Here is a 141717-nt window from a genome sequence, read left to right on the forward strand (position 1 = left end):
CTACCGACTGAAATCCACCGCAGGACTGCCAGAAAAGGCGGAGGAGGGCGAGAGTACGTCTTATATTCTTATATAATATATGAGCAATACAAAAAAGGGAGCGTCAGAGGGTAAATAAACACTTTCCACTCTCACTTTCAGGTAATTTTAGTCCTATCTTGGATAGATCACAAGCGAGGAGGGGTTTTATTCAATAGTCTTTCTTTCTATATCCTTTTTTTAAAAGAATACTACTTTAACAAATTCATAGTGCACTTGTAAAAATGGAGTTTGTGTGTGTGGGTGAATCAGATGATCTTGTTTTCTTTCCCTTATTGTTTCTGTTGCGACTTGAAGTGCAATGATTGAATCCTTTTGTTAATTTATTACTTAAATAACCGAAGATTAATGATCATGAAAATTGTACAAAAGCAAAGAACTTTATTTACATCTTGTTTTCACTTAATCTTTTTTAATTGTGCGGTACGTGGGTGTCGAGGTTGTTTTGTTTTTGGTAAAACTGGCAATATTTTTAAACTATTTATCAACGGAAATGGAAAATTCAGCAGGCGATCGAAGGTTGGATTTGCAAAGGATCTTTTTTTTTCTTTTGCCAAATGTTTTCCTGTACAGATTTGAATTTTTGCTGATGTTGCCTTTGGTACAAAGATGCATCAACGGTAGCTAAACTAGCAGTACTTTTTTTCTTTCTCTCTTTTTTTTTTTGTGGGATTTCCTATTGCCAAAAATTGAGCGAAGCTAAGAGGAACAGAGTACGAACACCTGAAGAACACTATATAAGGGCTTGTAGTTGGTTCGGGTACATTTGAGAGACTTGAATGATTTTAGCAGTGACTTTATCACGGTGATAAATTGAGAATATTACAGCTTGAAAGGGAAAAAAAAACCATTTGAATAAGACTTTTAAATGTTGATTATACCACATGCTTAAAGACACAAATTGTAATTTTGAGTTTATAGTAAAACAAAAACAAACGGAAATCGAGCAGCTGTGTGGTTCTTTCACCGTCTGAGGGATGTTTCATAAAGCCAGGTTTAACCAAAATACATAACACACGAATCATTAAATGTTTACGTGCTGATTATGAAAACTAAATAAGGGTGGTTGAACTGATTTGGAAGAAAAAATAACATTCACAGATGTGTTGGTGCTTATTTTTTATTTTGAAAGGACAAAAATATATATAATAACTAGGATATAGAAAGCAGAGAGGAATGTCATGATAGGAAACAAAAAGTGACAAAAAGAAAACCTTATAAAGAACATTTACATTTGTATGGTTTAAAAATTCTTTAAAATATGAAGTTTCAATAAATACTTCAATACATTTAGGCATGCGGATATATTTTTCATGATTTACATTTCATTACAGTATAGTTCATAAAATGACTTTTTCATCTTCATTATTGCACTTACGCTGTGATGGGTTCGTCCTCAAAACCAGGTCAGACTGGTGTCATGTTGAGGGTGGAAGAAAAATCTACAGGTCACAATTTGGATTCTACAAATGTTAAACAAGGAGGAAAAAATAAAAAAATAAAATAAAAAGTAAGGGACAGGGGACTGAGAGCAGTGTGAGGGAGTTACAGAGCAAAGCCAAATCTCTGCTGCCGAGTTTTACAGTTACACATGGTTTTAAAAAAAATGTAAAGTGTCAGTAAACATCTGTGTGGATAGAAGAGAAGTTCCACTCACACAGTCTGAGCCAGCATGTTGTCGTACTGCATGCAAAATGTTCAGCGTGGTGATGATTTCACTCTGGCAGCAGTTGGTTTGGATGGCGGCTGTTCACTCCGCACGTTTTCAGCATGAAGAGACATACAGTCGTTCACTTTCACGTGGAGTTGGACGAGGAGATCGACTCCACTCTCACCTCTGCACAGTCAGTGTGAAGCTACATGAGGCTGTTAGCTTAGCTTAGCATTAAGACTGGAAACTGAGGGAAAGTGTTAGCCTGGCTCTGTCCTACAGTGACACAATGCACTGACCAGCATCATAAAGATCAGCGATGAACATGTTTCATCTGTAAATGTATAATCTGATGATGTATATTCACGCTAAATCGAAAATTATGATTTAAAAAATGAAAAATATGAGATGAAACATCAAATTTGAGTCAGAATTGTGACTTTTTAATTAGTTATTTTGAGATAAAAGCTAAAAACTGATTTAATTATTTAAAATCTTCAAGACCATAAACGTAAATACACTGCAGGGACACCAGTAAGTCTATCCTTAATTTGGTATAACAGTCCAACAGTGTTTCCAGTCTTTATGCTAAACTTCTCGTCCAACTCTCAGCAAGAAAGAGAATAAATGTTCGCTTATTCCTTTAAACTGAGCCGTGATGCTCAGTGCATGGCTGGTTAAATACAGGAAGATGTGAGTTTAGTTTGACACAGTTCATACATAATAAGATGCTGGTATAAAAATCACACACACAACAAACTCAAACAACAACATCATTAGGTAAATAAGAAAGGTTGGAAAACAAAAACAAGGCAGTGGAAACAGAGAGAGACTCTCAGGTAAATAAAACAACAGTAAAAACAACAAAAACATCACACATGACCCAAATGTTGCCGGGTGTGTGGCAGCAGGAGGCTGCGCCTGTCACCAGCAGGGGGCAGTAAAGTTTAAGACTTCAGCTGAACTAATCTCTGGCTTCGATCTGCTGCGTTCTCACGTGTCCAAACTGCTCCACATCTGGAGTCTGTTACATACGAGTGTTTAAAGCTTTTTTTTTTTTTTTTAAAAGAGAGAGGAACTTTCTTAAACATTTCCCCAAAAGTCCAAAACAACAAATAAATTCAGTTTAAAATAATATAAAACAGAAAAAAAGCAGCAAATCGTCACGTTTGAGAAGCTGCAACCAGAAAATAATCGATTATTGAAATAACTGTAGATCACTCCTCTGTCGATCGATCGATTCAACCAGTATTTAAACATCAGAGCTCCACTAAAATCGATTTTTATGATCAGTTTCAGCCAGTGTTCACCATCACTGCCAGATTTCTTAGTCTCCTTGGTGTCATGTGAAGAGTAAGTTAACAGAGGATGACACCGTGGAGCTCGTTACTCGTCAGAGGGACTCCCATCCACGTTATAAAACATTACTGTAAATCCATCCGGCCATTTTCCCCAATTCAGACAGTAAAAACAGTCGATCAGCGAAAACGACCAAAGTTAGATTCAAGTAATCATTTATATTTCAACAGGCTCTGAAATATAAATGTTTTTTATATATATTTATTTTGTCAAAATACTGACCTGGTGTTAAGAGGAAAAAAGTAGAAGACGCACAGGTAATGTTTGTTATGAATAACAATCTGAAAAACTACAGCTTCTGTGAGCTGTGGCTTTAGGCTGCGTCTCACACATTTAAACCAGAGCTTCCAGCCTCTTTCACATCCTGCTGACAGTGAAGCCACCTCAGAAATCAAACAGCTGAAGGAGCTAATTCACTGACTGAGGCCGGACTGAGCCTCTTCAGTCTGATCCTGTGCAGGTAAGCACTTCATGTTGCCACAGGTTCAGTTAGTTATCTGTGAGCTACAACTTGAGCCCAGTTGTTTTTTGTTTTGATTTTTTTTTTGGCCTATGTTTGTTTACATTTTGTTAAAAGTAGCACCTTTTAAAGTATGCTGAATTAGCTTTTATCGGTTCCACTTCGCAGTGCACCTGTGGACGTACAGATGACTGTCACTGAAAAACTCTGACACTGAAGTAAACTTAAAAACGTGACAATTCTCAGGCAGGTTCTGTTATAAGGCGTCTTTTTTTCCTCTGATCTCTAAGCAGATTTATGGACGTTTGTTTGCAGTGGATATTGGAGATAATGATATAGTTGTGAACTGAAGGTCACACAGAATCTTTGAACACGTGTCTCATGTCTGTGTTATTTCATGTTAGAGTTTTGTCTCTAAGAAGGATTTAAAGTACCTTAATTTTCTCCAGAAGCTGTGTCTGCGGAGGCCTCACAGTCTGAAAACTTATGAACCAGATGATGGAGATTCAAATTAGGTTTGATATCCTTCCTCCAAAACCACTTCCTCTTCTTTGATCATATTTTACTTTATAAATATCTGTTTCTATATGAATCTATTTATCATTTGAAAAGTGAAAATGCTAAAACAGTCATGGCTGATTCTCCAAATACACAATCAATGCTGGTTTTGGCTTTTTTTTCCCCACTGATCAAAATGGCCCAAAGACCAAGCTGTGCAACTTTCAGCTCCACCCTCAGTTTGTAGCCAATTAAAGGAACAGTTCAACATTTTGGGAAATGCTCTCACTTCTATATGCGAAACATGAAGCCACAGTCAGTAGCTGTATTTCCTACAATGTCAAATTATTCCTTTTAAGTAAGAGGGAACTGTCCTTTCCTGCACTCGTGTTTATGTTCTGACATTTACAGTATGAAATGTAAAACCGTACGGTAAACACATTCAGTGGAGAGTCTGAATGTTAACTGTGTCACAGAAAGTGAGAGAAACGTAAAAACAAAGCACTCACTTCTAAAAACAAACCCACCACAGAAAGCTACGGTACAGTACGACTCCGACATGTAGACCGATTCGATGAGAGGTTAGAGGTTGTATCCTCGCCCAGAATGCCACAGCAGCGACATAAAAAAAAAAAGATTAGTGGTCCGTCTTTACAAACAACATGCAGAAGTATGAAAAAAATCGGAACCATTTTCTGAAATGAAAAAAATAAAATAAAATAATCAAGGTTTTTGTTCAAATTGCACCCAGGTGTCTCCAGGTGATTCAGCCCTGGCTTGTCACCTTGACTGGAGCCATCGTTTCTCTTCATTGTGGCTCCTCATATCCATAAAAGATGATGTTAAAAAAAAAAAAAAAAAAAAAAACACCTTCAGATAGGCTAAACTAGTTTTCCCAGTCAGTGCATGGGAGGCCTTCGTCCTCAGACTCAGACTCCGGCGAGGCCTCTTTGATTCTCCTCAGAGCCTCGTGGATGCTGCGCGTCAGAGCGTCGGCCGAGTGGGGGAAGCTCTTGGCGTGACGCTGCTGCTCCGGCCGGGTCCGTACTTTCCTCAGCCTGACGCCCTGCCTGATCTGAGCCAGGATGTTGTTGCTGTCGTCGTCCGGGTCGGGGGCCAGGACTCGCAGCTCGGCCTTCCTCAGGTGGAAACTGCCCCGTTTGAGAGAAGCCAGCACCTCGTCCATGGGGGAGCTCGCTGCAGACACACACGCCCACACAGCCGTTAGCCTCACACACACACACACAGCTTCTGCAGGGTTTAATGAGGATTTTACATAAAATAAAATAAATAATAATTTCATACTTGTTAAATTGTCTGACAAAATATGTAAATGAGAAGAACTTTAAGGTGAATTCCACAGTAATACTCTGACGCCTTAATGTCGACGTAGCCATAAACAATGTGAAGTTGTTTGGCTGCACTGTAAACATACAGCAGCTGATCATCTGCAGCTTAACGAATGAGAATGGTGAGTCTCCTCCTCACCTCTCCTCCACTGAGACGAGTCCAGCGAGGCCGTCTTCCTCAGCTTCTTCCTCGCCGTCAGCAGCTGGCTGCTGTCAAAGAACCGAGGGGAAAACGGAGCCAGGGGAAGCGAGGCGGATTCGGACTCACAGTTATGTTGCCGCGCCGGGCTGTCTGTGGGATTCTTCCTCGTGTCTTCACCCTGCTGCCGGTCCTCTGAGAGAGGAGGCGGCGGCGGTGGTGGAGGAGGAGGAGGAGGTGGGGGAGGCGGGGGAGGAGGCGGAGGACCCAGTGAGAGAACAGATGGGGAAGCAGGGAGGGGAGGCAGGGAGAGGAAGGGAGGCGAAGAGTCGAGGTTTTCAAGTTCAACTGTTGGTAAGGAAACGCTGTCACAGCTGCAGGCGTCAGGCGGGGGCGGAGCAGAGAGCTGTGGGAGGTCTGAGATGCAGTCGGTCTGAACGCTGGCCGCCTGGGTGTTCGGCTGCTGTCCTGCTCTCCTCCGACCGTGAGCCTGACTCAGACGCAGCCGGCTGGACTTCAGAGTCACCTGACCTGGATAACGCTGTGTGGGGAGGAAAAGAAGGTGAACGCCGATAAAGAGACGCTGATTCAGAGTCGGGCTGAGTTAGACGTTAGTTCTCACCTGTTTGAGGCTGCGAAGTCTGTCCAGAGTCGTCTGTCTCTCCTGACTCACTCTGGCACTTTGTTTGGCTTCGTCGTCGTCTTCAGCTTCTCCTCCCTTTACAGGAAACAACAAAGTACATGTGATGTAGCAGTGTGATTGTTTTTAGTGGTATAATACAGTAAATATGCAGATACTCGTACACTGCGTGTGCATTCTCCCAGATGCAGCATCTTTTGAGTCTCACCTGCTGCAGCGACTGAGGAGAGTTGATGTCACCAAGGCTGCCCTGGCGCTGCTGCATCTTCTGGTTGTGATTGACAACACAGATTTCCTATGAAAGAAAAAAACATGACACGTGAATCATAAAACCAAAACCACCGTCACGTAACTGGAGGTGTCTTCAACCATCTAACAAAGTCCGACGTCGTCGTTCGGGGCCAGTGCTGACCTTCTTGTTTTTGAGGTAGACTTTCTTGGCAGTGATGCGACCGCGGCGAGCCTCGAGCTGCCGCGTCCTCTGCTGCAGGACGCTGAGTTCTTCATCTCTGAGGGGGGACGGCGGCGTGGCAGGGTCCTCTACGCCCTTCATGGCATCAGGGCTCTCAAAGGCATCGTAGTAAACCACCTCATCCTGTCGATCTGTGGCAACGCGAGAACAGATTCATCAAATCGCTGCCGGCTCAACAGACTCAACAAATTGTGGAGAGAGAAGAAACCCAGCAGCTCACCTGTCATCTGCCTGCGCAGGCTCTGCAGCTGAGCAGTGAGCAGCAGCTCCTCGCAGCGAAGCACCTCGGCCTGGATGTCATACAGCTGCAGCTGCAGCTCGTAGTACAGCGCCTCCAGCTGGTCCAGGCGCAGCATGGCATCCTCCCCGCCTTGCAGACTCTGCATCTAGATCCACAGCCACACAGTTACTTTGCTCGTCCACACAGACCGGGTGATTTTTCCCACAGTGCTCGCAGCGCTGCCTGACTGAGCGTTTGTTTTTAACGGAAGCGGTCCAGTGGAAACTGAACCTGAGGCGGTTTTCCTGTTCTCTCTGAGCACTAAACTACACCACTCCAGTTCAGAGCAGGTAAATTACAGCGTGTGAGTGTTTTCACACGTAAAGCAAACATCTGACCCCGACAGTCATTCACAGTGAGTCACTTCTGCTCACTGTTGTAGACCAGGATGTTGTTGACTCCATTACAGGATGTCTGAGCCATGAGCTCATTTTTCTAACACGACCATTATCTGACTTTTCTTCCTCCTCTCTCTCTCACATTTGTTCCACTGTAGCTTCTGATAAACTCACTGAGCATCACAGGCTCTTTTAAAAACGTAGCCATACTGATACTGACACACACACACACACATCTTAGTCTACATCAGCGGCACACTTCCTTAGGAGCAGCATCCCCGTGTCATGCTTTACCTCCTCCTTCAGGCCATGTTTCTTCTGTTCCAGGCAGATTTCTTTGGCCCTCATCAGCTGCAGAGTTTCTCTGGAGACAGCGTACTGCAGCCGCTCCATGCGTTCGACCGCTGCCGCCCACGCCGACTTGCCAAACTTCCTCTGGTCAGCGCGCATACGCTCATACAGAGCTGCAACACATTTACAGTATATGACTGTGAGAAATGGACCAGAGCAGAAACATGACGAGACATACGAAGACAGCGGTGGACGGACGTTCTTCAACATTTTCTAACCAGATGATTAATCAAGACAATAATCAATAATTGTGAGTTGCAGCCCTCAGTGTTAGAAGAGTGCACTGATACTGGTAAGTGAAACATATTCCACGTCTAAACAGAAATCAGCTGACATGTTTCACTGCATAGCTGAGATGGTTTGGGGATTAAAATACTTTTGGTGAAAGGGGGGGGACTCAAAGCAAACACTCTGGTATGTGAGAGGTCAGGGACGAGGATGTGTGATGGGGGGTGTTAGTTTTCAATAATCTCCATGTGCCGTTGTTAACTGCACTTTGTTATTGAATAAACACTAAATACAAAGGTTCAAAGGTCGCAGCAGAGACAAAGCCCCAGACAAAGCTTCATAAAGAGAGGAAACGCCTCCTTTCTGTGTTTACCTTTCTGGGCTCGAGTCGTGGTTTCAAAGAACTTGACGGTCAGGTCCTGTATGGAGAGCACGGCGGAGTGAGCCTTCTTCTGCCACTCCTCATCCTCCTTCCTCAGGCTCTCCACACGACGAGGACCCAGGCGCTCCGTCTCCAGGGAGATCTGACGGGGTTACAGCAGGTCAAATGTAAGGTATTTGCATCAGTGAAGGTAACAAAGTTCAGTCAGTATTAGACCAGGGGGTTTTCCCAGTCTGACACTGAGGGACACCCTCAGACAAAATGCAGACTACTGTGCCCCAATAATAGGATATACACACATATATAACTGTATGTGTCGTACAACATGACAATGGTTGTTCTCCAAATTTAGGAGATTCAAACCAGAACAATGTTTCCATAGATTCAGTGAGTCGCTGTGAGCTCCAACATAAGCCCATTTCTTTTTTTTAGATTATATTTGTTTACATTTTAGAGAACTAGGACCATTAAAACCGTGGAGGTGCAGACAACTGTCTCTGGATTATCCTGAAACTGAAGAAAACTTAAAAACGTGATGATTCACAGTAAAGTTCTACAGTAACAAAGGGCGTTGTTTTTTTTTTTTTTTTTTAATGACTTCTAAGCAGATTTATGGACGTTCATTTGCAAAGGCCAGTGGAGATAATGATACCCTCAGCGTCACACTGAATCTAAGAATACAGTTGTATTGCAGAAGTCTGGGCTACCTGCCGGGCAAATTACACAGTGAGGAGTGAAGAAAATAAACACAACCCTGCAGCAAACAAAAAGATAAAAAAATCTTCAAATGTTAATGTTGCTTTTTATTTCATGAACTTAAAAATTAGAAAAAATAAAGAAATAATAACTGGCACAGTGCAAACGTCTCTGGCAACTGTTAAGTATGGTGGTGGAAATTAGGGCTGAAGGATTTTAGGAAAAGACTTTTCCGTCAGGCAAACACCTGTGGTGATTTTTCAGGTGTCGGTATGAATTGGTTGTGTTTCCGCTGGGTGTTATAACTTTAGTGCGACAGGTTTTGCACAGTACCTGTTCCTGGTCCTCAAACCCGAAACGCTCCCAAATGACCGAGGTGCTGTTTTTCTTGGGGATTAAATGCTGTGACTCCGCTCCTGCTCCAGCTGAAGCCAGTTCACAAATTAAGCAGCAGGTGGAGCAGGTTGCACTGATTGGTGAGCTCGGCAGGTAGGGAGACGGCGTGTGTGTGTGTGTGTGTGTGTGTGTGTGTGTGTGTAAGGACCACCGCAAAAAAACCCGCAGCTTTGGCGATCACATGATCGCGTTGTCTGAAATCGAACTTTCGATCAGAAAACGATAAATCGTTCAGCCCCAGTGGAAATATTCTGCTTTGGGGTTTTGTGGCACAGAAAAAAAACCTGTACAGATACAGGGGAGACTGGGTTCTGGTAAATATCATTACATTCTGGACGCAAATGTCCTGCAGCCGGTCAGGAAAGTGAAAAAGAAAGGAGGCTGGAACGGCCCCCACAGGCCCACTGACCTGAACATCGCTGAAACTCAGATCTCAGACAGATCTCAGACCTGTTGTGTGCGCAGGAACTAAAATATCTCACAACCTGAAGTGATCTGCAGGAAGAGCCACAGAAGATGTTTGCAAGCTGCGATATCTGTCAAAGGTGGAGGGAGGGGGTGTTTACCAAGTATGGCCAAACTGCTGCACATGCCACAGTTAGTTTTTTTATTTTTTATTTTTTTGCATTAACATTTGAGGAAAAGCTATTTTTTATTCTCTGTCTATTCACTTAAAAAAAAATCAATTTGCCCAAAAACTTTTGAACACAACTTTATGTGTATCATGTCTGTGTTCAGATTTAACAACTATACAATTACTCAGTAAACAGGCACTAAACATTTAAAGGACCTGAACTGTCTCCATGAACTTTGTGTCACAGTAACTAACTTCCTGTCCCGTCTCATGCAGCTCTTCCTCCACAGCTCACCTCAAACTGTGAAAAACCCCAGGTGTAGCTCGTTCACTGCAGAGCTGTGTAATACCAGGAAGTGACAGCAGATGGTGGTAATGCTGAGCAGTGACCAGAGGCATGCCTGTGCATGTTTGTGTTTAGAGTGACACTAACCCAGTGTCCTACTGGGCTGGTATAAAAGATTGAAAAAAAAAAATCTCTGATACCAAAGCAGAAAAACCTGAATGCTCTCAGGAGGGAGTTTATTTGATGTGGTACAACATCACATGTCGACCCGAGTTCACGTCTCATGGCTCACCAGCTCGTGTCAGACCATGTGAAAAGAGTGAGAAACGGGGAGAAGGCAGTGCCACGTGGAGTCCTGTCCCGGGGGCTGACTGAGAAACACAACCCCCAGGAACAAAATGTACACAGGCTTTAAGCTAAACTCCCCGTGAGGGGCCTCGCGTACGCACAGTCATATGTTAATATCTCGATGTAAAACAGATGTGTGTAGGTGCTCAAAAATAAACAAGAGCATGGTAGTCACCAACAACAAACCTCAAAGGCCTTGATTTATGTCGGCCAGCGTGCTCGGTGCGTCTGTACTGTGAGAGTGTGTGTCTGCACGTGAGGCTCGAGAACAGGGAGTGGTTTTTGGGGTGAAACCGGGAGCGAGTGGGGGAGGAGAGATTACGTCAGAGACCAGAACAGGAAAAAAAAAACTTCAGGAATGAGAGAAGCAACAAGAGAAAGAAAATGCCAAAGTAAAAATTTAACTCGGGTCCCTTTCCACCATGATCTCACTGTTTAGGTACTGTTCAGCTGAAGGCGATACAGCACAGTATCTAAGCAATGACAGAGCAGCACCTACATGTGGACACGTCCAACAGGAGTCCCACATGTAACACCTACAGGGAGCCAGACGAATGAGGAACCTAACCTCAGCGGGTCAGTCAGACCTGCTGACATGTCACACTGTGTGTGACACCAGTGGCATTTAAAAACCATTTGTTGTTTAACTCCTTTGCACGTTGTTGTTGTTGAGGTTCAGTGTGTCCCTGCTGACCTCAGAGACAAATCAAACCAAAGCAAAACATCTCTGCGTCAAGTTGTCCTTCGACTGTCAGTCTCTTAGACCATCAACATGCATCCCCTGTTTCTATACTGTTCAATACACTACACACTACCTGGAAGTATAGGGAAATACATATAAAACTAAGCCGACAACTAATTTGATTTTCATCAGTTAACTGACTGATTAAATGCTGCAGCTCTAAAAGTGCATCTGTGTTAAACGAGTGACTTTGTGCGACAGTTGTACCGGGGAACTGAAAATGTGTAGCACAGTTTGTACGTTTAAAAGATTGTTTTTGGTTGATGCAACTTTCTGACGTCTCACAGGTGTGCAGTGTTGTTTTCTCCTTGCCAGTGCAACTATCTGCAGACCAAAAAATATTTCAGTTTCACCAAAAACGCAGGAAAAGAAGAAAACCACACCTCAGCAGAAACTAAAGTGAACAGGTTTAACATAAACCTGTGATGCTGATTTGCATACAGGCAAAGTGAGAAACATACAAACAGTAAGAGTACGTTTGCCTGGGTGACTTAAAACATCCCGTTCAAACAGCAGGTTAACACGATGGAATATCACAGAGAATCGTCTCTGTAGCACTTTCCCTCCGTTGCCTCCTGGTTAACCCGACCTACCGGTAATCCCTGCCCCATGAATAACACACCGCTGCTACCACATACAATGTAAACACCATTCATTCATCACGACTCATAATCACACACTGTGAGACAGACCGAGGACAGATGAGGTCACTGAGACTTCTGTACATCTACATTTTGAGCCACATCTATCGCAATAATTTTATTTTAGCCGCACGGCAGCTTTGAGACACGGTCCAGTGTGTTAGTGTGTCTGTAAATACCAGTAAACAAACTACATAATTAAGTAGAGTGTCTGTTTTCAAGTCATCCACGACTTTACCACTCTTTTTACGTCAGGGGTTGAATGACTTCCTTTAACACCTCTGGTTAACAGCTGCTGGTGACAAAACACAGACATGACAGACTCTCTGAAAATAGAAGTGACGCGAGTTCCCATGGTAAAGTGCCGGGATTAAAGCATGAATACTGTCATGGTGGCCCTTATCTCATTTGGTTAAAATAGCATGTAACGGCCTTTTTGTGAGTGACAGTGTGAGATACTGGGAGGTCTTTATCAGGCAGCTGCAGCTACTTCAATTCCACAAGTCCACTGATTTAAAGGTTGAGACGACGGCAAAGTTTAAAATATTTTCTATTTTTCTTACTGTCAACAAACCCATTAAAAGTCCAACACAAACAAATAAATATATCCTATTAAAAAGTGCCCAACAGGCACAGGTACTGTATTTTATTCTGATCCTGAAAACACAACATCCTGCTGCTGAAAATAGTCCCAAACACATGCACTGTGTCCTCCTTTGAGCTGACAGTGCCCTGCTGTTTGAGGAAATTATTTTTCCTTTTTCAGAAATAAAACTAGACATTTGATTAGCAAAGCGGTTTTGGTCACGTCTCGACCTGAAACAGTCGATTTACTGGTTCGTCATTTCAGCCATTTTTCAAGAATACATGTCCCTAATTTTCTGGTTCCGGCTTCTAAAATCGGAGGAATTTAATCTGAACACTGATATTTACATGATGTAAGTGAATCAAACGGAGTTGATTCTGAGATGAGTGACAGGTGGGATGATATCTACGTCGTCACATCATTTGCTTATTGTGAAATGTGATATTTCAGATTTGTGTAAAATTTGCTTGACCACAGAACGTAAACACAGCAGGTGCCTCGGGATCACCATGACAACCGTTGCCGTGTAATAATACAGCCGATGTGAAACGGTAACTGGAGCTCGCCGAGTTACAAAACTATCTCAGACAGAGAAACCCCATTTTTAATTCATGGCTGGACTCTGACCTTCCAGGCAACAGGACACCCACGCTGCACCGCTCCGACATGTAATAGGGCTGTCCCACAATGCACCATTCTCCATTCACCAAAATACCTGACACCTGATTCACTCAGGTGAGCATTCATTCATCTGTCCATCTGCTGTGCCATTCACTGACTCAGCTAATCTGAGACGTCTACAGCGGAGTTAAAAAGATCTGAACATTCACCGCAGAGCTGCAACGATTAGCCGATCGATCGATTGATTAGTCGATCAACAGAAAAATTAGCAGCAATTTTAAACCGAATATCTTTTGTTTTTGAACGACTGGTCTGACAGAACATGTAATCTGAAGATGCCACACTGGGCTTCAGGAAACTGACATTTTATAGAGCAAACAATTCATTAATTAATTGAACCATTTTATCAAAAAAATAATCAGGATAATAACCAATAACGAAGATGAACATTTGCTGCAGCCGTAATGAACTAAGACTCATCCTCTGTAGCCTCTACCAATACAAAAACCTTGAAACTCCACGGCTGTAAAACACAAAATAAACCCCTGAAATAAACAGATTTTTCTGAACAAAGTTCCCTCGGCTGTTTTACGCCTCAGGTCGTCTTGATTAAACCTTAACTCCATTTCATTATAAGGATTTAACTTGCAGCTTGAGGCACCGCGGCGGCGGCTTCGCAGGTGTCACGTGTTTTCACACTTGCAGATAAAGTCAGATCAGGCTGTAATTCTAGCAAGCAACTGATACTCAGCTGCAGCTCTCATCTTTTTCCCATCTTTACCTTTGCGACATCAAGAAGGATGCAAACTGCATGTAAATTACAATATCCTGTGTCCTAATGCCTGATGTCCTCTCCTTCCCTTTCTTCACAACGGAGAGAATCTCTCTCATGATGCCCTGATTCATCAGTTTGGGAGGAACCAACCGCCTCTGCTGGCATCAAGGATTCATTTGCATACAGCTTTGTTTTCAGCCGTTGGGTCGCCCTGAGGGGAGCAGGTGGTAAAGCTGGAAACTTCGTACAGAGTTCAGATTCTCAGGAAGAGTCATAAAGCATGTCAGAAACAAGCAGAATCAAAAGCTGTCGGGTAAAAGTGCCCAAAATAAACTACAGCGTCCATGTTCATGGAAGGAAGGAGCAAACATACATAATATGACCCGACTTATCTTTTCAGAAAAAGTGCCGCGTACATTTTTGGCCGATGCAGTGAAATTACTAAACTTAGATCAGCATCCGCCCAAAAAACCCAAATACCATCATAATACAAACTCATAAACACACCCACACAGTCACTTGTGTTGGATTGTGACACGATGCTGGATGAGCGTGCTGTGTAAGGAATGTGGGTTAGACGAGGGCAAGTACTCACAACACAACAGAGGGAGAAGGACTGGAAGTGTGTATGAGAGGGAAGGAAAAACACAGAGACGGACACAGGGACATGCTGCTCATTCTCAGTATTATGAAGTGCATTTGCTCAGAAATCACGTCACTGCACGTGAAAAAAAAAAAGACTCTCTCAGACTTTTGGACCCCAGTGTGAGTCTTCCTGCTGGGCTGTTGAATAAGTGTCCAAGAAGGAAGTAGAGCTGTGACCCATTGACCCGACCAGGAGTGTGTTAACGCTAAAACCCAGCTCGGTGAAGGCTGGGAGACAGCAGAGATTAGCCTGCGGATTTACTTCCCTTTTCAAGCCTCTAATGAAGTAAAACAACAAAGACGGAGTGGAGAAAGAGTGTGGAAAACAGAGGAGTGTGCTGAGGCTGCAGAATTACTGAGTGGTTTAGTGGCTGCTGTAATAATACTTATGCTGGTTGTTAAGCCGCTCTGGGCGGAGGGAAAAAGCCTCTCTGGCTGATCCTCTGCCCTCCACAGCCCCCCACCCCCCCAGATGCAAAGCTACAGGGCAGCACGGATCGGCCACTACACCATCACCACCACATGTAGCCTCAGCAACTAATGCTAATGTCATTACAGTGGGCTTAGAAGGGCCGGCTCCATGGAGGACTGTACCACGCAGCGGTTCGGGGCTCATTTCCCAGCACTAACCTTGGCTTTTAAAACCACAAAGACAGCACAGTAACTGGAGGAACACGCTGCTGCAGAGAGGCGGCCTCACACAAGTCAAAGTGTGTTCCAGGACAGACCAGTTAGCCTCTACACTCAGGTCTAAACCTACTTAAATCAAGCCCCAAAACAGATGGTATTTGTGTGTGTGTGTGTGTGTGTGTGTGTGTGTGTGTGTGTTACCTTAATCTGCTGTCTGCGCAACATTGCCAGTTCCCTCATGTCCCTGAAAGGCTGAAGCAGGTAGTGGTATAGCTGAGTCGTAGCCTCCAGCAGCTCTCCATACGCCTCGTCCTCCTCAGGGTACACCTGCAGCAGCTCCACCATGCTGTCCATGGCTTTGTGCTTGTCCAACACCTGGGACAAAAACACACACACACACAGAGGGAAAAGGTGTGACTGGGAAGCTGGTGCAGAAAAAGATGGTGCGACGTCTTCCACTTTAAGGAGGACACTTAGCGCTGTAGCTCACGATTATTTTCACACATGAGAAGCTGGAATCTGTAAATATTTGGCATTGTTTCACTAGTGTGTAGTGGGTCTAATTCAGTCACATCTACAGTGAGTCCTAAACAAAAGCTCTTTGAAAGCTCAAAGAAAAAAAAAAATCAACCAAGCCAATTTAGTAAGAACAAGAGCAAAGACGAGTGCGAGTCTCCCAGTGAGCGCAGGCACGCTGGTGCGTGTGGTCGGGAATGATACCATAAAATGCATTGTTTGAGTGTAGTACAATGAGAATAAACTGGCCCTGATTCATGCTGATTCATACCATATGTCCAGCTATGCACAGACTGCTCATTGTTCCTGAGATAAACGCTATCAAAACAGCTATTGTACACACAAATACAATTCATCTCCCAGCTCTCAGAAACCAGTAGCTCCGATTTATACACCACAATACTCCTCCTTCACTCCTGCCTCGGATAATATTGAAATGTACCACCACCCAATCCTGAATAAAGTGCTCTTCTCTTTATAGATATGAATAGAGACTCTTATATTAACTCAAGGCTGCTTTTCCGAAGCCCTCCACGTTGGGGGACCGGGGTAGACACTGCACGATTCAGCTCGAACACTGCTCCTACTGTTTACCTTGGGCCTGTGTCTCCCTGGTAACCACTGACTGACCAACCGTACACCGACTCCCTGCCCCGGCAGTCGCAGCCAGCCAGGAAAGCCCCTGGGCTAAATGAGCCGACTCCTGCCTGGGCACCAGCTAGGAAGAGCTTTGCTTGTTTATGTCCCATTTTAACTTATAAACTTAGATTCAAACAAACTTTTTTAAGATTTTAATTTTAGACATAGAAGTGCTGGAGGACTTCGGGATAAATCACTGGCACTTGATGGGCATTTTCTTTTAGTACGATAGAGCGTTTGTTTGGGGTTTTTTTTATAATAAAGCAGCGTTCTCATTTCCTGCTGTAATTGTATTTACATAGTCAAATCTATTTGTTGATGAGAGCCAGAGGGCCTGTGACTGCTTAGTGTGTGAGCTGCTGAGCCTGCACTTCAAAGGCAGCAGGATTACATGTCTTACAGTGTGATCTGAAACTATTAGTCAATTAATCAAAAGCAAAAATGCCAAACGTTCCTTCGTCCCGGCTTCTAGACTGAGAGGATTTCTGCTTTTCTCTGGTTAATATCAGGAAACAGGAAAAATGGCTGAATTACAGGGGTGGGTATAAGATTAAATGTACTTATTTTTCTTTTTTCCAACTTATTTGACAGGTGTCATCAAAAAAATGAATGTCCACGTGCAAATTTTAGCTGTTAAGTCTCCAGAAAGCGCTCCAATGTGCAATGAGTACATAATTACAGGATGTTCTGAGTGATATGAGCCCGAGTAGAGCCTCTCCAGCCCTATCATCAGGACTAACTCTTCCAGTTTGTCGGAGCTAAATCTGCTCCGTCCTGCTGCAGTGCTTTCCTCTCTGCCTTTTAATTGAAATATCTCGCAGGAGGAACACGCCTCGACTGCGACTCTGAGCTGACGCTGTTTAAAAGCTCTTTAAAAGCGAAGTACGTCTAAGAGGGAATACCGGTTATCTTTCCCACAAACAGCGCTCAGTGGCAGGGTCCTTTGTGGAGCTGAAACCACCTGTAAATCAGCTGAACTCAGACCTACTGCCGCACATCCTTTGAGCCATGTGGTTTAATTCTGTAACGGTGTTTACACTGATGAGCGCCCGATGAGCTCTGACGTATCAGAGGTGCTCTGATCCAGTCGTCCAGCCTCGTCAGGTTTTTACAACCTGCACAGTTCTCCTGCATCCAACACCGATAATATACCCGCAGGCCCTGACACGTGCCGTTCATATAAGATAATTATTCACTTCATCTGTGAGTTTTTTTGTGAACAGGTCGTGTAGGAATGTACAAGAGGAGCAGCTGCACCTGCAGACAGCACAGACCGTCTCAACAGGTCACATGCACAACAGCAACAACAAAGAGCCCAGCAAAGCCATTAACATGTAACTATTAGCTTGAACAGTGTCAGGTTTACTGTGAGTGAGCGGTTTTTGTTTACCATTAGACCACAGATAAGGAAAGTCCTTATCAGTCCTTCTGCATATTTGGCCCAGTTATCATCACACATCACAGGGTCAGGAGATCAAGGCTGCATCTCGTGAAACATTGTGGTGATTCTCCACCTGCTCCATACACACCAATAACCCAGGCCGGGCCGTTAAAAATCTACAACATGTCAGAAAATCTGCAAAATTACGCTCTATAAATGTCCAACAGCACAAGACGTGCTTTACACAGTTTGTGTTATTCGATTAACAATCACAAACCCGAAGATATTCAAGTAAACTCTCATATATGACAAAGAAAAGTATCATGTCCTCAAACTAAAGAAGCTGAAACCAGGAAAATTTGGCCAGTTTTGCATGAAAAATGATTAAAACCATTGTTCAGTCATCAAAATACTTGCAACAGCTGTTTAAGTTTGTGTAAATTGACTAATCATTGCAGAGTAACCCATCATTCCAACTGTAACTCAAGAGGTCAAACATGGTAAAACATTTATGTGTCCTGCTTTTCTTCTGCTATTAAATCTAGACTATGGCCTCTTAACTACTGGGACCAGGTCAGCACTCTGATTATTATCTTACCTACAGTCAAAGTTTATCATAAGTGGACTTAGTGACCAGGAAAATGGAAGCACGTGCACTGTAGTACAACTGTCCTGTAATAGATACGACCTCCGCACAAGAGGACGACTTCAAACAGCGGAAAATATATTTAGAATTATTTATATTTACAATGATTAATTTTCAAAGGTACAGTCTGAGGCTGATTCGCCGGGTTGGGTTGCATCAGATTTTACCGGCATACCTAATAAAGTGGCCTCTGAGTGTATAAGTGAGACATTATGTCATCAAAATAGTTTCTTCCTGGTTGGGCCCAAGCCCTTACCCAGCTGTTTGTGCTTTGTGTGTCAATCTGTTGAACAAAGCAACAGAGGAGGTGAAAGACTTTGCCTGAGGCTTTGTCTCCTCTCAAACACAATGAGTGATCATGACCCTGATTTTACTTTGGATTGGATTCATCTCTTCCATCTGCTCTAACAGCCTGGTAACACTGGACATGAATGAATATATACGGCGGCTTCTCACATGCTTGTGGAGCTAAATGTGTGTCTTCAGCTATCTGCTCTAACAGTGAAACAATCCCAGCAGCTGTGGTGACGCGTCATTTCTGTAACTCCACCTCTAATTGTTCCCCTGTGTTTCTGGGTAACTCCCTTCAAACTGCTCAGCCAACTGCAGTGTGATGTCTGGCCAGACCTGATCATATTACAGGCCCCGAGAACGTGCAGCAACAGATGGTTTATCACCAGGGGCACAAAGGAAGAGGAGGAGAATGAGCCGACCATGAGGCACAATTGTTGCTGTGTGGGACCAGTCTCAGGGTTTATACAGGTTCACCACGTTCAATTTAAGACTCAGAACATAATGTTTTGGTCTATAAAACCTTTTCACTCTCTCACATCCCAAGGCGATGCCTTCAGGTGTCTTATTTTATCTGACCAATCAATGAGCAGCAAAAAAAAAAAGTGGATGAACCAAAGTCCAAACGTGAATTTCGGACTGGGTCAGAGGTCCTGCTAAAACCACATTAAAAACACGTTATAACTCGTGTTTTTTTTTTTTAAATATTTTTCAGGGTTTTTTCGAGTAAACTGAAATCAATGCTTGTAAAGACTTTTCAAGACCCACAGAAACCCTGAGACTGAGTCTGCCCTGACATTTCTTTAGAGTTTAAACTGTGTATATGTACATAAGCATCTTCTCTTCAAACTACATGAAATAAGGATGATTTATTTCACCTCTTGCATGCGTTTCTTGGCCCTCTCCAGCGCATCCTCGTAGCCTTTCTGCCTCAGCTCACTCAGGCTCTCGTAGTACTCCTCCGTGTCGTCGCTCTCGGAGAAAAGCACCTGCGAGAGGATCTTCCAGCCGCAGGTGTCCAGGGCATGACCCAGGTACACCTGCAGCTGGTAGCACAGGGCCTCCGTCTCACGCTGCGACACCCCGGGGACACCGAAAAGCACCGTCCACACTCCGGACTGCTCCTCCGGGAAAGACGGTAAACACGGCTCCAGGTCCGAGTTGACGGCGCACAGCTGGAGGTGGGCTGCCCTCAGGTCCTGGAAGGAGAACAGCCCGGCCCAGCTGAAGTCCTCACGCCCGCTGGTCTCACGGTCACCTGTGTCTGGATCATCCGGAGACAGCGGGACATCTACGGGGTCCAGGATCTCGATGTCTATCACCTTGGGTGTCACAATATCCCAGGACCCTAAAGCGTGGCTGACGCACTCTAACGTCTGTGAACCCCCGGCTTTTAAACCCTTCTTGTCCCCGACAACAGTCTTTGTTGTGGGCTTTCCCTTGGGGACGGAGTGTGGTCTAACTTTACCCGCTTGGGAGACTCCATCTCTCCTCGTCGTGCCGGGACTCCTGGTGTGTTTCTCTGCCACGGAGGCACCGGGAGCAGGAGGCGCAGCGGCGGAGGGGCTACAGTCGAGGAGCGGGTCCAGAAAAGTGGCCCGTCTCTGCACGGTTCTGTTGTGGCAGGTTATGGCGAACTTCCCCTCGATGTCGTTCCAGGCCACGATGAAAGCAAATTTGTGCCTCTCTTTTTCGTCGAAGACCCTGGGTCGGACGGACACCCAGCCGGACTCCAAGTTGTCCTCCATGGTGAATGACATCTCATCCAGCCAGTAAAAACAGACAAGCAGATTAACGTTAGCTAAGGGGGGAAAAAAGCCTCTTCTGATGTCGAGGCTAACGGCGTCGGCTAGCGGAGCTAACGTCAGGCGCCAGATAGAAAAGTAAAATCCGTCGGAGAAGAAAAGAACAAACGGGCAAAAATCAGGCGGCGAAACAAAGGATTTCCAGCTTTGTTTACCCGCTGCCAGCTGCGTGCGAGCGGGCGTCAGCGCAGCTAACGTCGTTATCCCTGCGGAGGGTCGGATTTGGGATCCAGAACATGAAGAAGTTCACCGGACGCATCGGCGCAAACGCTGCGGGAACGACGGCCTCATTTCGGGGCATATAACGTCGGTTGTCATGGCACCTGGCCGCTCACCTGCGCGTCGCCGGCGCTCGGTTAGCGACAGTAACGCACGGTCCGTGCGGTTCTTTGTCCGCTCGCAGACAATGCGGCCGCGCGGTGTCACGTGTGAGCTTCTGTTTACAAGCAGTCAAGGTGCGTGCGCGTTTGTCAAATCCGGGGAGGGATTTCGCTGCTGCACCCTGCCCGCCCCCCCGTCCCAGATGCTGCCTTCACGTCCAGGGAAAAAATAGTAAATACAAAACTTCTTGGAAATTAGGTTGGAATCGCTCTTTAAAGAAGCGTCAGTCAGCGTCAAAACATCTGTTATGAAGTGACCTAATATTTCTTGCTAAAAAGTTCCTTAAACAACAGCTAGAAAACCAACATCGAGGGACACAATACAAGCAAAAAGAGACACAAAGCTGAAGTGATAGAAACCGATTACAGAGTGACACAAAATGACCACACAGACACACAAAACGACGACAAAGAGACTCAAAGCACCCACAACTGTTTGTAGTCGTTTTGTGTGTCTTTCAGTCATGGTGTCTTGTTCCCGCGAAGGCTGTCTGATAATCTGACCATGGATCTGGGCTATTTGAAGAAGCAAACAGCAGCTGTCTATTGATAGTAGTTCATATAATAATATTCAAGGTTGTCTGTTTGACCTTCATTTATTACACTGAACGAACAATAATGACAATATTAATAATGTGCTTTTTTTTTTTTTGCCAAGAACCACCACCACTTGTGTATATAGTTTTTTTCCCAGGTGACTTGAAGGCACCATTACAGTCCCGTTACTTTTAAGAGTTTATTAAACCAAACGACAGAGACCGAAAAATAAATCCACTCTAATTAGTTTTGTGTTTTCAGACGAATTAACGCTGTTAATCAAATTATTTGTCTGTTTGCCTCCAGTGTCGCTCAGTGTTTTCTATAAATAGATGTCTGGCTCTTGCAGACGGACGTGCACGAGGAGCATAAACATCTGCACGTGGGCAAATCCATGACGCAAGCACGCTGGGAACGTGCTGAGGGCCGGATGCTGTACGGCAAACCGACTGAGACAAAAGGCGTGTAATCACAAACAAAGGAAGTGGTGCCTGTTTAAAATACCCAAAAAATAAGAAATCGATCGCTATTCATATTAATATTTATGTTGCTTTTTTTCTGCAGACGCGATGGTGAAACGACCCTAGACTTGTTTTGGTGCTGTTGTACTGTTTAATACAGTAAGTATACAACAAAACTGAGTAGTTGTAGTGATCAATTTCACTAATCACTGTGCTGTCCGTTTAGTATAGTTTCTTTTGTTTTGAGTTAAAGTCCAAGAAGAATGAAGCTGAAAAGTTTGACTAATTAAAATAGAATGAATGTCCACATTTAAGAACCAGCTGCAACGAAAGTCAGTCCATCCTTCTTTAGTGAGATTTCATTATTCATGATGTTCATGGGTGACAGCAGTCTAATACAAATCTGTGGAGAGATGTTACACTGTTCTTCACAGATAAAGACAAAAACAATTATAATAGCAAAACTGATTAAATTTGACATGAAGGTGTGGGGATGGAGTAGCTCAGTAAGGCAGGAGGGGGCCCGGTCATGGAGAGCTTTGTGAGTAGTTAGCAGACTCATCACTCAGTCTAAATGATGTTAGCCCAAAAATGTGAAATGAGGTTTGTGGCCTATGTGGGATGATCGTATAAATTTAAATATTTTAAAGAATGTTTCTGCCCTTGCTGGTTGCTGGCTGATGTAGATATTGTGGTTGTTACTGGAGTCATGAGCTCGGATCGCTGGGCCTTTAAAAAAAAAAAAAAAAAGGATAAAAAGTCCTGAAATAGAGATGCATTCAATTTGCTTTGATGAAATATGAACAGAAATGTGTTTCCTGCCTTTTGGTTTGGGGCCTTTGGTGGCAGGTCTCGTGAAAGCATGTTGAAAGGAGACTTGGAAATGTTTAAATATGAAGGTCATCCATTATATTTATGAACAAAGTCTGCCCGGGGTGTAATACCACATCCTAATATTTCCACATCACTGTGTAGACAGAATACGTCAACTGACCAAAAACAGGATATCAAATTTCCCTTTGGACTTCCAGTATAAAAGCACACACGTTTAAGTAAATCATAGCTTTAATAATTTTTATCTGGAAGAAGAAATAAATAAGAGCAGGAACAATTTCTGAGCAAAAATGTTTTTTTTATTGTTATTATTATTATTATTACCACTAGATGGCAGCAGCAGTACTTGTTAAGTTTCCAGAATGTCTTGTTCTTGTTCTTATATTCTTGTGTTTTTGAACTTGTGTTCAGATATAAATGTCTTGCTTTCTTAGATTTATAATAAAAGTATTGATTACATTTTTTTAATCTGTTGGGTCAATTATCATAATGAAGAGTTGCCTCTTCTTATACATGGTAAAATAATAAATATTAATTAAATTAAATTATTAAATTAAGTTAAATTAAATTAAACATTAGAATAAAAGTTTGCACATTAAAAAGGAAACAATCTAAATACAGTTTGAGATTTAAAAAAAAAGACAAACTCAACTAAAAGATTCAGACTGTTAAAAAACAATGGAGCCACAGCATTTTGTATTTAATTTGACATAAAAATGGACATTTGTCATTTGAATGCTAAAACTTTTTAAATGATCGACCGCAGAACTCACTTTTCTGTAAACTGCTCAGACAGTTACAGCTGCTTTTTGGTTTCATTTTCACCCAACATCACTCACTCACTGCTTGACCACATCCATCCAAGATTAACACATCAAATCTGAAACTGCATCCAATGAACCAGATTCGCTGGATGAGAATACACAGGACTATTTTAACTTGATAACAGTATATATTAACCTGAATTAAAAAGAGGTAGCCTGTATCCTTTAGAGGTGATAAGTAACATCTAATTTTCAGAAGATTTAGTTATTATTTTTCTCTAATAACTTCCCAACCCTTTCTTAAATAAATAATAAGGACAAATCCCACTCACACATGCTGGTGTTGTTCAATTAGAAGTTTATTGCTACACATAATTCAGTTTTTTTTTGTATGACAAGCACTTATGGAGTGTTAAAGGTGTCACTTAGACGCATTCACAGCTGCTTTGTCGTCACATTTCTTACACAACGCTCACAGACGTGATCATCGTACTGAAACAGGCACTCATTGTTGGTTAAGGCAGAAAAGCTAATTTGAGGTGTGAGTAAAAAAAATGGTCCTAAAAAGACAGAAATAACTTCAGCATTTCGATCTTTATTTTGGTACGTAAACTTAAGGGAATGTGTGAGTATGCCTTCTCACACGCCACCCCCTTCGGCTTCTCCTTCCAAACTGATGCCTCGGAGGAGCTCAGTGGCTTTTGTTGGCCTTGTCAAACAGGGCCTTCAGCTGCTCCTGGGAGGTGGCCTCCTTCTGCTGCATCAGGTCACTGTGGCCTTTGGTGACACCCCAGCCGTCGGGTGTGGACATGGAGGGACAGAAGGGACGGCCCGATGCAGGCTTCAGCTTCTCCCAGTAGTCACGACGGGCCCTAAGGGGAGGGGTGAGTTATTTATTTATTTATTTTAAACCAAACCGGGACGTATTTTGAGAAAGAAAGTGTGGGAAAAGAAAAATCTCTACCTGGCTCTGACCCAAGGCTTCGTGTGCATCTCCAGGCCACTACCCCAGGTGCCATGTTTCTCTGAGCCAGCAGGCACGAAACCCCTCTCGGGTGCCAGCTCCTCAGCCAGGGCCCGGATGTGATAGGGTTCAAATCCACAGCATCCTCCGATGTAACGAATGCCAGCATTGTACGCTTCCCGGGCGTACTTCTGCATGTCCCATCTGGTCAGGATCCTCGGCTCCAGACCTGTTGGAAAACACACGTTGTAGTGAAGTTCATGGATCATGCTGATCTCCCTGGTCTTCCTTGTCAAAACTACCTAAATGTTGAGAAGCATCAGTTTTCAGCGTGTGTACGTACTGAAAGGGAACTCTGGCAGGTCGATGAAACCCTGGCGGTTGCAGTCAGGAGTGTGGTAGGCCAGCGGCTGGCTCATGTAGTGAGCCTTCAGTCCTGCCTTCTCCACTCCCTCCTTCATCATCTTCACAGTCTTCACACAGGTCTCCGGGTCAAAGTGGCAGTTAATGCCCACAATCTGAGCCCCTAGCAAGAGGAAACATGAAAACCTGATCAGGGATCAGAACGGCAGCTTTTAAATCTCTCCAGCTGTCCTGATAACATCTGTTTGCTGCAGCTTTGATCTTTGAATTCTTTCTTTAGGTACACCTAGCTAAAGTTAATGCTGTTCGATGAGCTACAACAGTTCTGTTCCTCCACACATCCCACATCCATGATGATAGTTGGGTGGAGGTTAGAGGCCATGCACCCACTGTGGGTCAGGACTCACACATACAGTAGATGTAAGATCCGTCATACCAGCTTTGACGAGTCTGACAGCACAGTCTCCAGGGCTGACTCCGTTCAGGTCTCCTTCCGGTCCAATACACAGAGTTGCAGCCACTGGCTTGCCGGTGGTCTTCAACACCTGGACTGCCCACTCGGCCTCTTCCACATGCTCGAAATACTACGAGGACAGAAATAAACGGGCCATGTAAATATAAAAACTGCTGAATGATTAATCTTATATGTATGTCTTTGTTCTCACACTAAGTTAAATAAATAAAAATCATCATTGTTGCTGCTGGATGTGTAAATAAGCCTCAGTTTGTTAACACATTTCACCACATCAGCTTTGTAAAGAGGAACAGTAGGTCAGTGTGAAGTGGCCACAGATTTGTCACTGCCAGTTTAAATATATTCCAGCAGAAGCTACAGGCACCAGGGCTGGTTCAGACTCCAAACCAACACGTAAAGAAAAGAGTCATTAAGATGCCATGAATGCATGACGCTCATTTCAAAAACACCACATGATTTCCTCCCACGATTAAAACAAACATTTAACTACGTCAGTTTGTGTGTTCCTTCAGATTTGTATGTGTGTGTAGAGAGTTCTCCGCAGGTTTGGTTCAGTTTTATCGGGCCACTTATGTTTCCTGGGAGAAGGCACTCCTTCAAGGCTGAAGTCATGGACCAAGCCTCTGAAGTGCTTTAACGCCACAGACATGACTGCCTGCAGCCTAACCCTGGAAGATGTGGACTGATATGGATCAACAACTATTTTTAGGTGGGTATAAGATAACTCCCCCAGCCCAGAGGTGGGTATATGCACTGCTATACCTCTGCTGACGACTTAAAGTCCAGATCTCTGTCTGTGCTGCTTCAGTTTCGACCTGTCATCCTTATGGATGTGCAATACCAAACAGCCGGACGCCACTTTAATTTGCAGATATTTAATCTCATGTCTGAATAAACAGCAACTTTAATATAGGAGAAAAAAAAAGGATCAGTGTTCATCACATACCTCTGCAATCAAGAAGTCGACATTCTTCTGGACGAAGACGTCAATCTGCTTCTTGAAGATGGCCTTCACATCATCCTCACTCTTGCAGCTGAGGTAAGAGGGGGTCTGAGAGACTCCCCCTGCCACCAGAGCATCACCCTCGTTGGCCACCTCCCTGGCCAGGTCACAGGCTGCTTCGTTTATCTGCTGTCCCTGAAGTTCAGAGAAAGACAGACACTCTAAATGGAAGCTGGTTCATCTTTCAAGCTGAAGCAGCTTCCAGCGGCCTGCTTTGCTGCAGGTCGTGGGTCTCATGCCAGCTCTGCTGCCAAGCTGCCATCCGCTCCGCAGGTCTCAAGATGAGACCTCTGAGCAGCTGCAGTCACTCAGATCAAAACCACAGCAGCTCTACTCACAGTGAAGCGCTGAGTGTGGCCTCTGTTCTCCAGTTTATCGTCGCTTGCGTAGAAAGTGAATGTCTGCATGACATTGGAGCCGGCTCTCAGGAACTCTCTGTGCAGCTGCCGCACTGAGGTGGAGAAAAAAAAACAAGATGGTTCATTAGATCACTCACCAAACTGGATTTACAGGCTGGGAACCAACCAAAGCTCTGGGCAGGAAGGGAGGCAGGAAGGAGAATTACCCGCTTCAGGGTGCTCGGCAGCAGCTTCAGGTGTCCACGGCCCCGCTTTCACATAACCTCTCTTCTCGAGGGCGAAGACGAAGCCCCCGTCCCCGATAACGATCTCTCCTGCATCCAGACGCTCCAAAATGCCCTGCGTGAAAGTTTAAATGGAGGCGTGAAAACAAGCAATTCACAACACGGAAACGCACACAAAGTCTGCTGAACCTAACGACACCGCAGCCGGGTGCAAAGCATTTTTGAGTTGCAGGAAAAAACAATTAAAGTGCGCACAAGAAACGCAAATTAAAGCGCTGCGGCTTTAAACGCTAGACAGTGAGTTTCAGCAGCTCAGTGAGCGCACTCACCCTCTTTGCTCCAGCTGGTGCCATGATTATTGCAGCAGTGACCGGCCCCACGCGTCTCAGTTACAGCGTCCTTCCGAGTTTGGAAAGGGCTTTGTGCAGGCATCCATGCTGAATTTATAATCCAAGGAGGGGTGCGGTGGTCCTGATGTCACTCGAAGAACCGCCTGCTTCTTACACAGCTCATCTATTTTTTTAACCCCTCCTCTTCTATCACTGCAAGTCTGCACAAGGCAGCCTATTGTTCTTGAGCCAGCAGAAATGCAAGACTCATGCTCTACTGATATTTTGGATTTGGGGACATTTCTCTTGGTGTTGGATGAAATGAATCAATATGGTGATTAAAAGTTGCAGCGGATGAGAACAAGATGATCATCAGTGCAAAAGTTCATGATCAGGTTGAACTACTTTTTAAATAAATGTAAAACACAGAACATGACAAACAAACTGAAGTTATGAGAACATTTAAATTGTTTGGTTAACGCCTTAAAGCCTGCCACTGACCGGGTGCAGAAAATGCAGGGCGGAGAAACTGACTGTGAAAAAGCTGCAGGTAAAAATCAAGATATTTTTTTCCGGAATGATCCCAAACCGAGAAACCAGAAACATGTGGAGCACGAGAGAACACAGATTTACAATCCCTGATAGGCAGGTACACACTGCAGGAGTGATGTGATAAAGCTGTGGTCTATTGTGTCCCCTATTGAGTGATTGACACTGATGACAGCAAGGCCAGTGAGCCATTCCTGACACATGGCTGACCTCAGGTACGACTTGATCAACATTAGCTTTTAAAAGCTCCTCTCTGCCTCTCTGCCACAGTGACTGGCAGAGTAAGTACAAACCAGAGAGCAGGATTATCAGAAAAACAAAACCGTGCAGGAATTATAGGCCCGTATTTATAATATGAATGAAATGTGCGTTATTTGGAAGAAAGTGGAGGTGACTTTAGCCCATTAGAGTACTGGGCAGTGCTTGCTAACCTGCTGTGGCCATGCTGATCAGTTCTGTGGCTTCACTGGCCTGGCTGGCTGACTGAAGCTGCACTGGCTTTAGTCCCTCCGCCACAGAAAAGCTCTGTCAATTTAGCACATTTGGCTGCATCCTGCACGAGCTGTGTTTTCTTTTTAGCCCTGATTTTTTTCAGCTCCATAGTTTTGGCTTCTTTCTTAATTTACCCCGCTCGTCTTTCTTGTTTTCTTTTGACAGTTTGATGACTGACTGAGCGGCTGAGCCCATCACATCTCAGTAGAAACAGGGATCAACTCAAATTAGGAGGGGCCGCTTATCCCCCCTTAATATGCAAAATATTACTTTGACCCAGTCCAGTGGTGCGGAATCATCCCAGTCTAATGTTATGATGATAATGTGGTTTCAAGTGGATTATTATTATTAATAATGATAATAATAGAAGACCATGTTTGTTATTTTGCTTGGCTCATTGTAACCCTACATAATCTTCACTTATATATTGTGTTATGAAACATTGAAATGGTGCTGGTACATTCATGAGATGTGCTCTACAAATACAGACTGACGTCATTTTCACATTGTACTGGTGCAAATACAGATTATAACATGGTATGTTTTGGGCTTCATTGGTAAAGAAGTTTGCTTGTGTAACTGTTTATTTGTAACTGAGTTTTTATTAAGAAATAACAGTTTTTCTACAGTTTTTGGACTCAATCGGTTTTTTCTCTTACAAACTATTTCCCCAGCCTTGGAAAAAACCCATTCAGACGGCACAGATGAGGCTGGTGTGTGTGTGTGTGTGTGTATATATATATATGTAATGAATCTATATGTCTTATCTATATCTAATGTTTTTTTTAGGATTATATATCTATATACCTATCTATATAACTCTTTATCTATATCTATATTTACTTTCTTGAACTGTGCACCTAACCCCCTCTTGTATTTTTTTATTCATTTATTTTTTTATAACTCTCTTTTCATATTGTTATATAGTTTTCTTTTTATATATTTTCGACTTGCACTAAACTTATTTTATCTTATTTTATTTTATCTTATTCTTTCCTATGTTGTATATTTATACACGTTGCACTGAAGGAGATGCTTTTCATCTCGTACATGTGAAAGATGTATAATGACAATAAAAGGCATTCTATTCTAATTTATATATTATATATCTATTGCTCTATATACACTGATTCTCCAAAAATACACTATCAACACTATTAACTCTCAAAACACCTAACAAACGCAACAAACCGACCTACTCTGCAAAGAAAAATTCAAATGACCGCCACTATACAGAGCTATTCTATCTCTGAACACACTCGATCCCACCACGTGATTCACATGACAAACCGAACCAATCAGGTGATTCGTATGACGTCCGAAGCACTCACCTGCTTCAAACGTCAGTGACCAAACCACACCTCGGTACAGTGGTTCAATACAACTGCCTCATGAGCTACCGCGCATGTGTCGGAGGCTCGAGTGTTAGAGGACCATCACTAGGGACGACTCCCACACTCTTCCAACCTAACCACAAAACAACGTCTGACATGGATAAAAAATAAACACGAGCCAAAACTCACGTGCCAATTAATACAACATGTTTTTATATATATGAATTAATGCATTAGTGCAGATTAACAATGACAGGAAGGAGCTCCTGTGTTCTCTGTTGTCCTTTCCTGCTCTTTCAACAGTGCACCCCAGAAATGTTTGTATCCGAATCATGTTGGTTGTGTAAAACTGGCCTGGAAGCCTCTGTTAGATCCAGTCTAAACAATCCATACAAAAACATTTATCTCTGATTGGCCCTTGAGCCTTTTATTGCGCCACAGCCTCTGACCCACCTGGATCAGCTGCAGCAGGTTTGAACTGGACCAGCTGGTTTACATAAAACACTGAAATGAAGAGCTTTTATCTGGTGGGACTACAACATGGCGGTCCGTTTGCGTCTTCATCGTGTCTACAGTCGTTTGTACTCGGTAAATAACTGTGTGGTTTCATTTTCGGGTCATGGGTCATGGGTCATGGTCAGATCCAATCAGATCTATTTGTGTTAATGCAACATTCATGTCATGTCATTCTAACCACAACTACGATTATCTGGTGTGATCACAAGGCACGGACATCTTATGAGACAAGGAGCCACTGGACACAGACGTGTGTGAGGATGTTTTGTGTGTCTGTGACCTGCTGTAAATGATTCATGCTTGTGTAGCAGAAAATGTGCTGTGACCGTGCGAAGCTCCATCAGATGGCGAGAGACACTTCAGAGCCAAAGGTTAAAGGTGTTGTGTCGTTACAGGCAGTTTTGTTGCCTGGACTGTGCCTGCCCCCGCCCCCGCCCCCGTCCCCGCCCTCCCCCTCCCCAAACAGCATGATGATCTTTTTTTCTGCACATGCAGTTGCAGAAGTGTTGTATTAGACCGGATTAGTTTTAGCCAGGTGAACCTGATAAAGTGGAAACTGAGTGTCCACCCACCTTCAAACTGAGCAGGTCTAATCAGCCAGAATAAAAAACACCTGTGTGGTTGTGCCTGGTCTTTAACCAAACAGGCTCCCCTTTTTGCTGGAGACATAATGTCTGGGTGTCATCTTACCAAGAACATATTTAAACATTTGTTTAAATTCCTGACAAGGTCTGGGGTATTGGACTGTTGGTCAGAAAAAATAGGAAATTGTCTCAGACATTTTCATTTATTTTGTGGAAGTTTTCTAGACCAAGAATAAATCAGTTAATCGATAAAATAATCAGTAGATTGATCAGTAATGACAATAGTTGCTTTCTGCTTTCAGCAGATTAACTTGAAAACACATACATCAGTCTGCTCAGTGACCTCAAACATCCCATGAAATATACATTCATGGTTCCCAGATGATGAATCTTACTGTCTACTTTGCTGAGTTTATCTCTAGCGCCACCATGAGCTTGACATTTGGAAATTTGGTGCATTTCTTAATGTTCCGTCAAAGATAAAGTGCAGTAACTTTGATGATGCTGTAACTTTTCAACCAGCACCATCGTCGGGTCAAAATTTCAATTTTAACCAGGATTTTAATTTATTAATAAACACCGGAAAAGCTGATGACATCCACATCATCCTGAGCGAATCCACATTTCAGGGGTCTGAAAGTCTCTGGCACTCAAAGCGTTAACTTGGCTGAGGGCTGATCTGGGTACAGTTTCGTCCTAACTCGGTTGTCGACCTGTGGGCGTGCCAACACGGCTGTCAGTGCAAAACTGGGATATTTGTGACTACACAGGACAGTACAGGGGTCCAGTGAGAGGGGGGCCGGTTATGATTTGAGCTGCTTGTAGATTTTTAAAAAAAATATTTTCTCAGTTATGTCTCGGATATTAAACCTCGTCAAAGTTCAGTTGCGGAGAGATTTAGCCGCGTACCGAGGGACTGCTCGGCTTCCTTTAAGGACCATCTGCTGCACCGCAAGAAAACACGCTGAGGAAAGGTTAGATAGATCAGTTTTCCGCAGAGGCGATTCGACTTTTCATTAAACACGTCCCTGTTAATCACAGATAAGGCTGTGGCACAGCCGTAAAAGCCTTCGCTGCTGTGTTTGCGTGCGTAAAGCTGCAAAACTGATTTGATTCGTGCAGGAAAACTTCATGTGAGACGCAGGTTTGATTCAGAGCAGTTAAACAGTCAGTGTAAACCACGTTACGGTGACTTCGGTCACTTCTCTGGTTGCAGGTATAACACATGAAGTCACGGTGTAAACAGGCTGCAGAAGTGCACCTGTGCAAGGTTCATGTTCGAGTTCACCTTTAACTCCTCCACAGCTGCAGCCTTTACTGCATTAACTGATTAGTCACTTGACAGAAAATTAATTGGCAGCTATTTTTATAGTCAAATAAACACTTTCGTCATTTGCTGGTTCCAGCCTCTTAAATGTTTTTAGTAAACTGAGTGTCTTTGGGTTTTGGACTTGTTGGTCCAAACAAGACATTTGGGATTTTGGGTCTATAACAGCCATTTTCCCCATAATTCAGAAACGTTAATTGACACGTGAAAAGTATAATCAATACTGAAAACCTAAACTCCTTCTCTTTCTTTCTTTCCCTTTTCCAGTGATGCATCCTCGGTTTTGGGAAAGCGGTGGAAGGACACGGCGGAAACTGTCATCATTGGTGGTGGATGCGTCGGGGTCAGCTTGGCGTATCACCTGGCCAAAGCTGGCATGAAGGATGTGGTGCTGCTGGAGAAGTCTGAGCTGACGGCTGGATCCACCTGGCACGCTGTACGTCTCCCAAACTCTGCATAAGGACCCTGCTGGTCTGAAGTGTCCCCAGGTCCCTGGGTCTTATACAAAGTTTGTGTAAGACCCAGGTGGTCTGTGTCGCATAGTACCTTCACAGCAGTATCTGAAATTGCTTTCGTTATTGATTAATCTCCTGATAACTTTCTTTATGAGTTGTTTGGTCTATGAATGTCCTAAAACAGTGAATAAGCCTCATTATAGTTTATTAAGGCCCATGTTTATGTTTCAAACAGCTCATTTTGGATTAATCAGTTGGTTATTTCCTTGAATAATGTTTTGGCTGTAAAATCACTGAAGCTCCACAGTGCTGAAGACAAAGTAAAAACAGATCCTCACAATTTAGAGGTTTCTTACTGGGGCATATGTGCCAATCGTACTGGGATTAATATTCCAGTTGACCGCTGAGCCTGAAAAGCGTTTCTTCCTCAACAGCCTCGTTTAGTGAAGGCGTTTACAACCATTTCTGTTTGTGTCGTTCAGTAGCAGCATCACATCCATCGAGTGCAGCTGTCATGCTATAGGTTTTCAAGGCGTTCGAGGTCTTGACCCACTTCTGCACTGTCCCTCAGTCACTTGTAAGCACTTCACTGTAAGGCTATTAATACATGGCTGATGTGTCAGAGGAGGGAACTTACGCTTATTCAGTTACTCTGTTCGTCTAGAGTCTGTCCCAGCATGCACTGGGGGAACACACTGGACAGGTCGCCAGGTTGAAAGTCTGCATTGGATATTTTCTTATCGTCCGTCATGGTCAGTTGTGCATTTTGTGTTTCAGGCTGGTTTGACAACATATTACCACCCGGGCATCAACCTGAAGAGAGTCCACTATGACAGCATTAAATTATACGAGAGGCTGGAGGCTGAAACCGGACAGGTGAGGGGCTGCGCTCATCTTCCACAACTCTGATGTGAGGACGTGTGTTTGTTTCCGCCGCCGTGAGTCCCTCACGCTGTCTTTCTCCATAGGCGGTGGGCTTTCACCAGCCTGGCAGTGTCCGTATTGCTTCGACGGCGGCTCGGGTGGATGAGATGAAGTACCAGATGACCCGCACGCACTGGAATGTGACACCACAGTACTTCATCGGACCCGAGAAGGTCCAAGAGCTTTTCCCTCTGCTCAACATGGACAAGGTCAGTATGAATCACAGTAACGTCACTAATACATCTTCATCAATTAGTAAGAGTCAGTAATGATCATCCACCACAGTGGCAACAACTCGTCGTTCACTTTTGTTCATTTTCCTTTTTCAGGTGTTGGCAGGTCTGTACACCCCTGGAGACGGCCACATTGACCCGTACTCTCTGACTATGGCTCTGGCGGCCGGGGCTCGTATGTACGGTGCCCAGATCTACAACCCGGCCCCGGTCACTGCCCTCAACCCAACCGCTGATGGCAAGTGGGACGTCCAGACTCCTCACGGAACGATCCGCGCCAATCGCATTGTCAATGCAACAGGTTTGTGCTTGAACGCTTGTTTTGCAGAAACATGGAGATTAATGATGTTTATGTTTTCGTCTCTGGTGCAGTTTCAGCTGAAAACAGGGTTTAAATGTTCGGTTTGTATCATGTAAGACTGCCTGTTCTGCTCCAACAGAGATATTAGATGGACAATACAGGACAAAGACCTGACTCTGAGTCAGCTGAGAGCAGAGGGAGATAGTTTGGTAGAACATCTACTGAAATATTAATAAGCCGCTGTATCAGTAAAATCATTCAATATAAAAGAAACTCATTAAATTGAAGCCATGATGATGATTGAATGGTACATAGAATACTAATTTTGCATTAACTTTGTTATAGTTGGCAGAGTATCTGTACATAACCTGTTTGAAAATTCAAAGTATGAGGAAATCGGCACAGAATATCTAAAATCGATCCTGTGCGCCAAAAAAAAAAACAGATTTTATAAACACCACTACAATGCACACACATCCCACAGTCACTGATCTATATAACATGTTATCTGTCGCCACTCCACAGCAGGAGACCTTTGCCCACACGGATAACTACTTGCATAGTTCAGAGAAAAGAGCTTTTGGCTTGAACTGGGTCGTACCAGTTCTGGGGGGATTTTGTTGGCAGCGACTCCCCTCATCCCTGCTGCTGCTGCTGCTTGTTTATCTGCCGAGGTTCAGGAATTTGCTTTAGTCTCTTTGCCTCGTCTGTCCTCCTCTGTAGAGGATGTTATGTAACATATAGCAACATATAGGTCATGCATGTTTTTCATTAGTCACCTTTTTTTCGACGGTGCATTCATTTAGAAATGAACCAGCAAACAATAGAGATAAATGTGAACATATATGATGTGAAATACAAAAAAGAAAGATTGGATTATAAATTTAATTTATATGTACTGAAAATACAGTGATTAATTTACTGTGTCCCTGAATTTTAATCAGAATTGACTGTATGTGGAATAAATGTATAACATATAAAGAATTTAAACCATCTATACACAGATGGTCTTAAGGGTCTGACGTGCAAAGTAGAAACAGGATTTGAAAGATTAGCAGCAGATGAAACAGTAATTTGAGAGATGTGATGCAAAAATCTGTTGGTCCTGAAAAATCTTAAAAATATTGATTTGTTTCCCAGGAAGAAAAGTTTTTAAAAGTCTTAAATTTTGCTCACAAATAAATGTTTTTCTAGCCTACTGCTGGTGGCAGTAGTGTTAATTATAAACATGTTTTTGTACGTGATTTTATCTCAAATAAGCAGGAAAATCTCTCATATCATGCAAAATTTATATACGGATCTTAAATAAATAGCTAAGTTTCGAACTCTGCAGAAACCCTGATGCATAATTAAAACAGTGTGTTGATAGTTGCTGCAATTCCAAACTGCAGTTAAACTGTCAATAGCATGTTAAAGACCTTGCAAACATCTCTTCTACAGCTCGTTCACATCTCGTTGCTCCATACTTTCTCTCTGGATTTGCACATTCTGTAGTCTGGTTGAAGCCAGTTAAGTTGTGTGGCTCAGCTGGCCCTTTGCCTTCGCTGTGTCCAACAGCCAATCGTAGTTAGCCAGCAGTTCAGCTTCCATCCAATCTTGAAGCAGCAGCACATGCACACCTCCTGACAGACAGTTTTTAACTTTTTGTTGCTGGGCTGATTCTCCTTTTTTGTGTGCAGGGTCTTAAACTTCAGACTCATGCTCATGCTTGATTTGTAATTTCATTGTAAGTCACACCTGTGTGTTTGTTTGCATGCACTCTTGGTTCACAGTGAGCTAAGTTAAAATTTTATTGGTCAGAAATACCAATTTTCAGCCTGATTATTGTGTGTTTAAATGCAGGCTTTGGAAAACTACAGCCACAAAACTTGTCCAAGACTCGGGGTCACTGCGTTTCCCTTTTCTATGTGGAGTTTGTGTCTGTGATTTAAAGGTTCCTATGCAACAACAGATGCTTTCTAGGCTGCAGGCATAACCTCAGTGGCAAAGCAGCTAGTTTAAAATTTCATCCTTACAACATACCACACAGCAAAGCAGGCAACTCCCCAGAAATAACAGCAACCTCAGTCTTTTTTAAAAGCATTGTACTCGTGTATTGTTGCAAACCCAGAACCCACAAGCAGCTGTTTTGTTGAGTTCACATAACACCAACCATCTTTAGTTTTGCATATCTTTAGTTACAGATTTTATGGCTCTTATTCTGTCCTGCTGTCTCCGCGGAGCCTCATCTAGAACCTTGACCACTTATTTTTCTCCAGCCAGAAATTTCTCCCTCCCCCACATTTTATTTCCACAACTTCTGCTCACTGTTTGAACCCGAAGTATGGGGTCGTCTGGAACACAGGCTGTACCCCTCCGTCCCAGCAAAGTTATCTCCCCTCGCCGGGAAGCCTAAATAAAGGTCAAAGGTCATACTTCTTGGAATGTGACCCCATTGGATCAGTTTCAACATATCAGCATTGTGACACAAAGGAGGATTAGCAATGTTTTGACAAATTTACAAACCTTTTAACGCTATTAATTAGGTAAAAGTGAATATTGTTACAGACTAATTTCACACAATAAAGGTTTGGTCAAGTTTGCATTTGTGAAACCACTTTAAATCGCAGAGGCTCAAAGTTTCGACCATTTATCCTTTTGTGCATTATGTTTAGCTAATGCTTACAGCTGCTCTGCTCGCTTTCTCACTAATTTTTGAACACCTGGTGTTCAGAAGTTACAGCTATCTCAACGTGTATTTTGTAAAGTGAGCTTCTCCACCGTCTCTCATGTACACAAGTAACCTGCAGAAGTAGGCCATACCATCCTGGGGTATAAATATTTTTAGCCTGATTATTATAAGTTTAGATCCGCAAATAGGGTTTAACAGCATGGAAGGTGGATGTGGACGTAGCAGGACCTCAGAGTTTGTTTTGTTGAACTTGTTTACTGCATTCATCAATGCACTATTCCTGTGTAACCCAGTGAATGGGGCCCAGTGTGCAGGCGTCTGGTAAACATGCTTCTCTGCAGCCCAGCTCTTGCCTAAAGTGCCTGGGACCTTAACAACGTGGTGTATTTATGCTCCCCCCACCCCCCCCAGACTTCACCTCGAGATAACGTTCACATGTAATTGCATTTTGCATGCAATTACAAAGATTAACACAATTTGGAATATATTTAAACTTTAAAATTAAGTTAAACTTGTAGAGAACTGTTAAGAGGAATCACTCTTGCAGCACATAGCTGAAGATAGCAGCAGAGATTATCAGGTCTTTCTTCTCCAGCTGGCTCTGGTCACAGCAGCTGAGTTGGCACAAGGTCCACATTGATTTTTGTTAAGTTCACATGTCCCACTTCCAGACTTAAAACACAGCATGTTTGTTTTGTGGCTGTTACTGTGTAAACCAGGTTATGTTGTATGTCAGGGGTTTGCTAACTTTTTTTAAATGGCAGAGACTCTAAAATACTTTACACTCTAAAATATATTGAATCTAAATGAAACTGACTCTAACATTTAGAAAAAGACTGAAAAGGTGAATTGTGTTAGACCGTGAACAGAACTTTTAGTCTGACATTTCTTTGGTTTTATGGCTAAAACTTTACTGTCATTAGCTTTGTTTTGCAGATGCATGGAGCTGTTTTCAGTGAAAAAGATCTGAAAAAGTTAGAACATAATGGAATGTGGTGGGGACCAAACCAGAGCCACTAGGAATGTAAATGATATGATCCAATTAAACAAATTGTCATGTTTTTGTCCATATTTCCGTCAGGTGACTTTTATTTCAGCCCGATATTGTTAGGTCTTTGATGTATTTATAGAGGAAATTTCACCATGTGAAAAACTGCTCTTGTTACGTAACGTACATAACCGTAAACCCTGAGGCTACCAGCTGGCTCATGCTATGAAACTAAATAATATCCCGTGTGCTCACAGACAGTCCAGTGTCTTTTGGAAACACATGAAATGTTGGCAGTTTGCCTTGTCACTGTGGCTTGGTGCAGCGGAGCAGATTGTGTTGTAACCGTACGAGCTCCTGTGACTGTAAAATCCAGTTACGCTCATTTAACTTCAAAACATTTTCAGCTCCTTTTTCAGCTCCTGTGCACCTATTTGATGTTTTGTCCTCTGAGTTTGAGTTTGAACACAGGAGATTCTTGTGGTGTTTACAAGAAGTTCTTCCCTTAAAATATTTTAAATTTCCCTGTGGTCGACACTAAATCATTGTTATTTTCTTGTTCACACGTTTGTCCACATTTCTCTGTGCGTGTTTGCCCATTTGTCTGTGTGTTAGGTATCTATTTTTGTTGTTGTTTGAACATCATGGTGCATATTTCCTGATAAAAACCTGCACATTACAGTGTTTTGCTCTCTGTATCAAGCCACGTGGAAGTCATCTAGCTAGCTCTTATTTACAAGAGCGTCAGATCAAAAACACCTGACGGCGAGAAAAAAATCTGTGCACACGATATCTCCGAAAATAATGAAAGTAGTTAAAGGCCTGTTAGAAAAGTCTGATCGCAACCTGTTAGGGAGCAGCTGTGGCTCAAGGAGTACAGCAGGCTGTCCACTAATCATCCACATGTCAACGTCTCTGTGAGGAAGACACCGAAGTGAAAGTGAGGCACAATGTAAAGCACAGACCAGGGGATTCACTTTTCCTACCAAACGGTAAAAGAGAGGTGTGTTCTCACTTACAAACACATTCGTTCATCAAACTTTGCGTGCCCACCAGCAGATATAAACTTTGTATTTTGGCCCAGTAAAGTGGAGAACGTACTGTAACAGCCCTGCACGTTTTCCAAAAGAACAGTACAGTGGAAGCAGGACAGCCTTAAAGGAATAGTTCCACATTTTGGGAAATTAGCTCACATGCTTTCTTGCTGAGAGTTAGATGATCAATACCACTATCATCCAAAGTGAGTTTAATCTCATCTCTGTTGGTTTCCAGGTTTCTGGGCCAGGGAAGTGGGCAAGATGATTGGGTTCGAACACCCAACCATCCCAGTGCATCACCAGTACGTAGTGACGGCAACAGTACCTGAGGTGAAGGCTCTGAAGAAGGAGCTGGCTGTCATCAGAGACCTGGAGGGCTCGTACTACCTGCGTCAGGAAAGAGATGGCCTGCTGTTCGGCCCGTATGAAAAGATGGAGAAGATGGTGCTGCAGGACTCCTGGGTCAGAGACGGTGTGCCTCCAGGTCCGTCTGCCACAGATAAAGCTATATCGATATATATATTCCTTTTCTAAATGTCTGCATGGTTTTATGTTTCCTGTAGATCACACGTTAGGTTTCTTTATACCTTGCGTCTTGTTTGGCTGCTGCAGGTTTCGGTAAGGAGCTGTTCGAGTCGGACCTTGACAGGATAATGGAGCACGTTGAGATGGCCATGGAGATGGTCCCTGTGCTGAAGAAGGCTGACATTGTCAACATCGTGTCTGGACCAATCACATACACCCCTGACCTGCTGCCCATGGTGGGACCACACCAGGGAGTTCGCAACTACTGGACTGCCATTGGCTTTGGGTACGTGTGGAAGGACAGTGGTTGGTTAAAACCAGCGTTCATGTTGATTTAGTTCAGTTCAGTTAGATTTGTGTGTTCAGGTACGGAGTCATCCATGCTGGAGGTATCGGTAAGTTCCTGAGTGACTGGATTAGGAACGGGGAACCTCCCTACGACCTGATCGAATGCGACCCTAACCGCTACGGCAAATGGGCAGACGTGCCTTTCATGTGCGCCAAAGCTCGAGAATCCTATGGCTTCAACAATGTGGGTAAGAAAAACACGAGATGATCGCACATTCACTGGGCTAACACGTCTCTTTTTTTTTTACTGCAGCTGAACTCTTTCCCTGTTTCTCCAGTTGGTTACCCCAAGGAGGAGCGTTTTGCCGGGCGGCCAACCTACCGAACGAGCGGAGTTTATGAGCTGCTGAAGGACAAAGCATCCATGGGCTTTCACGCTGGCTGGGAACAACCGCACTGGTTCTACAAAGCTGGAGACGACACTGGATACAAGTAAGGCCTCATAAATCTCTGAGACTGTCTCTGTTGTTTGAACAAACATGGTCTCCTACTGTTGTTTTGGCGTTTGTTTCATAACTGCTTTTAATTTATTGTTAACTGTTGTTGCTGCCCTCTGATTATCCGGATCGCAGATTCATGCACCAGATGCCCACCACATCCGCTTTCCCATTTTAAAACACCCTGTCATCACTGTGGTGAGAATATAATGATGGCGCCCACATACCAGTGCATAAAGGAAGAAGCTGTGATAGTGTCATGAGTGAACATCTAACTTCCTCCTCTAAGTCTGCACTGCAGGTCAAGAGAACCGTTTAAATATGTGAATACCGCTCTGAAAGAAGAGGACAGCTGCTAACGTTCAGCGACACATGTAGATAACTGTCAGTAACTGGACATAACACAACTTCACCAGATCTGAGTCTCTGAATCTGCACCGTGACATTTGTTAAAAACCACAGATTGATGGGAGATGGTCCGCCGAGTGTTTGGACTCGACCCAAACCTCGAGTGTTGGCCCTCACAGTAGCTGCATACTTGGCACACATCTGTGACACAAACATTTGTCTTTGTACTTATATAAATGCTGCAGTCATAATCTTGCTATGCAACATTTTTTTTCTAGAATGTGTTTTAGGCACATTTGTGGTGCTGCTCCGGGGATGGCAGTGTTGGTCAAGGCTGACATGTCTGCAGCACTGATGACACTGATCAGCCTAATCTAAGATGGTGATCGTGGTGAACATTATACCTGCAAATCAGCAGCATTTTACAGGATATCTGCAGGTTTTGAGTTTAATTCCCTCAAAAATAAAGAAAGGCCTTGGAAGGTTTTAAATATTTTCTTCTCCCTGCATTAATGAAATCAATTAGATCTTTAACAGTTGTTGATTAAATACCCCTGAGGGGTGCTGATGAAAATGCGATTTAATAGTATATAATAGTCCCTACTGGTTTGCCATCATACTCTTAAACTACTGTCTGTGACGCATTAAAAGGGTCTTTAAGTCTTAAAGTTAACTTGGTGAACTCTACTTTAGAATTAGCATTTGTGAGCACATTAGCCTGCTGACGTCAGCAGAGCTCAGCCTCACAGAGCCACTAGCATGGCAGCAGAGCCTTAGTCTTGTTAACATGTTACTTTGGTCTTTGGAGTCTTACAAACAATAGTTTTATAAATCTGTGCTTCTGTTAGAACAATGTTCATTCATTGTACTCGTACATCAGTTTTACATTATTCAATCTAATAAAAAACAGCCAATAAAAAAAAAAAAGTTGCCACTCGTTTACATAATGGATCCAGATATAAAGCAATCATTCATATTGTGCTTGTACTCAGGCCCAGTTTCCGTCGCACCAACTGGTTCGGACCAGTTGGCAGAGAGTGCAAGCTGGTGATGGAGAAGGTGGGAGTGATCGACCTGACGCCTTTTGGCAAGTTCATAGTGAAGGGGAAGGACTCGCACAAGCTGCTGGACCGACTCTTTGCTAACACCATGCCCAAGGTACAGCACGTTTATGCTAAAGTGTGAGCTGTTTGCTTGCTGTAGCTGTGAATGCTGGGTAGTAGATTTGGGACGCATGATGATGATGGTTCCAAATCCATCACTGAAATCCAGTGTAGGCTCATGCATTTCAGCTCTGTTGCACAAGCGGTCCTGCTCTCGCCGCTCTCCAACTCGGTGCCCTTTGACCTCTGTGTTTTCAGGTGGGCCTCACTAATATCAGCCACATGCTGACGCCCGCTGGGAGAGTCTACGCTGAGGTCACCATCACCCAGCTGGCACCAGGAGAGTTTTTGCTCATCACTGGCTCAGGGTCAGAGCTGCATGACCTCAGGTGAAGAGCATCGAACCGTTCACACCATCGCACTCATGATAATCAGGCTCTCAGCACTTCTTTCCAAAAAGACAATACCAAGGGACAATCTACAGAACATGGAAAAAATGTGCCAAGTCATGGTTTCTTAAAAACAGAGAAGCAAACGCTCCTCGGTTCTCATTCACACACACCCAAGCTCAGAGTTGAGTCTCAAGCTGTGCTGAATAAAACTCTCACCGTCTGTTTTATACCACAGAAACCTAAAACCCCTCCGCAGCTGTTAACACAACGCCTCTCCATTCGCTCCAATCGCGAGGCAGCATATTAAATCACACTCCTCTCCATTCCTTCCCCGTAACCAGTGTTCCACCACGGCCACAGGGACAGATTCATGCTGTGTCACGACCTCTAGTGGTGACAGGACTAAACTGCAGATGAGGAGTTCAAGGGGGTCACAGATTAGCCTGTGAAATCCAAAACATGTGGCTGAGATGATGCAGCAGGAGAGATATGTGACACACTTAGTGAGATAAAGAAATTAACTGATCTATGTAGCTATAAAAGAACATATGAATTTACTGCTCAAGTAAATAAGCAGGAACATGTAAGAAGTTAAGTGCGCAGAGGTGCTGTAATGATGTAAACTCTCATGTGGCTTTGAACTTGCCTCAGGTGGATCGAGACAGAAGTCGCGGACGGTGGATACGACGTCGACATCAGCAACGTAACAGAGGAAATAGGCGTGCTGGGCATCGCAGGACCAAACTCACGCAAAGTTCTTCAGAAACTGACAGATGAGGACATGAGTGACGCCGGGTTCAAATTCCTTCACTGCAAGTCCATCAAGTTGGCCGGCGTCCCTGTCCGGGCCATCAGGATCTCCTACACCGGTACTGAGAGCTTTTGTGGAGACGCCTTGTGTTTGTTCTGTCTAACAGAGGAAGTCCTCTCTCGCTCTTGTTAGAAGAAATGAGAATATTCTTCCATTTAGACCAGCTCTTCAGGCCAGTTCAGCAGCGTCAGAAAAAATAGTAACACGAGAGATTGTAGCAGCAGCATGTGATAACTTAAATAACATTTTTAGGTGAGCTCGGCTGGGAGCTGTACATTGACCAGAAGAACATGGCAGCCGTGTACCAGGCCATGATGGAAGCAGGGAAAGACGAAGGCATCGACAATTTTGGCACCTACGCCATGTCCTCCCTCAGACTGGAGAAAGGCTTCAGAGGCTGGGGAGCTGAGGTACACACACACACACACACATACACACACACACACACACACACACACACACACACACACACACACACACACACACACACACGGGTTGTAACTTTCTGCTGAGGACATTATCTTCTTGACCTTTACAGATGAACTGTGATACCAATCCTCTGGAAGCTGGGCTGGATTATTTCATCAAACTGAACAAGGTAACAACACATACATTTAAAATGAGACAACAAAACATCAGATTTTAATGATCATTCATTGTTAATGGTTTATTTATCCACTTGTGTGCCTGAGTACAGCCTCACACAGCTGCGAGCTCGGCTCCAAGTTTCCATGATGCATCCACAACTACAAATAACCTGAATGTTCACTGTTTGTGTCTGTGCGTGTCCAGCCTGCTGACTTCATCGGCAAAGCAGCCCTTCAGAAGATCAAAGCCAAAGGCCTGAAGAGGAAGCTGTCCTACATCACGCTGGATACGGATGATATCGACCCCGAGGGCAACGAGACCGTCTGGCACAACGGCAAGGTTAGAAGCCGTGACAAACCTCACTGACGTCGGCTGGTGAACACATCCTGTTGTGTTTGGGTATTTTGTGGTCACTCACTCCCTCGCGTCCCTCGTGTTTCTCATCAGGTGGTCGGCAACACGACGTCTGGAGCCTACAGCTACAGCAGCCAGCAGAGCCTGGCGTTCGCCTACCTGCCTGTGGAGCTGTGCTCTGTGGGCCAGAAGGTGGAGGTGGAGCTGCTGGGGAGGAAATACCCCGCCATGGTCATCCAGGAGCCCTTAGTCCTCACCGAGCCCACACGGACCCGGCTGCAGAAGAAAGCAAAGAGCAAAGCATAAGTGCGGACTTTCCCCGACGGGTTTGTCACCACGATCCTACTGTGAATTATGACTGAGAGTGTGTGTGATGGCGGTTGTTCGTGTCCGGAGGTCAGCGGCTACTTCAGGGAAAAAGAAGCACATTCACATCAGTCACAACTTCCTCTTTCCGTCCTGTCCCCTGTCCAGGTTCAGCCTGTGACAGTGCTTAGTGCAGTCTTATGAATGTGTTTGTGAGGAATAACAGCTGTTATGTCATGTATTTTCACCACAGTGTCTTAAAGTGTTGGAAGAGTGATTACCTTTTTGTAATTCTGTGAATGGATGTTAACGGTTTACAAGTCAAACAGTTGAAGCATTTTGTGAAGAGGTTTGATTTTTGAAAACAGAAAAAAAAAACAAAGGACAAGTGACGAAGGACAAGTGAACAGTGAAGAAAAGCTGTTAGAAACACCAGTAACCAAAAGAAACAGAAGGTTTGCAAACTTGTACAAAGATTGTTTTATAAATCTGTTTTTTTTTTTTACTAATTTGTAATTAAATTGGTGAACTTTGATACCTGGATAATTAAAGCAATGCACTCACTGTCTTGTTGTCTTGTTTTTTACTCCCTTCCTCAAGAACCTCAATCAGAAAAACAAATGCAACAAAAACCCAAACAAACAAGAACAACCCAAACAATAAAAAACATAACCACCCAACTAAAAAAGGAAAAAATATAAAATAGAATAGACGTTTTTAAAAAAAAAAACCGCGGAAAAAAATTGACCAAACTGGGCTTCCGTACATTCACGTGATTCGCTACTTCCCCCGTCATCTGATTGGCTGCTGCAGCTGAGGCAGTGTTTTCAACCATCGGAACAGGGAAGTGAGGAACAGACGCAGTAAAAACTTGTGTAACTAATGGAAATAAGTTTGAAAACCTTCGAATGAGACGCCCGGTCACCCGCTGAGCTGCTCGGCCTCCCATCAGCCATGATCCTCTGCCTCTGAGCAAAGACCGATCGACCAGACTAACGATGGATCACAGACGGTCGCTGTATTCGCTTGTGACCGTCGCGTTTATTCTCGGGTCTCCTCCTGCGGCTTCAGCCGCTCGGCAGCCTCACGTCGTCTTCATCCTGGCCGATGACTACGGCTGGTACGATGTCGGATACCACAACTCGGAGATCAGGACCCCGAACCTGGACAAAGTGTCCGCCAGGGGAGTCCGCCTGGAGAACTACTACGTCCAGCCTCTGTGCACCCCCTCCAGGAACCAGCTCATGACCGGGAGGTACCAGGTGAGACCCGCAACCTGCTGCCCTTTAGGGCTGTTCAGGGTCCCGCAGGTGGTGGATAATGAGGCACTGATAAATAGATAAATAAAAGGTTGACTTCCTCCACTGCATCCTAACAACCTCCTGCTGACTCCGGGGCCTAACCTGAGGAACCTTCCTGGGTGGAAAAAGTCTAATCTGGACGCAGACGGAAACTAGACCAAGTCGCCTCATTTCAGTGTATTTTATTTTGAAACTTCCGCTTGCACCACTGCCGCCACAGAGCCTCTTAGTTCCCTCTTTGCTTTGTGCCAGTTTCAGCACAGTGTGTATTTACTCCCTGTTATAATCGTGTCCTCCACAGATTCACACAGGCATGCAGCACCAGATCATCTGGCCCTGTCAGCCCTACTGCGTGCCGCTGGATGAGAAGATGCTGCCCCAGCTGATGAAGGAGGCGGGGTACGCTACGCACATGGTGGGCAAGTGGCACCTGGGCATGTACAAGAAGGACTGCCTGCCCACACGTCGGGGCTTTGACACGTATTTCGGTTTGTATATTGTTGAATAAACCACAGAATCAGTTAATGCTGCGTTGTCTCTTGCTCAGCCCCAACAGCCTTCACCAGAAAGGCAGGGCAGCTTTTTTTGTTGCCTGAGAGGCAAAATCCAGGGCACAAAAAAATGTCTAAAAGTCAGTTGTTGCTGCTGCTTGTGAATCTTTGTTCTCTCATCTGGACTTTGATGGCTGTAAGAGGACAGAGGACGTGACCCTACCCATAAAAATAACTGTTTATATTTGTGTTTATTTTTCCCTCCAGGCTACCTGACAGGCAGCGAGGATTACTACAGCCATGTGCGCTGCAGTCCCATCTCTGCTCTGAACCTGACTCGCTGTGCGTTGGACCTGAGGGAAGGAGAAGAGGTCGCCACCGGGTACGAAGGACTTTATTCAACAGAGCTGCTGAGCCAGAGGGCCATCAGCATCATTGAAAAACACAACCCTGACAAGGTGACACACACACACACACACCATCAGAAGGTCGTTTAAAAGCATGTACCGTTGTTCTGAGGAAATGTCCAGATCACAGAGACGAGTCCACATGTTGTCCTCTTTATCTTTCAGCCGCTCTTCCTCTATGTGGCGCTGCAGGCTGTCCATTCCCCTCTGCAGGTTCCAGAGCGCTACACGGCCCCTTACACTTTCATCAAAGACCCCCACCGCAGGCTCTACGCTGGCATGGTGTCGGCCATGGACGAGGCGGTGGGCAACATCACCCAGGCTCTGCAGCAGCGGGGACTCTGGGACAACGCGGTGCTCATGTTCTCGACGGGTATGTTTCTACCTTTTCACTGGAAAGGTTCAAAGAAAAGATCAGATTTTACACGCAGATGGGACAATCAGGTGAACGACTCTGGGAATGCTGGTGGATTCTTTCATCGTTTGCCATAATGGAAACCAAATCAGCGGATGCTTAGTAAAGAGGAATTACATTTTATGTTCATAGACAGAAAACAGCATTTTCTCTGAGCATCAAAGGCAGTTTTTTTTCCAGGGTTAAGAGGAGTTCAGGAGCTTAGTGACTAGTTTATTGACTTAATGCATTAGGGGGTTGGATAACACAGCTTGTTACACCACATGGTCAAGAATGAGGCAGATATATCAGATATTGTTCCATCAGGTTAATCTGGAATCTGATTGACGACTCGTGGTGCCCTGTCCACAGGCAGCAGGTGATAGGTAGTTGTCTTTGTTAGTGTCATGGATGGAGAACTGAGAACTGGGCCAACCAGGTACAGACCCCGGGCCTCCAGAACCAAGACCTCGGTGTGAAGTGACTGATGAACATGACATAACGTGACATCTGTTGGAAAGTCAGTGACATTCTCCACTAAATCAGGGCAGGCTAACAAAAAACCCAGTGCTGTAATACTCTGCGTGTCCACCAGGGAGCAGTGTTTTGTTGTATTTCTTCCAGCAGGGGTTTTTGTTCTGTGTCGGGATCAGTGTCGAGCAGGATGTGGAGATTTACAGAGAGAAGGAGGACTTCACTTGGCTCATGTCTTCAAATAGACCACTGGAGTCTCAGTTCTGTTGAATTTTGAAAAATATCCATCTTATGAGCCTTTGAAGAGCGTAATAAGGCCAAGACGAGGCTAAAACCATCATCTAAACATGTGCCTGCTCACTGGTTTCCACATGTGGAACTTCTAATGAATTGCATCTGAAGTAGGTAACTCCTTTTGAGGGTTATTTTTAGGGGCTTTGGGAGTTTTAAAGGGTAATTAGAGGACAGGAACAATGCTGTGAAAGTAAAGTGCGAGGGTTTTTATGCCTGTGGTGGGCTGCGGTAGGTGGCCTGTTTCATTGTTCTTCCACACATTTGGGTTGGCTCTGACTCGGAGGATTCAGCCAGCCATGTGCTGTGCAGACACTGACTCTGCTGATTTGAAGCTGACGAACAAGACTCAGAAAAAAAAAAACACAAAAAAAACTCCCTGCTTCTGTGCAAATGTGATGCACTGGTTATGTAATCTCTGATGAAACCAGAATGTAGTTCCTAAATAATCATCCTTTATCTGAATAAGGTCGATTAGCGGCTTCATTAGTCATTTTCCAGCTTATAATTTGAGTCTTTCTCATGGTCAAGCTGTTGTCAGCGACCCACGTGTGTCAGGCGCAACAGGAAAGTAATGAGCCCTGAACTTTTTCCTTTATGATGAAATTTTCTGCGAAGCGACTGCCTCACTGGGACCTTACTGTAAGCAAACGAGCGAGAGATCGACAGTGGAACCCGGGGGTGGGGGTGGGCTGGCCTGCAGAGAGCCAGAGCAGCTTGAAAAGGCATTAAGGAGCAGACGGTCTTTTCCAGAACAGTTCGGGAATCGGCACAGACTACTTCCTGGACTTGCCTGACACTCTGCCACTGAATTGGTCAAGTGTGTTTATACTGGACCGACTTACTGGGATGATGACAGTCAGCTCTGACTGCCTGTGTGTGTGTGTGTGTGTGTGCACTTGTGTAATGGCTGGATGTTATTCAGGACTATTTGTCTAACAGGGGAGACAAACTGACAACCATTGCTGTATTTGTGTAATATCTTAGATTACTTGTTTTTATCCACGCTAACTGTGGCTCTGTGGTTGCCAGTGTGGGTCTCTACTGGATGGATTAGCATGGTATTTTGTACAGACATTCATTGTTCCCAGAGGAGACACTGAAACGTCCTCATTCCTCTCAGTCATCTTTGTTATTATCTATGTTTGTCTTTTTTTTCTTCCTCTGGTTGTTTGACAGATAACGGAGGTCAGACACTGTCCGGCGGAAGCAACTGGCCACTGCGAGGGAGGAAGTGGTCCCTGTGGGAAGGTGGGGTCCGGGGAGTCGGATTTGTCGCCAGCCCGCTGCTGAAACGCCCCGGAACCGTCAGCCGCGAGCTGATCCACATCTCTGATTGGCTGCCTACACTCGTTGGCCTGGCAGGAGGGAGCACCAACACCACAAAGCCCCTGGACGGATTCAACGTGTGGAACGCAATCAGGTGCGCCGCGGCTGAAGGTTTTTCACAGGTCTGTGATTTGAATTCCCGGCTGGGGATGTTTCTTGGGTGGCAGGTCGGCCTGTGGAGCGATACCAGCGCTCGAGTTTGACAGCCTGCCCTCTCTTTGTGCCTCCGTCCAATCCTTCCCCCCCGATGTGCTCTCACTCCGGCTCCCTCTGCCTGTCTCCCTGACCCAGCGTCTTTTTCTTGTAGGAGCTGCTGCTCCTTCAATAAGCCCTTTGTTACTGTGGCAATGGGAGCTCAAAGAGAAGGAAATTCCATCAGTCATTCTCACACAAATCTGAAGTCCCTCCATCCCTCTGATTTTTTTTCCCTCATCCCCTCCTCTGCCTCTCTTAAAGGCCGCTTTTGGATCAGCTAATTAGTTTTGCTGCAAATCCCTTTATGTTGCACCATAGCTGATATGTTGTAATTAGTTTATAATCAACATCTTAAATCACGTGTAGTTGAATTTCTGTGTTTTAAAGAACTTTTTGAGGAAACTGTTGTGATTCGAGGAGTCATATGAAGCCGTTGGCAGACCACAGATGTATTTTCCGTGTTAGTTTGTGCACAGGTCATCACACAAGCTGTCACCGAGTCCTGTTTGACTGACACATTATATTTGTAAACTAAATGTGGACACAGTGAAGGAGGTGAAATTGAGGGCTGCAGCAGAGCCCCAGCAGCAGAAAATCAAGGCTTAGCCAGGACCACAAACTACTACTCGCAGCCTCCACTTGACTCGATTGGCTGACGCACGTCAGCTGACCGCTGGCTGCTGGCGTTGGCATGTGAGCTACGCAACAACACGGGGCACAAACTGCTGTTTGTTTTCACTGCTTCACGGTTTCGTTTTGTGTTTAATTGGCTTGCCTGTCAGGGAGAACAGCAGCGCGGCGACTGGGCCGGTGGAATAAAAAGCGAATGAAAGCAGAACAGGAGGCGGGCGGGCAGGCAGCAGAGAGTGAGAGTTATTTTAGTTGTGTTATCAGACCTGTGGCCAGTGAGAGCGGTGCTTTTTCTCTGCGGTGGAGTGCGGTCAGAGCGTATGACTGCCTGGTGAACGTCGGCCAGCTGGTTCAGATTTACAGATCCCAGTGGATTTTACAGTGCATGAGTCAGACACCGTGCTGTGTGTGTGTGTGTGTGTGTGTATCTGTTGGTTGTGTATCCATGTGTTTTAAGAGTAACGCTGCTTTTATGTTACAGCAAAGGGTTCGCCTCACCCAGGCTGGAGCTGCTGCACAACATCGACCCTGTGTACAACGATATCGCTCCATGTAAGTTGTTCATGTTGTCATCAGAACACACAGGTAGGCTGCAACTAAGGATGACCCAGTTCAGAGTTCAATTCAGAACTGAAACCTCTTCTTTGGACAAAGTTGACGCCAAAATAACAAATAGACCTGGTGCAGAGAGAATTTTGAAATACAAGCTTGTTAAATACAAATATTACTGCAGAGATCCTGTTTCCTGTTTGTGACGCACGTCTGTTGTGTTTCTGAGTTTCAAGAAGCTTCTTGAAGCAAGTGAAACTGCTCTGGAGCAAAATCATCCCCAGATTCCACCTAATTAGTTTCCTTGTTCAGTGAAACCTTTAGTGGACTGGCATGAAATTCGTACAGAGATTCGTGGTCCCCAGAGGATGAAGCCCTGAGTATATCTCTTTAATGCTCTGGTGACCTCTCACCAGGTTGGGAACCACCAGTTTAAATCCCATCCATCTACCCATTATCTATGTGCAGATGGATGCAGGGAGCTCCCGGCTCACACTGGGCGAGAGGCGGGTTACACACTGGGCAGGTCACCAGTCCATCACAGGCCTGACAAATATGGACAGACGAACATTCACCCCTGCGAGCCACAGACACGTGGAGAACATTCAAACCTCCCGGCTGGTTTAAACCCTGTGAGCCACAGTTCGTCTGCCAGTGAAGGCAACAATTCGATTACCTCTCCTCCCTTTGTGGGATGTGTGCTCCCTTTTTTTTTTTTTTTCCACTAATGGTGTAATTCTGTCACTCTTTTCTCCAACGTGGCCGCAAGTATCAAGGCTCCATTGTCTGAGCCGGCGTTCACAGACTCCAGACGCAGTGAATTCAATTGACCCAAGTTAAAACAGATTGAGGCCTGAGAATAGACTGTTACATAACATTTGACGAAACTAACTTTAGCCTATTAGAACTCCACTTTATGTGTATTATGCTCTCTCACATGGTGCCTGTGTGTTTTATCGTTTACATTTTTTTTCTCACGTTTTTTAATTTTGTTTTTGTGATTACTGTTCGTCATGACGTGGCGTTCTGTTTCCAGCTGAAGAAAACTGATAACACAAGGTTGGAAATGTAATCAGTCATTGTTGAAACTGTAATCAGTCAGCAGTGCTGAAATCTGAGATCGCTGACGTTTGAGGACAGGGTGTGTGTGTGTGTGTGTGTCCAGTTTAAACTCTGTGATTGTAGGGAGGTTTCCAGGAAATGGGTCTTGTGACTGAGGCCAATGTTTCTGACTCTGCGGAGGATGCAGCACCTCAGTAATACACTCGCACAGCAGAGGCAGAGGAGGAGTAGGTTTTCGTACTGAAATGTTTCACAGATGTACCATAATTGGCACATAATGGCTCCTCAAGAGAGCAGACGTGTACGTTGTGATCTGCCGTGAAGGTATTGGCATGGTTTCTGATTCATCTGCTGTGCTGTTCTGACGGCAGTTTAACATGTCAGTCTCATCTCTGAATAAACACCCCGGTCACGGAAGAGGGGGGAGGGGGGGACCAAAGCGTTAAAGGTCCGTTGTTAATATAAAAATATTAATAAGCGCAGCTTTAAGGCTTAAATATTTCAAATGAAAATTAGATAAATCAAAGTAATCTAAATTTACTTTCCCTTTTCGTCTGATGTCTGAGAATTAGCCAAGGCCCATGGGAATAAATCCAAATATCCTCTGATGAATAAGTCCATGGAAAGTCCAGTCCTGACTGTTTGTACAGCTTAAGCCCTCAATTGATGCTCAGAGTTTACTGCTCATTAGCATTTAAATCATCCGGATGGTAAGAGGACCCAGCGAAGAACAACGCTGCCGCTTTACAAGCTTCGCCCTCATGTTTTATGTTTGAGTCTTTATTGTCAGCCACCGCAGTGACAACCAGCCTCCCTTAGTGCATTCCAGTCTGAGATTCCTCTCCTCTTTCTTCCCCTCCTTCCTATTAAACCGGCCTCTCTTTGGGACCTCGCTCTCCACATTTCTTCTCAGTCTCTCTTCGTGCTTCTTTGGGTTTCTCTGTTCAGCTCATAAAAGGACCACGTCCCCTTTTTACGTACTCTTCTCCTTTCAATTCGCTTTTCAGAATCCCCCTTCTTTGCTCTCGCTCCGTGTGAGAAGAGGGATCCCGACTAAAATGGGTCATAGAGAGGTCCCCTGAAGTTCTCGCTTGTCGAGAGAGAGGGAGAGAGAAACCCTGGACTTGGCCCAAGTCTTAAATCACCCCCAAATTTCCCCTCCGTACTCCTCTGCTCGCCTTCTAGCAATTTCTCTGCTCTCTCAGGGTCTCTTCCCACCGTTCCTCCCATTTCCTCCCTCCTTTTTCTTCAGCCTGTTTGTGGATCCTCCTGCTGTGAGTCCAGATGAGCAAGGCCTGCTCTGAGGCGCCCTGGTCCTGAGCTCATGGGAAGAATGAATGCTGGGAAATGGACGGGACTGAAGCCTCTTTTCCTTAAAGAAGTGAGAGTGGAAGTAAATCTCACCCCGATGTTTTCAAAGCCCAGATCATCACCTGCTTACGTAACTGTGTTAACACCTGAATCCAACACGATGTCAACAAACCGTTCTTATGCAACGATTTGAGCTTTTCAAGTCTGATCTGTGATAAGTTCGGTCCAGGGGTCGCCCTGCGTTGAGCAGCCCGGGTTAATGCATGTGAGAGCGATTAAGAGACCCACATGTCATTTGCGCAATGATCAGTGAGGAATTCAGTGTTGCAGCTTTTATCATGTGGTTGCAAAAACGCTGAGATCGGAAATGTTTTAATTCTCCCATCATGTCGCTGCGGTGGAATCGCCTCAATAAAAACCAGCTCCAATGGGAACGTGGGCTTTGTGTGGGTGGGGATTTGTCTGTATGCAGAGAATGTGAGGAAATACTTGTTTTTGACAGCGTTAGGAGGCCGAAATTACTTGCAAATCTGTCTAATCAGGACCATATTGTCGGGGTCAACCACGGCATGAACCTGAGAATACTCTCAAGGCCAGATCTCCTCCTTTGTGAAAATGTAGACATGTGTGCTCACTTCTGGGAGACATTTTCCGTCAGAGCAGAAATAGCTCGTGGCAGGAGGCTGCAGAAATTTCTGGACGGCATCAGAACAAGAATAAATTATTTACTTTTGTTTTGTGAAACTGGTGAAACGACGCCGGCTGGTAACTGCGACCCTCGTTCCATCTTCGCTCGCCGCTTTCAAACCTGCTGCAGTAAATGGCGAATTATTCATTGTGCTTGGCAGGCGTGGAAGACCGGTGCTGAGTCGACCGCATTACCACCATATTTGTCCCAGTCTTCCAACCCCAGAGTACCACGTGTTTGAGGAAATCCATTCCTTGAACATTTTCTGTTCTTAAAGAGAGGCATTGTTTAGAATTTGTTTTGTTTTTAGCAGCTTTTGACCCACTCAGTTCCTGCTGTTTCACTGCTGATTTGTCAGCGCAGAGCGAGGTTTTTCTTACTGACATATTTATTTTCACACCTTCACCTGATACCCACTGTGATTTCCAGGTATGCGCTAAAATTTGGTGCCAGTCTAGCAGCTAGTAAGGTTTCCACAGGGCGTTTTCTGTCCTGCAGTGGTCTAATATCATCTTAATCAGCAATTTCTAATTCTTTTATTTTATTTTATTTTTTTTAAAAGATGGATGACCTCCACGATCAGCTCTGTCCTCTGCTCTCTGCAGGTCCTGGCAGGGAGCGTCAGTTAACTTTGGCTCAGGTGGTCAGCGGAGACTCCCGGGCCAAATCCGTCTTCAATGTGTCCATTCACGCCGCCATTCGATCCTCAAACTGGAAGCTGCTGACTGGCTACCCAGGTCGGTATCTTCTGTCACCCGTAATGACATGTTTAGTCTAAGTGCAATGTGGAAAGTCAAGCAGATGTAGGCACAGACACACGTCCACTTCTTATCTCTGCTAATCAGAGGTGGAGGAAGTTTTAAGATCGTTGTTCATTATTGTAAAAACTGAGTCCTTCATTCAAAAGCTGAGGGTCTGTGAGACGATTCAGTTAAGAAGAAAAAAACCCAACTTAATCACTTTAATCTTGAACAAGGTATTTTATTTTTAATTTTTTTTATATTTTATTTTTTTCATCTCTTTTCCTTCAGGCTGTGACGTTTGGTTCCCGCGGCCCGGACACAACAGCTCGGAGTCGGGCCCCTCCAAGGTGGATCCACTGAAGCTGGTGATGCTGTTTGACGTGGAGAAGGATCCAGAGGAGAGGGTGGAAGTATCCGCTCAGTTCCCCACAGTGGTGGATCATCTCCTCAATCGGCTCAACCACTACCAGAAAAGTGCTTTGCCGATAAACTTCCCCGATGATGACCCCAGATGTGACCCTGGCCCCACCGGAGCCTGGGGACCCTGGGCTTAGATGGAGATGTCAGTGATGAACATTATGAAAGTTGCAGCACTTTTTTTTTTCAATGAATTACAGCAGCAGGAATCTCTTCTGTGGAGAAAAATCTAATTTTAGAGACATTTACAGGTATTTTTTTACTGTATGATGATTAGAATTTAATTTATATGTTTATCTAAAAGGCTTATTCCATCACACAATCAAACAAGAGATGCAGAAGCTCAGAGGGGACGTGTGATTTGTTATCTGACTGACAGATGCTGGCGTCATTATTGATCTCTCTGTCCTGAGTCGTCAGTGCTCTCAGAGGCTCGGTTAAAGCGATTGTGTAAACTGTGTGAGCTACACATGTTGCTGATTTGTAGAGACTGTCTCCCTGCTGTTTCAGGTATTTGCACTTCGTTTATCTACCGTTGAGAAGCCGCGGGCCACACAGAAATATCTGTACCTAACCTGAGAAAGATATTTTACAACCCAAACTATGGTGAAGATTTTTTTTTTTTTTTTTTTTTTTTAGCTTTTTAAGGATTATACAGGATAGAGACACTTCAGACCGACTGTGTGTGTGTGTGTGTGAGTGTGAGAGAATAGGTGCACATAAAGTTTATTTTGGCCAGGTTATGAAATTTGAAGCTGCACTAATCAGTACTTTCATGTTGACAATGGATGAAGTGGATGTGTATTCAGCAAGGAGTCGATCCGAGTGATGAACAATTATCACTGCACCCTGCAGGTTCTCTCCGTATTTTTGGGGGGGGGGGGTATTTCAGCTCATTGTTCTGGCCGTGCAACTTTAATATTCTCTCACCAGCATCGTTTTCAGACGCAGCAGGTAGCTGTTTTCAGCAAAAAAATGATGAACCTACTGTACACAACCTTCCTCTGCACCAAACGGCACACAGACAAAGTTAGCGGCTAGTTGGTGGAGCATGGTGGAGCATTTAGGGGCTAAAGAGTCAGACTTTTCCCTCAGGAGCTGATGTTAGACCTGTAGCCCCATGATTGTGATCTCAGCACTTTACTTTGTGAGGAAACTGTCATGATCTCATAGACGTCTGCTCTCTTCTTCCTTGACTTTGTGCTGGGAACGATATGCAACTGAATCACTGAGGTCGCTGAAAGGGCGAGTGGGGACCAGGTTGCCAGAAACTCAGTTCCAAATGAAATCCAATGTGTAAAAAAATGTTTTGCTTCTTTGATAAGTGTGCACAAAAAATCAGTGTGTTTCGTACTGGAAAACAAAAAACTCCATAATAAATGTTTGTAAAGTGGACTGTGGTTCTGGACACAGTTTGTCCAGTATACAGCTAATTACAAGTGGTCTTTTTTAGGTTACTTGTTTCCCTCATTGTTGCCTTTAAAGTTAATGAGTAGCTGCTTAAAGAGTTAGCGGTGTATTCCTGTTGAAAATGTGTGGAATTTCTTGTGGACTTCAGGCATCTCTTATATTATGGCTTCAGAAATAACTCCCACATGCCAGTCACTCATGAATGTGCTGTTCTCATGGGGGTGATTTAGATAGAGTCATTCAGGTGATATATATCCTCTGTGCTGCCGTGGAAACTGATTTTGTTCCATATATTTGATCAGTTGAGGTCAAACCATTACAGAGGAGAAACTAAAAGGTAAAAATCAGATACTTCCAAAGGAGTAATTTGCATATTTGGAGTCTGAGCGGGAGAAACTAATTTCCTTAATACATACACCCTGTTTGACCTTTGGCCCCTTGGTGTTTGACCTCCCACCGGCAGCAGCATGCAGACTACCACAGGAAACGCTCCCCGCAGAGAGTGGGCGGCCCCGTCCTAATGTGGGCTGTGAACCTTAACCTGCCACTGTCAAATGATTGGCAGCTGAGCGAGGCAAACAACAATGCTGGTTACTGGGGAAAACAGTGGAGCTGTAAAGCCATTTGACGTTAGCAGGTTAGTTCAGTCGCTGAAGCTTGTTTCCTTTATCCTCCTTGAAAATCTGTTTCAGCACTTCTCAATATCAAAATCTCCACAGCTATGATTGAAAGCCTTGGACAAAGTTAGTAAGCTGTAAGCTTTTAAATAGACCTTTAATTTGGATTGTTTTGTAAAGTTACTACGACCAAGACCCAGAATGAACTTTGATGCTTAATTAATGATCGGAAATGTTAGGTCGTATTTCCCTGAATTATTTATCCAGTCGACAGTCCCTCCGTATGGCCTGCCCGAGGCCTCTGTGTGATGCCAGTTACTTGCTTAAATTTTTAAAACCTGATCCACGTCTTTGGAAATTGTTTGTATATTTTCAAGCTTTTTAAGAACCTGCAGTTTCTAGTTTTAAATAAAGCGACTGCAGGAACTCATTCGCAAGTGTCTGTGTGTTTAAAAAAAGACCATTTTCTACCAAAGTGGCTGTTAAATGGAATTTAAACTGGGATTTTGGTAATGGATGACTACCAGTACACCACATGATTATTTTATGGTTCTGAGAAAGCACTTCTTACATTGCTGAGGCTATAAATTTGTCACTCGCTCGTTCTGTTAGTTTACTCTACAATCAAAACTCTGCATTTCAGCGTGATGGGATAGTTCATTTAATTAGACGTTGCCAGTGATTTGCCATTCACCTAAAACCGAGGCCTACGAGTTTCTCAGCTCGGCTGCAGACCACTTTAGCGCTTCTCATACCCGGGCTGTGGTGAACTACCCCTCCTGACAAGTTATTCCATCTTCCCCCTCCTTGTCATTACGAGCAGCCAACCTTGGCGGTGTCACAGCTCGTCTCCTCCTCATACTTTTCAAAGTGGTTTTGGTGTGTCTTTCACACTTAATCCCGCTCTTTGACTGCCCTGTGAAGTCTGCCTCACAGAGTGACAAACACACTCCTCTGCTGAATCCACGCTGTGATTCGTCGGCTCTGACGTCGCCCTGACCCTCACGTTTTGTTTTCTCAGCTGTGACAAAGGCGATGCGTGGCTCCTGGGAGATATGACAGGGTGAAGATATGACACGAGGCTCAGGGCCAAGCATGGCTCTGTTTCCTGTCTGATGCTAATAATATTAACAATACATAAGCTGAAGCAGTATAATGCAGAATAAAGTTTCAGTCTATTATGTGAACACAACTTTGTCACTGACTAAGCACCTTCGCTGTCTGCAGTGTTGTTGTAACTTCTTCTCTGATGCACCACATCTTCCAGGAGAATTTCCTCATATTTCATCTGTTTATATATATATATATATATATATATATATATATTCACACAAATAAGCTTTTAAAAAAAAGTTATTAGTACGATATCCAGTATGTTGAATAACTGTGAGGAGTTTCATAAATCCAGATGCCACAGAAATTGATGCCACCCTCGATTTTCAGCTCTGGCACATTCACAAGGAGAGACTGAAGGTCCCTCACAGTGAAGTGGGACTGGAATTCCAAACAAGATTGTGTCTGTCTGTCTGTGCTGCCCTGCCTGTGAAAACAGATTAAAGTCATACTGACCAGCGCAGCCAGGAATGTGTTGAACCTTGAGCCTGGAAGAAAAGCGGGTGAGGTGGGGGTCGGGGGGGTTTTAGGTGACAGCTCATCACACCTAACAAAAAAAAAAAAAAAAAAAAAGAAAATCCCCAACAGTCCCCTCGTGGTGCAGGGAGACCACCACAGAGCATGAAGTGATTAAAGAAAAAAAAGAAAAAGAAGAAGTGCAGATCACAGATGAGTTACTGCAGGAGGAAGAAGACATTATTACACTGGATCACTGTGATCTGATGAAATAACAGAACATAAAAGCTGATCTAGGTTCTTCTTAAACATCAGTTTTGATCATCAGATGGATCTTACATCGGACTCCCAAAAACTACCTCACTGTCCTCCCGCATTTTAAATCATTTTAAAATCATACACGACCGTTTTACAGCTACAGCTATAAAGGTACGTCGCTGAAAGTCTCTGTGTCCCTGTAAATATCAATGATTCACAGTTTTAAACATGTGAAGGCACCATCGGCGCTTTCAGCTGGTTTCCTCAGCTTTTATCTACATAATGTATAAATAAAGTTATGCTACTGTAAATAAAACACACTGATGAATACAGAGAAGCCAGAGAGTTTAAGTCTATTCAGGTCTCAGAAAGATTTATTGGAGTAATCAGTCACGTATTAGAGGGAAGTGAAGTGTTTCTGCTGCAGACCATTGTTCTTTCAGCCTGACTGTCAAACCGGAGGTCACCCAGAGTAACAATGATCCCAGGAACTGGATGGATAGCATCAGGGCTGTTATTATTGTCAATAACCGCGGAGTTGTTTCCCCGGACTGAGTCATGGGACTGCCCTTGTGTTTTCACTCCATTCAACTTTCATCTGAGTCACCAAGGAGCACAAATAAGAGGGCACCGAGGTCCTGGCACCAGCTGGTCCCCTCCTAGTCACAACACTCTCGAAATAGTCCATTCACACTCGCGCACTGTTGTGCAAACCATGCATGAAAGTACAAAAGTTGTTGTTTCGCAGCTTTTCTGTTCTGCCAACCTGCTCACGCTGTCTCCTACAGACAGGCGCCATATATTTCTATTGAATCTGGCAACAATAGAAGACTTCAGACTGGGAACGGGAGATGGTGCATGCATAGACGCATGTCTGGAAATAATGCTAAGCATGGCTTTCTGCTGTGCAGCATGCAGGCCGACACACTGGACCCGAATAGACTGAGCCTTCAGAATGTGAGCAATCTGCAGCCACTGGTGTGAGATGTGGGTCTTCGGCTCAGCTGTTAGCCTCCCAGCAAAAGGTTAAGCTTCAGATTTAGAGAGAATCAGGCGTGCAGGGCCCCCAGATGTCCATGTGGTGCTGTGTGAATAACTCGTCCTCACAGAGTTTCACAGAATGTTCAGTTATAATCACTGAAGTACTTTATACATTCAGAGGAAGAAATTTGGTTTTGATTGCGACGTTGGAGACGCGACACACGAAGCCACACAAACAGGTTTTCTTCTTTCGTTTACCACTTGCTGTGCTGCCTCCAAGTGGCCAGAAACATCAGTTATTGTGGGTATAATGATAAAATAAGAAAACTAAACTAATGTTCTAACGGCAGAACAACATCGTGTAATTTAAAAAGTGTCATAGCTTCATTAATGAGACTTTGCAGACACAGAATGAACAGTGCTCCACAGTTTATTGCTTTTTATTATTATTTATTACTTATTAGGCTTATTTTACTGATTATATTTGAACGGTCGTATCATCAGTTTGTCACCTGTAAAGCACTTTAATTACACTAAGCTATGAAGCTGGATTGATTGACTGTGTACTTTTAACCTCTTTTGGAAAATCATACATAGTTTGTGAAACCCCTACTTATTTTTAAAGGTTCCTCAAAAGTGTAATGATATAGATTTTTTTTTCTTGTGTCTTTCATCTCTCTTTCTTTTCTGTTGGGTAATGAAGGAGAATGAATCTCTGACTGGAAAAGTCTCCACTTCAGCTACATCCTGGGTGTAGCTGAAGTGGAGACTTTGAAATAAAAGTAATTCCCCTGATGAATGGGAACCATTAGGAAGGCTCACACTCCAGTCTGAGAAATGTTGTTGGCTTTAGGCAAATTTTAATTGATTGTATTCCATCTGAAAATGGACATCCCATCCAGTGTCATTAAATAAATAATTTATTCTGCCGAGTGGAGCCTGAGTGGCAGGGGAGCAGTGATTGGTGGATGGGGGAGGGAGCTACCGGAGCGGTCACTCCCATCCCAACGGTAGTCCGTCTGGGCAGAAGAAGCGGGGGGACGGAGCCAGCCATTCATTCGTCTGCGGTCCGGGAGGAGAAAACGTGGAGGATGAAGAGGAGACTCTGAGAGGGGAAAAACAAACAAACAAACAAAAATAAAAGTCCAGTCCGGATCGAGTGCGACGGAAACTGCACAAATCTCAGAGAAGAAGCAAGAAGATCCTTCAGCTCGCTGGATTTCAGAGGCGTCGCTGCAGAATCGCACAGCCAGCAGTTACACGTAAGTAGTTTGGGCTTAAACGGACCAGGGACACTACAGAAACCGCTTTAAAAAAAGAAAACTGCTAGAACAGGGACCCGATCCGTCTGTGAAACCAGTCGCTGGGACTTTCACCCGAGTGTTCCTTCACAGTTTCTGGTTGTGGGATTTTCTCCCGGAGCTCTGAGGGGAAACTCGTGGCAGGAAAAGCCGAGCAGACTGATGCCTTTACCAGGCACTGCGGCACATGACGGCCCTGACATGTTATCACTGAGTTTTTTCTTAATTCAATTCCATTAATGTAGTTTTCACTGGGTGACAGTGCACATGACTCTTATCATCAAATGTCAGGTCCTGTCCAACCGGCCGTCAGTTTAATGTCAAGATGGAGAGGAGGCGCAAACTTTCACATCTGAGAAACTTAAACATGGATTTCTTTTGCATGAAATGACTTAAACGAGTTATTGATTATCAAAACAATTAGATTAGATTCAGCTCTAATGACACTAAGGATTAGGAGAAGCCTTGAAGTAGTTTTTTTGTACACAAAAAAAGGTGAAAAATGTCCATCACGATTCCTCAGAGCTCAGGTGAATGTCTTCAGATGTCTTTGTTTGTAGAGGTAAAACTCCAAACCCCAAAGGTATTGAGTTTACCAACAAAGTAAGACTGATTTAAACTGATTTTCTGCCAATCGAATCATCAAGTTTCTGAACTCTCTGTACAGCTGAGTCTCGTTTTCCATTAAAAGCCCATCAAAAGCATCATTAACCCCAAGCACCTGCTGATTTCTTGTCTGTGTCGGTGGATACATCAGGGGTCGTAGGTCGCTCTGCCATTGTCAGCGTGAGAGAAAAAGCCAGTGGTGCTGACAAAGGGCGACACAGATTCTTGTCTTGTTTTCGTGTTGTGTTTCAACAGTAAACCTGAGAACTGGTCCCACCTGTAAACCAGTGTTTGTGTGTGAAAGACAAAGGTCTCCCGAGGGCAGAGACCTTTTTCTGTGTGTCTTTGGACCTCTGTGTAACGGGGACAGTGTCGTGCATTTTGCATAAGGAAAGTCCTGCTCTGCTTTTTTCTCCACGTCTTTCCCAACAATCAGGGATTTTTTGTTTTTCCATGTGCGATGCTCTCTGTTGCACCATTTTCATAGAAAAAGTGTTCATGTGAGATGTAGCACCGCTGTTCCAAACCTCAGCCACTGATTCATTGTGGTAGGAAACATCAGAGCCACATGATCTGTCTTTTTCCACGTGGATTTTGCTCCCTCTGCTCGTAGCTTCTCGTAGTTTAACGTTGTGAATCTGAATGTGCCAAATTCTTGTAGTTCAGTGTGTTGTTGTCACTTTATTAGCAGCTGTGAAGTTGCAGCAGCGCAGCCACGGTGTGGTCTCGGCCATGACTCTGTGTTCTGTAATTAGCTTGAGCCATTTCTGTGTAATTTTTTTTTCTTTTTTTTTTTTAAGGCTCCCGACTGAGCTTCAGATGTTTAATGATGTTTAAGTCATCACTGAACGAGCGACTAGCATTAAAGAAAGATGGCGGTTGGTTGGAGTCCACTCTCAAGGATTGCCAGTGGTTTGAGCTCGTGTGCCAGCGCACGTGGTCCCCCAGGGCTCCGTGTTTTGGCCAATTAAAAAAAGCCTGAGGTTCATTCATTACGACCCCGCAGAGCGCTCCTCTCCTCCGTTTCGGGCCACAAGAAAAGCAGAAAAACTTGCGTTTCTGTCCCTTGGCAGCCTGGCAGCGCAGATGCTTTGGAAAACTTCTTTAATGTTTTTTTTTTTTTTCTTCCTCCTCTCTTTTCCCTAAACAGAATGGTAAACTTTCAAAGCATGGAAAAAATATTACCAGTCTCCGTTTGTGCCCGGTGCAGATGATGACGATGCAGCTGGCCATACTTTTAATGCAAAAAAATAAAACAAAAGTTTAACTGCTAACCCATTCATGCAGACCACATCATCTGCCTTTCGTGCTTCTCTCAGCTTTAATGGCAGTGCTTTTGTCATTAATCCAGGATCCTGGCTGCAGTTTATGGGATCGGTCAGTATATTTCTCCTGGAATGAGGACTATTTTCAGTGGAGGATTTGATCTACATCTTCTCCATGCGTTTGGATCCTACATAAACACTTACTTTTTACGCGTGTGTGGGTGTAAATATCGCTGAGTGGTCTGCTGATGGAAATCAGACCTGGGCACTATCGGTGTGTGCTTGAAACCAGAGCCAGGACCGTAGTGTCACCATGACCAGTGTGTGAAATCCACTAATTGAACTGCTGGTCCTGTGTCAGAGGTTAAACCAGATGACTCCGACCGGCTGGGACCAACATCTGGAATACAGTTTGCTACAGCAGAGCCCCACAGTGTGTAGATGGCCCTGATAACAAGGCTGGTTTATTTGCACCGTGTTTCTTCAGACTACTGTAACTGTTGCACTTGTACACAGAGCAGCAACATCTGTTTTTGACAATCACCGTTTTTTTTTTTTCTCGGTCGCTGTTTCTCCCCACAGTATTCTTTTGTCTCTCAGTCAGTGCAGCCGATAAAACGTTCAACAGGAGCATCCAGGAAGTTCTCTAATGAAACCAACGCATCACAAAGGTTTTTTTTTTTTTTAAATACACGTCTTGTTACCCTGAAGATTGTTTATTTGGCTCTAACAATTGACGTAATGCGAGGAAGACAGTCTTAAAATTCAGACAAATCTTAACTGGGTCACATTACGTTATAAGGTTTTCCATTCCAAGCTTCTAAAAGGAGTATTTCTGAGTGAATTAAAAGCAGCCGTGTGTCCGAGTTGGTTTCTGTTTTATGGAGCCGCTTCAGACGGGCTGTTTCACCGGTTCTGGAACGGTCTGCAAACCACAGAGGAAGAGAAAGACGTCTGAACGACGAGAGGCTTTGTTCTCGAACACTTTATTTTGTCATCTGACTGAAGGATGTTGATTTAAAAAAATAAATCATCTTTAAATAACTTGAAACTGATCATTCCCGACTTTACTGGACGACTTTTAAAGCTGGACGAGATCACCTGAAATCAACTCTGTGATTAACTGGATCGTTTACCTCGACAATGATTAACAGTCTCTTATTAAACAAACGTGTGCACGAGACTTTCTCACGAGTCTTCACCGTGACCATTAACTGACTGATTAATATTTAACAAACGTGTAATTTTTGGTCGGAGGGTGAATTACGGCCGGAGCCTCATCACGTCCGTGTGAAATGTGACAGTGTCCAGCAGCCTTTACGTGATGACCTCTCCCATGTGACCTCCTGTTTCTGTTTCTTGCTGTGAAACAACTGATTCAATTGTCCAAACCCTCCACAGCCCTCTGAATCATACTTGACAAAACTTTCTTGGTCTCTACGTGCCCCCCCTCCCCGGCTCCCACTCCCACTCCCACCAGCCCCCCCACCATGCTACAGAAAAAGCATGTGGGGCAGTCATGCATGCTGATTAGATTAGACAGCGCTGGAGCTAATCACCCTTCTCTCTCCTCTCCCCTGCTATTCTTGCCTGGTCACTCTTTTTTTTCCTCCGACTCTCTCCATCCTGGGGCCCCCCCGGTGGCTCCCAGAGATGAGCCTCTCCTGGGGGTCCATCTTCCTCCAACAGCTCTCCAGCCTGCTGTTTACTGGGAAACCAGCAGGGTGGGGTCCTGGCAATAACAAAGCCCTCACCCCACACTTGTTCCCCTGTATCAATAGAGGGCTGTGACTGTAGAAGAAGGAGACATCCAGAGAAGTGAATGACTTGTGGAGGGCAGAGCGGGGGGCGGGTTGGGGGGGTCAGGACCCTCCTGTCGGGTGAAATGAGGAGAAAGAATCTGCAGCGGGTTTGATTCCTTTGTGGTGAGCCGGGGGTCAGTCTCAGGGGAATGCAGACGGCAGACGGACGGTGGGTTTTGCAGCTGCATGGCCTCCAGCACTTTATCTGGTCCCTGAGCAACTGCGGGCTCATTAAACTCTGCCGGTCGTGTTCAACATTCACTTCAGTTTATGTCTCTGAGTAGGCTTTGCGTGTCCTGTTTACCTCCCTGACGCCCATCCTTTCTCTTTACCGGCAGGCGTTGTCGTATGAGATGTCTGAATATTGATAAAGCTGGAACTGGAGTCACTGTGGGACTCAGCCTCACAGCTGTATGCTAATGATGACCTGCCACAATAGGCAGTCTGTGCGTAGCACTGCGATAAGGCAGTATCATATGTTCAGTTTGGCCTAGGTCATACAAAAGGCTTTAAGCTGTGTGAACGAGATTACACCAGATTGTACATTGTGTTTGTGTCACAGCTGAAAGTCATAGTTTGCTTTCATGTTCCAGTTGGTTCCCAGTTCATGTCAGCGAGAGAAAACAATGACAACAAAGAGATGGAGACTCAGAGAACGTCTGCAACTAATAATTATTTCCTTTATCGATTTAACAGTTCATTTAAAGGGCTCATTCAGCTCTTCAGACTGTACATTAACTATGAAGCTAGAGCCAACAATTAATATGTTGTGTATTGTGTGTTAACTGTTTACATATGAAGACTTCAGCTTATATAACATATATTAACATCCGCTAATCTAAAATCAACCGACTGACTAACATCCTCATCCTGTGGGAGATTTTGCTGAGGTCACTGCTGTTTATCGGCTGGTTTCATTTTGAGTTATTACTCAGAAAAATGCCTGGTTAGCTCTGTCACGCTGATCAGGCCGGACAGGAGTCCTTTCACTTCCTGTCACATTTACTTGCTGAATCTCGACACAGCTGAGAAATCCTCCAGCTGCTCTGAGTCCATGTCGCTCACAACCAGAGATGTGATTCCCTGTGTTTGGGTTCTGGTTTCGCCAGCGCCATGGAAACCCTATTTCGGTTTTGGGCTGGCAGACTGTCACCGGTCATTATCGCCACTGCAGCCTAGTGGCCGGAGCACAGCAGGACCAACAGCTATAACGCTTTCTCTGTCTTTGTCTGCGTTCCTGCTCCGGCAGACCTAGTTTTAATAAAGGTGTCTCATTTTAAATATAAGACAGGTCACTGGTTTGGCCTCTTCCTGTTCACATTACCAACTGTGTTCATAGTAAATGACCGTTTGTCTTCCTCACTGTTGCTTTGCCTGTCAGGCTTTCCATTCTCACATTACACAGGCCGTTTACAGTGATAGCCAGTGGTGTCGTTACATTTCCACAGTGAATATCTGACTGAATATCTCCATTAATCCTAACTCTGTCGCTGAGAGGCCCTGGTCACTGAGGTTGACCTAATGGTCTGTGCAGCTGTGAATTGATTTGTAGTGTGAGGACTCTCCAGGTGAGGGTGCCGGCTCAGCTCCGCTGAGCTGGGATTACGTTACGGCACCTGTGGGACCACACAGACACGCACGCAAGCCTCAGTACAAAAATTTTCCCCCCATTGTTTCATGAGTAAATTAAAAGATTTTATACCACAAGAAAGACACAGCCAGACTACGACTTTAAATCAAACTGCAGCCAACGCTCCAGCCATTACACCAGGCTGATATGAACGGGGTTAATTGAATTTAAATGGAATTTGCTCGGCTAATTTTCCAAGCCACAGGCTTGTCAACAGATGCATCCTGTTTGAGTCCGTCTCAGGTTTGAGCAGCACCGACGTGGCTCCTCGGTTTCAGGTTCAGCTCAGAGACAAGTCCCTGTCTTCTCCTAACTCATAACTTCTCCACTGTGTTTGCCATGAAAGCATCTTTGCAACAATAGTTCGCTGCGGTTGTGAAGCTCCTGCTGCAATCAGAGTGTTTATGTTTTCATGCAAAAGTGAGTGCTACTGTTTCTTTCCTTTCCAGCTCTCTGTCTTTCGTTGACCTTTGCTTTGACTCGTTCAAAGCCTTTATAAAGCTTGTGTACTTGCTTTGGGAAAAAAAAAAAAAAAGAATGCAGGGAATGAGGCATTTCTTTGTTTGCTGTTGTCATTTGGGGCGGCCCTCCACAGCTAAGTGGTATTTGCCATCTGAAGACAGCAGGGATTACGCCGTCCCTCACTGCATGGAGTGGGAGAGTAAACACAGGCACGAGAAAAGTGAATCATGGAGAGCAGTAATAACAGTGGAGGGAGACCAAAAACAGACATAAAGGAAAGAAGAAAAAAAAGAAAGGGAGAGATGAAAAGGAAGAGAGCAAAGAGCAGAAAACTAGAGACAGAAAGAAAGAGAAGGTAAGGCTTTTGTTTCCCAATTACCTGCAGCGGCCCAGGGTCAGACATCTGTGATCCATCTCCCAGGGGTAGGCGTCTGGAGCTGCCTTTGTACCCTCACTGCCTCATTCTGCCCCTCATTCCTCTTCTTCCATCCCTCCACCCGCTCCCTGACTTGCCTTTGATGACTCCTCTCTCTGCCCCAGAGATCATTCACTCTGAGGGGTAACACTTTTTTAATAGCTGCCTCTGACCTCCATCCATCCATCCATCTGTTGATCGGTCAAAACCTAAAGATTCACTCTGGAGATGGTTTGGCTTTCTGTCCACACTACATGTGAAAATACCTGGTCACACATAAGAGAGAGCTGAAGTGGGACTACTGGGTTCCGCTCCGAGAGTAAGAAAACCTCATTCAAAATCCCATTGAGATTTCTAACATTTCTAATAAGTAAAAGAACAGCCTGAGAACAGGGCTTTTCTCAACAGTATGCCACAGGTCTCACTTCACACGTTTAGATAAGTGCAGTAGTTTTTTGAAAAACAATCTGATATTGTTGTTTATTCAGTATGTTTTTATCAGCCCCTAACGAACGCTGTGTCCGATAAGCCCTAGACTTTTGTTCACAGGCTTTTTGTACAGCAGAGATTACAGGTAATGGAAATATGCAACTGAGAAACGACCTTTTGAAAAATCGCGTGGGTTGAAAACACCTAATGTGAAGTGTAGCTGCAGTAACGCTGACGTTGCTCAGTTCAGACAGTTTAATGACAGGAACGCACTTAACCAGATAATGTAAACACTTACGTGATCTTATCCACTGCTCAGGATGGTTAGGCACATTAAAGAAGCTGTTACAGGCTTGTCACTGCAGAACCATCAGATTCCTGGGAGCCAATGACCCGTGACAGTGAAAGGCGGATCTGTATCACTGCAGGTTCACAGGTTCAGATGATGCATCTTTGTCTTCTAGACATGATAACGCAATTTGGCGAACACGAGTGAGGCTGCAGCGCCTGCACAGTCCCAAAAAGGCATGCAACGTGTGTGTGTGTGTGTGTGTGTGTGTGTGTGTGTGTGTGTGTGTGTGTGTGTGTGTGTGTGAAAATGTGCTTGTGTGTGTAAACTCATGTGAAACCCCTTTGCCCATTATTTCTGTCATCATGTCTGGAAGAGACTTGGCTTTCATCCAGTCCAGAGAAATTACCCCCTGATCCACATTAGAGAGCAACAGAATACACCTGTCTTTTATCATATGGAGAGACCTCAGTGATGACTTCACCACGTCTGATCAAAGAAATCAGCACGTAGATGATGAAGTCAGTTAACGGTCGTTATTTTTTTTTAATCCCTTCTTCCTCTTTTATTCCATATCTGTCGTTTTTCCATTTTATTTATTTATATATTTATTTATCTGATAATAATCATAAATCAGCTTCTGACGCTCTGCTTCCATCTGTTGTGTTTCACGTTGAGCTAACAGACTAATCGCTGCAGGGTGATGTCATTCTGTGTGCGGCCTGTGGTTTACAGGCAGGACACACGCACACATACATACATGGATGCATGCGTACAGACACACACACACACATATATAAGAGGAAATTGGATAGAGTGTGGATAATCTTTGCATTAGTGCAGAGTGTGTAATCAGCGTGTGCCCGAGGGAGTAAAACACACCTTGTGTTTTTACTTTACAGACCAAGTCCTTTTTTATTGGCCCGGCTTGAGCTGCAGTGTAGAAAGGGTGTGTGTGTGTGTGTGTATGTGTGTGTGTGTCAGAGGAATTAGGGACAATCTGAGGAGACAGAGCTGGACGTCAGTGGTGTAACGTCATTGAAAAGGGGGATAATGTCACAGAGGGTCGGGTTTCATGTACAGATAATCATTTTAAAGAATATCAGGAATCAATAATAGCTTTTATCGTTCATCATGCACATCAGTGGACTGTAGCTTACTGCCTACAGTAGTAACCAAGTCCTCAGCTAAGGAGCATGTCATTAACTACATGAGATTGTGGATTATTTACAGGTTGCGTTAAAAAAAAAAAAAAAACTAACACATTCACTATGTAGTGTTTCCCTACTGTGTGAATGTGGATGCTATTAGAGTCTAGGCTTTAACGTTAGCGGCCCTGTCCAGCTCTTTATTGGATTTGGGAAAGTTTACACTCCAGCAGCCCCGGCCAACGTTCCCATTACGTTTGCCAAAAACATCAGTTAGCCCTCATCATCAAAGCCTTTTCTCTTGTAATGTTAAAACTGAAAACATACTGTTTGAAAATATAAAGAGCGTGTGAGCCAAACAGCCAAACTTATGTTAGAGATGAAATAACAGTCTGATCTTTCATTTGGAGAACACTTCTTTATTTACATGTCTCCTGCGTGGATCATCACCTGGTGAAGCTGTGATTAAAAAAGCTGTTTGACTGAGTCACAGCGTTTTTCACAGGACTGAGGGTTGGCATCTAGGAATGAGAAATCTGCTTTTGTTTACTTCTGTCTGAAATCAAGGATGCATTGTTTAAAAGGAAGTTTTAATGGTAAATCTGGCTCCGTTATCATGCAGAACTTGATGTGCTGTGCAGGAACAGAACGCTCCACAGGCCTGGAGAACGGTCTGCTGGACACAAACTGTCTTAATCGAGGTAATGAAACAGCATTGTTTCAGCCTCCCGGTCGCCGAGCTCGCGCCCAAACCCAAAGCGGAAGCTGCACAGGCACCAGAAACCCAACGGTTTTTCCTCCTCTCTTTGAAGCGCTCCTGGCAGGGTCTTCAAAGCCCCTCTGTCTCAACGCTGGCTCCTAAAATAATGTGTGGTGAATGTAATACAGCTGCCCAGCTGAGAGGGAACAGACAACGCTTATTATGCTCAAGAACAATAATTGTTTTTATTTGTCTTTTTCACGTTTCTCCCCCTTTTTTTTTGTACATTCCGCACATTTTACACGACAAAGCCGAGTATCACTATGATCCTTCACTGGTGTTTGACTTTACAGTAGTGAAAAATATTAGTCCTCTTGTCCCACATGTATGATACTGAATCCACTGTGCTGCCACTGAGCGGTTTCTGTGGTGCTGATGCAGCAACAGTTTGCTAGTCCTATAAAAATGTTCCAGTGACACAGACAAAACACACACACACACACACACACACACACACACACACACTGGCTGCTGAGAGCAATGATGAAGTCATTGTTGGTCAAGTCTGTTCTGCATTGTCTGAATAGACAGCAGCTGTGATGCCCATTCAGTTCCAGTCTGAAGATAGGGGGCTTATATAACCCAGTTTACACTGACAATATGTATTGTGTTTCTCTAAACTCCAGAAACAGATGTTCCCATACGGGCAACAACTGTAAATCCAGTTTTTACTGTTCACCCGCACTTTAGATAAACATGTTGCTGCTGACCTTTCAGCTCGACCAGGTGAGCTGCGGAGCTTCTGTACTCCTTCGGCGATCGCTCCGAGTCGCCTGTTGAACACTTTGCAGGAGCAGAGTGTGTGTTACAGTGATTAGTGTGAGCGAGCAGCTGCCGCCGCCGCCGCCGCCCAGCTCCATTCACTTACACCTGTGTTGTGTGTGTGTGTGTGTGTGTTAGCCTGAGGGACGGGGCTCCTGAGCTGGTTATTTTAATGAGAATGCTTTCTGCTCAGCCTCACATGCCTCTCGTTACTGCCCAGAGAGCGAACAGAAGAAGAGAGACGGATATAAAACATATGGAGATGGCAATGGAAGATGCGTCTGATTCGTCTTACTCTCCTCTTTCTTTGCTGCCAGATACAATATTAGTGCTTAATGTGTCACAGCCTTGGTATATATGACTTTTGATTAAGATTAAACAGCATCCACACTTTGTCCGTCTTGGCCTCTGCTGCAGAAGCAGTTAAAGGAATTGTTTAAAAGTAGTTAAAAGTAGTTTAAAGTACTTTCTTGCTTTCCCTCAGATCTCCCTGTCAACAAGAATCTACAGCCAGGAGCAGTTCGTCTTAGCTCAGCTGGATGCAGAGGGAATCAGATCTGAATGTGTAATACCTTGCTTGTTTAATCCCTAAAAAAAGAATTAGGAATAAAAACTAGGAGGAACAAGTAGAAACTCGAGTAAGAAATAATCCAGCACATATCCCCTGTAAAACCACACCTTGTTGTTTTTCGGCTTCTTCAAATTTTGTACAGATTAAACATGTTAATTTGTGATCTTTAGACATATAGACAGATTTCTGTAGCTGTTTCTCCCCGTTTCCAGTCTCCGTTCTAAGCTAAGCTAATCTTACCGCCTGCTGGCTGTAGCTTAGTATTTAACACATATGAAAGTGGTATCGATCTTCTGATCTAACTCTCAGCAGGAAAGCACAGAAGCGTAGTTCCCAAATGTTAAAAACTATTCCTTTAAATTTTAACAAGCCACATACTTCCCTTCCATCCTGCTCCCCTGTTCCCAAACCCCTTAAATACTATAAGAAAGACCCTTTTGTGGTGGGCCTGGCAGCCGTGAACGTACCTCCAGACATCCCCCAGTCCTCACATTATAGCCTGACCCCAGCGGTGGAAAGGTTCAACAGCTGAGCTTCAAACACCAACATCTGACACTGCCTTAACTAAGAGGTATTCCCAAGTTTAAGGCATGTTGGGGCATTTTTTGGCGTCGCTTTATAGGGGCCAAAATAGTAGCTGGATTGTTATGCTCGGGGAAAACCCCCTCAGCTGTGGCAAAGCGTGTATCCACTTCTGTAACTGGAAAATGCCCAACAAGAATTTACACCGCTGAGGTTTACGTCAGGGCAAAACTCAGCTCAGCGTTAATCTGCTGCGGGTGAGCAGGAGAACTGTACTGTTCTGTACTGTGATAATATTCACAAGCTACAGCTGCTGCATGTTCATGCCCTTATCTCCGTTCACTGATCTGTAAGAATGGAGGGCAGGGTGCTGCTCTCTGTGGACAGCATCCATTACAGGGCCTCTGCAGTGCCGAGTTAAAAGGAGGAGAGTCAGCCATTAGTTAATTATCTACAGCCTGACATATGTGTGGCCTCAGTGTGAAGAGGGCAGAGTGACCTGAATCTGCTGCTGACAGCAGGAAGACGTTTGATGAGCGTCAGTGGTCCTATTGAGTTTTTATTGATTAGTTCCCAAGGAATGATTGGTAGTCTGGCCACATGCACTATATTGATACTGTGGTGATTCGGTATTAGTATTTGCTCACGCAGTCGGCTGTTATAGGTTAGTCAGCTGATTTGGCCTGTTTACCAACATGGCCAACAGTTGCTTTTAGCTCAGTTTTTTGTCTCCACCAACTCCAGAGAAAAACATCTGGCTCTGTCTGTTGTTGTCAGAGCTTTTTTGCTGAAACCTGCTCCCTGGAAATGACGAGAGAGAACCAAAATGAAAGTCGTGGGTTGTAAAACAAAGACAATGAGCTGAAAGATGCTAAAATGCTCTGTAAAGCGGAGGGAAACTGCCGAGTCCCGTCACCTTACGTTTACAAACTCGAACCTTTCACACGGGGCTTATGACTTATCCCTCTTAGTGACTTGGTTGTATTACATAATACTCCTGCAATGTGTGTTGTTGTTGCTAAACACTATGCAGCTCTGCCTCAGGGACCCACGTCATGTCAAATGAGGGACGCAGACATCGGCGTCTCCTTTTTTTTACGAACATGTGAAACAGTTTAAAAGCTTCTCCAGGTGCAGCTGCTCCTCAGTCTCAGGTTTGGATGGAAAATACCAATGAGCACAGAGAAAACGATGCTCATTTTTGTTGGGGGGGGGGCAACAATGATTGAACTCTTGCTGCTCTCTGGAGATGGTATGGTTTTGTGATTTGGACTCATCATTGCATTGTTTCTACTGTCACTACAGGCTGTGAAGAGCGAGGAGGGACCTTTTACGCCACCTGGATTTGACTGACCAATCTTGCTGCCACAGGATTCCACACAAGAGGTTGGTGTTGTCATTTCTGTACACGTGTTGGTCTATTTAACTCTTTTGTCCATCCCTCAGTTTCCTGCTTTTCTTGCAATGATGTTATTGGGGTTCCTGCCACCTGTTTTGTTACCAGTGGAAATATAAACTGTTCCCATGGCCCCTGTTGTTGTACTGTGAGCAAGTGCTTCCTGCGTGGACACGAAATAATCTGTGAAACTGAAAATAGCTTTGGTTGTTTTACCCGACAAGTTGATTCTACGTTTGCAGAGATAATAAAGTTTGGTTTTGATTGACACTGTCATAGAAATATTAATATAACTGGATGTTTATTACCCAGCATGCAGTTTACAGTATTGTTGAACGACATTATACCGCGAGTGACTGTATCAGTGAAGCAGTATCTTCAGCCTCAGCTTTATGCTCATGTTGTATTTTCATTGTCTTCTCATGCTGACTCCTGAAATCAGTCTGCTGTATTTATCTGGATGAAGTAGGAAGTTGGGGGTGCTGGTGGGTGGGTGGGTCGGGTGGGGGCGTATGTTTTTCCAATATGGAGGAAAACAATGGAATGAGCATGATATTGAGCAGAGACCACCTGTGAAGGTCATTTCAAAGTGGAAAGCCCCCGCTAAGATAATAAGCAGAATAATCGTTTGTCAGTTTGCTCCTAAAATAGGGAGACTTCATGTCAGCGGTCCACTTCCTGTTATCACACACGTGTTTTTGCCTGAACCTCCTTTGTCTTCACGCTCTATGTAAGACTCATCAGCGGGAATATGCAGAGATTTAATCTCTGAATTCAAACCCTCTTATTTTGTGTTTATCTGTATCTGAAACGTGAGACATGACATTGTGTCTGCAGGAGACAGTGGCGGTGTCCAGATCTGCAGTGTTTTGGTATAATCTGACATGGACAGGATTTTGTGAGGTTTTTATGAGAGAAAACTTTTCAACACTCATCTCTTTGTCTGCGAGTGAAAGCACTTACACGTCTCACTTTACTCCCCCCAAAACCAGCCTGACAATAGCAACACGCTTCCTCATTTCTCAGCTTCCCACCTCTTCTTTATGTCCCCGGCGTCTCTTTTTCACTCGGCTTCTCCTCTCATTTGTCTCCATCCCTCGTCTCCTCGCCTCCTACACATGCCGTTAACGTGTTTTGCCAAGAGCCTGAGAGCGGAGGATGATATCACTTGATACTTTTATTATCTGAAACTCAAGAGAGGGAGAGAGTCTGGTGCCAGTGTTCCTCAGCGGTGCTTACTTTTGATTTTGAGCGGAGTATCAGGTTAAGCTCGGAGTGCCCACAGCAGCTACGGCTCTGCCCCTTCCCCCCCAGTGGCGTTTGGATAAAGCAGCCAGAGACGTCTCAGCTTGCAGGTGAGGGTGGGGGGGGGGGGGGGGGGGGGGGCTTGTGCTGTTTTGTGTTTTAGTGGGAAACTCGGTTGGGAGCAGCAGGTCAGAGCCACAGGGAAGTTAGGATTAAACTGCACTCATCCCAAGCACAAAACACAGTGAGAACAATGGCTTCAGGCCTCCAGAGACGAGGGCCAAATACCATCCACCCAGCTCAGCAGAGTGACTGACTGATTTCCTGAGTGCGGCCCAGAAAACAGAGGCATGGGGATTTGAAGTGGAGGGACTTCTCTCCTGCGACCCCCTGCCTTTATGGACCCCGGGGCTGTTTGCAGGGCTAAGGTGGGGCTGGAAATGGTTAAGCATAATGGGGACAGTGTTAGGCCTGAGGGCCCCCAGACTGTGCAGATCTCTAACAGTGGGAAACGGAGCAGAAGTGCTGGGGCTCCTCAGGGCCCTGCAGTCCATCAGCAGTCAGAGGAAATAGGTGTGAAGAATGCAGTCCCTAATTTCTCAAAGTGATATTTCACCCGGGTGGACATTTTCTTTTTCTTTCTTTCTTTTTTTTTTAGCACTTACATTTATTAAGTGCATGAAAATCATCTTCCTGGGTCATGTTACCTACTAACAGCACAACACGTCTCCTTTGGTGATACTGGGTAACGTCACTTTCAACAGTATCCAGCAAAAAGCAAAAAGAAAAAAGAAAATCCACCTTTAGTGTGAGGATTAATGAAAAATCTGTGTTTTTATTTTTAACAGAATTCTTCCCATATTCTGGAGATCGTGGCTGTTTTATTCATTTCCAACATAAGATTTTAGAGTTCCTTTCCATCCGGACGGCAACTTTTTTCCAAAAAATTTCACTGTCAGCTCACAGGGACTCACCGTGAACATCTGTACTGAAAACTCTGACACCAGAGACTGAGTCAGCTCCCAAACAACAACTCAGCTTGGCTTCCATACAACCCTGCTGCTAGCATGGCTAAAAATGTGATATAGCCTATTTGTAGTACTCAGCGTTTATGATGAAAAAAAAAAGCTCTATTTTGGTTAAACATGCAGGAGAGATGTTTTACTCAACCTAAAAAAAACCCTGGCACAGTTCTTGTCGGCTCATGCGAAAGCCGCCTTTTGTGTTTTGGTTTCCACAGAACAAACAGTGACTGTTGGTGACTGTTGCTCTGTTGTTTCCTCTGTTTTGTGACGGATGTTATCTCTGTCTTGTTGCTGCTCCTCAGCCTCTTTAATCCTCAGCTCAAACAGCCCGAGTTGATATCTGACCGCTCAGAGATGTCCGTACAGATGGAGCGAGACCAGGGACAAAAACAGCTCTTGTGGCAAACAGCACAGAACAATCTTTTCACAAGATGCCCCCCCCCCCAGCCTCCCAGTTGACCACCCACTTTGTGGCCAGACTGTGATATGTCAGATGGTCTTTGTTTTCCATCACCCTCTTAACTCTCATGGCGCGAGCTCGCCATGCGAGGGGCGTTATGGTCCATATGAGAAGACGAGGGACTGGTGACCTCCGCCTTTGTCCACAGAGGCACGGCTGAAGAATTACCCCGTCCCTCCTGCTGGAGGGACTCCTGCTCCACCTCACCACTCAAACCAGACTGACACGCAGTCAGACAGATTGTATAAACAGATGTTTCCAGGGGGAAACAGTTGACCACTGAGATCAAATAGAGGTGTGCATGTTTTGTGCGCCCAGGTCCACAAATGTTCATGTGTACACTGCTGTGCTGTGTTTTTATTATGTATTTGGACTCAAAAAGCCTCTTGGGATTGGTGAAATTGTTTTCTTTTCCCCCCCTCATACTTCTCTACAGTTCCTCCAACTTTTGCTCTCGGTCGGAGGTGTTATAAGTCCTCGGAGCCTTCGCGGCCGACATGTTAGCTCCGCACCTCTCGCAGGTGTACTCCCTGCTGACCCCGAGCTGTGGGATCCGTTCAGCGCTCAGGTCTCTGCACCATTATTCCTTTTCCCTCCCTCTCTCTTTCCCACGCTCCCGTCTTGCTTCCCCCGGAGCTCGGTGTTGGGATTTCCTCACTCTCAACATATCCGTGTGTTTATGCTCCAGCGGTACTCCCCCAGAAAGTTCATAAATTAGCAAACATACTGTAGAGATAACACTCCCTCAGCAAGATGTGGTGAACTCCAGCCATTGTTGACAAGAGCATAATGGATAAAAAATAATGTGGCGTGAACTTGTTGGGGAAATCTGTCTCTTAACCTTCTTAATGGCTGCTTGAGAAAAAGTTTTATAGAAAAACATGTTGATATTTCTCGGAGTTAGGTTTCAGAGCAAGTATCGCTTTGGTTTTTGCACCTAAACTCAGGTGCTCTGTCAGCACCAGGATCGAAACATTTCAAACAACACCCAGCCTGTGAGTGAGAGAATATATGGTGCTCGGGCGATGTGGGCCCTTCCCTTGTGCGTACATGTTAAACATCTGTCTCCATGTGCCTGTTGATGGGGCCTTGTGCCCATCAAACCGTGGCCTTGAAGTGGCCAGATGGTCGTTGCTGCTCCTTCTGTGGCATTCATACCTAGCTCAGGCTTCTCTGATTGCACGGAGAAGCAAATGTATAGGAGTGAGGACTCCCCAGCATCTATCATTTGTCACTTCAGATCTGCTTTTAGACTGCAGAGATTATGAGGAGAAATACCTGACATATTTGAAAGATAAAATGGGGACGGGTATAGTTTACATCCATATGCTGCCATCAGATATCAGATTCTCTCCTTGTCCAGACGTTTGTTTTGCACTTGAGAATGTTTCTCTGTGTCTGATTTCACCACACAGTGAGCTGTCATTATTATTTTCCTCAACTGGAAACTCAAATGTTCAATCTGTCCTTCCGTTGCTTCCATCCCTTTCCACAGAGGCCTTCAAACAGCGAGCCCTGCGTAGCCTCTTCAGGGTGGCTGGACGGTGGAGTGACGCAACACGTGCAGGCGCAGTTCCGATTGAAAACACGTGGAGATAAAAACCTCGTTGAGATATCCGAGGCACGTCCGGGAATCATGTGCCGACACGAGCCAAAATAAAGCATTTGGTTTCTGTGGTGTAAAATCAGTTCCTTCCTGACTCAGCCCGGACTGCTTTATCTTTGCTTTATCAAAGTGGGGCTTTGGCACACCTGAATCTGAATCCAGATCACAGCTGTAAAGGTACAAAAACTTTACTCTTTGTGCTGTAGTTGTGTTTATAACTCTGTTTTACAAGATCGAGACAAGTGTATAAACTCCTGAAAGGGCCTGTTCTTTACAGATACTGTTTGTATGCAGCCTTTACCCACTGTATGTCGTCTCTCCTTTAACTGAAAATATCTGTTCCTGTTTGTTGTTATTGAAACCAGCTTTCCCTAAACTGATGATTGGATTTCTTTTTTCTCGACCTGTTATCTGTTATCAGCTGTCACCCTGCTTTGCTTCACACTCATCCACTTTCTTCAGATCTACAAGATACTATTGATCAGGGTCTGACAAGGAAAGATGAATGACCACAACCAGACTCCCCTGTCGAATCGGTATGAATGATGCTTTAGCCCGGCGTGTGTCTGGTGTGGACATGTGTGCGTCTCTGCTGCTAGGATTAGGACTGCTGAGGATCTTCTCTCTCCTCTGTGCTCTCTGATCCTCGGGTCTTTGATGTGGGGGTCTGTGCTGTGTCGGAGCTCCTGACGCTGCCAGGAGAAATCTCCAGCAGCATCTTCAGTCCGGCTTCAGCAGCGCCGCCGGCTTTGGATTAGTCTGTAAGACGATATGTGGTCATACGTGTATCTGTGTCTCCAAATCACAAACACGATATGCGAGAACTGGGTCTGCTCACAGTCAGGGTGGCTTCCGATGGGGCTGAGAACAGAAGGTACACTTCCTTGTTGTTATCTCCTCATATTGCCGACCATCTCACACACATTTGGTTTTATATCCATTTTATGTTCACATACAGATTCACAGTCAAAGCTTAGCAGCCTTAACCAGGCACAGCAGGTGTGCCGAGCTGTGGATTTGTCCACGTGGTGAATGGTGGCTGTGGTGATACTGACTCTCTGTACTGCAGAGATTTGGAGGGTGGTGTCTTTTTAGCCTCTCATAAACCAAAAACCACAAGAGCAGAGGGATAAGGAATGTGTGTGTTTGTCTGTTACAGTTATTAGCGTGTCGATTTCAACTAACGCCGGCTGGAAATGAGAAGCTGCTTTCGTTGGCCTCTGGCTGAAATCAAGGACCTGTTGTGTCAGAAATTACAAATCAGTTGTCGAGTTGTAAATCTGCCACCATGAACGGTGTAAACTGCTCTGTGAGAAAGGAAAGTTTGACTGTACCCAACGCGGGGCAGTGTGTAGGGAATGATCAGTAAGTGTTTTTGTTATGTTCTAGACATTTTAGAGACTTTGTGTGGCTTTAAACTTGCCTATTAACCTCTTCTCATCCAACTCACAGCAAGAGGGAGAGGATGAGTCACCACAGTTTATTAGAAATGGGTCAAAGGAGAGGTTTTACTATGTCTGGGATACATTCATCTGCGCTGAGAGGATCTATTTCTGAACTGTTATGGCCTAACTTCCATCCACACTGATAAGAAAAGCCTCTTCCTCTGACTTTCCACGCTGAGCTCAAGCGCCTGGCTGACCTATCGGCTCCTCTGCCTGTTTGAGTCGGCCCCTTTTTCCGTCTTCATATGGAAGTCATTTGCGAGCGAACACGAGTCAGACGAATGCTGTAGCTGACTTCAGTGTTGGCTGAATGCACCCGGTGCTGCTGTAAGCAATCCTGGGACACTTTGCTCCCATCAGCCAGAAAGGTAATCCATTAGTCAGACAGTGAACCATCTGCTCTATCAGTAGGTTAACTGGGCATCCAGGCAGCTATCTGATGTGTGTTGTTGCCAGAAGAAGGATGTAACAGGATCTGTGTGCGTTGTGATTCCTGTATTGATTATTAATTAATGGCAGAAGCCAGACGAGCTTTGCATAAACTTTATGTACAAACTAAATAATAACAGTAATTTATCAGCATACTGAAAGTAAACTTCACAAGTATACTGTCAGTTTAGACTACACAGTAGAAGTAAAGTACAAAAATAGCATTTTGATGACAAACCAGTCGTGTATTTAATTTAACTTTATGTTTAAATTAACACAGAAACAGTGTAAAACCAATTCACTTTGAATATGCATCTTTCTCCAGGAGACAGATTTGATCTTTCCTCCTCCCGTAGTCTGACAGTGTCAGTGAACAGTCTGTGGAAACAGCCGCTCATTGTCTGAGTTTCTTAACACATCCACGGTCCGTCTCCTCCGTCCTCGCTTACACTGAAGTTTCCAATTGTAAAGGAAAAGCAGCTTCAGCGGTTTTTCTACACATATGATCAAATACAAGGCGCACTGAGCTGCCGCGGCGTTTATCTGATCCCTGATCAGTTCAGCCGCTGAGTGATTCGTGTGGGTGAGAGAGAGCACTGACCTGTGAGGGCCTGTTTGTGCTCTGTCAGAACCAGTTCGTGCTGTCGGACGGCTGCCGTGGAACCTGGCCGTCATTACAGGAATGGGGAGAAGGGATTTTGTTTAAAGTCAGACGACCTTTGAAGGAAGACGTTTATTGTGTTGCTCTCGATTGTTGACATAAAAAAAAAAAAGTAAGAGATGAAAAAACAGAGCTGGAAAGAGAAATGCAGTCCTCGGCTCCTGGTTTGGACACAGACTCATGACCTGCTGAACTGTCTCTGCTGCAGCTGAGTCTTTCTTTTTCTGGTGTTTGTGGAAGCTGCATCTTCAGGTGCATTACCACCACCTTCTGGGCTGGAGGAGGGGCCGACGCTGATTTGCCCGTAGCCCCCGATAACAAAGACAGATTACAATCAGATTTCAGATTCTGTCAACAGAGATGCATATACTGTCTGTGGCTAAGTGTTAAACAAGTTTACAGACAGTATATACAACAGCGTAATAACACAACTGTAGTCATTCACCGACTCACCCTCAGCGGTGTGTGCTGCAGGTTTACTTTTTTTGTGTAAGGGAAGTGAAAATGCAGTTTTGGTTTAGGCTGATAATAAGATGTTGGCATTGGCTGATTGAAAGAGTGCAGAGAGCAACGAAAACAGAAAGAGAAGGTGCGAGAAACTGAGACGGAGAAAGAAAGAGAGAGAGAAAGAGAGAGAGAAAGAGGAGAGAAACCCTCTGCAGCTCCAGCTCTTGTTATTTTAACCCAGATTCAGCACTGAAATATGGCCACCATGTGGACCCTCTCAAGAAGTGTGGCTCCAGCGTCGGCCTGGCCAATCAGGGGAGAGCGCGGCGGTGCAGGGGGAGGGACGTGGGGAGGGTCTGGGAGTCAGAGTCTGAAAGAGGCATTAAAGCGTGTGAGCTGAGGAAGAGAGTCAGGGCAGAGCAGCCACATCTCCAGGAGAGCTGGACTATCCACAGGCCCATGGAGACAGGTTGGACTGTTGTCTTATTTTTCTTTATTGTTTTGTGTTCACTTCCTGTTTAACCCACTGAGGTGACTCCTGGGAAAAAAAACACACTTTAGTCTCTTACTCATATGAAGTGTCAGCTGGGGCTCCTGGCTGATGTAATGGGAAAAAATGCTGTGTTTTAGGTCTGAATCACAACCTCTTTGCAGCGTCACCGAGCTCCAGGATGCTGAGCAGATGTGCAGAAGTGTTAGGAAAGACTGGCTCCTTTGTTGTGGAAAACCTGACTATGGACTCCTTTGTTATTGACTTCTATTATTACTACTGAAGTCTTAAATAATGACAAGGCCAAGACTTATTCTGGCCTCTGATGCCAACTCTGGAGGAACGAAATAAGTGAAAAAGATGGATGCTGTTCTTCTGTCGTGGGTGATTGATGTACATGGCTGTCACTGACCTGGTGATTGTAGTTGCAGATTTTCTTCCATGTGGTTTATCTTAATCTCGGAGCTGCTGTTAGACAAGGAAGTGTGCCTGGACCCGGTATTCGAGGTCCTCCGTGACCAATCGTCTCCCGCATTCCCTCTCAGTAGCTGCAGGGGCTTCTCATTCAGACAGATCCTCACAGATTATGAACACTCCCTTTGTTTTAAAATTGCTTTGCGGTTGGGTCACATAAGGCAAAAGAGGTGTGGGCTGGAAACGCGGGGCAATCCAGAAGGAAGCTGGACAAAGTCCGAGTCTGTTAATGGGATAATATTTAACAGGATGATGCAGCTGAGTGGTCGACGCTTCTCAACAGCTCTAAACACACACACACTCTCAGTGGTGACACGTGATTCTACTCATGGCATGTCCATAGATATGTAGATTGTTTCCTGTCAGTGGCAGCGTGGAGAGGCGTTTCCTGCTGCTTTGTTGCTGCGATAAGAGAAAGGCTGAGTGGACGCTTTGAGCAGAAGTTGTGCACTTAAGCTTTTTAGCCACAATAGCAGAGTGGCTATGGGGTTGGTCAGTCAGCTGGTTCAGACTGAAATATCTCAATGATTATTTGATGCATTGCTATTCATGTTCTCCAGAGGACGAATCTTAGTTAGACTTTAGACTCCCTGGCTTTTCCTGTAGCGCACTGTGGGGCTATTGATGTTTTTGGTTTTGAGTGACATGTCTTCACAACTATTGGATGGACTGTCATGAAATTCAGAACAGACATTCATGGTGCCCAGAGGAGGTGGCTGCATTATGAAGGCTGTAAACTCTTTTGTGTAAACTGAGACTCAAATAATCCTCGGTGTCCCCCTCCCCAGTTACTCAGGGAGCGTAAAGGACCCCATAAATCCGTCTCGGGCTTCACATATATAGTCCACCATGCTTCACTCTATCTTGGGAAACTTGTGTCCATGATAACTGCTCAGATCTGTTCGTCTGGGAACAGTGAGCAGACGTCTGGACAAATGCTGTGACAAATACCAGGTACATTAATAGAAGCAGACTTGTCCAGACTTGTTTTAGATCCAATAACCCACATTCAAGACAGCCTCGGACAAACTGAGGCCCAGTGCCAGGAGGTGCTGCGCAACCACCAGACACGTGATGCAAACACACTGCAGCAAAGCAAGGTCAAAGGTTAAGTGTCCAGGTCTTCAAAGCTTCGAATCTCCCCAGGTGGTTCGAATTGTCTGAGCTACAACAATATTCCTGTCAGTGAGGAATTAGCCTTCGCAACTGGCCAGCAAATGTTTGACTTTAAAGATTTGGACTGCCCATGTCTCATGCCTGAAAAGCTGTTTGTCTAAAATCCCAACGTCAAACATCAGTCTTGTCAAAGGACCTCTGGGACTCGGCCCCCCAGACGTCAGCGGTCTGTGTGTGAGGGGGTGGGAAGAGTTTTTCAAAAAGTCCAGTCCGTTGCTGCGTCTCCGCATCTGTTCCTGCATCTGTTCATGGTGAAGCAATGAGAACGCTCGTGATTCATAAAATTAATTTTGGTCGGAATCCACAGAGGCGGCTGTCTGTGCCTGGTGTTATGATCTCATCTGTTTTACACAGTCCAAACATGCCCTACGTCAGCTCGCACACATATACACAAAGACAAACACATGCACCGCCCTGCGAGAGACCACAGATCTGGGTCATTTTCTCCGCTGGAAAAGAAGAAGGGGAGGAAAAAGAAAGAGAACTGTTGTTGATATCTCAACAGGATGACAAAGATCAAAGTCTGTGTCATGCTCTTACTCACACACTGAGTCTGACTCGCTGGGACGTGACCGCAAAAGGGACAACCGTGGCTCCCGCCCCTCGCTGCATATGGGCGCACCGGGGGGGCCAAGGGATAGAAACCTTTCAGTGCAGGCAGCACACGTGTCAACAGCGTCCCCCCCCCGGCTCCCTCTGCTGCCCCGCCAGACGCTGGTTGGAGAATGACTTAGAGACTCCCCAGAGACAGCAGGGAAACCAGAGCAGAGAAAAGAGAGACTCGGAGAAACAACTGTCAGCTTTGGCCCAGAGACGTATTTATAACACGAGCACAAAGGCTGGTACGCAACGTTTAATCTTCCAGCTTCTGTGTCTTCCTGTATGTTCTGCTCAGGCTGGTTAATGTCACTCACAGATAAAATATGTGAGAGAATCTGTGTTTGACTGTCTGATCTCTGGACGGTATTGAACCGGGACCCCATGATGCAAAGACCTGCAAAGACCTCTCGAAGTCTGTTGTCATTCATAATCTTACTGTGTTGTCTGTTTACTGGAGTCTTAAGTGTCTTTTGTAATTCTGTTAATCAGTTTATTGATTAACAGAACGAACAGTTTTGATGTTAGAGTCGTCGTGTAGGCGTTGAGATCAGATACCAAACATTATCTGGTTCCAGCTTCTGCGCTGTGAGGGTTTCTATCTTTTTTTTTTCTGTTGTAAATCACTGTAAACTTAATCTTTTTGTGTTTTGAACAGCTGGTTGGATAAAACCCTTCATCTGAAGACGTGTGGGAAATGAAAATGTGCATTTTTTAAATTATTTCCAGTCAGAAAAGGAGTTTTTTTTTTTTTTTTAATTTAAACTATGTGCCGCTTCCTCCTTGTAGTGACAGTGTGTGCGGTGCAGTGCAGCAGGGTTGATGTCACTGCGGTTATCAGTGGTCATGTGACAGCTGGACGGCTGTTGTGTTATCAACCGTTGGCTGACCTCAGGTCAGCTGTGTGGGCTGCTTGATGAGAGGCCTCGGGCTTGTTTTTCTCTCTGTCTGCATCCGCTTCTCATTCTGCTGTTTCCACATCTATGTTAACCCTCCCATCTTCACACACACACACACACACACACACACACACACACACACACACACACACACACACACAAATGAAGGCAGACATGCATATAAACTTTCTGTTTCGTATTTTTACGACCTCAGTCATGAGGATCCACTGGGAGTGGAGAGTACAACGAGTGCCCTGATCACAAATCCTTAAACATAAACACACTGAAAACAGAAGAGGCCCACTTCAAACGAACATATCCCTACACAACTCATTAGACCCCCTCCTAAACATCTACACCAGGAGCCTCCCTTCCTCCTCCGTCTGCTCCTCCTCCACACTTTCCTCATCCTCCACTTTTCTGCTTCTGAAAACAAAATAAGAAAACTCAAATTAATGATCGTCTCAGTGCCTCTTCCGTACGTGCAATTACATTTTACACATGCAATTAAAGCGCTCACCCTGTTGTTCCGTCTCTGTGTTTTTATCTCTTAGGTGTGTCTGATGTGACGCCAGCGGGCTGGCTCAGGGGACGCAACTTCAGTACAATGTAGACACCAAAAACCAGACAGAACAAGAGTCAGAACACCGAGCCGACAAACGGAGGGTGAGTCCAAGGCGGAGGAACAACAGCTGTGCCGGAACGACACCGGCAGAAGATAAGAAGTGAAGGAAGCAGAGAGAAGAGAGGGAAGCAGCTGACTGTGAATCATTAACGTGAACCTTTTCTTACGCCTCCGCCAGAGAAGGATCACAACCTGAGCTCTCTGCCTTTTGAGGGCGTCCGAGCCACAGTCCACCTTTCCACCTCTCGGTAAACCTGAACGGAGGGAGACTCCAGCTGCCGTCAGCATGTGCCATGTCATTGTCACCTGCCGCTCCATGCTGTGGACTCTGCTGAGTATCGTGGCCGCGTTCGGAGAGCTCATCGCCTTCATGAGCACTGACTGGCTGGTGGGATACCCCCGCACTCCAGATGCCGTCTTCGGCCCCCATGGGGCCACCGCAGCCGGAGAGGCCTACAGGCCCACTTTGGGCATCTACGGCCGCTGTATAAAACTGCCCCACCTGCAGCGCGGGATACTGTGCGGGCCGTATGCAGTGCACTTTGGGGAGATTGCCAGCGGGTTCTGGCAGGCTACTTCTATCTTCCTGGCAGCAGGGATCCTGCTGCTGTGTGCCGTGGCGTTCATCTCGGTCTTCACCATGTGCTTCCAAAGCATCATGAAGAAGAGCATCTTCAACGTGTGTGGACTGCTGCAAGGGATCGCAGGTGAGCCTCACACACGACACACACACATTTAATTGACCTTTAAAATCTCTGTTCCAAGCCTCAGCTGGCTCTTGGTCAGGTTAAGGTGTCTTAAGGTTTCAGTACACTTCATCAGAACTGCTTGTGAGGTGGTCAGAGAGCTTCAGAAACCCCCTCTTCCAACATCCGTCCAACATCGTCACCGCATCTCCCTCCGTACGACGGCCGGCTTTTCACTCCACCTCTGAATGTGGCTGTTGAGAACAACCATAAACACATTTGATTTCCGATGTGGTCGGAAAACACGGGGACTCGCTCTGTTTGAGCTCAGCCTGACTTTTAGTTCCACCCGTGGATGTGGCCTCGGCCACCGGATCAGTGCACACCTCCAAGCCACACTCAAAACAATATCAATAAACCTGTTATATTTTTTAAATTCACACTTGAATCTGTTTGATTCCTCTGTAACTGATAAAGCTTGAAATGTTTATGTATGGTTTTTTTTTCAGTGCAGTGAAATGTTAAAGCGTGTTCAGCAGACAGTTACAGTTCTTTGGACTGGAAACGAAAGACGTGGATGAGTTGTGCTGTAAACTCATGAGCACAGAGGAGCCTTAAAGCTACCTCAGGTCATAAAACCCTTATTGTTTCTGTTTATTCCACCGTTTATCAAGGTAAATGAAAAGTTATGCTCTCAGCCGAACGCATTCATTACGAGCACCACAACTCCCACTGCTTGAATTATGTGTTTGATTCTTGTGGAGCCTTCGGTGAACTTTTACCCAAGCAGCCGGGAGTTTAAGAGACACTGCAGCTTGTTTCCACCCTCAGGGCCTGTCGCTCGCTGCAGCTGCCACCCAAATATTTACTTTCTGCCCAGTCAGTTGGAGCTTTTCTGACACTTGATTGATCAAAAAAGAAAAAAAAACGCATGTATCTGGGTTTATGTGTGAAGGGTGTGTGTGTTCTGTGTCTGTGCTTGTGTGTGTGAGAGGCCAAATCTTGGGCCACTTTGACTCACTGTGGTGAATTATGGAAGGGAGGAGGCCATGAGATCATGCTCGCTGAACCTCCTCTTTTCTTCACAGACTGTAGCTCTCAGCTCTCTGGTGATTATGGCTGTCCTCCCCCACGGTTGTTTATTGTGCAGGCCCCAAACAGAAAAGGTGGGGGTGTGGTGACGGACATGCCAAACTGTACGCCTGTGCAGCCCCGCTGGCCTGGGACATGGCTTCGGTCCGTTCAGCCGATGAATGCTGAATAAGCCTGAAACAGCTTCATGTGAATGTTTGTTTAGTTTACACTGTTTACCTTTACTTCACCTGTCTGACTATAGTTGGATAAGTGACGATTGATACTGTTAGACGACAGAAATCTTTCAGCCATCAGAGATTTTGCTGTAACATTCAAACCAGGGGAACTGACCCTTGAATACCGTACCTCTGAGTGTATTAAGACATTGCGGGCAGTGATGCAAATCAGTGAGCAGGACTCCTTAAAGGCAATATTTGGATTTTTGTATGATTTTTGCTTCAGTGTGACGAAGTACTTTAATTTGTCAGGAATTTAATCGGCTGGATTTGCCAGAATCAGACATTCCTTGTTCCTTATTTCATGCGTAAACAGTTTCATAACGGATTTTCCAGAAAATCTGCAGTCGGATGGTTAAAGGAATGTTGAAAGATTTTAAAGGAAAACTCCACAGAAAATCTTTTAGCTATCAAATACCGATCACAGCTCGTGTTGCAGGATCTTGTACCTTCAGTATAACTGTCAGCACAGTAGGTTTACATCACATCAGATCTGGTGTTTACCATCTGGAGTCTGGGAGACATGGCTAAGGTAATGAAAATGGGGAAATGCACTGCTGAGTGTCTTCATTGTGGAGAGGATGAGGATGTGGAAGAGGAAGAGGAAAGGGGGCGAGGAGAGCTTCAAACAGCTGAGGAGGCAGGAGGGTTTCCTCCGTGAGCTACGGGGCCGATAACCCTTTACTCATTTCAACCACGGGAAGAGATAAGACCCAGCCAGTTGCTGGCATCCAGCAGTGTCACTGCCGGTGTGCCTTTGGGCTTGCTGTTCCTCCGACGTTATTCATCAGTCAGTCAGTGTGCATGAGGGTCTCCAACTTGATTGCTGTCTTTCCATGAGGCCTGTGAATGATATCAGTCTCAGTGATATCCACCAGCAGCACCACCACACCGACTTTCTACTAATCATTATTTCCACCGCGCCTGCCGACCCTCCGGTAATGAGAAAACTGGAGCCAGACGGCAGATGTTTGGGGAAGTGATTGACCTCAGATGGGAAGATCGTGATACCGTTGCCAGAGATGGTCACGTCATTGCACTGGAGTACCTCCAAACCCCGTTAACCTAATCTTCACTTGCACTGATGTCACTTGTCCTTTTTACTTGAGACATTCTTGTCCCCTGTGACACGCTCTCTGATGCTGTCGGTCAGTTTGAGCTCAGGTGGTTTTAAGATTTAAATCCATTCCCTTTACGTAATCGAATGGCTAAAACAGACTCTTCTGCCGAGTCCTTGTGTCCTGCAGCTGCACATTTTAGGGCCCCTGCAGACTTCTTCTGCACTAGTCAGACTACCTGTCAGGGAATTCTCTGTACATTCACTGAAATCCCTTTTTTCACTCGTTCTCATTCATGTTGAGAAGGATTAGAGACAAGACGGCAAACAAACTCAGCCGTAAAACTGTCTCCAGTGCTTGTGCGTTGGGTGTCAAATGCTTTTATTGCCCCCCATAAACTTTCCCTCCGGCCGTGAGTCACAGGAATAATCACAGGTTTAACCGTTGACCGTGACTAAGTTCCAGGCTGGAAGTGAAGGGGAAAAAAAAAAAATCTTACAGGAATTTACACGTCACTGTCCAGTGGTGACTCCCGGCTGACACCCGGGGAAAGCAGCATCACTGGCTCTTACTGATAAATACTCGGGAATCCCGTTTCTTACCAGCTTTTCCGGGATATCTCTGTTTACAGTGGAGACAATGGTGATAAGGCTGTTTAATAATGACACCACCCGCATGTCAAGCAAACATGCACTGTTAAGAAAGCCCCTTGGTTTCTGTTTTACAACCAAGAGAACAATTCCGTAGTAGTAGCCCGGCCCAAAGCAGTGGACTGAGCGACAAACTTTGACCCGGTTGCCAAATGTATGTCGGTGTTGTTGTCCGGTCAGAAACCGATATGTTGGTTCCATCATCCCTTTTCGTAAAAACATGCCACAAGGTTAAGAGAAAAAAATGAAAACCCTGAAGACTTAAAACAGAAAGAGGAAAACACTCCCTCTCTTCCTTTACTCTTCATGAGGTGGACCTGGTTCTTTTTTTTTTTTTTTCCTGGAAAGGAGAAAAGTGGCCAGATTTCTTGGAGCAGAGTGCAGACCTGCTGCGCTGTGTTACAAGGTGGAGGCCCGGGGAGCGGAGGTTAGAAAGGAGGGGGGGGGGGGGTGGGGGGGGGGGGGACGTGTTGGTATGGTTGGATGGTTGGTTGGTTGGTTGGTTGTTTGGTTGGTGGCAGCCATCAGAAATAGATTGATGGTGGAGAATTGACAGTTTGGAAGTTAACAGAGACAAGAGCCAGTGCAGAGGGAATAGTGAGGCTGGAAGGGTGGAGTGCAGCGGGATATTGGGTTAGAAGGTGTGTGTGTGTGTGTGTGTGTGTGTGTGTGTGTGTGTGTGTGTGTGTGTGTGTGTGTGTGTGTGTGTGGGAAATGGTGGGGGGGGGGGGGGGTCTTAGGAGGGGTGGGGTTGGGAATTAAAACCATACCTTCAATCCATCACTGAAGCCAGTCTGGACGTCAGGGCAGTGCAGCAACATGTGGAAAGAATTTATGACCTAGTTTTCATTTCCTTGTTTAATACGATATTGGGTGCTTTAAGAGCAAGAGAATGGGAGGAGAAAGAAAGGAAGCAGAGAGAGAGAGAGAGATTAGTAGAGAGTGAAAGGAGAGAGAGAGAGCTTTACCTCCACACTTGTTTTTATGAAGCAAAGCAGCGAGACCTGCTCGACGACGGAGAGCGAGTCGGGTGAAAACATTAAGACTGAAATTTTCATTCCCTGCCTGGTTCATTTATTATCTGTAACTTTATTATTGTAAATGTTTCCTGCTGAGCTGTGATTGGTGGCAGGCCCCTCGTCCGGCCAGCTGACTGATCCACTACTGTGGGAGGAAGCGCAGGGCTGAGCAAACCATGCAAACAGCAAATCTTTAAAAAATGCGTTGAATTTGGTTCCCTCCAAAAAAAGGCCTGAGAAGGCTGAAAGTCCTGGATATTTTCCCTGTCTGTCGTAAACAGTATCATAAAGTAAAACTTCAGGCTTCGGGAGACAGTTGCTAAGAAGCTCGCTACCTCGTACTGAGTCGATATCAACATACTTTATTTGTTGATCTGTCGTCCATCAGTTTGCTGCCATGTATCTGGGTCCAGTAATGGACATATTAACAGAGGTGTCATGGGGTCCCAGCGTCTGTCCCCTTTTTGTTCTGTGTGGTCTTTCAAAATGAAACCTCCTGACATAAAACTACTAAGAAGCTTGTTTATAGGCCTGTAGGAACAGTGTGTGTGTGTGAGAAAGAGTACTAAAGTGTTAAAGTCAAGTCAGCACGGCAGTAGAAGTGGGTCACAGCAACACAGGAAGTGACCCCGTCCTTCCACCAAGACACAGGACGCCGGAGGGTCGGCCAGGGACTGGGGGCTGGCGGGAGAACCCTTCGGCTACCTTTTCCTGTTGTTCTCGTCTCTCCGTTGTGCGCTGACCTGACAGGATTATGTGCCAAGAGTCAGGCCTTCAGTTGCCGTACCGAAGGTCTTGCTGTGGTTATCTTTGGTCACATTTCAGAGAGTCGTCAGGAAATCGTTTCTGCGTGGTGTGACATTCTTCCCTCGTCCTTCGTGATGGGATGCTTTGAATGCCAGGATGGATGGCACTGTGGCAGGAAATGTTTTGTGTGGTGCTCCCACGGATAATTTGCTGCAGTCATCAATAACCACAACAGTTTCTCATTGCTTCTGTGTGTAAACCCTGTTTTTAAAGCCATCACCATCAGCTGAGTTCCCTGTTTCTCTGCCTGCAGGTCTGTTTCTGATCCTGGGTCTGATGCTGTACCCTGCTGGCTGGGGTTCGGACAAGGTCCAGCTGTACTGCGGTCTCGACGCGGCTCCGTACCGGGCCGGGCTCTGCTCCATGGGCTGGGCCTTCTACACCGCCATGGGCGGCACCGTTCTCACCTTCATCTGCGCCGTCTTCTCGGCTCAGGCCGAGATCGCAACCTCCAGCGACAAGGTCCAGGAGGAGATTGAAGAGGGCAAGAGCCTGATCTGCCTCCTCTGAGGGCTCAGATACTTTAGTCCTGTTGGGGAAAAGAGAAGAAGAAGCAGAAGAAGAAGAGGAAGCAGTGAGACAGGCCAGTAAGGATCAACGCCTGCTCTTGTGCCTGTTCTCATGAGGCTGGCTTGTGAAAAGGAGGCCCCTGCATTGTTTACCACTAAAACTGACTCTTATTTTGTCTCTGTTCTGTGTTTACGTGGGAGAAATCTACAAGTGCCAAGTTTTTTCTCAGTGTGTGTCTTTGCCTTTCTGCCACTAGAGGTGCTGTGTCTGTTATTGTATTCATGTGTAACCCATGTGGAAGCCCAGACGGGCCTTTGTCTGTCACCACATGCTCTGTAAATAAGTGTGATTATATATATTTTGTACATAGTTGTGATCGCAGATTGATGGTCAGCTTGATCCGGGCTGGGCTGATGAAGTCACTCTTGCCTTAAAAAACAAACAAACGAAAAAATAACAAAAACAAAACAAACAAAAAAAAAACAACACTGGTGTTTTTGTCGCCAAGCCATGACCAGTAAACCTGGAACTGTTTGCCACGTCTGAGTATTAACTCAGCAAGGGAACCACTACACAGTCAGAATAAACTACTCGCAGAATCAATGGCCTTTAGCTCAGAGTGGATGTCCTTTAAAGCTTACAGAATGTACTGTTATATGAATGATTCATGTGTTTGCAGACCCTTGAAATGTATCGATGAAACACAGACTGCGCGGGGACGAGCGGAGGAAGCCCCGTGGTGCGTCTCGTTCATCCTGAAGTGAAGTGAGCGTAATCCTAGCCTAAGCTGAAAGGTGACCCGTGAAGGGTCTCTGCCTGGTCCTCCGTCAGCAGACATCCTGTAATCTGTGCACAAAGACATGGACTGAAAGATGAGGACACATAAATGAAGTATTGCTGTTACTAGTAATGTCTGGTTTCAGGGAATCTGTTGAGTCATAGATAGTGTCCTATCTGTTCTCATTTGTTTCTGCCAAACGAATAAAAAGAAGGGGGAAAAAAAGAAGAGTTTGGTTTCAGTTTTTAACCGGTGAACGCTTCACTGTGGGGACGGGGGAGGAGGGGGGAGGGAGGACACGCAGCAAGTGGAGCAGTTTGGTGCAGAGACCTTGGTTTGGCCCTTGAGGTGGGGGTGGGAGGGTAACGTTTTCCAGCCAGCGGGTGATCAGTTTTTCCACTGATGCAGAACTGAACTCCCCACGTGCGTCTCTCTGTGTCTTTGTGACCTATGAGGGAATCTTCATATGTTTCATGGCCCTGTGATTGTTTTTTGTCTCTTTGTAGTCTTTGTAGTCATTTTGTGTGTTTTTACTATGATTTTGTGTCTCCTCGTGTCCGTTTTTGTCCCTTTACCGTCATTTTGTGTCTCTTTCAGCGACATTTTAAAAGGAGTTTGTGCAAACTGAGTTTTAAAATCACATTTCCTTCAGTGATTCCAAACACAAACCTTCTCTGCAAATTTTCCGGCAGTAACCTGTTTTTGGCTTTAAACATAACTGATCAGGTTATAAGTTCAACTAAATCTTTAGATGTTGTTCTTCTTCACTTGATGAACAGTCTTTTTGTTTGTTCTCCTGAATCCACCTTAGTTATGGTTCATATTATTCTCTTCTCTGCAGTAAACCAGCAGACAAACTGACCTGTGTACTAATCAACATGCAGTGGTGGCAGTTGACTCCTGACATGCTCATATTCAAACTGTCCAGTGAAAGTGAGGAGGCAGCTGTCTCCCCCTGTTCTCATCCTCTCTGATTCTCTCTGCAAAAAAAAAAACACAAACTGAGAGGCAAAACTTAAAAGCCTCTGGCAGTGAAACAGGCCTGAATTTCAGATTGCACGATTTGTCATGTGCCTAATCTGGAAGTCATCAAGCTCTGTGTTTAGTTTGAGTGCACTGGTGGAGGAAGGCAGCCACAGGGTTGTGCCAGAGGCTTCTCTGTAGTCCACATGCAGGGAGGAACATCTGGGGAGGGAGTCATCGTTTTGTAATAACACACACACAAATACACTCACACATAGACACACACACAGGTGGTGCACAAGTGTGAGCGTTTGGTAGCTGGGGAAAAGACAGCACACAGAGGTTAGATGTGGGAAATGTTCGGTTGTTGATTTGAAAATTTGAGCAGTGGTGAAAGAAACAGTCAGAGCCTTTATTTAAATAAAAGTACAAATACAACTATGTAAAAATACAGACTTACAGAAGGATTATCAGCCAAATGTCCTTAAAGGATCATAAGTAAAAAGACTAAATCTGCAGGTGAAGTTAAATGGTTTAATCCAGTGGTTTGTAACCTCAAGGTCAGGCCTCTCCAAAGGGTCACCAGGTCAATCTTAGAGGCTGTGAGATGGTTTATGTGAAAGGATGAATCAGTGATGTGTTCACAGCATCAGATATTCTTTTTGCGAGCAGCAGAGCGTTGAATTATCGGATGTTTACAGGAGTTTTCCGCGAGTCTTTCACAGACGAGCAGCCCGGTTCAACCTGCAGAAGTTTCTGAAGCCTGGTGTAACACGCTCTGCTGCCAGGGAGGAAATAATTTCAAGATGAGAGAAAATAAATTCTTAGCGTCTCCTGATAGCGTCTCAGAACCGGGGAGAAAGTCTGTCCAACGGCCAAGAGCTAGGGCTGCAACAGATGATGAGCTCAGAGAGACTGAACATGATTCTGAGGCTTCAGCAGTCTGACAGGAGAGATTGTGAGTCTGTGACTGATGTGGGTTTTACATGTTTTATACAGGTTTTACTGTATTTCCGGTTTAATTTACATGAGAGAAAAGGCCTCAGGGATGAGGTCTCTCTCCTCCTTTGATTAATCATATTTCCTGTCCTCAGAAAATCTTGTCATGTCATCATGTTTGAGCAAGTTTCCCTCCGTCCATTTACTCTAAGCTCACATCTACCAAATGCTGATCAGTGTCTCAGCTGAATCCATCCAGAGACAGCAGCGAGCAGAGCCGCCGACAGCCAGAGGAAGAGCATGTCTCAGCCTGGACCGACGGCGAGCAGCAGGCCGAAGACTGTCGCTGTTTTCACACACACACCCCTAAAGAGGAGAAGCCACTGAGTCCGTGAGAGACTGTTATTCCTCCTCTGTGCCCCTTCCTGCTGGCAGTGAGCTGGCTCTGAGACCAGCTTCCTCTTTTGTGAGAGTCTTGTTCTGCTTTATTTCACACAGGACTGAAGCCCTCGGCACCTGGTCCTGAAATTGAGAGTGTGTGCTGTTTATTTACACAGGTCTCTTATTGCCACTGCTGCTATGAACAGTACTGCAAAGAAAAAGTGGATCTGCCGGGGTGGTAAAAGCCCCCCGCCTGCTGAACTTTATTAAACATGATCCATTAAACAGAGAGGACACAGAAGACAAGTCCAGGAAACACTTAATAAGTGATTGGGACGCACTGAGCTCTCACCCAGCGCATAATTAGGAACACCTGTCCACCTGTTTGTTCAAGTAATTATCCAGTCAGCCAATCAGGTGGCAGCAGCACAGGGCGGATGCAGGTCAGGAGGTTTAGTTAATGTTCACATCAAAGAGCAGTGAGCGACGCTGATGCATTGAGTTGACGCCTGTGCATAAATAATTAAAAGAAAATTGCTCGGACTTGTTTGCAAAGATGAAAGCAATGACAACATTTGAAAGGAAGACGGAGCTTCTAACTCTAACCCTACCTGTGCAGGTAAGCGAGGCGACGGCCGAGGCGAGCCGATCTTATCAGTGTTTTTATGGCTTTGGGTTGGTGTGTGTGCTCGTAGTGACTTCACGGTTCAGTGGCTGGTTTCCATGACGTGACATGTAAAGATGTTTTACTGACACAGATTCTACGAGCGGTTCCCCAGTAAAAGCACAGTCATGTTAAGTTGTGATCATTAACTTAAGTTTTGTGAAACTGTGTTTGGTGACTTTTTCATTCGATAACTGCAAATTTGATTTAAATATTTGCAACTTCATGAACGATTCTGTTGTTGATTGGCAGTTATTCTAAATATGAGGACGCACTATTCACCTAAAATAAGCAGATTAGACACATGCAACACATTTAAAGTGAAGAGACCTTCGTGTTCTTTGACAACTACTGCCCTCATCTGGTTTTCAGCTGCTGGTACAGGCCGTCTTAAATATTCTCTGCATTTTAAGCCACAGAGAACGCAAAGCTTTGTCTCGTCCGGATGTTTACACCACAAACAAGAAAAACATAAGGGAAACAACCAAACACATACAGAAGAAGAATTTTATTCAGTGTTAATGCAATAAATTTACAAAACTCAAACTACTCAACATGCGACGGAAGGTGAAACCAGAGTGCATTTTAAAATTACACCGAAATTTAGAGCAAACCGCCGGCCACCTGTAAATCATACAAAATATACAAACATTTCTTAGTTTTTTTTTTCTGAATAATTTCCTTAAAATTTAATTGTTAGAGATGCTCATGAAAAGTTATTTTCAGTCTCATTGTTTCTACCACATGCCATGTTAATTATAAAGCACAGCTTAAAGCCACAGTCCATCTACAGTACATCACACAGTTCACATTGCATTGCAGTCTAACGCCTTTCTCACATTTATCATGTTTTTGTTTTTTTTTTTAAGTCAAAAATAACAGAACAGAAACCTTTTTTAAGGAATAATCTCATGTTGCTTTGTACATACACATGTACGGCTCCAAATTAAGCCAGTTTGAAACTGAAAAAAAAAAAAAAAAAAAAAGAACAGAGCAAAACAAGGCATGTTGCAGGAAGCCTCAACAGACTGAAAAATAGAAAAGTCTCCTCTCCAGGAAGTGAAGAAGCATCCCAGGCTCTGCCCTGCACACAGACTGAGACTTAAAAGGCCCATATTCCCCTTTATTTACACCACCTACACATCACATACTCACAAAGGCTTAACTGGCTTCAACATGACAGAGAAATCAGACACATTCAGGCAGCGAAAACTCGCTTTGCAGCTCCCACTGACGCAACACAAACTCGTACGGTGTTTAGAAAAAGACACATTCAGAGACGCTTTAGCAGGTAAAATGCATTTGAACTGTTTTCATCACCGAATACTGGAAATTAAAGAGACTAACAGGAGCGACCCTGTCCTCGGATCTGATGCATCTGATTGTGGTTTTGCTGGAGTTCGGTGATAAGTCAACCCACAACTCTCAAATTATGAATAAACAAGCGATTATCAGAACATTACATCAACATCACTGGCCACTTTGTCGTCTTTTTAATCGATTTTATTGCAATATATTAATTTACAGCACACATTTAAATCCAGGGGCCAGTCTGTGTCTGATTTTTGTACAATCTGGTTTCTTTTTAACCTCGTCATGCAAGTGAAGAGTACATCCTGAGTACAACTGAGGTAAATCTCCAGGACGCAAGAGAAGCTGGAGACGAGTTTGACTTTCCTCTTCAAAACCGTATGAACATGCAGCTGTATGTACAGAGCAGTGAAGATATTCTCTTCGTGTGTGTTAACAGTGTCGTTCGTTGGTTTCTCTCGGAGGAAAACGACAGTAAAAGCTGGGCTGAACTCAGCTGGTGCATGTTACAGGTATGAATTACACTAATGAGCAGGAAGGTGTGAGGCCATTATTACAAATATCCTTCCATTCGCACCGAACGCAGTGCCGCGAAGAATCTAACGACCAGATTTAAAGTGCAACTTGGTGTGATTTCACAATGGATATGTAGATCATCATTATAGGCAAAAGATTTCAAGCAAAAAAAAAAAAAATGAGATACTTGAGAGCAAAAACTTTAAAGTGATATTCCACCCAAAAATAAAAAAAAAATATCTTTTGAGCATCAAACACTGTTTGAAGGCGGGAGAGGTAGCTGTTTAAAAACCTGTAGTGTTTTTAGTTTGGAGAGAACAACAGCTCTGATCAGCTTGAATTAAGTCGGTTACTGTGTTTTAATTTTTCAAAGTGGAAAAAATAAAAAAAACTTCTCATATCGCTTTTACAGCACAGGCCTCTCCTCCTTGGTCCGTCCATCCAATATGGCTGAAACCTGGCAGAGCTTCGTGGGAGAAAACCGACTCTTAAATGTGAGTAATTGCTCTTTTCTCTGTCTTGCATCACTGTAAACTGAATGTCTTTGGGTTCTGGACAAAGCAAACTCTTTGAATATATTCCCTTGGGCTCTGGTGAACTTGTGACCTGCAGGGGCTGAGGGTTTGATACTTAGCAGATGAGATTTTGGGTGAAGCATCACTATTAAGGATTAAAGACTACACACTCTCTAAAACCCGATTCAGAGGAAAGCAAAAAGTAGAAGGCAAGGCAGTGAACTGGAATGCACAGCATTCATCTTCAACAATACAAAGTCCCTCCACCGGGGGGCAGCAGTGTTAAGTTATGTACTCATGGAAAACGGCAAAATAAATCTCAGGATTCTGCCGCATGTGCATTCGCTGACAACTAGAGAGAACTAGATGTCTTCCATTTGTCCAATAATAAATACATTTTTAAAAAACAGGAAGTAGTGATTAGGCTGATAAATGAAAGAAAGGCTCGAACACTCAGAGGGCACAAAACTTCTAAGACGGCTGAAGGTGGGAGACGCCCAGGTAGCTTCACAAAATTCGGACTTGGTTCGGCTTCATTACGATCTTTCTACACGGGACGTACGGGCCTCGAGGCGGCACCGACACTTAAACAGGCACACAAACATTCATGTAGTTGGCCACACACACACAAACTCACACAGGAAAAAAGATAAAGTTGAGCACACTGGTTGAGCGGTGGGAGTGCAGCGTTGATGAGGGGTTCCCAGAGTCAGAGATGACAGTGAACAGCGATGCTGGGCCAGGTAGCGTAGGACAGAGGGAGAGAGCCAGAACCCTGTCTGAATGATCCCAGTAGTGGTTTTCTCCCTCAGACTCAGACTCACGGATCACAGGGTGCAGACTGTAGTGCACTTACATAAACCACTTTGATATTGTCAGAAGGCTGGGGGGGGGCAAACAGGGCACTTGGCTCGGTGGAAGCTGGGTTGCTGCACTTGTGAGCAGAAAAAGAGGACGGGGTGGAGGAAGGGAAGGAGGGAGGGAGGGAGGAGGGTTGGACGGAGAGATGAACTCGCTCTCTAGGACAATCAGGCCTGCTCCTTGAAGGCTCCTTGTGCAGCCCTGGAGGCGGCATTAGCGGCGGCCGTCTGGACCGTCTTGTTGGACATGACGCCGGTGGCAAACTCCTGCTGGGCTTTCTCGAAGCTGGCACCGGTGGTACGGTACAACGCGTGGACCTGGTGAGGAAGAAAGGGGGAGAAGAGGGGAAGAAAGAGGTGATTTAAGGTGGTACGAGAGTCTGTGTGAATATTTTCTGGGCTTGTCGTGTGTCTACGGCACCTTTTTGAACATGATGAGGGACATGGCAGCCAGCGAGGTGAAGAGAGCAGCGATGAGGATCATTATAATGCCCACTGGGATGCTTTTATTCAGGCCAGTCAGAGCGGAGATCCACCCACTGAGACAAGAAAGTAATTAAAGCAGGAGTTTGGTGAAATTCTGTATTTTATTTATCGTCAACAAATCCCAAAACATACCGATGTAAAACACGGGGGAGAATCACCATTAGTTTAAATGTCCTGCAAAGTGTATGCAGTCATTTTAATCTGTCAGTTATTTTCTTGATTAATTATCTGGTACTTTAAACAGTAAAAATTCTCATCATGTCATTATGATGATGAATCAACATGATGTCTTGTTTTGTCCAACGAACAGTCAGAAAGATATTTCATGAACTGTCTGTTTTCCGTGTGTCTTCATGCCCTGTTTTCTTACCTGGCGCCCCAACCAGTGATGCCAATACACTGGAGCACGTAGACGCCAAACTGGCAGATGTACACGAAGAAGAAAATGAAAAATCGGAATGAGCTGTCGCTCCTGCAGAAGGAAGAAAAAAAAAAAAAACAGGATATGAACAACACAGTAAACACGACCACTGAATCCACTGGATTTTTAAATTCACTATCACAGCTGTGCTCTCGATGTTTGCTGGTTATTTTATTGTTTGTTGCAATATTGTTTATTTATAGAGTATTGTCTGATATATTTCTGCTTTTAAAAATGCTTTTAATGTCACTCCTTCCCTTGTTCTGCCTAAAAAACAGTCGCGCTGTTTACCTGAACGCTCCGTAAAGTGGCCTGTACCAACAGACGAAAGAGCAGGGGGTGAAGAGCATGAACCAGAGGATGGACAAGCCAAAGTCCACCCCACGCAATGCGTCCACGCAGAACCAGGCCAAGCAGCCGACCATGTTAGCGAGCAGAGTCCCGGTATGAACTGAGGTATGTGCAGAACGAGAAAGACAAACACTGTGAATATCCAGATGGAGAAAGTGGGACAGTGCGGCAGCCCAGGTGTGTTTCTGTATAATGTCTGTCAGAGGACGGCTGTTTGCAGGCAGGAGCGTCCAGTGTCCAGTGTCCTGCCAAGTCAGGTTCACGGTGGACGTGGAGGAAACACTGATGCTTAATATTTCAACGTGTAACGCTGTGCAGGACTGAGAACACACACACACGCTCACACACGCATTTAATAATTCATCTTTACCATTTGTTCTTGGGGTCTGTGCGGTGAGAGGTGTACTGTACACGCACAGCTGCAAGAGTCTGTGAAGCTGAGTGGATTTTACACCACAGTGTGAAATATGACATTAGCCTGTTAGATAACACACACACAGACACACACACACACACACAGAACTGAGCAGGTTGGCAGGGAGAGACACTAAAGCTAAAGATCTGTCTCTGCTTCAGCTCGGAAAAGATCAATCAGACATTAATCTGTCAAAGAAGTAAGAAGTCAGGAAGGATCCCTGTGCTTTTTAACTATCCACTGCTCTCTGAGGTCTAAACCAGCCTTTAAGCAATCATCTGACCAAGTCACTTCATCAGGCCACATGACTGCACCACGTGTCCTCGTCATGTGGCGACTGAATTCCACTGGAATCCGTTCACTCCCTGAATCACAGATGCAGACTGTGACTTTTAAACACCATTAGGGCCGAGCTGTAAATCTTCAGCGAGTTATAAAGACAAAGGTGGAAAATTAGGTTTGGAACCAAACCACTACTCACACATCCAGAGGTAGTACATGATCTTGACTGTCTTCTGAAACTCTACAGGAATGTCCACAGTAATGTCGTGGTAGAAGCAGGGGCCCACGGGGAACTTCTCTGGCAGGGGAGGCCAGTTGTTCTTCCTGCCTGAAACGGGAAAATACAATAATGAGTAACTGTAAATCTTTGTATGAGTTCATGTTTTATTTTTTTAGTCTTTGGTCGGCTCTGAGATTGGTGTATATATTGTGGATAATGTGGTTCAGAACAGAAACCAATGAGCCGCCTTCTCTGCAGAGAAGCTCTGGGCATTTAAAGGAATAGTTCACCATTGCACCATTGCATTGAAATGCACTCCATGTTTGTACGCTCAGTATGAAACTGAAGCCAGGATGGAATTAGCTTAGTTTAGCAAAGAGCCCTGTAACGAGGGGGAGACGGCTAACCGGGTTCTGTGCAAAGTTAAACCTTTAAATCTGACTAATTACTGTGACTTGTGGAAGCTGCTAAGCTAACTGCCTCCAGCTTCCAGCAGAAAAGAGGCGATTTAACTCAATCATGTTCTGGTTCCCAGCGACAGGAAAAGCCGGGGCCTGACTCTGACCTCCTGAAGCACTGAGCGACTGCATCTCTCTCTCCCGGCGGTCCAGCTCCGCGGCCTTCCTCTCCAGCTCCTCCTGTCGCCTCAAGAGCTCAGCAGCTGCTTGCGTCTGCTCCTACACACACACACACACACATAGAAAGCACATCAATGAACTGGTAAATGTACAGGAGTGTGTATTGTCAGACTATTTTGTTTTCTCAGCTCTCTAGAAATTTCCTGTTTCTACTTTAGGAATAAATCCAATTCTCTACAGGGGCAGCACCAGCAGGAGGAGAGACATCACAACAACAACAACAGCAGCAGCAGCGGCAGCATGTTCCCAGGAGTCTTCCCTACAAACGAGATGCAGCATCACAACTTATTTCCTCTGTCGGCCTGGAGTTAGAGAGCCCAGTCACAGGCGGAGGCCGCTTCCTGCTGAGCTGCTTTTCTGTCCACAAACTCAGCATGAAACCAGCTGTCGTGTTAATGCAATTTCTGCTGATGCTGGACTAAACCCTTCGACGTGCCACAGTCTGCTCGCTTATATATACACCTACACACAGAAATGCCAGCGTGGTGACGTGAATGTAAAGACGTGTCCGTCAAACCTGCCGTGTGTCAGTGAACCACAGAGCAGAAGGCTGCTGTAAGGTCCAGCTGTGGTCGGTAATACCTGCGCCTGAGGCTGCGAGTAGGCCGGAGGCTCCTCTGTGGGTTTCATGATGGCGGGTTGTGTGTTGATGGCGGGTGCCGCAGCCTTGGGTGCCGCGCCCGCAGGTGTCTGTGGAGGAAACACACATATCGTCAAACCACGTTCCCATTACAGCTGAAGAGAGTCCGACGATGCTGTGACACTGCAAAAAATTCAGACATGAGGAAGTTACTTTTTTCAAAATGGAGAGTGTCTCTTAAAGTTACTGCCCGTTAAACAGTAACTGACAAAAAACATAAGCCCCATGTTTCTCCAGTCAGAATCTGCACTGCTGAACTCTGAGTGGAAGCTAAATAAAACTGTGATATGACCTGTTATTCAAACATTAAAAGCTCCAGAGAGAACAGGCTTTGTAATATATGTTAAAACAAAATATTTGAAAAAATCTGTATAACAAAATAATCTAAGTCTAGTGCTCCCAAAGGTCTAGATCGATCATCCATGCACTAATCTAGTTAATCAAAATTTTTTAAATAGAGAGAACAAGAGCGAAACAATAAATCAGGACTGACTAACTGAATTATCACCAGTTCCTCATTTCTGGGTGATCTGTGCAGTAAAATTACAAATTACAGTTTCCAGCTCCCTGGTGGCAGAATATGTAGGACTGATGAGCACCGGGGATTTATACACCACGCTCAGGGATTCATCTTCTTTCCCATTTAGCACAATTTTTTATTAAACGGTGACCGTTTTATTCCCATCACTGTTGCGTCATGTGAAAGTCAGAAATAACAAGGATCACTTTGGAACTAAATGATTCCTGTGAACGTTGTTCAGAACCATCTGATACAGGAGCTGAGCTGATAATCTGTAAAAACACTCACTGGTTTGGCATCTGTGAAGGGATTGTACTCCTCCAACCCAGGAGGAGCCGCCTGTCTCACTTGGGTCACTGATGGATCCTGGGAAAACAGAATTTAAAAAGGTCTCACATGAGAACATTCAGACTGAATGTTCAATGAATCCGTCTGGCACGAGAATACCACGATCCCGATACGTCTGTCGTTTTGTTTTTACCAAGGACACCGGTGGAAATCTCTGCGCTTAAAAGAAAAATGGCTCATCAAAGTGTAAAAACCCTCCATTACTCTGCCAGATCAAAGACAAACAGCCCTCTTTATTCCAAATGCAACAGGCCTATAATTCAATACTGGCAAGGACGGGATGATTCCAATAATTTTCACGAGAAGACGTCTATAAATAGCCAAGTCCGTGAGTTTCAGAAGGGGCGGTGGGGTGATGGAGGCGGTGATGGTGAAAGCCTCTGGCTGCTGAAGACAGAAATAAAAAGGGAAAATTGTGCCGCGCGATGCACGAAAAACTTTGAACCACGTTCCTGATTTGCAAGACAAACACATTTTTAGCAAAGTATTAAAAATTTACTGCTGTAAAAAAAAAAAAAAAAAAAAAACATTATATTACTGGAGTACAGCTACAATCTGTTTCCTACTGTGCAACAGGTCAAACTTTAAAAACACAAAGTTTCCTATCCTCTGCTCCTGCAGGTATCGGTTGAGCTACATTTTCATGCCTTCCTTTTAACAATGATCTTACCATCAGCTGTTGTCAGTCAGGCGCTAGTTTCATTCAAATTACAGCTCAAGATTAACATCCAGTCTGCGTATTCCTGAAGTGCTATCCTTATCCAGGCTCAGTGTAGTCCTCTCGCCGTCTCTCTGACTCTTAAATTTCTGTGAGCATCTTTTCCGCTCCCACACACACACACACACACACACACACGGAGGCTGCAACTTGTCACCAGACCGCGGTCATCAATATTTCAGGGTATGTTGTGTTTAAAGTTTAATGTTGCCCTATTGGACAGCCAAACAAACACATGCATATTCACCAAGTGAAAGAGTTTTCATCTTTAAATCTATAGCTCATCGTCACCACATGCGCGGTCCCCCCTGTTGCACGTCTGCCCGTGTGAAAACTAATTTCATGGTTTTGGATTTCCTGTCACCTGACAGTGAACGTGTAGCCACCATGATCCTGATGTCGTTCTGCATGAGCAGGCGGCACCTTCATCGCTTGTCCTACCGTACCGTTATATTGATTATACAGTCTCTGCAACATTTCTGTCATTAACCCACATTCAGAGAAATAGGCCAAAACAGAAACCGATGCATGACTGAGAGAATGATGAAATTTAGCAGGAAAGGCGCCAGCGAGGATCCCAGCACCACATGTCACCATGATGGCACCATATGATTTCATGAACTATTGAAGATAGCTCAGAGTAGGTAATAAAGCTCCATCTCTGCTCGGGGCCAAAAAGCGTGTGCCAGCAAACGACAGAAAAATGGCAGCACAGCAGGGGTTCACCAGTCATGTCAGTATGTTAATGGGGGCTACATGAATAATTCATGAATAAGTCAGTTGTCTGTGCATCGGTACAGTCAAACTGTGCCGTCAGCATCTTTCGCCAACTCACACTGAGAGAGAAAGATGGTGGAAGGATTTTATTTATGCAACAAATGAGAGAGATCAGTTATTATGCTCATATACAAAGGAATAGCTGTACAATATAGTGACTTTACAAATGAACTTTCTTTGTATATCTTCATAAAGTGCTCTAAGGAAAATGCTAATTAGCTGCTGCCTTTTGCGTCCAGGTTTAGTTCACTTAATGTGATGAGGTAGCAAGGGAGGGAGCGTCTCAGGCCTGCTGAGGTTGGCAGGCACTGATGAGGGCTGAAGAGCACATGATCACATGCATACTTTCAGCATGACAAGACACTATCAAGGCAAGACCGTCAACAGCAGCAACCAAACGGCATAATAGGCACATCACAGTGAAAAAACCTCACAACCACAGCACGCTCTGCTCAAATCTACTTCTCTGTTTCAGAGGCGCGGTTTGTAAGAGTCACTCAAATGACTAAAAGTTTATATTCAGGATTAATTCCCTCAGTATTACCACCTCTGGTTTGGTATGAAAAAGTGGGGCTTTGATCTTATTTTAGGGTTATACTAACTATCATCTATTTGATGACCAGTCTATTACAGCACAGAACTGAAACAGGAACAAAAACAAAAACAAAAACAGGAACAACATCTGAACAGCAGTTTATCTACCTAAAAACTCACTTTACAGATCTGCAAAGAGAATAATGTCTGATAGGTGGAACTTTAAGACCAGTGGTGGAAGAAGTATTTATATCTTTCACTCAATACAACAATGTAAAAAAAACTCCATTACAAGTGTAAGTTCTGTATTTAAATCCTAATTAGGCACAAGTATTATCAGCAAAATGTAAATAAAAAATCTGGAGTAAAAATATCTTGTTTTATGTGAGAGATGATGTTTTACCTGAAATAAATAAATTCAAACTTACACTGGAGGCCTTTTCTTACCTGCTATGAAAAGAAGACAAAGATGAGTGAAACCCCTTGTTTTAAATGTACTTTTCTTTTTTGTTTACCTCTAAATGAGGTCGTTGTATGTCTGTACGGTTTTGATTATTTGTGGATGTGTGGCATATGTTGGAGAGCAGGGGAGGGGATGAGGATTACACTGGAATTATTTCATATGTTGATATGAATGATAGATACAAAGAGGGTTTAATTAAAGCACCGTAAACACAGCCTACCTGCAGAGGTTACACCTGAAAGGCTAACACGACACTGCCTGTTACCTTTGCATGTTATGTCACTCAGTCAGCCGAAGTGGACCAACATTAAGTGACAGCCTCAGTAAAGCCTGACAAACAAGTGATTTAACGTTTCTGTCCAAAAGCAGCTTTATCACGGCAGTTTAAACCGGACTATCCGGTGTCACACTTGCTTGACCGAGTAAGCTGTCGTTAACGTGTAATAACGCAGTGGCTAACGCTAACGTGGCTACCGCAGCTAGCTAACGTTACCTGAAAAGGGTTGCTGAACTCCGGATCCGCGAACGGGTTGCTGTCGAAATCCGACATTCTCCTCAGCTGAGTTCTTCCCGTTAAATGTGCCTCAGAGCTAAGGTTCAGAAACAAAGTTTAGGCTAGCTGCTAAGAAAAAAAAAAAACCCGTCTCCCTCTGAGGCGATGACACGGTTTTATAGTCTATGTTCGGAGGTGAAGTCAACTGTGGACTGCGTCCAGAGATGCTACCGCGGCGGTGGATTGGTCACCGGCAGCAGATCAAAAGTGACACAACCAGGCGGAAGTAAAGAAACGTCACGTCCTACATTTCAAAACAAAACCACGCAGTGAACAATCTCTGGCAAAAATAAACCTACTTTAACCCTTTACACCAGGCCTGTCCTTCTAAATCGTGGCTAAATTTCCACATATCGACAGCTCTTGAAGCCTACTTTTACTTCCACTGGGCTCTCTTTGTTTTGTACTTTTATTTGAGAAAAATGTGAAGCAACACCTACTCATCTTGTCCTCAGGGCTGAGCACATTTCGGGTAATTTGTTTACCAAATTTAAATTAAGTTAATATCTGCATGAAATAAATAAGAGGTTAGGTTGCCAAGAGGTTTCCAAGAATTTGTAGGGAATGCATGCGTGTCATTGTGACCCACTTAGTACAAATACTACATGCAGCTAAGGGGTAAATAAAACAATTTTGGGTGTATACAATATGTTTACACACCAGGAATATGACACGATGAAATATGTGAGTCACAAAACTATTAATAAAAAAATAATTTAACCCTGTGAGACCTGAACTATGAAAGAATGGTCAGAAAATTCTAATTTTTCAAATATGAACTCTTTATTTGTCCCTTTGACAAAATGTAAAAAAAAAAATTAAAAAAAAAAAATTCTAAGTATATTTTTTGTTTGTATCACACATGTCAAAACATTTAGAAAAGTGAGGAGTGTCTACCAGGAGTCAGTATACGAGCATAAGAGTTCATCTAAAAGGGTTAAATGCAAAGTTTATGCTTGATGGTGATGCAATGAGTCCCAGAAATGTGGGTATCATATATGATACGTACGGGCTCACAGGGTTAAAATGGCCCGCGTATGTATCATGCATGTAAGGGTTAATTTAGCCCTCAATTTAATCTCATAGCACCGTAAACGAGCCACACTAAAATAATACGTAGAATTAAAAAATAATACGTAAAATACGTTGAATGAGTAGCCTGTGCAAGTATCTGCTCACTTGCTTCCTCTTGGTGATAGGAACAGTAGTAACGTTGTTCCCTTGGCAACACAACGGCTAGGGGCGTTTTGAACATAGATCTAGAAATTCTAGACCAGCACTTTCAGCAGGAATCACTTAGCAGACTTTTCTAGTTGCCGTAGATCTATGACCCTTGTGCCGCTGAAGCCCTGTCATGTGACCACGTGACACCAACTTGTCCAGCTCACACTTCCGCTACTGCGTGTAAGAAAAAAGTTGGGTGAAATCTCGGAGAAGTTTGGCTTTGCAAGAAGTTGGTACGCTACCGACACATTCTCACGTTTATGAACAGTTTGTAGCTCGGAGGAGGAACAGAATACGTTTGTTTATCGAGGATGTCGACGGGCGCCTTGTACAATGACCAGGGAGGAGCGGAGGCTGCGGTGGAAGCGGGGCAGGAGACCACCCCGACCTCCTCCAGCTCCGGAGCCGCCTTTGGACTTTTCAGCGCTGACTTCAAAAAGTAAGACAGTTAAACGTGTGATCCGTCCACTGTCTGCACGGTTAATATGTGGTAAAGTTAGCCGGTTACGGTCAACTTTGTGGGGCTAACTCCAAGTGCGGCGCATTGGGCTAAACCGGGGGCTAGCAAGACCCAGATCCCGCAGCATCAACAAGCCAGGCAGCGATAGCGAGTGTCGGTTAGCTGTTTGCCATCGTACCGCCAAATATCAAACTATCATAAAATGCCCATGTTTCGACGACCTTGTTTTTTGTAGGGGAGGTGTATCACCAACCTGCTGCGTTTTTCTAATTAACCCCTGTGTTTGAGTGTTTACCTGTCGAGACAAATCCACTATTCACAAAGGAGAGCAGGTCTGGATTAACCCCCGGATTAACCCCCTTATTAATTACACGGCGCTTTCATTAATTCACATTTCATCCAGAAACCAGCCAGTACTCAAGCAAGGTAATTAACTGGCACCCATAGTTTTAAGTGATTAGTGTCAAAACTTTATTGTTACCAGCATTGATTTCCACCTTGTTTCCTATGATAATAAACTCATGGTTGGGTTTTGAATAGCATTTGAATGTCCACATTTGGGCTTCAGAGAATAACCATGGGCTTTTTTCACTACATTTTGTCATTTTATGCAATGAACAGTCAACTGATTATCAAAGAACAGTTACAGTTGATGATGGAAAAATAATAATCAGCATGAAATGAGCTAGGGCTAGGCCCCATTTTTGAAAGTTATTTCAATAACTTTCAAAGTTATTGAAACTTATTGAAAGTTGGGTTAGTGATACAGTTTTATTTTCTGAAGAAGTCAGTTCCATGTGCCCTCTAGTTATGCCCACAAATGTAACTTTCACAAACCCGAAATAGTCTAGCATCCAGAAAATCAAAAACAAGAATCGTTTTTTTTTAATATTAGTGTGTGTAAGTTTGCTCCCTTTGTTTGTCAGCTTTGTCTCAAAACAGAAACTGATTCGTTTTCCAGATGAGCTTCAGTCAACAAGTCTTATTTGTTCAGTGAGTCTCTAATCAATGAGAAGAATGCTTCGTGAAAAGGGAACAGTAACGGTTTTCTTCAGAGTCAGCAGAACCGACACTTCGGCCTCAGGCTGCATCCCCTCCACTTTCCTTTATAGTTTTAATAAGTAGCTAAGTGTGCATATCATGCAGTTAGCCCTCGTATGCACGTTGGAACCAAACCAGAGGAATCATTTACATCTCTGCCTGCAGGTGGATTAGACCAGCCCTCACATGCCTTATCGTGTTGTAGTCAAATGCCTCAAAGTGAGATGTTTTCAGTGGACAGTTTCAAACCGAGGTGTCGTTATGTTGCTTTTACACCATTTTTACTCCTTTTGTGCTTATTTAATACACAACTTCTGATGAGCTTACCTTCTAAACAAGTGCATCTTTTAAGCAGGTAACTTCAGTAAATGAGCTCCCTCCCACGTTTCATCTTCAGTGTAATATTACCACTATACTCAAGTGATGTAATCCTGTTTGTCAGAGGTATGTGCAGAATACTAATGTGGATCTGACCACTACCTCATTTGTAGCCAATAGTCTGGTATCAGTGGTAAAATATTGATTACTTCATTTGTGTTCAGTATGACGACACACACCGGGTTTTGCGTATGGTCAGCATATTATTAGGCGTATTAGTATTACATCATTAAATTACATTTATAGATTTATTCTGATTCCTCGGGGCTTCTCTAACAGTCTGTGACAAAACTGGCGATTAAGTCATTCACAGATAATTATTCAGTTGTAAAATCTCATCCCCTTTAAAGAGCTGTATAACAGAAAAGCAGTAAGGCTTTAAGTTAAAGCTGCGACTAATGATTATTTTCATTATCGATTAAACTGCCAGTTATTTTGTTGATTAATCAGTTAATTTTTTAGTCCATCAAAAACCACAAAATGAAAAATGTCCATCTCAGTTTCTCAGGGTCCAAGGTGACATCCTCAGATTTCTTGTTTTGTCTTACTTACAGTAAAAATCCCAAAATATTTATTATCGTATGAAACAGAGAGAAGCAGGTATTCTTCATGTTTGAGGGGCTGAAAACATCATGTAGTTTGTACTTTTTGCATGAGAAATGACTGAAAAAGGATTAAACAATAAACAAAATAGTTTTCTGGTTATTTTTCTGTCAGTCTAATTCAGCTCTGCATTGAAGTCAAAATGTTTTAAATGCTCAGCCAAGCCTTAGTATCATAATGCCTGTGTGTGGATAGATAAGAAAGGAATTATCTGTACTTACATTTACATATTCAGAGTTTGAGCTACTAGAATTTGTCAAGACTTTTGGACCGAACACACAGTTTTAGTTTCTGATATTACCATGTGGGTGTCCAGGGTCCATTTGTAGAGATTAAGTATCTTCTGCATCATCTTGTCTTCATCATTTTTAATCACATTTCAGTGTTGTAAATCTCAAACTGGATTGTCAGCATGTTTTGGTCATGTGTCTTGAGTTTCATTTCAGAAACCTGACACTAGAGGGCAGCCCATCATCACTGTAAACATTCTTTGCATTTTGCAGTTTCTTGTAAAATCAGTGATTGTTCATCTTAGCTGCTTTGGTTTGATGCTCTCTCAGTGGATGAGAAGCTGCACACCACACCAGACCTTCAGTAAGCTGCTCAGTCAGTTTTAATCACTCAGTGTAGGGTTTGTGTTACTGAATTTCCTGAAATCTGGCAGACGTTTGTGTTGTGTTATTCCGCAGCTTCTCATTTTCTTATCAGCAAGCTTTTCTCCCCATTGAAATCTAAGATGGAGTTTTGTTATACTGATGACTTTCATTTGTCAGAGTGTTAAACTTTTCCTTGCATGCTAAAGTGAACCTTTAAGCTGTCTCACATGACCATCGACACAGTTAGACGAGGCCGGGTCATATGTTTGGCTTCCTCTAGGCCAAGCTGGAGGACCACAAAGAAAATGCAAGGGGCATGAATGATGCTTCTGTTCACATGTGTCTGTGCCTGTGCATCCAGCTGTGCCAGCACGAGTATCTGTATCTGATGTTAGTGTCCTCAGCATTTATGGACCCTGCAGATTTGTTAATTAAGATTAGCCCCAGCTTGTTTCATTGAGAGTCTGCTCTCTGCTCAAAATTAAATCAACTTCTGTTTTTGTTATGTGAACTAGCTGAATGTTTGTCACATGTTAAAGGCACAGCAACGTTCCTGTACTGTTCTGTAGTCTTAAAGGCCTCCACTCATTGACTGAGAGCTTTATGCCAGGGCACGGAAACATGTGACTAATTTATTATCTGTGACCACAGAGATATTTCACTGTGCCTGACGAGGTTTGGTTGCATGGATTTACTGTGTGAGCATATTTACCTGAGCTGCAGTAAAGATAGGATTTTGATCCTTAGCTTTTATTTGTAGAAAGGTGGGTGTTGATGTACTAATGTATTGGCTTAGAAACTCCTACATTTTCGATGTAGAAAGCAGTTACATTGCAAGGAGTGAGGAGGAGGTGAAGCTAATCTCAGGGTCTCAGATGAAAAGGAAAAAGTTAGCATCTTTTGGTTTTTCTGACAGCTCAGCACTACTCAAGACTCAAGACTCTGCCACTTTTTGTGCCGTCTCAAAGCTCCCCTTTGGCAAACGGTCAGAGAGGTGGATTTAAACATTTTAACAAGAGCTTGTGTATGTTCCCAGACTTCCTGGCTGGACAGGCTGCATTTATTATTCCCCCGTTATTTAAGATAATTTATTATCGCACTGTGAGTTTCTCATTTTCTGACATTAACAACCATACAGTTTGTATTTGCTTATTACACCCTATAAAAGTTTGGTTTGCTTGGGCATGGCAACTGGACAAACTCTTAACTGCTGAGGAAGGTCATGTGATTCGACTTAAAGCCTCTAAATAGACCTTGCTTTGAAATTATTTTGTCAGGTACAGAGAGATAGTAACTTTGGAAAGGCAAGCAAATTGATAGGGAGCATTTAGTTTCATTTCAGTACGATACACTGGTTTAAAATGCATCACTCAGCTCTGATTTTTCTTTAAATTAATTTAGGAAAAAATGTGACTGCATCTATTCATTCATTCTTTGCTGAATGAGAGGAGGAATGCAGTCCGGCGTTCAGACCACATCGGTTTTCTGTGGCCTCGCAGCGTAAGAGAAGCAAACCTCACGCTGCTAAAACATCTCAACATATAAAATGTCACGACAGAATTTTAGTCAACCATATTAACCAGGGTTTCATCGAGTTATTCTGGTTTATCTGTTATTCTTCAAGCTATTAAATGTTTTGAACAGCAGGCTTTGAATTAGTTATTTTCACTCAGGCATATGTTTTTTTTTTTTTAAACTACATGAACCGCTCCCTCTTCCCTTTGGCACTTTGACGGTTTTGTTTCTTGGCAATGATTTAAAAATTAATACCAGTGTCAGATTTACTGGAAGATAGGTGCAGCATTTTGGTCAAGACAAAATGAGTAAATATGGAATTTGTGTTTCACTAAAGTCAAAAGTAATGCAGTTCTGGAGAGGAACCTTGTTTACCAACCTAATAAGATCCAGCTCTAAAATCCGTCTCCTGCCTCTGGCTGTGTGTTGGCAGTCAGTAACAAAATACAGCACTATGATGAGATCCAAAGTAACTGTTGGCTAATATAGCTCACAGCCACATGGAGGCACTAATCTCTGCAGCCCATCTGTCCTTCATACCACACTTGAATTTAAGAGTTGAGCATGATTGCCATCAAACCCAACTGTGTGTGTTAATGGACAGATTTGGGAGCATAAACAAAGTGTGGTAATAAGGGTAAGATCTGACTTGTTTGCAGTGAAATGCAGTGAGATTGACAAAGCTAAGAATCAGCCAGGCGAGATGCAGATGTTCAGGTGTTAGATGGGGTCTGATTCAGCTCAGGTTTTAGCATCAAACTTTGTGTAAAGTTGCAAAGATTTCTGTGCTTAACATTATTGAATGATCTATATTGTCCTTAGGCTGCACACACGGGAATAAATTATGAGAACAATCAAGCTTTTCTATTCTTCGGCGTTCGGGCGTATTTCCTGGCATTCAGCTCGGTGCTGTTATCTTTGATGTAGGCCTGTCCTGTTGGCCTCTGTCGGCCAGACTTGGCCGTGCGTGTGCTCGCAGAGGTGTCAGGCTCGAGCGGATTGTTGTACAGTGGAGGTGATGAAAAGTAGCTCAGTGTTTACCCACCAGTGTAGATAAGGCCCTCCTTTTTCCCCTGGAGGGAAGTGACCACAGCCGCACACAGGCAGAGTCACATACACAGGCAGGAGGCAGGTGAGATAGGCTTCTTTCCAGAGAGAAATGTACATGTACAAGAAGAGAGGAGTAACAGGTTAATATGACTGGACTACAGCTGACTTGGCAGATGGTTTCAGAAGGAATATGGACCTCAGCAGAAGTGAGGGAGGTCTTCACAGAGTGAGAAGACACTACCCTCAAGTGTAAGGATGACTTGCCATTAGCGAGCTGGCGGGGCATCTTGTGACTCTTTTTGCCCAAGAGAAGAGGAAGGGAGTGATGAATGACAGGCACGAAGCCAGCGGAGCCTGTGCTGTTTTTCCACCGTTCCCAGCTTTGACAGTTATGAACAGCAACGAGACGAGAAGACAACTGTAAATAAAGTCAAGAGAGCAGGGCATACAGCCTGAGGGGAAAGTAATTACCACAGCTCCGTTTCACTCTTGAGTTGCTGGAAGTACAGTCAGTTCTGTTTGTGGACTCTTTTTGTTTTTTTTGTGTGTGTGTGTGCTTAGACACACACACACAGACGGAGTGCTAGGTTGTTGAAAGTGTTTTTGGTTTTGCTGTGGAGGAAAGCCGGCATGGATGTTGGTTTCTGTTTGCGCTCGGAGGCGGCGGGGGCTATGAGGACGGCGATGGTGTCTGCTGAGAACTTACAGCTCACTCTGAAGACTGAGCTGAGTCAGGAGGAACAGGCCCTCACACACACCAACAGCAGCAGCCCCAAAGAGACACACAAAGCCGGGTACTGTAGTGAGATCACGCAAAACTCTGTTTGTTTGTTTTTAACGTCTTTGACCTTCGTTGGTTTCCTCATAGTATTTTCCGGCTGAATACTGAAGTTTGTCTTTGATAAAAGAAAACATCTGGAAAAAGGGAAAACCATGTGACGGCTGTTTAAAATGTAGATACATTAAAATGGTTAGTATTCTGCGTCTAAGTTGTCTATATCAAGACTGTTTATCTGTATTATGTACACATCGCTATCAGAGCTAATCACCAAAGCTATTGCAGTTAATCCTGAGGGGACCATGAATGTCTGAACCACATTTCACAGCGATCTATACAATATCTGCTGAGATATTTTAGTCTGGACCAATCAACTCATTTTGTTGATCATATGAACATTAGCTGTGTGTGTGTGTGTGTGTGTAACAAACAACCTGCTGTGTAGCTCTACAACACGACATTGTGTGTCAGCATTAGCATTAGCCGAGGAATGAGCATTGTCATCATGTGTGCATGGAGTAATTTTAGCAGAAATAGTTGTGAAGCAGCCGTTGTGTTGGTAGAGATCACGCTCCTCGCTTCGTCAGCGTACCTACTTGACTCCCGCAGAGCCACAGGAGCCGGTGTGTGACCCTGGCATGTGTCCCCTGTAATCTGCGAAGCTGACACAGATGTGGTCGACATGGAGCTTTCACAGTACCTTTGGTCAAGCTCTGACGTCTGAAACCGATTAGTCAAGTCACCTCAGCAGCCCTCACCCTCTCTGTTACATATTGACGACAACAGTATTTTCTGTCCTCAGGAATGAAGACCTTAAAGAGATGCTAGAGAGCAACAAGGAGTCGCTGAAACTGGAGGCCATGAAAAGGATCGTTGGGGTGAGTGCATCATGGGAATCCAAATGCTGGACAGATCGCAAAACCATCTCGGCCGATGAGCTTAATATGGGTGGATAAAATATTTTTATGGTTTCATTTATTTTCAGCTGATTGCCAAAGGGAAGAATTCATCTGAGCTGTTTCCTGCTGTTGTGAAGAACGTCGCGAGCAAGAACATCGAGGTAAGACCTTCCACCATAAAGAAATATATCACAGAAAAAAAAAAAAAAATCAGTCCTGTCACCACAGTTAGGATTTATTTAACTCTTGTGCAACACAGCACGTTGGTTCTGTGACGTAACAGTGGGAACTTCTTTATACAGAACAACAGAAGGCTCATGTGGGCTGACGTCATTCGAAGCTCTTCCTTCCTTTTCCTTCTTTGCCGTCCTTCTTAGGTTATTTGTGATTTTTTTTTTTTGCTCTAACATCCAAACACCATACGTGCAGTTGAGTTTGTTTACCTGTTGTGAATGAGCAGAGACTTCTGCTTTTATCCCTTTTGTGAGCAGCAGCTCTAGTTGTGAGACTAGTTCTATTATTGCAAATCATACGTTAGTGCAGCAGCAGCATAAAGACACTGTAAGTTACAGAGGGCCTGTGTTAATACTAACACTAACTCGAGTAATATTTCAGTGAGTCTTGACAAGCGAATGACCAAAACACTAAGCAACAGCTCAAGAGGGGTTCCCATGCCCAGAGGCTGTGAATATTGATTAGCAGCAGAGAAATAATCAGGTGGCGTGAGGTGCAGCATGCGAGTGGGGGGCCTGAAACCGGGCGCCGTGCGCGAGGCATGCAGCCGAAGCAGCTCGTGGCAGGGTAGGGGAGCAGGTGGGTGGATGTAATTGGCAGAAGAGAGCCCACAGTCACGTCTCCTCTCTCCCACCTCATACACACCAGCTGCTAAGGTAGTGTGAGGTCTTGGACTGTGTTTTCTCTCTCTCTCGGTTTCTTTTCCTTGCTCTTCCGTGCTCCACTCACCTACAGTATGTCTCGCTAAAAATGGCCTGTTCCCTCGTTCCCACCCTCGTCCTCCGTTTCTCCTCGTCGCTGTGAGCTGCCATTGATCCCCACTAAACAGAAAACGGCACAAGAGCATGCAGGTTATCGACAGTGCTGCGTGATTTAATAGCAGTGCACTTTATTTTCTTTAATCACTGCTGCGCTTCATTTTGACGCCACGTATCTTACATGAATTTTTGTTTGCATGTTTTGTGACACGTGATGTTTTTAAAGTTCATATTCAAGTTACAAGAAGATAAATTATGAAAATCTCATTTGATGCTGAGCAAGTTTCATTTGCAGAACCTTTAATCGTCTGCTTAATGATTCAAAATGAAATCAGTCGAGTACTTTGTGGTCATAGAAACCAGATCCTTGAGGGCAGATGGGTTGTGTCTCCTTTTATAGTGAGTAATGCCGTTAATTCCAGCCGTAATGACCAGAACGATGATTGAGAGCTGTGGAGCACTGCTGCAGGTCAATACTCGCTGTTTTAGAAAGCACGGTGCAGATTACTGCATATAGCTCTCTGTGATTGCACCTAAGATGTAACCTTACCCCTGACCTCAACCTTAAATCAGTGCTTAAATTAAATTATAAACACTTCCTCGAGTAAATCAGAATTTTTAATAACCACTTTTCTTCCCGCTGCATCATCTATAACTCCACAGCCTTATAGATGTTTATTCTCTGAGAGGAGCAGCCTTTGGTCTCTTCTTGAAGTTGTCAGAAAGCAGGACAAATATTATCTCAGGCTTTCCTGTGAGAAGAAGTGTGGAAGCCAAAACATGAAATAACTCAATGGCAATTTCAGAAAGGGACAGAAATACATAACCTCATTCTCTGCCTGAAACAACACTGGACTGAGCCAGTGATATCCAGACAGGAAAACTTTCTATATCAACTTTTCTTTCCAGCTCTTGCAATAATAAACTTTTTAAAAGAAGGTTTTCTTTGTTTGATGCATGGTTATTTATTTGATCCTTTTTATAGCCCGAGTCTTTTATCTTTTATTGGATGTAAAAACATGCAGAACATCGCTTACGTTTTAAAAAACAGCTGATTGCTTTTCCCCAAATGCTGCATTAATTCACCATTTATAGCTGGTTCAGTTTATAGCTGTTTGATTTAATTGTCCTTTGCAGCTTAAGAAGCTTGTATATGTCTACCTGGTGAGGTATGCAGAGGAGCAGCAGGACCTGGCCTTACTATCCATCAGCACCTTCCAGCGGGCCCTGAAGGTAACATGTCCACTTCCTGTCTCTGTCTTTCTCTAAACTAATACTGGTAAAGAAGCTGTAATATTCAGTATGGGCACATGTGCTCATTATGACCCGTGGAGTCACCAAGAAACTTGCAATGGAAGAATTACTGACATTATTTAGAAAATGTTTCATATGTTTTTTATTGTCTGAGCATCTTCTTATGTAAATTTCCGACATTGCATCCGTTTGATGAAAAGTCAACCATGTTCACTGACACACAGCGGTTTCATCTCTTTGTGGCAGGACCCGAACCAGTTCATCCGGGCCAGTGCACTGAGGGTTTTGTCCAGTATCCGTGTCCCCATAATTGTCCCCATCATGATGCTGGCCATCAAGGAGGCTGCAGCTGACCTGTCCCCATATGTCAGGAAGACGTCTGCCCATGCTATCCAAAAGCTCTACAGGTACAGTTTCTGTAACACGAGCTGCAGACATCACTTGGCAAAGCCAGTACCAGAGGCTCCCTGTGCCACTTCATTCCTGCGCAGTGAACTGAGCAGTTAACGCAGTGAATGTTGGGTAATGTTGACATAAAGGGTTTTGCCTTCCTGCTATCTTTCTTTTATCAGCTGAGTCTTTCTAACACAGGCATGGATCAAAGAATGAACAAGTCCTTGAAATGTAACCAAGGTGATAAAACTGAACCTGAACAGATCAGTTGCATATTTTATTCAACGGCTAACGTACGGCACTGGGTCTAAAATCACCCCGTTTCCCATGTTGTGTCTCAATATTTACTGTCTACCATTTTATTCGACTGTTCTATACGATGCACTGAAAAATCCCCATAATGGAACAAAATGCAAAAAAAGATTGTTTTATAGATTAACTGATCCATTGTTTTGTCTATAAAACAGTGAAAGGTGCTAAAATTTCCCAGAGCCCGAGATGTTACATTGAAATTGCTCGACTTGTTCAACCAACAGTCTCAAACATAAAAATATTCAGCTTGTAAAGCAGCGAATCACTGAAATTTGAAAAAAAATTATTTGTCACTACAGAGTAAGTATTAATATTAGTGTCTGCCACATTCACAGCCTCAATCAGGAAATAAAACATGCTCATAGATAGTTAATCTAATCTGCTGTAAGCACCCGAACACATCTGTATTCTGAGCACACACTGGGGTCATGATTTAATTTGTAAGTCCCATCAAGTTTTCATGTTATGTGAATAATTGCCATTCCTCAGCTGACACATATTTATTTCAAAGCTCTCTCGCTCTCTCTTTTTTTTTCCTCCAGCCTGGATCCGGACCAGAAGGAGCAGCTGATTGAAGTGATTGAGAAACTGCTGAAAGATAAAAGCACAGTAAGTACACAGTAAGAGCAGTGAGCGATATACAGTTAGTTTCCCGTGTTTGGAGAATTGCAGACCACTGGAGGGCGCCCCAGTCAAGAGATTCTCCTCATAGCTCTCCCATCCCACAGCTCATTCGGCAATGCCATGGTTTGTTAACACCCACTTAAACCCACACATCTTCAGATGCTCCTTGTTAAGTGTCCATTTGGAAGGAATTTTCGCACTGATGCTAGTGTCAGCTTAATTTTCTCGAAGGCCAACCTCTTCTCTTTTTTTCCCCAGAATAGACCGTAAATGAGTTGGATTCTCAGATTCTGTGTTTCGGCCGGTCACAGGCACGATGCAGGCAGCCCATTAGAAGTCATAGGCAGCACATTAATTCGAGGAGGTCACAGTGAATACTAAGGGTGTTTAAATGCCAATTTCAAATATGTAGACGTTGGCCGCAGAATGCAGAGCGCGCTGCGTTTGTTTGTGCAAGTCATGCACAGTTTGTTGTAATTATGCATTCATGGCGTATACCTATCATTATACAAACAAAACACAGCAGCTTAGGCCAAGGGGGGATGGAAAGCCCAGTACCAGATGCATAGCATATTTAGCCCCAGACGCTAACGAAGACAGATGACTTCTCCCCCGTTGGAGCCCACATTGCGAGGCTGGGGGACAGAGAGAGAGGGCACTATCATCACACAGACGCACAGGCACTATCAGCTGGTGATGAATGGTGAAAAACCCAAACATAGTGGACACTTAATAGCTATCAAGCGATGCATTTTTATGATGTGGGGATGGTGCCATGTACCGTTTAGAAGTCCCACAACAATGGGACAGTCTTCTTGCCAGTTGACTGCGATGCTATGGGAGGATGTGTTGGACTGAATCAGTGCTGTGAGGTTCTGAGCTCAGAGATTACACATTTGTAACAGAAAGCCATGTGGAGTGTGAGGTTTGAAATGGCCATTTGCATCATGGGAAACATAGGATGCCTTGTTTTTGGCTCGAGACCCATACTAATAACTAAAAGTTAGGATATCTCAGCCTCTGCCATTTTAAAATTTTCTTTTTTGTGTGTATAAAGGAACATCTGTCTATTTGTTTTGTATTGAGCGTGTCCCACGCGTGTGCTTTTCATGCTCTGACAAGTCAAAAAGGCTGGCTTCTTTTTCATAAGGCTGCTGTGATGGGTAGCCATGTTTGTAGATCCTTTTCAATGGCACATGTTTGATGATGACTCGTTTCCATTAAGTATCTCAGTGAGCCATCATGTACAATACTGGTCCAGGGAACACAGTCATCACATGTTATTAATCATCTCCTTGCTAGATCTGTTATGGCACATAAAAATATCTGCTTTTAAAATGCTCTTCAGATATCCTAAAGTTTCCTGTGCGGTTTGCTATTTGTAATTTAAGTCCAAATCAGTGATTTCATTTAGGTAAATGCTTTCTGGCTAATGTCACTACGGCGCCTGTTAAAGAAGGAAACATTTGGTTATTGTTCCAGGCTGTGGCGTTGTCCGGGCCTCCTGACATTTACCTTTACAGATGTGCCTGTTTGGTTAAATGGCTGTGACACACGGGGGCCTGCTTATAGGCAGGATGGTTTAAAGAGAAAATGGGAAGGCCTGATGACAGAGACAACATAGGAGTTTGTGCAGCTGTTTTACCGTGATGGATCTATTATCCAGCCATTACAAGATAAATGATCGATCCCTCCCATGCTCCCCCCCTCTGCACCCTCTGCAAAATTGAAATGAGAACAGAAAGGAGGGACAGGGGGGCGGGGGGGTACTATGATTAGGGGCTAGGTGAGACGCCCATTAATTTAAGAGTAAAAGGAGGGAGAGGGAAGAGAGCAGGAGAGGAGCGAGCGCAGGGAGGATAGGCCGACCCCACACCGGGCCATTAATCAAAAAGGCGCACGTTGTCTCTGGCGTGATGACCCAGCACTCTCTGCCTCTCTGGCACCCTAATTAGAATTCATAGCAAAATAGATGCAAGGAAACGGTTTGGCCCCTTCATAATTTTATAGGAAATTTATTGTTATTAGAAGAACCATTTGCTTAGTGTGATTTTTCCATTACCGGCTTGTCACGCAGGGTAGATAATATGGTCGAGGGGTGGAGGAGGAGGCAGGGGGGGGTGTATGAACTCCATAGATTGGGGTGTCAGTTTTGTTGATGGTGCATGTAGTTTACCTTGGAGCTGTGTCTAATGGGGGAAGTTGGTCGAGAATGCACAAAGCCTTGCAGCAGGATCCACATGCTCAGAAATAGGGCTGCCTGTAATAGCCTCAGAGACAGGAGAGGCCTGGGGGGAGAACGCCGGGCGAGGAGGACGCCATCATGCAAAAAACGTACTACTTGGAGTAACTGAAAAGCCCTGCTGTGCTTTAAGCTGCTCTGAAGATACTCTCACATGGCAAAACAAACCAAATCCTGTTCACCGCCTTTGTATTAGCGTGGCAGCAGAAATCTCAGAGACAGGTGTCTAAAAAAACCAAAACCATTCAAGCGGCAAGGTCACGGTAAACCTCTCTGACTTGTCACAGCAGGAAAAACACAGCTAATAATATATAATCAAAGATGCCTCTGTTCTGTTTTGTATGTTCAGCTAAGCTGGGATGCAGAACAGAAGACCCTGTACCTGTCACACGTCACAGGAATGCTGTCATTTCTCAGGATATTAATAACTATTACCAGCTTCTCTAACTCACAGGAAGGAAGATTCATTGCAGGACTGTTGTATTAAGCTCTGTTAGTCTTAGCTACGTTTACCTAATAAACTTACAGCTAAGGGCATATTTGCATTAAGCTAGCTGTATGGCCTAATTACCCTCGTTGGATCCGCCTTTCTTGAATGTACATAGAATTTCTGTGCGGGTCACTCGCATAAATATAACTTCAAACATCAGTGTGATGCTATAAAATGTGGTTGTGTGATCCAGCAGCGGTTCATTCATCAGGATTAGTAATGCGAATGTCAGGAAGGCTAATCATCGTTCAGGCTCAAGATCCAGATTTCTCAGAGACTCCACATACGGGAGCCACGCACGTACACGATTCATGCACACGGAGATGCACACGCAATCAATGCAGGCTCATGACAAAGCTGATGGGTAAATGCACTGGGTTCCCACAGGGCCACCAGGGGCCAGAAGGCTTTAATTGGGAAGACTAGATTCTGCTCCCTTTCTCTCCTTCTTCACCCTCGCCTGCCCGTGATAATGCTGTTTGCATATTAATACACTGCCATGTCACTCACTCAGTCTCACAGTCAGTCAGCGAGCCAGCTGGCAGTTGGGTGGTGGGGGGCCATGCAACAGCCAAATGGGTTTTTTCCTCCTACCAATGAAATGTAGTTGATTATTGGCTCTCTCAGCTGCGGCTTCCTCCTTGTTCTCCTTTCCCCGAGAATTGGACGTAAAATGAGGTTTGTACCTGAGAAAAAGAAAAATAATTTATGGGGAAGGTGTGAGAAAGGCTTATTGATGGATTTCTTTTCACAGGATTTTAGAAAATAAGTCAGTTAAAACTTTAAGCGCAGACATTTTCCTTCCAATTATCATCTAACTGCTTAGACACTGAACTGTGTGTCTTGTAATCAGAGTCATAAATTGGCATTTTGTTTTTTTTTTTTCCAAGTGAAATAGTGGTAACTGTCTTGACCAGGTTCAGATCTGTTAACCAGTGTTTTATTTCTCTGGAGTCTGTATATCACGACTTGTTTAAGAGTTACAATATTTGTTCAGTTTGTAAACTGATAAACAATCTTACAACTTCCTTTAATGTATATTTTTATTCTGAAAATAAATAAAAATAAACAGCATTTCCCTCACGACTCGTTTCATCTCCGTTCCTCTCTGTCCCTGCGATCGTTTCTGTAGCTGGTGGCCGGCAGCGTGGTGATGGCCTTCGAAGAAGTGTGTCCAGATCGCATTGACCTGATCCATAAGAACTACAGAAAGCTGTGTAACCTGCTGGTGGACGTGGAGGAGTGGGGCCAGGTGGTCATCATCTCCATGCTCACGCGCTACGCCAGGACTCAGTTCACCAGTCCCTGGAAGGAGGTGAGGCACTCGTGACCCTAAGAACCAAAACCATTTTCATTTATTTTCAGCTTTGTAAGCATCTTTGATAGAAAGCAGGCTGTGCAGACATGGCAGCAGCTCCTGCTCATGCTAACTACCCAGTTAGTTTCCTAGAATTGTAAAATGCATTATGTCCTGTGCTCATGTGCACCACAGGAAGAGAAGTACCTGGCACTGAGTGTCCTGACTATTAATAAGATCTCTTAACAATAAAACACTTACTTCTGGGTCAGAGTCACAAATATGTTCTCTCACTATGAATCTGGTATTATCAGTACATCTGTCTGATCTTTAAGGATAAGTCTGATGATGCCCCATAATTTTCTTTTTGTCAGCAAATCCCATTAAAAGAACAAAACAAACGAACAGTTCCAACCAAAGTATTGTCAGTGTATCTACAACCTGATATATATAAAGCACAAATGCATTGTTGGTTTTGTTTGTTTTTATTTCAGTGGATTTGTTCACAACAGGAAAACTATAGATTAACACCAGCCTCATCTTAAAAATATGATAACAGAAATGTATGAATTGAAATGAGAAATAAAGCAACAAAAGTCCTTTTGTTGTCTTTAGGAATTTAGATTCTAACATTTGAGAGAGAATTCAAGTTCTTCAATATACACTCTGTTTTTAAATTACTTTTCTACAGTTGAACCATTTCACAGTATTGGATTTCTGTGTAAAATTTGTTTCTTGGGAAATGTAGAAATACTAGGAATGCGAAATATTTTAAAATGCCTTGTACCACTCAATTTTCTCAAACCACAAGGGCCAGTTTTCCTTAAACTCAAGTAAAAACTTAAAAAAATGCCAGCACAGCTGAAGTTTGTACATTTTTAATGAACATTAATCAGCTTAAAAACTCTGTGGTATGTCTTCCATAGTCAGGTGGAGTTGGTTTCACTCAGTAGTGTGATGTGATGTGTCGTTTGTGTTTCAGGGCGCCATGTTTGATGAGAACAATGAGAAGGCGTTCTACGACTCTGACTCCGAGGAGAAAAAGGACCAGATGGAGGCCAAGCCTTACGTCATGGATCCGGATCATAGACTGCTGCTCAGGAACACCAAACCTCTGCTGCAGAGCAGGAACACTGCTGTGAGTTCAACACTACAAGCCATTTAGTACAGAATGAGCACATATCTGGGATGAAGCTGATGGAGATTCATTGTTAAAGTGTGTCAGTGTATGTGGTTAGGTTTCTGAATGTGGCTTCTGCTCATATCTCACCACTGTCAGTGCACACCTGGACATAACTCTATAGAACATAGGAATACATGCACACGCTTGCCATAGTAACCCCCCCACCCACCACCCCCCAAAGACTTGGGGGGAAAAAAAAATAAATAAAAAACATAGTGAGAGCAGATCTCCATCACCCAGGAGCCTCAAGGTCTCTGTCGCTGTGTAGCAGCGGGAGGAAAAATGCTCCCAAATGAAAGTGTTGATTAAAATGTGACACGCTGTGTCTTTACTCGCGACAACACGGTGACATCCTCCATCTTCATAGACGCCTGAACCCTTTTCATTCTGCCCGCAACGATGGACACACGTCCGCCGGCTATTTAAAGCGCAGCTGAAAAATTACCTTTATGGAGTCATGTTATGAGTGCCTTTGTAGAAATGCATGTGAATGAAGGTATTTTATTTTAGCTTGGGTTGACAGATGTTAATACACTGTAGGTGGTGTAATAATAATAAAGCACTCGGAAGTTCGAAAGTGCTTTTTGAAGTGTTAAAAAGCATAAAATCAAGTTAGAGTAACATATAGAGTTAGAGGGTTCGCATGTTCTTGAAAGTGGTTGAAAATTAAAACAAATATCGAAGAACAAAAAGTAGGAGAAAAAAAATCAAAGACATTATATAAAAGCAATTCTACAAAAGTTTGTTTTAATACAATCCTTTTTCATTTCTGACTGCGCACGTGTGTTTCCAGGTGGTGATGGCTGTCGCTCAGCTCTACTGGCATCTGGCCCCCAAACACGAAGTTAGCATTGTGACCAAGTCTCTGGTGCGACTGCTCAGAAGCCACAGGTAACTTGACGGGGATGAATGACGTACCCTGTTCCTTCACTGACACTGAGTCCATGCTGTGGATGTCTGACGATGTCATTTTGTTTTTCTTTTGCAAAGAGAGGTGCAGTACATTGTGCTTCAGAACATCGCCACGATGTCCATTCAGAGAAAAGTAAGTCGGCCTTTGTTCAGCGCAACGATGAAGGTGCCGTTCAGCGATTCATGCGGCGTAATAACATGAATTATCTTCATACAGGGGATGTTTGAGCCCTTCATGAAGAGTTTCTACGTCAGATCCACAGATGCCACACATATCAAAACACTGAAGGTAACCACCAGTTTATTTTGTGTAACTATGTTCATAGTGTCACACAATATGAGGCTGTATAATGATGTTCAGAAATAATTTTTATAAAACTTTTCCGTACATTTTAAAAACTTGAACTTCTCATGTCAAAGGTTTACAAAGGTTAAAGTACAACCTCAGGCTTTAAAGTAAATTCTGAACCTAACTTAAGAAGCTCAAAAGCTTATTGACCTTTGAACTTTACTTGAGCTGACACGACAACCAGCTTGTTAGACGTAAATCTGAGTGGATCTTTCTCATGATTTTTGCAGCTGGAGATCCTGACCAACCTCGCCAATGAAGCCAACATCTCCACTATTCTCAGGGAGTTTCAGGTTTGTGTTTTGTTTCCTGATGAGTATTGGTAAATCAACAGACATCACCAGCCACGGGTTAGTTTCTACTTTGAGATTTTAGGCATTTAACTTCTTGCTTGTCCTTGATCTCACCTTTTTTTCAGACCTATGTGAAGAGTCAGGACAAGGCGTTTGCTGCAGCCACCATTCAGGCCATCGGCAGGTGTGCCACCAACATCTCTGAGGTGACAGACACCTGTCTCAACGGTCTGGTGCTGCTGCTTTCCAACAGAGACGGTAAAGTGTCCTCTGTGAGCACACAGCGAGGCATTGTAACTGTCCAGTTTTGTGTTTTCGTGTTGTGAGACCTTGTTTTGTCTCTGCAGAGACGGTGGTGGCTGAGAGCGTTGTGGTGATCAAGAAGCTGCTTCAGACTCAGCCCACGCAGCACAGCGAGATCATCAAACACATGGCCAAGCTCTTCGACAACATCACTGTACGAAACCTCATTGCATTATATGAACTGCTGACCCATTTGCATGTGTTAAAAGTGAAGATTAAGACAGGATCTTTTTTTTATTTTGCCACCCGGACTTACAGGTCCCCATGGCCCGAGCCAGCATCCTGTGGCTGATGGGAGAGTACTGTGAGAGGGTGCCGAAGATTGCACCTGATGTTCTTCGAAAGATGGCGAAGACTTTCACGGCAGAGGAGGACATTGTCAAGCTGCAGACCGTGAACCTAGCAGCCAAACTCTACCTGACCAACTCTAAACAGGTGACGGATAAAATACCAACACCACGTTTGTTGTATTGACTTCATCATAAGGCAGATGTTGTGCTGGATTAATGCCACTAATTTATAAAATAATGATGTACTTGGTAAGTGGGAGATAAATCAGCTTCCTGATATCTTCCTTCCTGGGTCATGAATCATTCCTTTGTCTTGCTGTGATTGAACACTTGTGCGACCCAGAGCTAAAAGCCTGGTTTAAATATAGAGCTGTGAATGAGACAGCTTTAACGTAATGGTGCATCTCGTAGCGCAGCCTGGTGTCTACAGGCCCGTTCAGTCAGATGGGGCGATTTTGGCCTCTGAGCTGGGTTTATGAGCCCAGACGCCAGCTCCTCAAACGAGCGCATCATTAAACCTCTTGCTCCTTGTAATGTGGCAGGGAGGAGAGGAGCAGACACAAAGTCGATGCTGTAAAGGATTTGGGTTATAATGCCGCCTTCATGGCAGCAATACGTTTGGTTTTCATACCTGCCCAAGTAATTTATGCCAGAGCAAGTGCTCTTCCTCCCTATGTCAGGCCAGAGGAAGAGTTTATTACTTATTCAGACTGAATTATGAACCAAGATTATTAGAGAGAGAAAATATGGAAGTGCACAGTTGAATAGTGTACCTGGAGTTTGCAGCTATATTCCACTTTTTATTGATTTTTAATATTTAGGTATTTTGGAAAGTACACACAGTTTTTTTTTCCTGCCAACACTTAGATTAGAAGATCGATACAACTCATATCTGTGTGTGAAGGACAGAGCTGGAGTCAGGAAGGAGTTAGCTTAGCTTAGCATAAAGACTTGAAACAGGGGGAATCAGCTATCAGCTGTGATTCTATCCAAAGTTAGAAAATACACCTACAAACACCTCTACAGCGCACAGATTTTTTGAAAACACTAATCTTACCTTTGCTTATGTTTGCTTCTATCCCTGTTGCCTGTCTTTAAATGTCATCCTGCTTTTCTCTTTCAATGTCTCTGTCCCTTTCCCCTTTCTGCCCCCAGACCAAGCTGCTGACCCAGTACATCCTGAACCTCGGCAAGTACGACCAGAACTATGACATCAGAGACCGAACGCGCTTCATACGACAGCTGATAGTCCCCAACGAGAAGAGTGGAGCCCTCAGCAAGTATGCTCGACGCATCTTACTGGCCCCCAAACCAGCTCCGGTGCTCGAGTCTGCCTTCAAAGGTGGTTTATATGTTTATAATAACAGCCTCTTATTCCTATTTTGAATCATTAAAGCGTCTAAATAGCTTGAAACTTTAATATTAAATACCCTTCGTCTCCTGTGTGAGTTTTGTAGTTCATTTAAGCGAATCACTGAATACACATTAACTCTATTTCACATCTAGTGGCTCCATTTCCAGTAGTATGCAAAGTTGATTCAGGCAGTGGTTTTATTATTCTGGTGTGTCTGTCTCTCTGAAGGGCAGTTAGGTCAGACCCCTTTACCTTGGACTAATGAGATGGGTAAATTATTGAGCTAATGCTAACCTTTTTCAGACGCTGAGAGGGGGGAAAAAAAAATCTCTCATTTAGCTGTCTCCTCTCTCTCTCTCTCTCTCTCTCTCTCTCTCTCTCTCTCTCTCTCTCTCTCTCTCTCTCTCTCTCTCCCTCCTTGACAAAAGGGACAGAAACAGCCGTCGACAACATTAAAATTCAGAGGCAGTGTGCACCTACTGGATGTTTATGGAAAGCGTTAACCACCCTTGTCATTCTTAATATTCACGACTGAAGTCGTTTTTTCTCTCCTTTTTTTTTTTTTTTTTTTAGCAAAGCACAGTTTTTAGAGCGTACCTCCACAGACACTGATTATCTTCCTGTGTTGACCAGTATGGACAGAGAAGAGTAAATGTGTGTAATGGAGGGAAGGATCTTATATTAAAGCTCTCTGAATGTATACCGTGGTATTTAGTCACTGGCTCTCTCATTAAGGACAGACGGAGGTCACTGCTGTTTCTCCACCGTTCATTAAACTTTATTTTGGTCTCATCTTTTAATTTGTTTACCCTCACTTTGACATTACCACCTCTCTCATCTCCCTTTAATTTCCCTTTGCTCTACTTTCAGATCGAGACCGTTTCCAACTGGGCACTCTGTCCCACAGTCTCAATATCAAAGCCAGTGGATACCAGGAGCTCTCGGACTGGCCGGCCGTTGCTCCTGACCAGTCTGTGAGGAACGTGGAGGTCATTGAGCCAGTAAGGAATCTAACCTTCCTCACACACTTCTCATCACAGCTTCACTTCGAACGTACCTAATTCTGACTCAGAAATGTTCCAGTAGTCATTGTGAATCAGATTAACATGAACGCTGATGGCGTTGTTCACACCGAGGGGCCCTCACCCTCATTACGATGCTATTTCTTTTCAGTTTACATCACAGATAATAAGTTTACTGACAGATTAGCCAGTGTAATGTAAAGGGCAGAGTGCTAGAAGCTGAACACGGCGTGTTTGGTAACGAGCATCACACTTCAAAATGCTCATTAATAATTGTATATCAACATAACAACAGGGGTCACGACTCCGAAGTACTTGTACAGCATTACTAACCAAATGAAGTGGCAGGATGAGCTGGGTGCAGACATAACAGTGATGAGTGGTACATTTCCATGGGCTCTTTATCGAGCTTTCCTCCCAAAGGGCATTAACATCATCCAGGGGGAGTCCAACAGAGCCGCCATCCAAAAGCTCAGAGGATGGCTGTTTTCATATTAAACCTAATTTATAATTTTCTTCAGAGGAACATGGTGTGTAAGCAAAGCTCGATATGTCTCCATTGTAACAACACATCAGTGAGCTGCACTGTTGAAGTGGCTGACATGTTCTTTCATTATCGATTACCTGTATTTATACACAGCCCAAAATAGTAAACAACAAATTAGCTAAAAACTGCAGCACCAGGCTGGAAATTACAGCACTTTTTGTAAAAATGAAACCAAATATTAATGAGTTATTTAAGAACGCCACCATTAAGACAATGTATACAAGAAATCAGAAGATAAAAATGAGCTTAAATATTTAAAAGAACTTGATTTAAAAGAACCTCAGCATTCAGGAGCACCTTCGACCAATGAGATGCCTGAAACATCTGCACTTTACTGATGACACCAGTTGCACTGATCTCCCCCATAAATGTTTTATTTTGTGTGCTCAGTTTTTTGGTTTGGAAAGATTAACATGCACGCCTGTTCCACTCAGCTCAAAGACCAGAACTTGGTTGTGCCCTGTTATAAGTTAAAGAACAAAAAATTAAAGGGTTTTGTTTTTCAGAGTGTGATACTATTGATCCTATTTTTTTTGTTTTTTTGTTTCTCCCAGATCCAGCTCAAGCTTTATTGCTGTTACTTTACGGCAGCTAATGGGGATCCTGATAAAACAATAAAGCAGGACACAAGCGGTTGTGTCAACAAACTTTATTCCTAGTTTTAAGTATAATGCAGATTTAACAGAAAATAAATCAGGTAACTTGGAAAAGCTGTGTTGGACAAAATAACTGCCAGCAAGAGCTGCTTAATTATGGTTCTGGTTAATTGACTAATTCCAGAGAATCTTACTAACGTGATTGAGAACCATACAATGTGCATATCCAGTATATCAGCTCTTCAAACACTGCTAATAGCCAAATGCTGTACTATTTACTTTGAGTTGGGTCCATATGCTTGTTTGTGATGACATGGCAGCTGTTGGATAATTTGTTTTCTTCACATTGAGCTCCTACGACTGTCTGATACTTCCTCAGAATAAAATATAAGAAGATTTTTAAAATTTGTAGCCTCACTTCTGCCTAAATTGTTGATCTCTGATGCTGTAAATTAATTTGGCTCACTTCCCCCCACCACATCTGCTCAGGTGAAATCGTGGGAGCTGTCAGCTGGGAAGGCCAAGCAGCCCAAATCTGATGACAAGTTCTACTCGGATGATGAAGATGAAAAAGAAGAGGAAGGATCTGATAGCAGCGGCAGTGAGGACGACAGCAGCAGCAGCAGCAGTGAAGGTTTGTTTCTCCCTGTGTGTTTAGAGGTGTATGCTTTTTAGAGAACGACAGTGCTATGCTGCTTTTCTAACGTGTTAGTGTATTAAAGGCCTAAACTGAACACCTGCTTTATCAAAATTACAACAGAGGAGCAGCTGATGGAGCTGCCCACAGTGGGTTCTCTGTGACGTCTTCACAATAAAAGCCTTCTCTTGTTTCTTTAAGTGAATGCTTTTAGAGTGAAGCAGCAGCAGTAGGAATTGTCTGGTTTGTATTAGCAATAATAATAATGAATATATGAAGATTACAACTTTATTTCATCAGTGTTTTAATGTGTATAAATGTCTGTGCAGAGTCAGGCAGTGAGAGTGAGGAGGAAAGCAGTGAAGAGTCAGAAAGGACCTCCAGTGACTCCGGAAAGAGTTCATCAAGTGGATCTGAGGGGAGCTCCAGTGAATCTGAATCAAAACAAAAAAAGAAGAAGAAAACCAAGAAGGCGCCGCAGAAGAAAAGCAAGCCAACTGCTGCCGACAGGTACGGTGAATTCCCTCCAGTCTGCCAGGCTCTGAAAGCATCATTTTTCTTCCCTGTGAGTTCGGCGCGTCCAGATGTTACCTGTTTCTTCCTCTTTTTCTCTTTCTGGCTTAGCTAATTAGACAGATGTGTGTTTGCGAGGAGCACCGGAGTCGTAGGCAGCCACAAATGTGATCAGCGCTTTTCTGCATCAATAAGCTCAACCTCCATCTGTTCAGAACTTCAGCCATTTTTATTATCTATGTGACAACCCACCTGCTGGCACGATACCTCCTTCTGTTCGGCTCGATCTTTTCTTCACTAAACCCACAAACATTTTCACTGCATCCAGTTCAAACCCGTGCGGATTTTTCTGTATTAACAGCCACAGCGTGGACAAACACATCAACGTTTTGCTTTTGATGCTAAGACTAAAAACTTAACCACAACAACATTAGATCCATCGGAAATGGCCAATGGCCTGTGCACACCTATTGTAGTGCACTGTAGATACACCTACTCTATCCACGCACACACACACACACGCGCACACACACACACACACACGCACACACACACACACACACACACACACACTCAGGCTGGCGGAGCTGCTAGAATATCGTTAGTGTGAGTTCCATTAACAAGCTAATCAAGGGGAATTTTCCTCCAGTAGCGTAACCCACATTTACATGGCTAATGGATAATGACTTTTGATTGGTCATTTAGCAGCCTGGTGTTACCAATGAATGAGATTTAAGTCATTACTACTGAATATGCTCACGCACACTCTCTTACACACTGGCAAATTTAGTTTCTTATGCACTCTACTTCATTTGCTCATGGACACACAAGCTCACACACAGTGTACCTGATTTTGCCGTGTGACAGGCTGCCGGCTGACCCTGTTCTCTCCATTAGAGAGTGTAATTAGAGCAACTCACCCCAGTGCTCAAACACACACAAACATGCACACACACACACGTACACACAGTAATTAGAGCAGCTCACCCCAGTGCTTCCACAACAAACACAGCATAATGCCCTCATTATGGCCCAGTCATTTCAGGCAGGGCCTAATCAGGCCCACAGTGATTTATATCACTTTTTCCTGTTCCCAGCAAATGAAATCTGTAGGCCAAATTAATACTGGCTTTTCATCATCGCCCCAAGTTAAAAAGCCAGTTACCGTCACAATTCCCCTCATTAATTTAACGGCTGAAAATCCCAGGCAGGCGGAGTAAACACTCATTATCGGGACAAATTGAAGAGGGACAGAGCAAGTGAAAGAGAGAGGAGAAAGATGGGAAAAATCTTTTTGAGTGAAAGCAACATCAAATTAACTTCGCAAAACAAAAACAGATTGATATTTGTTGTTGTGACCGCGCCGAGCTCAAGCTTTCACTTTGGACGGAAAAGAAAAAACAAATCACCAAGTTTGTTTCACCTGGTGGTTTCTAGAACATTTGTACAAATTATATACATGGAGGCTGTACATGTTTTATGGATTAAAAGCAGTATTTCAAAACCTGAGCAGAATGAATCAGCAGTACTGTTATTTTTTTATATACATGTATTCTATTACTTGTATTGATCCCACGTCTGAGGCAGTTGTGTGCTGTTCCTGTGTGTTTCAGTGACTCAGATGAAAACGGTAACGGACCTGTAGCCCGCGCCAGCAGCTCATCAGCTGAAAGCTCCTCCGGCTCAGAGACGGACTCCGAGGACGACTCTGATTCTGACGCCCCCGCGGTACCACAGAAGAAGAGTGATGTGAAGTCCAAACCCAAGGTGACACCATGATTCAGTTGGCTGTGGGTTTATTTGACTGAGCAGCAGAAATGAGAGTTGTGCAAACCAAGGTGCTGCAGTGCAGATCTATCAGGAATAAAACACACTGCACACGATTTACACCAGGCCTTATTCACTATACTGTTGATTAGACAAGTGACTTATAGATTATCATAGATACTAAATACTTCAAACATCTTTTAAAAAATACACTATAAAGAAAACAACAAGCACAATTAGTGAAGCTTTATAGATTTGCTGTGGCACAAAGTGTCGCTGATCGACAGAAGGCGTATAAAGTATTTATATATACAGTAAACAATTTTTTTTATAAACATGCTGAGACTGGGGCTTTTTAAACATTTTCACTATTTACTCATGAACACCTACACATCTCTAAATGAAAAACATCTGGCGCATGCATCACATGATTGTCTCTCTGTGTGTGTTTTGATTTGTATAAAACTGACAACATTAGAGGACTGTGTGGGCTTTTAGTGCGTGTTATATTTTGTTAGTTTGTTTTGGTGGCTGGCTTGATTAGAGTGGAGAACGCTAATGCTAAAACACGCTATGATTACAAATATTAAACATATTAAGTAAGAGTATTTCTATAATTTGAATAGGAAGCAGGGACGCTTTAAAGTGGTTGTCCAACAATATCCAAATAGATTTAATAAATTTAAGTATGCAAAACAAAACTAGACTTTAAAAATAGACAACTGACAGTTCATATAGATCTCTGTAGCCGTGGCAACGCACTGAATGCGGTGTACTAAATACAAAAGATGTTGATTTGGAGCGATTATCAAACATAGGAACCAAACGTTCATCTCTGATCTAAGATATTCTGCAATATCTACAGCATATCATGTTCGAGCCAGTGAAGGATGTGATGATTTGTAAACAGGATAATGGAGAAACTCTTTCCTGTTCTCCCAGGGAGCTCCTGTCCCCCAGGTCCACATCAAATCACAATTTATACTGTGGGATATAATTTTGCTTCCATGTTACCAGCTTTATTTTTTCCTCTTCAAGTCCTTCATTCACCTCCGCTTCAGCCTCCACCATCTTTTTCTTACCTGTTATGCTCATCACATTGTTTCTCGCCCTCCCTTTCCTTTTCTGCACTATGAAATTCTCATTTCGTACAGTTTGTCATTTGGGCATGGCCTATGAATTATGCATCTTTCTCTCCCTGTCTTTGTATACACCCCCCTCTCTCTCTCCCTCCCTTGCTCTTTCAGACCTCCATTTACTAACAAGGTTTCCGTCTCTATTACCACCACCGAGCGTCAATCAGAGAAGATATGATAAGATACGGCCTCTAACTTTATTGTTTGTTTTCACTCTCATTCCTCACTCCCTCATCTGTCCTGTTGTTGTTGTTGTTGGTTTTTTTTTTTCTTCCCATCTGCTCAGCCTGGATTATGCAGAGTGGAATTTTTATGGTTCTCCATGTCACGTGAATAGAGCCTTGGTTGGTTAGGAGGGTGTGGAGAACGGGTGATAAAAGCGCTCGTAGGTTTAAATGCGTTTTTATTGGGCCTGCTGTGGTGCAAGATACAGGCGTGCGTTGCAATTCCCACAAGCCAACACCTGACAAGCCCCCGGCTCAGTCGCATGAGGTGGCGTGCATCGGCCGTGACACGACACTGCGCACGACTGGCCGTTGAAAATTTCCGACATGTTACATATGAATGCAGAGAGCCTGTTTTTTTTGGGATGAATGTGTCATGATCTTGAGAGACGCTGTCGGCGAAATTGAAACGTTTGATCCGCTGAATAGCGCAGCACACAACTTCGCTGCTTTTGTTTTGAGTTGTCATCTTTCAGCCTCTCCTCCTGTTTGCTCATCATCACGCTGTTGTGTTTGTTTGTTTTTTTTTTAGGTGGAAGTGAAGTCCAAGAAGGAAGTCTCTCTGCTGGATCTAGATGACTGTGAGTTTATCTGCACTTTGACACTGTGAATCACTCAGTTTCCAGCATTAATCAGAATAACCACCTCAGCAGAGGTTTGTCATTTTCAGGCCTAATGCTCCACCCATTAACAGTGTGTGCCAGTCCTCCATAATAACTTTTAAAAAAGAGCTGGTGTTGAGTTTTGTTTTCTCCGGCTCCTTCAGTTTCTCCTGCACCTACAAACCCACCAAAGTCTGCAGTCGTCCCCTCGAGCCTGCTGTCCGACCTCGAGGGCCTGTCTCTCTCCAACGTCTCCCCCGCCATGCAGGTTAGTACACTCGTGTGTGTCCGCATTAGAAACACACACAGGATGACATTTCCTCTATCAGCGTGTGTTGAGAGTCAGTTGTTCGTTCCTGCCTGACACTGACAGAACAGCAGAGCAGTATATGAGATGGTGAAATGAGCCTCTCTCCCTCGTGGAACATTTCTGCTTCAGACGCCAACTATTGACCTTTTCTGCCTTCTTATATTTATAGCCAGTCAGGACGGTACAACTGCTCTCCCTGTTTCCTGTATCTCTTATAGTCTGTCTTTCTCACCCTGGCTGTCTTTTGCTCTTCCACACCCTTGAACTCTATTTCTGTGTCTCATCTATAAGTCCACCCACTCTGCTTCTCTCCCCCTCTCTCTCTCTCCCCCCCCTCTCTTATCTCTCTCCTCCTCTCTGTCACCTTCCATCTCTCTCTGTCAGATGTTGTGTCCCTCGTGTCTCCGTGTTGTGTATATCTGATGGTTGACCTTTCCTAGTGTGACGGCTCCTTTCTCTCCTCAGTATGTGAGCGGCTCTGCACGTTCAGTGTATTTTATATCTTGTCTCGTCTTCCCCCGGGAGGAAAATGTCCAGACCATTCTTTCTGCTGTTGCTGTATCTATTTTGTGTTTTGCAGTCGGTCTGCGCTTCCTCTGCTGTTTGAAGATTTTAAATCAGAACAGATTAAGATTCCTAATCAGAAAATTGACGGTGTTTGCACAGCATTCGCACAGGTCTTTGATAAGTGCTTTTATTTTGGAATTTGCTTGAATTCAGTGTTTCGCTGTCTAAATTCCTCTAAGATATAAATTATTTTCATTAAGGATTCGTTTCTAGATTATTATTTTTTGATTAATAATTTAATCCTTTAATTGTTTGTGATTAAAATGTCACTGTAGCACCTTGGTTAAAATGGCTTCAGAAGTTCTTAGACTGCAAAGTTTTATCCTAAAATTATTTTTTGTTTTCTCTAAACAAACCGTGCAAAGATTTTCCATTTACAGTGAACGAATCACAGAATTCACTGATCATCAAAACTGTCGACCGTCCGATTATCAACTAAGTTTGAGCCCTAAGTCAAAATTTTGGTTGCATTATGAGACTGAGATTGTGTTTTAGGTCCCTCTTATTTGTCAGTTGTACATTTCCTCTTATTTGTCTTTTTAGATAAGTCAAGACAATTTTATAACAACAAACACAAATCACAAATTCATCTCAAAGAGCGTTTTTTACAATCTGAAGAACATATGACCACAGCAGCAGCAGCAGAGGAGGGATCCCTCTCCCAGGACTCACAGAGTGGCAGTAGGTCCTATATCTACGGAGCAGACAGGAGTAACAGCAGCAGAGTAACAGTATTAAAGCAGTAGTTTGACATTTTGGGAAATTTCTCAGCGAGAGTGAGATGAGAAGATTGATACCGCGTCTCGTGTCTGAGGCTACAGCAGCAGGGTGAACAGAAAACCCGGCTCTGTCCAACTGTAAAGAAAAAAAAACACATCTATAAGCAGCTGAAGAGTTTCAGGCATTGAGTAAAAGTATGAAGGAGTAAAGACCAGATAAAAAAGTACATTTTAAGCAGCACTGCTTATTTTCGATTCATTTACAGCTTAAATTAATGTAAATACTAGTGGGTGTTAGACAACTTAAGAGTTCACATTAAAAGTGAAGTCTTTATTAACTTTTCATGGTAAACAGTTCGTTTGCCTGCGTGTGGATGAACGTGTGGATGAACGTGTAGTGAACGGCCTGCGCTCTGTCCCAGCTCTGCTGTTGGTCTCAGCCCGGCGGTGAGTTGCTCTAAATTCTGCCCGTCAGTCCTGCCCGCCTGTCAGTCAGCGTGATTGACAGCTGCTCTCAGGCCAGCGTTTATGCAGCACGAGTCTTGTTAGTCACTCTCTCCTCCTCAGGTGAAGGCCAGGGAGTAATAGAGAATAGAAATGCAGATTAGAACAGGGAACTTTTTGCGCATCAACATCTGATTTAGAGTCAATTCTATGCATAAATACATGATGGGCATCGGGATTCATAGACAAGGGTAAATAACCTCACCTTTATTTGCACACGCCCCTCCCCGTGCACGCACACGCTTACATATCAGCTCACACACACACACACACACACACTTTCTCTCACACACTGGCCTCGGTGTCATTTCTATTTCTCAGCAATCTGCCCACAGAGGCAGCGAGTCTGTCTCAGCTGAGCGCTCTGGCCCTTTTAGAGAATTACTGCATGGTTATCAAAGGCATTTAGATTAACCCTGGTCACTGTCTTTGACCCACCTCCTCTTCTGTCTCCTCCTCCTCTCCCCAGTTTCTGCATGCTGCCGCTCTTTCTAATAACATTTTGACATTAGGATCTCTCACAAATGCCTCTTAAATCCCCCCACCCTCCCCAAACCCCTTCCGACCGCTGTCCGTGTGTGCGGCGGGGTGGCCGAGGCTGATAACTTTTCATTCATAATTAGCAGTCAGCGAATGGGGCTGCGTTGGGGGGAAATTGAACTGTCAGCGGCGGGGCGCAGGGTGTTTGACCCCATCACGCCCAGAGGGGGCCATCATAATTTGTTCATTTGGTGTCCATCAGGCGGGCGCCAGCTCACCCCCTCCTCCTCCTCCGTCTCCCTCCTCACCCCTCTGACCTCCCCGTAGTGGGCGCTCTGGGTTCACGTCTAATTATGAATCAGCAGAAGGACCCAGAGCGCCACGAATATAGCAGCCCCTGCCCTCCAAACCTCCCGCTGCCACTCAAACTGTAGAGATTGCCTCTTAAATAGGAATAAATGCCCACACGGAAACAGCCAGTCAGTGCTGTGGCCTTCGCAGCCCGTGGGTAGTCTGGGAAATATTTGTGTTTAAATGGAGCTGTTGAAGAATTTCTCACTTATGAACTAAAAAAATAATAATCCAATGTATTTCAGTGTTTTCTGTAGAAATCAACTTGTTCAGGCATTTTCTCGAAATTAGGCAAAATGAGAGATTGCTGCTTTAAAGTCAAGAAAAAAATGATTCCAGAAAAATCTCAAAACTTTCAGTTTCTCAAGGACAAATATTTTCCATTCCATATTTTCTTCTGTGATAGTAACTTTAGTATCTTTGGGTTGTGGACTGTGGGAAAATGATCAGCAGATTGATCGGTAATGAAAATAATCACTAGTTGCAGCTTTAGCTGTATCACATATTCTGTTTAATACAAAGAAACTGGCGGTTTGTTATCAATACTTGCAGAGCAAGACGAAGGACACTGGACTGTGTCTGAATAACAGTCCTCTATTATTGCTAATGTTCTTTAATGGAAAATTTCAAAATTAATCATTTTAAAACACCTAATTTACAGACAGATTAGCGTAAATGAACTAACCTCTGTCTGTATGAGCTGGAGAGACTTCTTGTTACATTAAACTAGTTTTAGATGGCTGTAGCAACATTTATTTAATTCAATTTGCTGTCAAGGTCTTTGTGACGCCCCTCAATTAATTGTCATCTTCTGACTGAAGGGAACAATTAGGCCCTAAAGTCAAACACATGTTCCTTACCTTAATCCTCACAACTCTTGTTGAACATAATGGAATCCTGTCCCTGGTGTTGGAAGCAGGCGGTGTCTGAAAAACAGAAATGGATTTTCAATATATGCCCATACATCTCTGTGCTCCCCACACCCCTTTCTTTTAAATTGGCCCTCGTATGCACACGGCACAAGGCTGCCCGGCTCCGGTTAGCCCTTTTGAATATGTCAGCGGGATTTTCAGGTCATTTGCCAGAGAGGATGCTGGGAGCGTGGCGTCCGGGCTCTGAAGGTGACTGGTGTCTGTGTCATCCATCACAGGAGCTTCCTTTAAGTTGATGCATAATAGAGCCTCTCAATCAACTTCCTCCCTCATTGTCACCTCCCTCCTTCCTGTCCAGGGTGGAGAATGGGAGCCAAAGCCAAAAGAGAAAAAAAACAGAGAGGGAGAATGACAGAGAAGTCAAGGTTACATCCCTCTTCTTCTCTTATTTACACTTGAGGTGTTATGGGCTTGTGCTGCGTAACAGGACAACAATGGATGGAAGGGTGAAGGGGCTTGTGTGGGCACTTGTGTCAGGCTTTAACTGTCCACTGTGTCAAATTGGTGATAATAAGCAGTTTGAAGCCCTGTCCTGTCTCTGTTCCTCCCTCCCGTCGCCGCCGCCTGCTCGGGGCGAGGCGACAGACAGGACCTTGAAGCAGGATGTGTCTGTCAGGGAGGTAAATCTCCGTTGTGATGGGGTGGCAAACATTACGGCCAGCTTTATCGACACCGACTGCTCTGACACATCCAAAAGTGGCCCAATAAATTTGCGGGCCGCCGGCGGCGTGACGGGCGCCTGTGAGGGCGCGGTGGCGTTACAGCACGGAAACAAATGTTTGTTTGACCTCCTTTACAGGCACTTGGGCGGTCTGGGCACAAGAGACACTGCGAGTCTGTCAAGGAGATGGGGAGATAATGTTGTTGATCACAGAGTTTAGTCTGGATCTGATGTGACTTGGACTGAATGTTTTTATTTTATTTTATTTTATTTTTTACAGTTTTGATACTGGTGCCCACATGATGCCTGAACTGTGCCGACCTACATATTTGCACTTACATCTTTAGTTTATCACGTACAAAACTTAAATCCTCTAAAATGGCTAAAATGAAATCCTCCGTCATGAACGTTATTTTTGTTGAAACTGTTTGAGAGAGGTATTGTAGTTTGTGATACTGTGGAGCTGTACAGCATTATACACAGAGGTATTTCTGTTATTTACCCTGTCCTCATTGATAAAATAATAGACAAAATAATAGAAATAATAGAAAAGCCTCTCATTGTCAAATGACCACAGAGTTGAATCAGCACCTCCTTAGAACAGTTTCAGCTAAAACTGAACATTACAACCTTCTGAAAGTGATGATTTATTGCCGCGCCGTTGTATGAGACCTCATTAGTTTTAGCTGGGTGTATCTAATAAACTACAATGTACTGAATAATCAATAATCAATCTTTTGTGAAAAAGGCAAAGTCGTTTACAAAAGAAAAAAGTTGGGCGCTGTAGTTCACAGCAACGCTTCATTTGTTGTGAGCTATTTTCAGCCATGGGTTAATATTAAAGGTGTATTCCTCTGTTTTACACATGAAGGTCAGTTTACTTGACTAAAATAAGCAAAGTTCCCTGATTTCGTGATCAGGTCAGTAAATATCTGATCTAATAATAAGGAAACCAGATTGAAGAGGACTCTGATCTGAGCTTCCAGTGCTTTCTGATAGCCTCAGTGTGGGTGAAGCAGTTTCATGCTTTGTGATAATGACTTATTTCAGCTGTAGATATCTAATCTTTTAGATAATTTAACTGCCAGACCTGTTGATTTTTTTTTTTTTTTTCCATGTCTCGCTGCCACAGTGCAGCGACAGCGAGTGTTTGATTTCAGCTCAACAATCTCTGAAGTGAGCACACTGGAGCTCGTCTCCGCAGCTCCCGTTGTATGTCACGCCGATTCTTCATCCTCACACACGCCACATGACAAGTCTGAGGGCGCCTCGTGCATTTCTCGCCCGAGTCAGAACACACGGGCCGTACACTCAGCTCCGCTAAAACAATGTGCACTGACACTGTGAGCTGTGCCACCGTGCCTGCGTGTTTCCACTGTGCTTCTTCATGTCATATTCTTAGTCGTATTCAATTAGCTTAATTAGTTCACACACCTCGCTTAATCATTTAAGTCTGTTGTTTTTTTCCCACCACTGTTTTTCTACCAATGGTTGTCATATAAAGCTACATGATATTTCTTACTCTTTTTTTTTTCTTCACAAGTCTTTTACTTGTGTGACTTTTTTTCTTTTCTTTGAGAGTTAGATTTATTTCTTTTTTTTTTTTTAAAGTGGTAAAAAGCGATTTTACATTCTTTAAGCTCTCGCTCATTTGCACCAGGATGATATACATCTGTCTGTTGTTGGCTCTGTGTTGAGTATGTATGAGTATATTCAGGTGCTAAGTGTTTCAGAGGGTGTGAAAAGGCTGTATCCGTCCTGATGTTTCCAACTACTTAGTGCTGTCACTCAAGACAGAAGGACCTCTCTGACTTTGAAACTCCTTACACTTGTCATACTTATGTGATAAATGTTATCTACTGTGTTCTGATAAAGATTCGGCAGAAGTGCATCTGTTGTTGTTGTTAATGCACGTTATGTGGATATTCTCATATTTGACAGTGTTTCTGAGAAGAACTGACAGGTGCCACCATCAAGTGAAAAACTGAACGCCACCATCAAGTGTGAACAAGGTTCATCTGAGTGACAAGATGTTAATTTTTTTCTAAGGAGAAAAAAAAAACACACACACCTCCACCTCCTTTCTGTTCCACATCTCTCGAAGATAATGCAATTTCCTGCCTCTGAAAAGGTAAAAGCTCCTTTAAAAAGGTTTGTGAATGGCAGGTTTGGCCCATGCAGGCACTTGTGTTTCTATTCATTAGAGGTTGTTTTTATTCAGCCCGGTTTGACCGAGCATCCAGCCCATTTCCATCTAACTGGGCTGATTTAGGACATTTCTTAAATGGGCTCCTCTTTACCCTACAGAGTTAATGAAGGCGGGGAGGGGGGGTTTATCAGCCAACCCTCGGTCCCACTCCACACAGAAGTGCTGCGTTCTGGCTGCTGATTGGACGCGGTGAATTGTGTGAATTTGTGTGATGGAGAAACCGGAGATTCTTGCATTAATCCGTCCTCTTGTGTGGATGCATTTGCACTGTAATGCACGAGGCGTCCCTGGATGTCGTGTTGATGTGGAGTGCTCTAAGCTCCTGAGCAATGTTCTGCATGAACTGTTTTTCTTATCTTCCTTCTCTGCTTCTGCTCTCAGCCTGTTGTTGTCTGAAGCGTTTAGTTATTTATAGATGAATCCAGTTCACACTGCGTTTAGAGCACACAGCTACTGTACAAAATCACACTCCCCGTCTTTCACGTGTGTTTCTAGGTCACCACTCCATCTTTCGGCCCGGTGAAAACCTACGAGCTGCTTCATCACATGACAGGAAAAGGCCTCTCGGCCAAATACCATTTCCCCAGGCAGCCATGTCTGTACCAGCCCAGTATGGTGGCGGTGCAGGTGACGCTGACCAACAGCTCGGATCACAGCGTGGAGGAGGTCCACATAGGAGACCGGAGCCCTGCGAGCCTGAACATCCACTGCTTTAACACCATCGGTGAGTACAGGTGCCCCACAGGTAAATTATTCCACCGCCCACTTTATGCTGTGTGCTCACCAACTTTTCATCCAACAGGTTTTACTGTGTTGTTAATAATAATATGGCCACCGTGCATCTTTAATGAATCTTCGACTCTTGTGATCCACACTAGAAGTGTTAAGTGTTTCCGTATCTATAAATATTGTGATGCAGTAAAATCCAATAGAGGAATCGTGGTCATTGTTTTGTAGCACTGTCAGCAAATGAGATTTTGAAGGATAACTTTAATAATATTCTATATTTTTCTTATTGTCAAAACAAAAACTATATAGTATAAGTTTTATTACATCTTTTTCATTATTCATTCAGTCTCTGTGTCATTAATTTCCTGTGTTAACACTAAAAACTGTTTAAATTGTGTGGTGTAGGTGTATTTTTTTTTCTTTTTCTTCTTCCATTTTCCAGTTCCTCAGAGCAGCCTGACAGTTTCAGACACATCATTAAAAAATGTGCAGTACTTGTCTGCAGAGCTTCCACCTAATCTCATTTTCTCTCTTCATCACATAAAATGCTGGCCTGTGATTACTAACCGGTCCTCACACACGTTGGGTGACGAGTGTGTCAAACTTCAGCGTGAGCTCAGTTTTGTATTTGCGGATTTAAGGCGTAACGCTGCCCTGTTTTTGTTATCTCCTTTTCCTTCACAATGGCTTTTGGGTTGTTTTTATTTTTTGAAACTCTGCCTATGCTATGGTTGTTTTCTCAGACAGATGTTAACTGATCATTACGTTATCAAAAAACTATAAGCCCGATGGCCATCAGCTCGGCAAATAGCCCCATCCCATTCCCCCAACCTGAAAACAGCCGATATTACTTCAGCTAATCCCCGTTTGTTAGTATCGATCAGGACCAACAAATATACACTATCTCCATATCTCCTGTCACACTGTTGTATGATCATTACACTCAGTATAATATGGGACTGAGAGCAGTGCTCCCACAAGATTTTCCTTTTCATGCGCACACACACACACACACACACACACACACACACACACACACGGCTGGTGTGCGGTGGAGCACGTTAAAACTGTCAATTGCAGGGGATTGATTGGGCATTGAAGGAACTCAAGCAGCCAAACAGTGGGTAATTTGGATCGATCGAGCCCGGCTACTGTGAGCGGGTGGCTGGAGTTGGTTCGGAGAAGTTGCAGAGGATGAATACAGACAAAGCTTTATGTTGTGTTGCTTTGTGTTGTGTGTTAGGTAAGAGATAACACACGACGGGGTTTAATAAGAAATATCGCGAGATGCGTCTGCGGTACTTTGCGTTGCTGCTCATCTCCATGTGAGTGATTTTTAAACCTGTAATTTAACAGTTTAAGGTCAAACAGTATTTGTGTTTTGTCCCTAAATCAATTAACAAATTAACTCATTTGTAACAACTAGTTACTAACATGTCCTTTGCCTTTAATACTTCAAACACCAAAACAGAAAAATAATAAAACACCATTAGGATTTTTATGTGATTTAAAGGAGCATTCCGGTTTGTTACAGCGTGGCTTTTAGTTCAGACATTAATACTAACTCACCACTCACAGCCTGGCTCATTATTTTAGAGCAAATATTAAAACAAGGACAAATGTTTCTTTGAATAAAAATCTTTGCTTTTGTTGAATCCTTATTATAGTCTTTTAGTTTATACTGACCCAGAATACTAGAGAGAAGGAAACAGAGACTGTAGTTAAAAAAAAAAAAAAGACAACATAGAGGTAAAACCAGAAGGAGTCTGTAAGAGAAGCTGTGAAGGCTGGATTGGAAGTGAGTCCATGATGGCTCTGTTTTCAGAGAGTTTCCTCTGGAGCCTCTGCTCTGCTCTGCTCTGACTGTGGAAAGAGTTATACAGTAAAATAGCCCTGCTCCACAGAGAGAGAAACACAGGCCGACTGGGGAAGCGTGGAGGATGTTTCTGTCTGTCTGTGTTCTTCTCATCCTTAACCTCCCCCTTCCTCCTCCTCCTCCTCCTCCTCCTCCTCCTCCTCCTGCATTCAGCTGTCCAGACTCTCTCTTCAGCATTTTTGGCTTTACTTAACTCTCTCTTTCTAGCTCACGTTTCAGCCACTCTGTCTGTCTCCCTTACCCCATCTCTCTTGATGCTGATACTCTCTTTGACAAGCCTGTTGTCTTGGAAATATGCTAGTCCTTCATATGTGTGTGTGTGTGTGTTTTTTTTTTTCTGAGGCTAGAGGTGTGGGGAATGAGATTGAAGGATAGATTTCTCACACACGGTGGCCT

At 44.1% G+C, this 141717-nt stretch overlaps 7 protein-coding genes across 11 annotated transcripts in view; 4 read left to right on the forward strand and 3 right to left on the reverse strand.

Annotated features, from left to right (window-relative positions):
• Nucleotides 1-2683: 2683 nt before the first annotated feature.
• Nucleotides 2684-20826, reverse strand: jmy (junction mediating and regulatory protein, p53 cofactor). The gene is made up of 10 exons (XM_041058578.1): nucleotides 19478-20826; nucleotides 15328-15501; nucleotides 8178-8328; nucleotides 7520-7689; nucleotides 6828-6993; nucleotides 6548-6738; nucleotides 6344-6430; nucleotides 6118-6213; nucleotides 5496-6036; nucleotides 2684-5204 (listed from the first exon to the last, which is right to left on the reverse strand). Exons 1-10 carry the CDS (start codon nucleotides 20357-20359, stop codon nucleotides 4894-4896), a joined length of 2769 nt encoding a protein of 922 aa, XP_040914512.1. The 5' UTR covers nucleotides 20360-20826; the 3' UTR covers nucleotides 2684-4893.
• Nucleotides 20827-23721: 2895 nt separating this feature from the next.
• On the reverse strand, nucleotides 23722-27252 carry bhmt (betaine-homocysteine methyltransferase). The gene is made up of 8 exons (XM_041059588.1): nucleotides 27098-27252; nucleotides 26751-26883; nucleotides 26524-26636; nucleotides 26129-26320; nucleotides 25144-25291; nucleotides 24688-24870; nucleotides 24345-24573; nucleotides 23722-24252 (listed from the first exon to the last, which is right to left on the reverse strand). Exons 1-8 carry the CDS (start codon nucleotides 27119-27121, stop codon nucleotides 24072-24074), a joined length of 1203 nt encoding a protein of 400 aa, XP_040915522.1. The 5' UTR covers nucleotides 27122-27252; the 3' UTR covers nucleotides 23722-24071.
• Nucleotides 27253-31328: 4076 nt separating this feature from the next.
• On the forward strand, nucleotides 31329-44286 carry dmgdh (dimethylglycine dehydrogenase). The gene is made up of 16 exons (XM_041059635.1): nucleotides 31329-31546; nucleotides 32167-32335; nucleotides 33132-33230; nucleotides 33323-33487; nucleotides 33608-33812; nucleotides 38744-38992; nucleotides 39121-39319; nucleotides 39400-39569; nucleotides 39660-39813; nucleotides 41159-41324; nucleotides 41528-41658; nucleotides 42313-42530; nucleotides 42725-42882; nucleotides 43011-43070; nucleotides 43265-43399; nucleotides 43508-44286. Exons 1-16 carry the CDS (start codon nucleotides 31425-31427, stop codon nucleotides 43718-43720), a joined length of 2613 nt encoding a protein of 870 aa, XP_040915569.1. The 5' UTR covers nucleotides 31329-31424; the 3' UTR covers nucleotides 43721-44286.
• Nucleotides 44287-44547: 261 nt separating this feature from the next.
• Nucleotides 44548-56459, forward strand: arsb (arylsulfatase B). Its single transcript, XM_041058750.1, has 8 exons — nucleotides 44548-44982; nucleotides 45323-45509; nucleotides 45780-45970; nucleotides 46085-46292; nucleotides 48258-48501; nucleotides 49714-49784; nucleotides 53448-53579; nucleotides 53874-56459. Exons 1-8 carry the CDS (start codon nucleotides 44719-44721, stop codon nucleotides 54137-54139), a joined length of 1563 nt encoding a protein of 520 aa, XP_040914684.1. The 5' UTR covers nucleotides 44548-44718; the 3' UTR covers nucleotides 54140-56459.
• A 3415-nt stretch (nucleotides 56460-59874) lies between these two features.
• Nucleotides 59875-90805, forward strand: lhfpl2a (LHFPL tetraspan subfamily member 2a). 4 transcript variants are annotated; one of them, XM_041058752.1, is made up of 5 exons: nucleotides 59875-60099; nucleotides 72105-72185; nucleotides 76421-76708; nucleotides 83704-84481; nucleotides 89558-90805. In XM_041058752.1, the coding sequence occupies exons 4-5, from the start codon at nucleotides 84061-84063 to the stop codon at nucleotides 89812-89814; spliced, it is 678 nt and encodes a 225-aa protein (XP_040914686.1). In that variant the 5' UTR covers nucleotides 59875-60099; nucleotides 72105-72185; nucleotides 76421-76708; nucleotides 83704-84060; the 3' UTR covers nucleotides 89815-90805. The 4 variants fall into 4 exon arrangements, with proteins under 4 accessions (XP_040914686.1, XP_040914685.1, XP_040914687.1 ...); XM_041058751.1 differs by lacking the exon at nucleotides 76421-76708; XM_041058753.1 differs by lacking the exons at nucleotides 59875-60099; nucleotides 72105-72185; nucleotides 76421-76708 and adding an exon at nucleotides 79909-79982.
• Nucleotides 90806-94198: 3393 nt separating this feature from the next.
• On the reverse strand, nucleotides 94199-104262 carry LOC121195706 (secretory carrier-associated membrane protein 1-like). The gene is made up of 9 exons (XM_041059336.1): nucleotides 104048-104262; nucleotides 101003-101080; nucleotides 100137-100244; nucleotides 99482-99593; nucleotides 98896-99024; nucleotides 97940-98099; nucleotides 97598-97699; nucleotides 97163-97280; nucleotides 94199-97059 (listed from the first exon to the last, which is right to left on the reverse strand). Exons 1-9 carry the CDS (start codon nucleotides 104102-104104, stop codon nucleotides 96910-96912), a joined length of 1014 nt encoding a protein of 337 aa, XP_040915270.1. The 5' UTR covers nucleotides 104105-104262; the 3' UTR covers nucleotides 94199-96909.
• Nucleotides 104263-105500: 1238 nt separating this feature from the next.
• ap3b1a (adaptor related protein complex 3 subunit beta 1a) overlaps nucleotides 105501-141717 on the forward strand; it is a 46861-nt gene continuing 10644 nt past the window's right edge. The window contains exons 1-23 of one of the 2 annotated variants that reach the window (XM_041059250.1): nucleotides 105501-105770; nucleotides 112555-112630; nucleotides 112738-112812; nucleotides 114781-114876; nucleotides 115144-115304; nucleotides 116145-116211; nucleotides 120091-120273; nucleotides 121238-121393; nucleotides 122232-122329; nucleotides 122429-122483; nucleotides 122568-122639; nucleotides 122930-122992; nucleotides 123118-123250; nucleotides 123340-123449; nucleotides 123554-123730; nucleotides 124741-124927; nucleotides 125810-125940; nucleotides 127594-127738; nucleotides 128071-128251; nucleotides 129868-130021; nucleotides 131914-131962; nucleotides 132148-132251; nucleotides 139212-139440. In XM_041059250.1, coding sequence (XP_040915184.1) covers nucleotides 105643-105770; nucleotides 112555-112630; nucleotides 112738-112812; nucleotides 114781-114876; nucleotides 115144-115304; nucleotides 116145-116211; nucleotides 120091-120273; nucleotides 121238-121393; nucleotides 122232-122329; nucleotides 122429-122483; nucleotides 122568-122639; nucleotides 122930-122992; nucleotides 123118-123250; nucleotides 123340-123449; nucleotides 123554-123730; nucleotides 124741-124927; nucleotides 125810-125940; nucleotides 127594-127738; nucleotides 128071-128251; nucleotides 129868-130021; nucleotides 131914-131962; nucleotides 132148-132251; nucleotides 139212-139440 — 2830 coding nt within the window. In that variant the 5' untranslated portion in view covers nucleotides 105501-105642. Of the gene's footprint in view, nucleotides 105771-111427; nucleotides 111769-112554; nucleotides 112631-112737; nucleotides 112813-114780; nucleotides 114877-115143; nucleotides 115305-116144; nucleotides 116212-120090; nucleotides 120274-121237; nucleotides 121394-122231; nucleotides 122330-122428; nucleotides 122484-122567; nucleotides 122640-122929; nucleotides 122993-123117; nucleotides 123251-123339; nucleotides 123450-123553; nucleotides 123731-124740; nucleotides 124928-125809; nucleotides 125941-127593; nucleotides 127739-128070; nucleotides 128252-129867; nucleotides 130022-131913; nucleotides 131963-132147; nucleotides 132252-139211; nucleotides 139441-141717 lie in introns of those variants that run through there. The other variant, XM_041059249.1, reaches the window with a different exon arrangement.

Source organism: Toxotes jaculatrix, chromosome 16 (genome assembly GCF_017976425.1).
Source record: "Toxotes jaculatrix isolate fToxJac2 chromosome 16, fToxJac2.pri, whole genome shotgun sequence".
In the NCBI taxonomy this organism is placed as follows: Eukaryota; Metazoa; Chordata; class Actinopteri; family Toxotidae; genus Toxotes; species Toxotes jaculatrix.

Bases quoted from the DNA above. Each gene is read 5' to 3' on its own strand.
- jmy (XM_041058578.1), bottom strand. From the start codon at position 20,359: ATGTCATTCACCATGGAGGACAACTTGGAGTCCGGCTGGGTGTCCGTC. The intron at 7,690-8,177 runs GTAAACACAGAA...AATGTGTTGCAG, and splicing joins CACGACTCGAGCCCAGAAAG to CTCTGTATGAGCGTATGCGC. The intron at 5,205-5,495 runs GTGAGGAGGAGA...GTGTGTCTGCAG, and splicing joins CTCGTCTCAGTGGAGGAGAG to CGAGCTCCCCCATGGACGAG.
- bhmt (XM_041059588.1), bottom strand. From the start codon at position 27,121: ATGGCACCAGCTGGAGCAAAGAGG. The intron at 24,871-25,143 runs GTATGACGGATC...TCCTCTTGCTAG, and splicing joins TGTCAGACTCGTCAAAGCTG to GGGCTCAGATTGTGGGCATT. The intron at 24,253-24,344 runs GTAGAGATTTTT...CCCTCCCCTTAG, and splicing joins AAGCCTTGGGTCAGAGCCAG to GGCCCGTCGTGACTACTGGG.
- dmgdh (XM_041059635.1), top strand. From the start codon at position 31,425: ATGTCTCGGATATTAAACCTCGTCAAAGTTCAGTTGCGGAGAGATTTA. The intron at 38,993-39,120 runs GTCCGTCTGCCA...TGGCTGCTGCAG, and splicing joins CAGAGACGGTGTGCCTCCAG to GTTTCGGTAAGGAGCTGTTC. The intron at 41,325-41,527 runs GTACAGCACGTT...CTGTGTTTTCAG, and splicing joins TTGCTAACACCATGCCCAAG to GTGGGCCTCACTAATATCAG.
- arsb (XM_041058750.1), top strand. From the start codon at position 44,719: ATGGATCACAGACGGTCGCTGTATTCGCTTGTGACCGTCGCGTTTATT. The intron at 45,971-46,084 runs GTGACACACACA...TTTATCTTTCAG, and splicing joins AAAAACACAACCCTGACAAG to CCGCTCTTCCTCTATGTGGC. The intron at 49,785-53,447 runs GTAAGTTGTTCA...TGCTCTCTGCAG, and splicing joins GTACAACGATATCGCTCCAT to GTCCTGGCAGGGAGCGTCAG.
- lhfpl2a (XM_041058752.1), top strand. From the start codon at position 84,061: ATGTGCCATGTCATTGTCACCTGCCGCTCCATGCTGTGGACTCTGCTG. The intron at 84,482-89,557 runs GTGAGCCTCACA...CTCTGCCTGCAG, and splicing joins ACTGCTGCAAGGGATCGCAG to GTCTGTTTCTGATCCTGGGT.
- LOC121195706 (XM_041059336.1), bottom strand. From the start codon at position 104,104: ATGTCGGATTTCGACAGCAACCCGTTCGCGGATCCGGAGTTCAGCAAC. The intron at 100,245-101,002 runs GTGAGTGTTTTT...TTTCCTCCACAG, and splicing joins CCTTCACAGATGCCAAACCA to ACACCTGCGGGCGCGGCACC. The intron at 97,700-97,939 runs GTAAACAGCGCG...TTCCTTCTGCAG, and splicing joins CCACTTTACGGAGCGTTCAG to GAGCGACAGCTCATTCCGAT.